Consider the following 144,179-nt stretch of genomic DNA (forward strand, 5'->3'; position numbering starts at 1 on the left):
AAACAAGGAACCAACACCTAGACTAAAGAGTAGTGATCATAAGCTATACCTAGTGTGGTTGAACGGAAGAGACAAAGAACACAATCGGAATGCAGAAACTCAAGAGAAAACTACTGCTGTATTGAGAATTTTTAGATAACGTAGTTACAATGCACGCACTCAGGTCTTATTTATAGATTACATAGGAGGGCAAAATAGTAAAATCAGGTCCCGAACATGCGCCTTGCGTGGTCGGGGGTACGCTGGTAAATTCGTCTTTACGCGGGATATTTCTCCGCGCTTCCTTGATTCCTCTGGCGAGTGGCCTCTCTGACGGAGATGACTCCTCTGGCAAGGGTGGCTTCTCTAGCGAGCGAGACTCCTCTGGTGAAAATGACCTTCTCTGGTGAGCAAGACTCCTCTGATGAGGATGATTCCTCTGGCGAGTATAACTCCTCTGGCGAGGATGGTTCCTCTGGCGAGGATTGTTCTTCTGGCGAGTGCGCTTCCTCTGGTGAGGATGATTCTTCCAGCGAATACGATTCTTTTGATGAAATCTACTTCACTAGCTCCCCGTGACTCCACTGGTAAAGAGATTCCTCTGCTCTACATATATTACTCCTCATCAGAAGGTGAATCAAAAACTAAAGTTGACAAAATAAAATCTAAATAGCAGAGAAATAATGATAACTGAATCAAATAGAAAGAAAACTCTGACCCTAGGGATGTACTTTTACTAATTAACTACATGCATTTAATATATTGATTCAATTACCAATTTAATCCAACCCTGATGAGAGATCACAGAACTATTCACAAGTTTCTCTAACGAACACCTATGAAAGTAGATTAATTTACCCCCTTTCACATTCAAGATTCCAAGGAATAAATTAACTCCCAAGCGTACACAAAGAATAGCTCCCTATAGTTTCACCTATCCCATTCAAGTGTTAAGGCTACTACTATAACATGCATTCCTGAATCGGCTGAACAATTATCGCATTCAAGACTCAAACTGAACAGCTAGACATGCAAAATTATTGGCCAAATAATTCACAAGAAATTAAGCACCAGGAATCATGAATCACAAGTTGGAGGGCAAATTGATATCAATAAATCATACACACATAATTAATCAGCTATGTACAAACCCTAGGTTCAGATAAAAGAACTAGCCAAACATACTAAAATAAATCATAAACATAATTAAAAAGAACACAATTGAAAGAACTAAATTAAATAAAACTCTGAATAAAACAATTGTAGCGGCTTGAATCTTCAATCTTGTGGAAATCCAATCCAAGCTGTAAAAACTGGAAAGCAATAATAATCTAAAGCTATGAATCTGAGAAAATAAAGTTTAGGACTGAAAAAGGAATCCTAGATAGGTCAAAAGAAGACCTATTTAAAGTATCAGGGTAAAATACAGTGTTTGGAACCCAGAAGAACTCTAAAAATCGGAAAATCTCGCAAAACCGCCCAATTCGGAGGTCAAACTCGGCGGTCGCCGTTTAGGTCGACGAATTTGTGCTGAAAAATGACCAAATTCGGCGCCCGCCGAATTTAGAGCTCGCAGTGCAAAACTGAAACAGAAACTTCGGCGACCAACTCGGCGGTCGCCGTTTAGGTCGCCGAATTTCTTCTTTAAAATACCCATTTTCGGCGGTCGCCGTTTAGGTCGCCGAATTTTGACTGCTGCGCGCGACGTTTTTGTTTCGGCCATAACTTTCTCGTCCGAGCTCCGATTTATGATCCGTTTGCACTCACAAACTCGTATCAAGACGATCTACAACTTCTATTTCAGAACATTGTTCCAAATTCGAACTAAATATATCTGCAAATTCCTTCAAAGTTCGAGTAAGAATCATGTTTCACAAGATAAAGCAAATTAAGCACAAAAGCAATCATCCAACACTCAATTTCCTATAAAATTAACATCATATGAACATTAAAAACCATGGAAATATGAGTGTTATCAACTCCCCCAAACTTAAGCCATTGTTCGTCCTCGAATAATGGGAAGAATAAAATTAATAACACGAATGGGTAAGAAATCTAGCTCATCGATGCCTCCGAAAGATAAAGAAGGATAGAATTCTCAAATCCTCAACAATTAAGCACAAAATTCACCAATAAACACAACCTATAGCAAAATCAACCTTGACGTTCCAAACAATTGAATCTCACAAGGTATGTATATCACTCAACTCTCAATTTGATGGAACGGGACGTGTATACTCTCATCGAATTCAATGTAATGCAGATCTCTTACCATAGGCTTGCCAATCGTCTACAATCTCCATCGCTAAAAGTGTGCCAGGACTAAGATCAGAAAGGTTTTTTTCTTTGGATTATAATGTAAGGACATTGGTTAAGGTAGGGAAATATAGGTTAAGTGACTCAAATAGATCAAGAACACCAACCTTATAACTTCACTTATCAAGCATGGAATAAATTCCATCTTCCACCCAACTATGTCACCATAAACAACACAACTCAAGGGATTTAATCATCACAAAACAGAACTAAACACTCTTTTATGCTCTCCATTTATTTCCAACAAACAAAGTCGATTCTCTAACAAATTTCTCAATAAACACTCGACTTCACATTTTTTTTTTCTTTTTCCTTTTTTTTTTTGAACAACTTTTTTTTTCACAACTTTTCTAGAGCTTATAAGAGTGAATATTAGCACAATATCATCCCTTCTTTTTCACAACCCACTATGCATATTCACCACACAAAGATCCCCATATACTTCATCACCCCCTATCATCCGGCTAAAGAATAAAAGCTAAATAGGCTCAAAGTGGATAACAAAGGATAATTTTTTTTTTCAAGGACAGTGTTTGGGATAATAAAGTGACTAACAAAAGATGGCCTAAAATCATCTCCTAATCCTGGGCACAACAGCAACCTCAACACAGAAACCATGACAAGTTCTATTAAGTTAATAATACTGTTATTATACAATAGTTTAAATCAAATACTAATATTTAAATTAACATATTTTTTTTGTTACCAAGTAATCTAACTCATAAATAATGTCATTTTCACATTTTTACATAATTTGAAATTTAAACAATAATAAAATATATTGTGATCCGTGCATCGCACGAGGTGGCGTACTAATGTTGTTTATAAGTAAGTTTTTAGAAATGTATTATATGTGATTTTTTTTTCACATTTAATTATAATTTAGTGTGATTTACTTACCCACAATGTCTTATTTTATACTTATTTATTTAAAATATCATTTAAGAATAATGCACGCCGTAGTGTCATTTATTGATGAATTTTCGTAGTGTCATTCTAATAACTGTTCAATTTTGTATAGTTTTTATAATCCAACATTCTACCCAATTTTACTATATAAGCCAAAAATATATTAATCTCGTTAATAAATAAATAAAAAAAGAGTGGATTGTGAAAATATTCGCTTTCCTTTAATAAAATAAAAAATTAGCCACTAAGATAAAAACTTAAAAAAATACCCACACTTACCATTTTACCCCTTCAAACACTACCCTTTAAAAAAATTCGCATTTCACAACCAAGTGGAATTCACAACCAGAATTTTTTGATTGTGAATTCACAATCAGTCGAGTGAATTCACAACCAGTTAAATTCACAACCATAATTTATTTTGGTTGTGAATTCAAGTAGTTGTGAATTTGAGTTTTAAAGTTTGAATTCACAACTAAAAACATTAGTGAATTTACAACTAATAATAGAGTTGGTTGTGAATTCGATATTAAAACTCGAATTCACAACTAACACTAGCAATTCTAGAATTCACAACCAAAACAATTAGTTGTGAATTCAAGCTTTAAAACTCAAATTCACAATTAGGATTTATTTTGGTTATGAATTCAAGTAGTCGTGAATTTGAATTTTAAAGTTTGAATTCACAACCAAAACAACTAGTTGTGAATTCGAGCTTTAAAACTCAAATTCACAACCAGGATTTATTTTGATTATGAATATTTGGTTGTGAATTCATGTAATCGTAAATTTGAATTTTAAAGTTTGAATTCACAACCAAAACAAGTAGTTGTGAATTTGAGCTTTTGGTTGTGAATTCAAGTAATCGTAAATTTGAATTTTAAAGTTTGAATTCACAATCAAAACAACTAGTTGTGAATTCAAATTTTAAAATTTGAATTCATAACAAGCAATAGAGTTGGTTGTGAATTCAAGAACAATTAGTTATGAATTCATAAATCTGGTTGTGAATTCAAAAATATTAAGTTGTGAATTCGTAGATGTGGTTGTGAATTCAAGAACATTAAGTTGTGAATTCACAACCATGATTTATTTTGGTTGTGAATTCAAGTAATCGTGAATTTAAATTTTAAAGTTTGAATTCACAATCAAAACAACTAGTTGTGAATTTGACGAGCTGGTTGTGAATTCTAGTGTTAGTTGTGAATTCGTAGATGTGGTCGTGAATCGTGAATTTAAATTTTAAAGTTTGAATTCACAATCAAAACAACTAGTTGTGAATTTGACGAGCTTGTTGTGAATTCTAGTGTTAGTTGTGAATTTGTAGATGTGGTCGTGAATTCAAGAACATTAAGTTGTGAATTCATAGATTTGGTCGTGAATTCAAGTTTTAAATAAATCCACAACTATAAATAGTGTTAGTTGTGAATTCACAGCTAGAAATATTGTTGATCGTGAATTCGCGTGAATTCACAACTATAAATAATATTAGTTGTGTATTTAAATTTTAAATGAATTTACAACTAAAAATATTATTAGTCATGAATTCAAGCTCTAAAATTTAAATTCAAAATCAACTCTATTGCTGGTTGTGAATTCAAATTTTAAAAGTTTTTTTTTTTTTTTAAGATACTTCAATAGTTTTACTTTACACAGAAAATCCAATTTAGTTTACACTATCTTCCTACCAAAGAAAAACCAAAATCTCATAATTGAGATACAGTTTAAATGGGTAAATACAGACTGGAACAAATTTAAGTATCAGCACAAATTTTATCTTCTACCATTTTTCAGCACAACTACAAGCTCAATTGAGGGCTTTACTTCTTTCAATTATTACTCAATCTATTCTGAAAGAAAACAAATAGGTACTCCACGTGTAAAAAATTGTGCTTAACATCTGATCTGAATCAGCATGAAAGTCAACAAATATCATTTACCCATTCTAATAGTCACCACTGATATGATACATAATAAGTCAAGTGTAAAAATCTTATCTCTTACTAGCAAGAGAAGAAAAAACACTAGAATACGATGGCTGCTGCAAGTGAGGACTAAGATCCAAGAGATAAGTGTTGCTTTTCGAGACATCAAAGGGTAGCATGCCAATAAAGCTTTATTCTTAATCCAATATTCTGTGACATCCTCATAGTTGCTCATTCAGAGCCAATTCCTTTTGAAGAGCTACACAAGATTCGGACCAATATCAGACGCGCTCATCTGCAGTGTTCAGCCGTTTCCAGAAGAAAGAAACCGCACAGATAGTAGGGGAAGAATCTTCCACAGATTCAATCTCTAAAAAGTTGAAATTGTATATACCAGACTTCTTCAAACTAAAAATGAAAACAAGAACTATCCAGCCCAGTAGTTGTACATGTGGTGCCCGGGGTCCTGTACAGGAGCAGCAGCCTCGACAGCAAGCACAACAAAGAGCAGCAGCACTTGCGAGAGAAACTGCCAAGGTGAGCCTTCACTGATCTGGACCAGCTGAGCAGCAGAGAAAGAGTGGTAAGAGACACCTGTATTGGTTTGCATCCTTATTTTTTTTGTTTTGTTCATTGTGTTTAAGCTCATCTGGTGGTTTCTTGCCGCACTGCATTGAAGGGTAAGAGCAGGGCAATGTTAACAGTAGGCAGTAAGAAGACCAACACATGAATGAAGCAGCAGGGGCCACGATGGTAAGTGCATTGGAAGTAAGACTTCTGCAGGCTTGGTTGGCGACGTGCATCAGGTGGCACTCGGCAACAAACACATCAGAAGGGGGGGAGGGGGCAGTTGAGGCTATGAAACGACACCAGTTTGCCTACAGCAATAAAGTGCAACAGCAACACTCCATTGCGCAAAAGTAGCAGCACTCCGAGGTCCGCGGCAGTAGGTAGCAGCAAGAACAACAACATGATGCAAGGGACAAGAGCTGTGCGGTGGTCCTGCCTTCTCAAGAGGGATCAATGTGCCCAGCCTGTGAGACCAATGTTCAACAGAAAACACCAGATCAAAGCAGACAAAGTCCATAAAAAACAATTTAGGGGAACGGCTCAACCACACTCAACACGATGAGAAAAATCAATTTAAATCACAAATTTACAAAACCAAAATCCATACAACCATTCAACCATCTTCATTCGAAACGACAAATGTAAGAGGGGGAAAGGTAACATAAGTTCGCAGATCAATCTAACAGAAAATTATGAGAACAAACCCCCACCAAACAAGCAAGGAGAGGGAAAAAAAATGCGCTGCGACCAATTTCATCTAATCCAAGGCCAATGCAAATACATTACAAAATCTAAATAAACAAAATCACAAAATAACGCCGCAACCCTAGCCTCCCTCCGACGGATCATCGAGAAAGCGACGCAACGCAACGCAACAAAGCCTCACCTTAATGGATCGATGCGATCGATAACAAACTTAAGAAATGTATCATCTTCGGCGGGACGGAGGGAGTACTAATTTGACTTTAAAATTTAGAAAATCATATAACTAAATTGTATTATTTTTAGTGTCAATATATTAAACTATCCACTTTCATATAGCAAAATTAAAATTTACCCACTCAAATAAGTTTGTTTGGTAATAAGTTTGTTTGTAAATTTATAATTAAGTAATTATCTATATAATTAGTAATTTTGAATTATTTTTAAATCCAAATTTTAAATTAATTAATTTCAAAAAAAGATTGATAATTTTTTTATAAAAAAAAGTAGATCTAAGTCGCCGTCACTGACCCCATCTGATGCAGTCCAAGATTCGTTAGTACAAGACCCGGTGCATGTTCCTGTTGGTCTAGTTACAAGAGCTCGAGCCAATAAGTTCAAGGAGAGCTTGATGATCTTAGTCCAAGAAGTATGGACTCAGTTACTAGCCGCCCAGCCTAAAAGAGGCTGTTAAATCCCTAACACACCTTTGCTGAAACCCATTTCACCATTTCAATTGGCCTTTCACCATTCAACAACTTCAAACTTCTACCTCACATAAGGATTCAAGTGCAGAGGTAAAAATTCAAATCAATTTTTTTTTTCACTTTCTCTCAAGAAGAAGAGCCATTCGTTACAAAAATATTCACGTTCTAAATTTCCAGCCACCAAACAAATCAAAGCAGCACACATTTCAGATCAAGCAACTCGCAATTTCAGACTTGAGCAACTTGAAACTCTTAAAGGTTCCATGTGAACTTTGCTGGTTCCATTTCACACATAAACAATACATGAAATCTCACAACTACCCAACAGAGATTCACGCGCATTCATACATTCACTGAGTTCATTTAATCATTCTTTTATACTGTTAGAAATGGATATTGGGCCCATTCCTCCCTTAAAAGACCTTATAAGGGAGAGGGTTGCCTTACCATATAAAGTGGCTCATGCCACTATCTCCAATTCAATGTGAGACACTTCAATACAACCCCCGCACGCACAGCGTGGACTTTCCCAAACGCCATCTGTTGACAACGATATTGGGGGGCCCATCATTGGATTGGGTTGGCTCTGATACCATGTTAGAAATGGATATTGGGCTCATTCCTCCCTTAAAAGGTCTTATAAGGGAGAGGGTTGCCTCACCATATAAAGTGGCTCATGCCACTATCTCCAATCCAATGTGAGACACTTCAATATATACAAAATACATATTTATGATTGAATAGCTTTTGGAAAGAAAAGAAAAAAAGTGAACTTTTGAAGCTATGTTTTCCTTCTTTTTTTTTCTGTTGGTATCGTGTGTGTGGTGGGCCGAGTCGAGCGGCGTCGGGATGGCGGCGAGCTCGCTGCCGGCCATCCGGCCGAACGTAGGAGAGGAGGAGGCACCGGAGTGCACAGAGGAGAGAGAGAGAGAGAGAGAGAGAGAGAGAGAGGGCTGTCAGTGAGTTTGGGGTTGGGGTTTTCAGAGGGAGAAAGGGGCGGCTACGGCGGCCATGGTGGTGGTGGCTGTCGCCGGAAAATTTTGAGGGAGGAGGCGACAACATTTTCAGTGTGTGAGTGTGCGTGTGGGGAGGTGAGGAAGAAAGAGAGACCAAGGGCTCGGGAGAGGGAAGTCAGGGATGGCGGCGGCGGCGGCCGGAGGACGGCGCTGCTGCCGTCCGCCGGAGGAGAGAAGAGGGCAAGAGGGAGGCTGCTGCGCTTATTTGTGTGTTTTGTGTGTGTGTGAGTATGTGTTTTAAAAAGAAGAAGAAAGAGTTTGGGCCTTGCCCTTATTAATTTGGGGCCTCTTATGGTCTATGAATTCTTTTCATTTGGGCTCAGATTTTTTTTAAAAAAAACTTGAGCCTTATTATGTAATCAAGTGGACTACCTCATTTAATTATTTGGGCTCTGTTATGAACTGCATATCTTATTTAAATTGGGATTCAGATTTTAATTAATTGGCACTTTTATTTTTTTTTTAAGAGTATGAGTTGCCCTTATTTGATTATTGGACTTGACTTTTAATTTAAGGAGTTAAACTCATTTTATTTATTAATCTGAGTCTAATTTATTTAATTATTGAGCTTGACATGTATTTAGATTTGATTAATAAATTGCTTTAATGAATGATTGCATAATATTATATATTAATATTATGTGCATATATTAAGTACAATTACTTATTATATGAGTTGAGCATGAAATGATTTGCATTATATATTTTGGTAATAAAATCATTTATGATTTAATTGGTTTGATTTATAAAATCAATTATTAGGGATAAATGAGTAAGGATATTGTTGGTGTCCTTAACTCAAGAATCTAGTTTTCAATTATTTATTAAATTTTGAAAACCCGGCTAAGTGAATCATATAATATTAAGCGTTTCACTATAAGATTAAGGTTTATTTTAGGACTATAAGCACTATAAGATTAAGGTTTATTTTAGGACTATGAGTTTAAGTTGAGAACTTATCTTGTAGGACCTACAGAAGAGGATACTTAGGTTCCTGATCAGCTCAGTTAAATTATTTGGATTGTCTCCAAATCAGGTGAGGCTTTATTTACGAAATGTATGTTGAGCTAATAAGCTCGCTTTTATGAGACGTTAAAGTGGATGGTTCATGCTTAAAATATTTTTGCTCTCTATTGGTTATTGCTTCTACCAGAACATTGTTGGCTTCGCCAACCAGAACTTTGTTAGCACTGCTAACCAGAATTGTGTACGTACACCAGAACCTGTTGTCTCGAGAGATTCGGTGACAACAAGTTGTAGATAGCATGCCCAATAGATGAGCCACGAAAATATGAGCTCAGATTATTTTCGTATGCATGGAATGACTCACTTTAAAAACATTTTGTGTTATACTGTTTAAGGCATGAATTATCTTTTTCAGTAAATAATTTTTAAAATGTTTTTAAACGGCTCAACCCACCGAGTACACTAGTACTCAGCCCTGCAATTGTTTTCAAAACCTTTTGCAGATTGAGCAGCTGGTGGTGACATGCGAGGCTGAGGAAGAGTTGTTGCCATGGATTTTGAAGAAATGATATGTTTACTTCCGCTGAAATAAATTCACTTAGTGAATATTGTTTGATGCCTAACTATGTTAATACTTTTATTCATATTTTTAATATGAATTTCACTCTCCATCACTTTTCTAGTTATTGTTTTCCATATCTATTATATGCTTAGTATGAGACGTTGTCTTCGATCCTGATAGGGAGAATAATTATGTTATAATGTTGTACTTGTTTTCATTTAAATACGGCATAATGCCCAACCCTCAGGGCATATTACCTATTTTATTCAAGTAAAGCTTAGTAGTCCTGTCACATAGCCCATTTCTTTTTCTCCCGGGAAATTAGGGCTGTTACAGTATGTATTTAGGAATCCAATTATTTTGTATAGAAAACGTAATGAAGATTTTGGGTGTGTGGGAGGTTTTAATGTTGTTGAAATATAAATTTTATGAAAAAAAGAAAAAAAAATTAAGAAACCCTAAAAACCACATAGACGCTAAGGGTCATGCCCTATACTATAAGGGTGTGTTTGTTTTGAGGTCTAAGTATGGATGATTCGGAGTTCTGTATGGGATGATCGACTGCAGATTACAGAAAAAAATAGGGATCCCAAAAGATATATAGATCCATATAGGTTTTGAGATTCTTAAAATTATTTAATATAGCTTAGTGGTAAAAGGATTTGTTTTTTCAAAGTGAAGGCATTGTGGCCCAACGTTTTGTGTGAATTACTTAGTTTTTATATGTTTATTAAGGGGCCGTTTGATTTGCAGTTTAGGATTGATTAGGATTAAAATTATCTTGAGAAATTAGTGTGGATTTATATGGATTTATATTATTTCATGGGTGTTTGATATCATGGCTACTTAATCCTATATTATGTTTGATATCCATAGGATTATGTTGGATTATATTATCTAATACCAAAATTATCCTCACATAATTTTAAAAATATCATGTGTGTTAGGTCCGGGGGGTCTCGAATAGGTGTATGGGGGGGAGGGGAATACACCTATAGGCTATTTTTAACTATCTACCGACCTCAATCAGAGGAATCTCAGTCAGAGATAGAAAAGAAACTTTGCATGCAAACCAGACACCTGTTTAACCGAAATTAGTTTTGACCAACAGGGTTGACGACTGATACTGAAAGCTTTTCAGTAAAGAGTTATCAGTTAAGTCACTAGAACTTAACTGATCCACGTAAGGGCTTCAGTCGTGTTTGCAACGATAGGGATGATATCTCTCTTCCTTACTATCAGAAGATAGTTCAGTCAGATTGATATCACACGCAGCAGAAATTAAACTTAGTTTCGAATAGCCTCGGTGGAGCAGATAGTTGGATTAGGATTTCTCTTTGCTGTTAGTCAGTGTTCAGTTTTATCAATTGAAATAGCACAGATATGAAAGTAAAACTGAAAGCTGTAAATAACACAGAGACTTTTACGTGGTTCGGAAAAACTCTTTCCTACATCCACGGCTGGTTGATCAGACCAACAATCCACTCCGCAAGTGCTTGCCTGGTGCACTGCAAACCGTAAACTGAAGATAAACTCTCTTCAGCACCTACACACCTCGCGTAGGATTTCAGCACCTACACAACTCGCGTAGGATTTCCCTGCTAAGCACACCTCGTGCTCAGACTTCCCTTTCAGAGTTCAGAGTACCTTCCTGAACTCCGAGTCACTCAAACACTCTTATGGGGGAGAGGTTTAAACGAGTGCCAACTATACTTACAAAGAACAAGTTCTTTGAAGCAAGTTTGACCTTTGGCTTCTGGGTACACAGAATATATGCCTAGGGTCTAAGAGAATGTATGTAATCAGCAGTGACTGATTTTGGCTTTGGAATTCTCTTCTTCGATTCAAGCTTTGAGCGGTTAAGCTTTAGGCTGAGTAGCTATTTCGGCAGAGCTTCAGCTTATGTCGTTGAATCGGTGAAGATTGAAGTGATCCTCGAGCGCTATTTGTAGGAGAACTCTTGAATAGATCCGTTGGCGTAAATCGTCCTCAAGATTTCTTCCGTTGGAGAGCAATTCGAATTTGGGCTGAGGCTTCAATCTTCGAGGTTCCTTGTCTGTGTGGAAACGGCTCTCTTTGAAGGACAGGAGATGTAACATCTCTAAAAAGTAGCCACCAGATAGGAATGACCTCTGCAGAGATAAGATATTGAGATATCTCTGCATTTAATGCGGCTGTACTTTGAGCGTACGTGGCTTCCTCTGAACGTTGGAAGATCAGCCCTAGGAGGAATGTTCAACTGATACTTGACTTTAGTATCAGTCTATGGCGCGCATTAAATAATCAGTCTTCAACTGATTCTTCAACTGACACTTCAGTTGGTAACTCCAGTCTTCAGTCTTCAGTCTTCATTCTTCAGTCTTCAGTCTTCAGTCTTCGACACCGCAACTAAACTAGAAACGAACTCTAACACTTGAGTTCAAAACGATTCTAGTCTATTACATTTAAGTCCTATGAATTTTGGTATCATCAAAATAAGGGTTAGGATATTCCACAAGGTTCCCAACAATTTCCCCCTTTTTGATGATGCCAAAACCACACAGCTGTTCTAGACAATAAAAAGACTGAGCTCTCAGTACAAGTTCTAGACAAGGAGTGAAAACAGTTCCCCCTTAACAATAGAACCTAAACAACTTGTACTTAGAGCAAGAACGAAAACAGTTCTAAACACAGAACTTAAAGAAGACAGAAAAACCATAAATCAGAGCCTGGACAAAGAGTCATTGTCTTCAGGGTGAGATCAATAAGAAGTTGTTCTTTTTTATAAATGAGAGACTAATAAAGCATCAGTCTAAGATTACATCTTGGGAACATAAAAAGAACATTACAGAGTATTGCCATCTTACTTAAGGTACTTGATTGTAGAGTTTGAATACTGCTTCCCATACCTTTCTGGCTTCTTTAGAGTCTGGATGGAAGTTCCAGATTCTGCAGACGGCTCTGAATTCTTTCTTGATCTTCTCTCTGTCAACACCATTCCTGAACCTTGGTGGAGCTGCTACTTTCTTCTGAGGGTCAGGTATGCTTTGTCCATAAGCCTTATGAGCTTCCAACATTTGATGAACAGGTTCTTGTTCTTGTAAATGCATCAGGAAGTACTTCCAGGCTTCATTCCTGCGCTCCTTTTAGCCTTGAATATTCGCAAACACCATCCATTTGGTGTAGCGTTCCTTGAGTTGTTCCCACCAATCATTCAGCTTTGATGGTATCCATTTATCTGGTCGCTCAAACTTTTCCAGATGAGATACAATCAGTCCACTCTTGAGATAATGCTCAAGCTTTTGACTTTCCTTTAGAGTTGAGATGAATTCGACCATTTTCTTCTTCTTCAGTTCTGATTCACTTGAAGAGCTTTCTCTGCCTCTCTTTCTGCTAGCTTCAACTGAGGTGAAAGTGGGGGCGACTCTTGCCGTGATTTCCTCAGCCCTGTTTTCCATCCTGTTGAAAACAGCGGGGAGCATGTCCGCTTCTTTTTGCATACGCCTCAATATATCCTCTTCCCCCGTTTTTGGCATCAGCTGGAGGAAGTCGGCTTTGTAGCTCTTGAAAATCAGTGAACATTTTCTGAACGAGAGCGGTGTCAGGAGATTCTTTGGTTTGTTGGAGTTCCCTTTCCACCTTTGCTAGTCGTTCCATTCTAGGCTGTACCGTCGTTGCAACGAGATCCTGGACCTCGGTTCTTGGCATGAACGTCTTTAGGAACTCAAGTTCCATTTTCTCGAGCTGTGTAGTTAGACGAACATAGTGTGTCTTCCTTTCAATCTCTGCTTCGAGAAAGAGAGTGTAGAGTTCCTCGTGCCCCTTCTGAACTTTGGGGAAGCCAATCTTTGTATCAATCATTTCAAGCTTGTAATTGATCAGAGAATCTTTTTGTGCCTTTATCTTCAGCTTGATCTCATTGATTAACCCGGCATGATGGATCATATCAGCGGTTGCCTGTTCTCCGACTTCTTTGAGCTTTTTCACAAACTTTTCACCATAGATTTGCTGTCGTTCGAGCTCGTGTTTAAGCGAATCGATTTCAAGCCTTTGATCAGCAAGCTGATTCAGCAGTACATCCATTGGTTTTTCTTCATCATCAGCGATCCTTAATAGATGTCTGCGTGGCCGATTATGTTTCCAGAGGGTAAGGCGCTCATCAGTTTCTTCATCCGAATCAAATAGAACAGGTCCTTCTGGACGAGGAAGCTCAACGTGTTCTATTGGAGTATCTGATTCGTCAGGAAAGTTCTACTCTTGCTGACGCTCTTCATCAGTCTTGGATGTGGAGGCCTCAGCTTGATTGGATGCGGCAGGGCAATCTGTTCTTTCTTCAATAGATTGCGGAATCTCTTGTTCTTGACTGATGTTTTGACCTTCAGGTGGAATTGCCTCATCAGTGTTTAAGAGTGTTGATGAAGTCGGCTGAGACTTCAAGATGTCGTCAACTTGTTCTGGATCAGCATTGTCTGCTGATCTCTCCTCTTCTACTGGAGAAGGAGCATCAACTGCAGTGATGCTCGTCAGGTCCGTTTCAGCAGTCAATGTCGAATGAGTGGATGGTAGCTCCGGTTGACTGATTGAGTCAGTCATTGGTTGATCATTAAAGGCAGAATCAACAGCAGCTTCCTCCGGTTGTGAATTTTCATTAATAGGAGAGTTGTGAGCTGCAATTACTTCCTCTATGACGAGAGGCTCGTCCAATACCTTTGATGTCCCGGCATCGTTGCTTAGTGGCAGAAGGCGACTGAATTGTTTGGACGAGTTCAAGTAATTCATGGCAAAACTGTCAAAGTCATGAATTACGTCCCAAACATGTTCAATTTGAAAGAGGCTGATAAGAGTAGCCTCTTCCATCTCAAACGAGTCTTCAGCTTCAGGGCAGCAGAGACTTTTGATTTTTGGACATGGCGCTGTCTTCAGAAGAGTATACGTGAGAAGTCTATGAAGATCCCGGTAGACTTCTAGAGACGTATCAACATCACCAATTATGCGTCGTAGGCGATTGGTGGCAATTTGTTGAACTTCAGACTGAAGTTCAACAGCTTCTTGAGTACCTTTGAAGATGAAGGTGGAGGCTGGTTCTGATGCAGTTTCCATAACTGCTTTGCCTTTGGATCTTGGAGAGAATTTCCAAGGCATCTTAGTTGGTATAAATGGTTTCTTGGGAAGGATTGTACGAACACGTCGTGGCACATTTGTGCGAGGATTTGAAGGAGGTGAATCAGGGGCTTCAGAATCAGATGATGGAGGAGAAGAGATATCGATTACCTTTGCCTTCGAGGAAGGTTTGGTATCTCTTTTGGCAATTTTGAAGAGACGCAGGCTGTCTGTGAATCTGATCATCTTAGGCCATTGCACATACTTGTGCGTCTTTGTCCCCTCGATGATGATCTGGGATACCCTGTTCTCCTATCGGACCATCGTTGACGGTCGTGTGTTGTGGGCTTCATTGTAAAGAAGCTTCAGGTAAGCTTCTTCCCAGTTGAAGCACTCCTTCTTCATAAGAGCAACCATGACATTCTTCTGCGGTTGAGAGGCTTTGTCTGGAGTTCCTGTAGCACCTATCCAGCACTTCTGGATAATTTTGCCCAACGTGGCAAATTTTGGATGAAGATGAGATAGAGTGATCTGACTCTTTGTTGATTCAGATTTATCCTTCAGTGCAGTCTTGAGGGTTTCATTTGCTTCATCATCAGTCAGTGAAGAGAGTAGAAATCCGTTGTATGGGAGATTGAACAATTCCCTGACAATTTCAGAGACGTTGAGAGTCTCTTCAAAGCATTTTGCTCCATCGATGATGCTGACCTTTGAGATTAGTACTCCGGACTTGATGAATTTGAGATTTTTGTAGAATTCTCTGACAGCTTCATCGAGTAAATAATTTGGTTCACTTGTGACAAACTTTTTCCAACCATTCTGGCGAAGTATTTCAGAGACCTTCGTAAATTCCGGCTTCTTTTCAAATGATTCCTCATGCACTGTCTGTTCATATCTGACTTCTTTCTTCATTGAAGCTTTCTTCTCGTTGTCAGTCTTCTTCATGTTAGTATTGGCCATCTTGAATAGAATATCTGTGAAGAGAAATTTTGCAGAAAGCGATCTCACAGTAGATTGCTGTGGATTTAGAAAGTTAGAGAGAAAGAGCAAAAGTGATGGAGAAGGTGGAATAGCAGTAGTAATGGAGAAAGTGTGATCGTGGGAGATGAACAGTTTCCTAGGGTAGTCGAAAAGACGTGGGCGCGGTTTGAAATAATCGCGCTAAATCAATTATAATAAATTTTGATGTCCGTAGTAAGTGCCTGACAATAAAATGCCTAGAAAAATGAGATATGCACTGATATAGAATATTTGTCATAATCACTTGCCGTAAATAGGCGGCGAATAGTGCCTGCAATGATTTGAAAAGATATGCGTAAAAGGAGATTTTGGAAATTAAAAGATTAAAGAAGAACACAATATCACCAGTTAACCAAAATCTCACCTAGGCCCTATTTTCATTTAGTCCAAGAAAATGATACGAACAAGTTCCCAACAAATAGTAAGGACAAACAGTCAAGTACTGAAAAAGCTTAAACAGTGTTCCCCCTAAATAAGATAACCTATATTCATCAAGTGAAAAATAGGCAAAGAACAAAAACTGGATAAGCATGAATCTTTATGATCAAAGTACAAATCAAAATGAACCAAGAATGCAGAAGATCATAACAAGGAAGGGCTAGCTAAGACAAACTAAGAACATCATATACAAAATAATGAGTTTCTGTTTAGATGACATTCCTTGTTCTTTCTTAGTCCTTAGTTGATGCGGAGTTGTTTGCTTGGCTTCCTTGGAGGACTTTCTTTTGGTTCTTCAGTCAGCTTCCCTTTTCCTTTCCTGTCCTCTTCTAATGTGTCCTTGTCATCAGACTCGGGGACATTGCTGACTTTGTCCTGGATGTCCAGTTGTTGTGGAAGATGAGTGACAGTTGATTCCAGAATCGCGATCTTGACTCTTAGCTCATATGAAACTTCTTCTTGAATGAGCATCCTTTCTTCCAGCATCTGGACTCTTTCATCAGTGGTAGTTTCAGTAGGCTCTTGTTCTTCAGCTTGTTTTTCTTCTTCTGTTGCTTTGGCTGAAGCCGACTGATGAGGTGGAATTTCATGGTGGACTTCAAAGTCCTCATCATTGTCTTCTTTGAGAAGACCTCTGGAAGTGAGGTACAGTCTGAAGTTGGGTGCCCAGTCGTGGATGCCATCCCAAACATTTGTGACTCTGAACTTCTCAAAGATGCTGTTCTCCAAAGCTTCTATCTCACCATCAGTGAGAACTTCATCAATCTCTTTGTATTGTGATTTGGGTAGGGTTTTGATGAAGATATAGAAGAAATAGCTGACGAGTGCTTGAAACTCTTCAGGATTCAGGGAGGCAAAAACTGTGGGAAAAAGGGTTGTGACACAGTGTTCGGACAGTTGTGTCACGAAGCTTTTGAGAAGGGCCTTTTGATTGACAAAGATTGAGGATGAGGATGCAGCATTGTCGTTAGAGACTTCATCAAACTTTGCCTTCTTGTTGAACCCTTCAAGACAGTAATGGAAGAAACCTCTGAGAGGAAGTTCTTCAGATTCTGTTTTTCTGTCAAAGGTTGCTCGAGTCTCCTCTGACGGTTGATTTTCTTCATCTGCTGGAGTGACAGATGGAGTCTGTTGTTGAGGAGTTTCTGTGCTCGGCATTGGAACTTCTTCAGAAGATTTTGGAGCATCTTCTTCATGTTCTTCATTGTGGGATTTCTGAGGAGTGTCCAATGAGATCTTGACTGGAGACGACACGCTTTCGAACTTTCTTTTGGTTGAGCCTCGAGTCTTGTATCGTGGCTCGGAAGAAAGGAGAGGAATTTCAGTCGAGATGCTGAAATTTCCTCTGAGTGAACTTTTCTGTTTTTCAAACAGATGGATGGTGGAAGACACTTGAGTAGTGTTCTTCCAGTAGCAAGTAGTCCCTTAGCACTATGGAGGATAAGTGCTGAGACTCTTGTTCCTTGATGCAGATGTCTGGTGGAGTGAGACTCTTTCTTCTCTTCAGTGAGGATCTGAATGTAGGCCTTCTCCCAGTTGAATGGGCCTTTCTGCATCAGGGCGATCAACACAAGTTTGTGTGGTCTTGAGAGGTGACCATGGGATCCAAGAGTGCCAAACCAGCATCTCTTGATCATCTTCGCAATGGGTCTGAGATGAGTATGGATTCTTGAAATGCTCAGTACATTTGTGATGATGCGATCGGTAGGTGCATTGCTTGTCAGTGCTTCCCTCATGTGCTCAGTGGCTTCTTCGTCGTTGAAGAATGGGGTTGGTCCATCAGTTGGGAGATTGAACATATCTCTCACTGCTTCAGATATGTTGATGGACATCTTGGTTGATTCTGAGAAATCTTCACTTGTAAACACAGAAATCTCTGTTTTGAGTTCACCAGTCGATTCATCGGTCTTGATGTTGTCGTAGAACTCTCGGATGATCGGTTTGTCGAGAAGGAAACTTGGTGAGCATTGGACGAACTTCATCCATCCATGTCGTCCTAAGATCTCATCGATCTTTTTGAAATCAGCAAACTGTTGAAGTGACTCCAGTGTTGCTACAGATTCGTAACACACAACTTGTTGTGATGCTGATTTTCCCATATGGATTTTCTGAGAGGTTTTCTGCAAAAGTCTTGAAGATTGATTCTCACAGAGAAGAAACTGTGGATTCTTGCTGTTAGTCTTGCAGAAAAAGGCACACTCAAAAATTTGCACACAAAGATTTCTCTGAGATTGAGTAAATCTTTGGTCGAAGATGAAACGTTTTTGAAGAAGGTGTGAGAAGACGTGCAAGAGGCGGTTTCAATAATCATTTGAAATCCGTGCAAATGGAATCGTGCCACGTGGATCACTCCGCTTGTTAGTAAAAAGGGCGGGTTCGTGTGATCGTGTGACAACCGTTCTTAACGCAAATGTGCACGTGTCTATATAAAAAAATGAGAAGAAAGGCATTTAGACAAGTCAAATTTAAGCACAATACAGCCAAGAGTATTAAAGAGAAGTAGTCATAGATACAAATGAAATGTTGAGGGAGGCTTACACAGTGATTGACACTAGTTTTGTCATTGATTGAAGTGTAAGTTCCCCCTGAGTTTTATGACTGATTCTCCTTGGATTTTGAGTCCGTTGGCTGTTGTTGCACGCTTCTTTCTCGTTCTATCTTTCTTCTGTGCAGTAGTGATTCCTCACGAATCACTCTTTCAAAAACTTCTGACGCCGCTTTGAATTATGTCTCTGTTTCCTTGAGACGTTGAAGAAGTTCTTGTTTCTGAGACTGAAGAAGTTTCAGTCTGTTGATCAGTCTGTGCTCCTGTACATCTCTTTTGTCTGCTTCGTCTTCATCTGAAACGAAGTGGAGCCTGATGATCCTTCGAGCATCTTGCACACGATCAATCTCTTTGAGGATCTGTCTGTGCTCCCTAAGGAGATCTTCAAATCTCGATCTTAGGTGTTGATACTCTAGTCGCATTTGATCATATCTGCTTGAATCTTCTGGTTGTGAGTGAGTTGGACTTATGTTCTCTTCTGGAAAGATGAATCTTTCTTCTTCATCGGAGTCCAATGATCCCAACTCAAATCCGCTGATTCCTCGAAAATATTTATGAACATAATCGCTGGAGGAATCCTTCTTGTTCCTGTACATGGTTAGAGAAAGCAGGAGAAGCACACAGGAAACAGGAAAAGGACACAACCAAGCAGATACAAGAGTAATCTCGAGAAGAGATTTTTGATCAAAAACAACGTCACCCCCAAGAGGATCTAGTTCAAGTAGGAACTAGTCAGATACAGATAGTTCTTGCGAACAACCTGCTCTGATACCAATTGTTAGGTCCGGGGGGGTCTCGAATAGGTGTATGGGGGGGGGGGGGGATTACACCTATAGGCTATTTTTAACTATCTACCGACCTCAATCAGAGGAATCTCAGTCAGAGATAGAAAAGAAACTTTGCATGCAAACCAGACACCTGTTTAACCGAAATTAGTTTTGACCAACAGGGTTGACGACTGATACTGAAAGCTTTTCAGTAAAGAGTTATCAGTTAAGTCACTAGAACTTAACTGATCCACGTAAGGGCTTCAGTCGTGTTTGCAACGATAAGGATGATATCTCTCTTCCTTACTATCAGAGGATAGTTCAGTCAGATTGATATCACACGCAGCGGAAATTAAACTTAGTTTCGAATAGCCTCGGTGGAGCAGATAGTTGGATTAGGGTTTCTCTTTGCTGTTAGTCAGTGTTCAGTTTTATCAATTGAAATAGCACAGATATGAAAGTAAAACTGAAAGCTGTAAATAACACAGAGACTTTTACGTGGTTCGGAAAAACTCTTTCCTACATCCACGGCTGGTTGATCAGACCAACAATCCACTCCGCAAGTGCTTGCCTGGTGCACTGCAAACCGTAAACTGAAGATAAACTCTCTTCAGCACCTACACACCTCGCGTAGGGTTTCCCCACCTACACACCTCGCGTAGGATTTCAGCACCTACACAACTCGCGTAGGATTTCCCTGCTAAGCACACCTCGTGCTCAGACTTCCCTTTCAGAGTTCAGAGTACCTTCCTGAACTCCGAGTCACTCAAACACTCTTATGGGGGAGAGGTTTAAACGAGTGCCAACTATACTTACAAAGAACAAGTTCTTTGAAGCAAGTTTGACCTTTGGCTTCTGGGTACACAGAATATATGCCTAGGGTCTAAGAGAATGTATGTAATCAGCAGTGACTGATTTTGGCTTTGGAATTCTCTTCTTCGATTCAAGCTTTGAGCGGTTAAGCTTTAGGCTGAGTAGCTATTTCGGCAGAGCTTCAGCTTATGTCGTTGAATCGGTGAAGATTGAAGTGATCCTCGAGCGCTATTTGTAGGAGAACTCTTGAATAGATCCGTTGGCGTATCTGATTGAAGACTGAAGATTGAAGATTGAAGTGATCCTCGAGCGCTATTTGTAGGAGAGCAATTCGAATTTGGGCTGAGGCTTCAATCTTCGAGGTTCCTTGTCTGTGTGGAAACGGCTCTCTTTGAAGGACCGGAGATGTGACATCTCTGAAAAGTAGCCACCAGATAGGAATGACCTCTGCAGAGATAAGATATTGAGATATCTCTGCATTTAATGCGGCTGTACTTTGAGCGTACGTGGCTTCCTCTGAACGTTGGAAGATCAGTCCTAGGAGGAATGTTCAACTGATACTTGACTTTAGTATCAGTCTATGGCGCGCATTAAATAATCAGTCTTCAACTGATTCTTCAACTGACACTTCAGTTGGTAACTCCAGTCTTCAGTCTTCAGTCTTCATTCTTCAGTCTTCAGTCTTCAGTCTTCGACACCGCAACTAAACTAGAAACGAACTCTAACACTTGAGTTCAAAACGATTCTAGTCTATTACATTTAAGTCCTATGAATTTTGGTATCATCAAAACAAGGGTTAGGATATTCCACAAGGTTCCCAACAATGTGTGTCCACCATTACTTGGGCATTTTGCATCGATATGCGTGAGGAAGGGTAGCAGAATTTTTATCCAACTTCTCAGTATTAAATTTATCCGAGGGGGGTGAGCGGATTATTTGTATGGGTTAATCCCACAAAATAGCATGGAGAAGTAGGATTAAGTAGGAGTTGACCATATTAACTGCACATGATATCAAACATCACACTAATATGTATTAATTTAATTTATCCTACCTATAAACCCATATCAAACATGCCCTAAGTAGTAATCGACAAAAAGATATGTTATCTAGTCAAATATTTATGATCTATAATTTTTTTTAATTCTCACTATTAATAAAGAGTCTAAATTTTAAAAATTTGCATAGGGCCTACGTTATCTTAGCCCTCCCTCTGAATATAAGGAAGGGATGAACTCCAGTTACTTCCTTACACTTCCTTCTTAGCTTAATTTGACATAATAAAAAAATTGGACAAACAATAAAAAATTTCGGGCAACACCTTTTCTCTTAAGCAATGTATAATTTTATATCTAAGAAAAAGTATTACTGTATAATTTTATATCACCTTATAAAGAGTGAATAAATATATTATTAATCAAAATAAATAAGATATAAAAAATTTAACCCTCACTTTAAACCATAAATTTATATCTCATTTGACAAATGGAATCATGGATTGAACATGACGATAAAAAGAAATTTGTTATCCATGAAATCACGCTGCTAAAGGATGATTTTTTTGGTTTCAAGTCAGTCAAAAAAACAAGGACTCCTCACAATTCACAAATACGGAAATAAAGCTATTCGATGCAAAATTATTTGGTATTGTTTCTAAATCGGATCAATCTAGTAATCAAAATGCAACCCGGAATTGAATTAAACCTAGTTTAGCCCATGAAATAACACATCCCAAAACTAATACTACTATATGTTTGCAATAAGCCCACAATGAAGGGCCCATAAATGGTACTAAAATAAAAAGCTAGCTTTGTTGTTTAATGAACAATATCTTGAAAGAAAATAACAATAATGATGAATATCTATGTAGGCCCATTAGACCCACCCAACTATTTTTTGTCTACAGTCTTTTCTAAATACACGTTCAAATTTCAAACACTTGATTGTTACAATCTCTTTCACCCAATATTTTTCTTCTTAAAGAAATGTGTTAATGATTCAAAAATGACATCATGCTTCGAGCATTCTTAAACCTTAAATATAAATGCCCCAGAAATGAATAGGTGCAAAGTACTGTTCCTTGAGATGGTGGAGTGTTTCAGTGCGTTGTGTAGATCCCGGAAAGAGGCTTCATGAATATCCATGAGTATCTTTGTATAATTGTATATTATTTCTTTAAAAGTTTCTGCAAATGTTTGGGATTAAGAAAATACGTAAATTCTAAATTCAAAAATCAAATATATACATTGCACCTTTGGCCATTGAAATTAAATGTCAATATTATTGCAGAAATCCTGTGATCGTTTGTATACTTTTGGAAATCAATACAACGATGTCGTAACTTTGTCACACAGAGACACTTATATAGTAAATATAATACACCTTTACATAAAATAATTTATATCCATTTATTATTATTGGAGAGATACATAAGAGTATATATACTAGTCCGGACTGAGTTGAGTATTGTCAAAGCTTAAACTTGACATCACTGTTGAACCGACCTCAAATTTTATTTACCGAACATTTCAAAATGTGAACCTCATCCAAATCTAAACAATTCTAAAAGATTTGAACTTTAATATTTATTATTTTTGAATAAATTAAATAATTCATAAAGTTATACTCTCTTTTTGTGGTTGAATAAAAGTGATGGGTATATGTGGTCGAATAAGTAAATAAATTAAGATATTTTTTTTGAATCAAATACAAATAAATTGATATATTAAGTGTTCGTTTGCTTGACAGTTTAATATGTTTGATTGAAATGTTTTACTCCCTTCATCTAGCAAAAAATAGGGTACAATTACTATTTTTAAAATGGGGCATTTTCTCTTTTAACATTTTTAGTATAACCCAACCCAATATATAAATGAAATATGATTATTTTTTGTGGACATCCCAAAATAAAAAATGATGATTATTTTTACATAACGAAGGGAGTACTAAACTTTATTATTATCATATAACTACTTAAATTAGAGTCTTAATAAACTCAATACTAAACTATGACAAAATAATACAAATTATACCAAATTAATAACTCTATATATTCAAACTAACTCAATTAATGTGTTTATTCATGAACTAATACGTGGAGCATTGCCAAATTCAATCTTAATGCATTAATGAGCGCAAACTTACTTTTATCAAGTCTAGATTTGAAGACTGACAATTAGTTTGGCTCTATTTGGAGAATCCATATAATGGTCCGCTGTAAACAACGCATCATTTTTTTTTCGTTTATGGTGTCATTTAGAATATATAGCAATATGTTAGCACAATAATATAAAGAAACGCGATATAAAATTATCTTCTGCAGTCAATTACCAATTTAGTTAAATTGAGGTGAAAGTCGACCATCTCCTAATTATTATTTTTTCCTACAATCTATCTGCTAGCTTGATGATTAACCTTTCTTTTTAGTCGTATGATCTAAAGAGAAGTGCAATGGTAGAATTTGGTGGCATGATAACGATTAGATTTTGACATTTAAAATAATATTTAAGTCGTATGATATAAAGAGAATTAGAATGATGAATGAATTGAGAAGAAAAAAAAAGTACAACGATGACTTGTTAAGTTAAATACAACTCTGTCTAGGATGACTGGACTTTTGCGATCGTGATTTTTCCTTCGTAAGTCACGCAAGACTGATAATTTTCTTCTGCGCTCATTAAATAAAAAATAAAAAAATAGAGACTGATAATTTTCCTCTGCTAAAAAAAAAAGACTGATAATTTTCTTTAGGACAAGAAGCCAAGTGATTAGAAATTCAATTAAATAACTATATTAACTTTCTATGGACAAGTCGAGGGAAAAAGTGAGAATCGAACTTTTGGACCTTTCGAAATTCATTTGTCTAAATATCTGATTATTTTCGAATTCATAAAAGAAAGATTACTTAAATGCACGATAATCAATAAATTTAAAAATTACATAATCGTAACGTTTATAGAATTTTGCCAAACTCAAATTATTTTTGGCCTTGCATGTTAAGTTTTATACATGATAAATTAAGACATTATAAAATTACATACATAATATATACGAACATTTGGATATGTCGATTAATACCTGTCATTGTCATGCCTGCTTCAGAATAAGAGGGACCAAAGTGAACTTAATCTTTATAATATAAGAGAAAAATGACCTATTCTATGTGGCATTTTCAAATTCGACAATTTTAAAATCTCTCAATTTTTATTTATTTGTAACTATTTTTTATTTTATAACTATAGATTATATTATCTCCGTCCCATTAACAATAGCTTATTACTGTTCGACACGATTATTAAGTAAAAAAAATGGTGAAATCCACAACCTTTTATGAGAGAATATGATTTTCTTTTTTGGAACAGACCTTTATCATTGGGACAGACAAAAAAGAAAGTTTGTCATTATCAATGGGATAAAAACAATACTCCCTCTGTCCCACTATAAGTGGCTCAAAATTTTTCGGCGCGGGAATAAAAAAGAAGATGTAAATTGGTTAAAAATTGTGGGACCTACACTTTTTAAAGAGTTAAATTTTTCTCTATATGGAAACAAGCCACTTATAGTGGGACGACCCAAAATGGAATACAAGCTACTTTAAGTGGGACGAAGGGAATAATTATTAATGGTATATGAATATCCAATTAATATTATACATATTAATCAATCAATAAATAAAGATATTACAAAAGCATAAATACATTACTCCCTCCGTCCCACTCCAATAGGCTCGTTTTTCTTTTTGGGACGTCACACTCCAATAGACCCAATCTAAAATTAGAAATAATTAGGGCTCTAATTAAAATTATAACTACTTAATTAAAGGAGTTATACACCCCTAATTATAAGTCTCCCTTTCTCTCTTCTTCCTCTCTCAATCATTCTCTTTCCCTCTCAAGAACATAGCCTCAGTCGCTGCCTCAAGACCACAGCCTCCGCCGTTCAACGCCACGGCGCCGTCGGCTCCTCGCCCTCTCCCTCTCGTTCTCACCTTCACTCCCATCTCGATTTCTCTCTCTACGGAAACAGGATGCACGGACACAGCCCCTGATGTGCCGCCGCCGCCTCTCCTTCGTCGGTGGACGGTTCGGAGCCCCCACCGCTGCCGTCTCTAGCAGCGCAAACCCTGGCCGCCTCCACCACGTTCTCCGTCTCCACCGTGTTCTATCGTCTCCACCCTCTACCGCATCCTTCGTCTCCACCCTCCACTCTTGCAGATCTGGAATTTTCTTTCTTAGAGTTTGATTTCTCAGTTCTTGATTTAGGGTTCTTGATTTGGTAGAAAGTTTCTGAAAGTTTGATTTCTCAGTTCTTGATTTAAGGTTCTTGATTTGCAGATCTGAATTTTCTTGATTTAGGGTTCTTGATTTTGTTGCCGAAAGTTTCGTTCTTGATTTTTTGTGAATTTTCTCTCTCATAATTTGCTGGATTGTTGAAGCTTGAAGAAGAATCAAATAAGGGAATTTTCATTCTTGATTTTTGGAATTCTTTTGCTGAGTTGTTGCTAAATTCATTCTAGCTGATTTCTAATCTCATAATGAGATTAGAAAAAAAAATAAGGGAATGTTTAATTGTTTATGTAATACCCCGTTTCCTCGAGCTAAGTTTAGAATAATTTTGAACTTAGATTTAAGATGATTCACGCCGGATTGAGAAAAAGAATTATTTTTAAACAAAAATGATTTACAAAAGCATTTGTAAATGTAGTTATTAAATTTTTATGCATTGCATATTTATTTAATTAAGCATTCAAGCATTTATGTGTGTTGAGATTTATTTCATATTGGGCCTTATGTTTTATTTACATTTGAGTAAATGAATGAAAGCCCAACCCATCTTCACCAAGATATTTCGCTCCATCTCCATCGCCTCACTATTCCCCCTCTTCAAATATACACCTCCTCCACCAACACCCAATTTACTCTCTCTCTCTCTCTCTCTCTCTCAATTCACTCACTTCTCTCTCTCGTTCCAACACCCGAAGAGAACTTCAAGAACAGCAGCAACCATAACTCTCGATTCACACAGCAGCCCAGCAGATTCAAGCCAAGGTTTCACCTTTAACTCCCCTGCTTCTTCACTTCACTTTTCGATTAGGAAACACAAATTTATGTTCATCTTTTTGTGTGTTTATATGTATCTTAGCTGCATAACTTTTGAAAGAAAAGAAAAAGGTAGAGTCTTGATTTTTGTTGCTTAAGAGTCGTGCCTTGTACGTGTTGTTTTGTGGAGTGTTAGTTGTGTGGGTGGGTCAGTCGAGAGTAGATGCGAGTTGAGGGTGGCGGCCGTGGCTTGCTGCGGTTGCCGGAAACAGAGGGAGGTGACGGCGCTTCGTCGTTGCCAAGGAGGTGATCGGCATGAGCAGTGCTAGTGGGCTGAGAAAGAGAGAGTCGGAGGGTGTTTAGAAGTTGGGAGATGAGAGTAGAGAGCTGGGCAAAGCTGGGTAGAGCTGGGAAAGATAGAGCTGGAAAGCCAGAGTTGGGAAGGCCAGAGCTGGAAAGGCCAGAGCTCGGAGGCCAGAGCTGGAAAGGCCAGAGCTCGGAGGCCAGAGCTGGTAAAGCCAGAGCTGGGAAAGAGCAGAGCTGAAGAGCAGAGCTGACCGGTAGAGCTGAATAGCAGAGCTGACAGGCAGAGCTGAAGAGCAGAGCTAGATTGCAGAGTAGAGCTAGATCGCAGAGCAGAGCTAGATTTGCAGAGCAGAGCTAGACTGCAGAGTAGAGCTAGATCGTAGAGCAGAGCTAGATTTGCAGAGCAGAGCTGGGTTACTAGAGCTGAGAGACCAGAGCTGGGAAACCCGAGCTGTAGAATAGAGCTGGGATAGCCAGAGCTGGTAGAGACCAGAGCTGGTTAACGTAGCAGAGCAGAACGGAGTAGAGCTTATGTGCATATTTTAAGTAAACACTTATATGCTTAAGTTTGAAATAAGTCATGCATTGCATCATGATTTAATTGGTTATTTATAATTCCAATTACAAAAGAAAGATGAGTAAGAATATTGTTGGTGTTCTTAACTCAAGAGAAATGTTTTCAATTTTTATTCATTAAATTTTGAAAAACCCGGCTAAGTGAATCATAGAATGTTAAGCACTTTACTGTGACTTGAGTTCAGATTTAAGAGACCTATTAAGAATAGATTTCTTGTAGGCTTTGAACGTCAGGAGGATTAGCACTGCTATTCCGATTCAGAGATAAGTTAAACGACATGCTTTGCCTAAACAGGTGGGCTTATTTTCCAAATGTATGATTGAGCTAATGAGCTTAAATGTTCGTGAAATATAAACTGTTTATCCAATAAAATATTTTTGTGCACTCTACCATGTTTAAGGCTCGCCACAACGAATCTATGGAGGTTCTCTTATAGCCTAACACGTTATTTGAGAATTGTGTACACTTGTTAGCTGACTCGGTGGGTTGATCTCCAATTGGGTACTAACCAGATGCGTTATAAGGGTGCTCGACGGGATGTGTTCCGGAGCATAGAAATGATAGGCCTGTCTGGATTAATTTCCGAGGTTTATTATACTTGTCTGGGTTACGCCCTCAGTTCAAGTCAGTGGGAGCAGAGATCTGTCGGGGACTAAATGGTCCGGGATCACAGCGAGTAACAGAATGGAGTGTGCAAACGCGCGCAAAATAATTAAGTATTATATTAAATGTTTTAACATGCTTAGAAGTAATTTCACTTCAAAAAACCTTCTAAGTCATGTCAGTATGATTGGATAAACTGTTCTTCAGATTATGAAATGTTTTAAAGTTGCAGCCCACTAAGTATATTAGTACTTAGCCCAAAAATATTCCAATGTTTTTCAGGTTAAGGGCTGGTGCTGACGGGATGAGCTGAGGCTAGAGTTTAACTCCTTATTTTGACTTCCGCTGTAGAACTAGCCAGTATATGTCTTTTGTTTTCATTAACTTAAGACCTTTATGTTGTGACTCTAAACAATATCTTTTGTTGAGTCGAGACTTTTAATTCGCAAGTATTTCATTCCATAAATGTTGGCTATCTGAAGCATGACACTAGACTTGTGATCCTGAAGTTATTATGCTTGTTGATTGATTTGTATCACTTGAATACCTGTCTTTCTTCATCCAAAGGGGCTAAGCCCGATTGTTATCCTTTTTATTCGGATTTAACAAGGTTTTTCCCTTGTTCATTTTAAATGATGAGTCGTACCCCGGTTATAGTTATTGTTTCAAGAATTGGGGAGTGACAGTTTAATTTTTGATGGACCACACTATTTACCTATCAATAAGTAAGTTTCTTAATCTCCATGCCGAAAACAACTCAGCCTATTGGCCTGGGACTGAGGGAGTACTATTGATATATATATATATATACATATATTGTATATAAATATTTACATATAATTCTAATTGTGATGTGATTCTATTAAATGATTTGTTCATGTTAATTATAATAGAAATAGTAAATGTAAAAATGTAGTAAATTCATACAAAATAATAAGAATAATTGTTAATAATATATATATATATATATATATATATATATATATATATATATATATATAGACACACACACACACATTGGTCATGTGGTCTAATTTCGCACATATGATTAACGCGATGCACCTCCCGAAATCTACTATTTAACATAATTCTGCCGCCACCATCATGAGCTCTCCGGTGACAGCGTTGGATGCCACCCCACATGCTCGTGTGAAGTCTCAGGTGATGGTATCTGATGTCGTCCCGCATGCTCGTGCAACTTCCCCTTCTCAACACATCTTTGTCGATAAATTGGGATTGCATCTGCCGGTCGTATCGAACAATTTCTTCTCGTCGAGATGTGATATCGCGTCTTCCTCGTTGCCTACGACTTCGAACACTCAGCTTGATCCCAGTACCATGGCTGTGACTACGGGAATTCAAGCAACCGTCAAGAACATCATGTCGAACGTCCCCTCAAACCTTAATTTGCATGATGACATTTCGCAGCCTAAGGAGAAGATTTCCTACCTGGATTTGACCAACAAGCAGAACCAGAAACCTGACATGCCCGTACATCAAGTCATCTATTTACAACCGACGAAAATTGGTGATTTCATATCGCTATCTATCCCTTGTGAGTTATATCAGAAACAAGCGCAGGAATTTCAACAGGCTCTTATTGGGCGACTTCTTCTTCGTAAAGGAGACAAGCTGAGACAACTCCAGGATCTAAAAATTGAATTGCAGAACCTCTGGAACACCGCCGAGAGTTGGGACCTTATCCCCATGGGAAAGAGCTTTTACACTATAAAATTTCAGAACTCGACAGACAAACTGAAGTAAAGAAAAAAAAATAGTTTGGGATCTCTCGTCTGGTTATATTCGCATTTATGAATGGGGTAGAAATTTCGACCAATATAGAAGATATCCACCTTTTGTCAGGTCTGGGTTCGCATCTACTATCTCCCAGTAGAATATTGGCATCCTGAAATCATCGCGGGCATTGGACGTTTCTTAGAAACTCTGATTAAGGTGGATGGTATGTCGACGCATAGAAACGTAGGACAGTATGTCAGATTACTGATTGAGCTTGTCTTTGCCGGAATCTATCCTCATTGATTGTGAGTAGAGTTCCTTTTATGTTGAGTTCGATTTTGAGCAACTCCCGCTCTATTGTGTGAAATGCAAAATTACTGGTCAGTCGTTTGATAAGTGCAACAAACTCAAGAAGCAAGAGCAGTCTTCCAAGGGCGAGGATAAACCTAAGAAGGGACCCAAAATTCAGCCAAAAAATCACCCGAAGAAAGATACCTAGCGGCCGAAAGATGTTGAAACATCTTATAAAAATTCCTTTGATTCTTTGCAGGTTGATGGCGAGGACATCCAAAACACGGAGGAAGGGGGGGGAAATCTGATCACGGAAGAATTGATGAATGAAAGGCTCACTGAAAAGCCTCTGTTTGAGGAGGGTACGAAGGAGATTTACAAAGCTGATGATCCGGGTGCTGCGTTGGCTAAGGTGAGGCATGCTGAGATATCTCAGATTGAGAAGGCTGCAAGGGAGGATTCTATGGCCAAGGATCTGGGCGCGGAGATGGCAAGTGATGAGGAGTAAAGTATGCATAATCGGGAAGCAGAGCTGGAGAAGGGTAGAGAAGGGTTACCCCGATTTAAGTCCTTCAAGGAGTTATTACCCGGGGAGGGCTCCGACGGGCAGCAAATGGTATTTATGCTAAAAGAGCGGACAGAGCAGAGACATTACAACACTGGAGATCACGATAGAGCAGGGACATTACAACGCTGGAGATCACGGCAAAGCAGGGACATTACAGCGCTGCATAACAGACAAAATTCGGCAAACTGCTGACACACTCGACGACCACTTTTACAAGGTTATTCCTTTAGCTAGATCAGGGCGTGTGCAATGATGTTAAAAGACCTTTCTACCATTCGCTTGTATCTCTATAAATAGGAGTTCATTTCCTTATTGTAAAGACATGGAACATGAAATACAACACTTGTTCTCTCTTCCTTTACTTCTTCGCTTAAGTTTGTCGTCGATAATCTTACTACAGGTGAAATATTCCACTCTAATCCCTAGCATATTTAACAAACACATGCCTAGCATATTTAAGACGTGAGGAAAATTTTATGGGCGGAATTGCTCTCCAAATTACTTAGCGAAGTCATAAATCTTTGCTAAGTAATTATGAGTTGAAAAGCGTACATCGTAGATGGAACAAATACTTTCGTGAAACCGTTAAATCTTCTGTCACGACTTTGCCGTGATACTTGACTTATTTGCTCTCATCTATGCTCGGGTTACTTGCTTGTGAGTCATATATATATATTTTTAACATGAATACTTGTGTCTCGTTTCTATGCGATAGTGTGTGTTTTCTTTATGTTAAAGTTTTAATTATAGGTAACCTCATGTTTTATTTCTTTACTTGCGACTAAGACCGGGACAGATCCTTTGGTTTTCTCGAGATTATCTCTCTACGACTATGGTATTATCATATGGAGCCACAGAGCTGGCATTCTTCTTGGATTTCTTCATGGAATTTATTAGTTGATGCACCCGTGAACAACGTATTTATGGTTGGGATTGACTATTTCATAGTATTTATGAAATTATATTAATTTACTACAGGCTATGGAGGATATCAACATCGCCAAAAATCTCATGGGAGAATTCTCAGGGGAAGCCAGGTATCCTGCCACTGTTGCCACTTTAACCAATGAAGGACTCTGCGTTGGTGACACTACACCCGACGGTCCTACTAGGCCGATATTCTTCGGGCTGCCTACCACTTCTGTTGTGCATGGATCGATCTCACAGGGAACATGACTGATAAACGTCACTATGACTGAGCAGATGCTGTCTTTGCTGAATTACGCGTGTATGAGGCAAATGATGGGAGTCCCCTTTACTCCTCTGAATTCGGGCGTATCAGTTGCTACAGGACTGGGGATAACAGGGCTACAACGGTCATCTCATACTACTCCAGAGATTTCACTGGCGGGCAACCCTCCAGCCCTGCTAAAAAGTACCGTCGTTGCTTCATGAGAAAGAGCTAAAACAACCAATGGGATAAGACAAGGAATTCACACCAACTAGGGCCCTTATACCCGGGCGATATGGACCTCATTGAGGAAGTCGAGGACACTTCTAGCTAAACCAGACTTGCCACAGATTGTCGAGAAAAGATGGTAGAACTGGAAGATCCAGCACTGCTACAAGAAAGGGTTTCTGTCATGCAAAAACACCTTCAAGAACTTGAGGAAGTGATTGGGGAAAAAGGAGAGGGAGAAGAGAAGGCCTGCTTCAAAGACGAAAAGACCGCATGAGGAGTCTAGACACCACAAAGATAAAAGTTACCGAGAGAAAGATTCTCACCCACGTTAGAGGGAGAAGCATACCAGCCATGCCAAGGGCAGCAAGCGGAAAAATACTACCCAACAATTCTCGCGGGAGGGAAAATGAGAAAGTCAACACCGCCTGGTCAATCCTGAAATTGTTTCAAGGTTACGCTCAAGTCCGTTCTCAGACAACATCTTGGCTGACCCACTACCCCTTCATTACAAACCCATTACTATGGATTATGATGGTTCGAAAGATCCAGAGGTGCACATGGCCAGGTTCGAAACCATGGTGATGCTCCACCAATACACCGAAGGGATCAAGTGTAGAATATTCTTAAAGGATTTAGCCCTACATGGATCATTTCTCGGATATTATAATTCACCATACAACGATTAATTCCTAACATGCTCCTATGAATTTAAGTGCTGCACATTGAAGTTAGAATCACTTACTTGTGAATTGGATGCAGAGGTTGTTAACAGCTGAATCGAATGACTCTAGTTCTGACCTTCTGAGCTGTATCCCGCTCAATTTCCAACGTTAGAAGGACAACAAACTATGAGAACTCCCACAGAAAATTCGACCACCTTGAAATCGGCGCCCCTTACTGCTCTCTCTAAAATCCTAATTTTGGTGTGTCTTATTTTGAGAGCAGATAGCTATATTTATAGACAAAACACAGTCCTAGGGCCCCAATAACTGTAATAGGCGTCCCTTACTCTTTACTGGGCTCAGGAGACTTTGGGCCAGTCCAGGGATCAGATACAAGGAATAAAGATGGGCCTCTATTGAATTCATTCTTATGATCAGCCCAGATAATAATTAATTCATAAGTATTAATTCATTCCACTAGAGAATCAATACTGACTTACCCCTTTACTACCGATGATGAGTCGGGGCTTGTATTTAGACTTATTAAATCTCCGTATTTAAAATATCCGAAATTAATTAATTAATTAAAGCTCTGACAGCTTAAAATAATTAATCTCTTTGTAATCCTTAAGCAGTACCACTCAAACCTTATTATTGCGCCTGAACTTAATCAACCTGCAGGGTTTAACGCAATAAACCTTATTGAGCTCCTTAAGGGGATGTCATTATCCTATACCGGATACGGGTACTAATGCAGATAACCAAATATCGTATATTGACTGCTATCACCCAAGATACAGAGTACTCAAGTTAATATATAACTCTCACCCATAGTAAATCAAAGTTATACACGAATCAACATATATATCTGAAATCTTATTAGTATTAAGATTTTATTAAGTCACCGAGATCTTGATTCTTCACTTATGTCAGATAGAAGAATAAATCTCACTGTGATCCTATCAATACGTTATGACGTACCAGTATAGACAAATAGTCAAGACAAACTATTTCCATCTATACTGCAGCCTATACCAACGACTCGTTCTAGAGTCATCTCGGCTGTGATCTATTTATATCTCTTAAGTTTATTCCAATTATATGACCTTTTGTGATTTGTTAATCACCATATAATCTACTTATATAGAGATAAATGACATACATATGCAATCATGAACATAATCAGATAGGAGATAAAATAGTGAACAGATGAATAATTGTATACAAGCGTAAAACATTCTTGCTTTCAGTATACAAATCCAACAATCTGCTTCTTATACTAAAGCAAACTTTTAGTATACAATGCGTCTAAATACTAGCTATTACAACACTATCACTTCTCCCACTTATACTGAAAGTTTCCTGAGTGGGTGGCATCAACCGCAATCCCATCCCTCGAGAATGCTTCTCGTAGGCTTTCTGTGGTAAGCCCTTTGTAAAAGGATCAACTAAGTTCTCCAAGGTATTGATCTTCTCAACCAGAACATCTCCTCTTTATACGATTTCTCGTATAATGTGGTACTTTCTGTCTATGTGTTTAGTAACCTTGTGGGTCCTGGGTTCCTTAGAATTTGCCACTGCACCCGAGTTATCACAATAAATTATGATACTCTTAGGCAAATTAGGTACCACTCCTAGATCCAAGAGGTAGTTCCGGAACCATACAGCCTCTTTAGCAGCTTCCGAATCAGCTACATACTCGGCTTCCATGGTGGAATCTGCAATGCACTTCTGCTTTGCACTCCGCCACGATACGGCTCCACCTCCCAAGGTAAACACATAACCAGAGGTAGATCTCTTCTCATCCCGGTCAGCGTGGAAATCCGAATCGGTATAACCCAAAGGAGTTAGACTGCCTGACTGGAAAACTAGCCTATAGTCTCGAGTCCTTTTCAGGTACTTGAGAATATGCTATACCGCAGTCCAGTGTCCTTGTCCAGGGTTTGACTGATATCTCGCAACCATGCCAATGACATAGCAAATATCAGGTCTCGTGCAAAGCATCATATACATGAGGCTACCTACAGCGGAAGCATATGGTACCTTCCTCATTTCCTCAACCTCACTAGGCGTCTTAGGACACATGTCCATAGATAGAGGAATGCCATATCTGAAAGGTAGCAATCCTTTCTTGGCAGTTTGCATGCTAAAACGAGCAATCACAGTATCAATGTAGGACGCTTGAGATAAGCTCAACATCCATTTCTGGCGATCACGAACAACCTTGATCCCCAGGATGTACGCTGCATCTCCAAAATTCTTCATCTGAAACTGTTCGGATAACCACTTCTTTATGTCCGATAATAGCGCCACATTATTGCCAATAAGGAGGATATCATCTACATAAAGTGCTAGGAAAACTACATCACCATTGGCATCTAAGCGGTACACGCAACTTTCGTTCTCACAACAAGTAAATCCATAGGATTTAATGACCTCGTCAAAATGTTTGTTCCATGACCTCGAAGCTTGCTTAAGTCCATAAATGGACTTCTTTAGCTTCCACACAAGATGCTCTTCACCCTTCTTCACAAACCCTTCGAGCTGCTGCATATAGATGTCCTTTTATTCTTCAAAGAAACCGTTTAAGAAAGCGGTCTTGACATCCATTTGCCAAACCTCAAGGTTCATGTGAGCTTCTATGGCAAGGAGTATTCAGATGGGCTTAAGCATGGCAACCGGCGAAAAGGTCTCATCATAATCTATACCTTGTTCTTGGGTATAACCTTTCACCACCAGTCTAGGTTTAAAAGCTGCGACTTCACCATCCAAATCTCTCTTTCTCTTGTATACCCACCTACTACCTATGGCCAAATAGCCATCTGGTAATTCAATTTTCTCGTATACCTCCATAGCAGTCATGGATTCTATTTCAAAAACCATGGCATCGTACCAAGAATCTGCATCTAAATCTTCCATCGCTTGTCTAAAGTTGTCAGGGCCGATATACTTCTGTTCATTAACAGGGACAAGATCCGAAGATTCTCCCAAGAACATAAATCGATCGGGGTTGGACGATAACCCTCCCACTACGAAGAAGCGGTGTTGGTATAGCTATGACAATAGTTTGAACTGTGTCCTATGGTGCATTCACTTGCACACTTGGCTGGGGTGATGGAATCGCCTGTCCATTGCCTTCGATTTCTTGAAGAACAATCTCGGACTTAGACTTGTATTTATCTATAGAATCCTGTTCCAAGAATCGTGCGTTGGTGCTAACAACCACTTTCTGATCCTTAGAATTATAGAAATAACCACCTTTCGTTTCCCTAGGATATCCTACAAACAACATTACTTTACATCTGGCTCCAATTTCTTTGCCTCCTTGTCAAGCATGTATGCAGGACAACCCCATACCTTTATATGATGCAAGCTGGCTTTCGCCCTGACCATAATTCGGTAGGAGTCTTAGGCACAAATTTGGATGACACTAGATTCAGCAAGTAAGCCGCTGTTTCCAAGGCAAATCGCCAAAACAAAATAGGCAACGATGCATAACTCATCATTGATCGTACCATTTCCAAAAGAGTTCTGTTTCTTCTCTCCGCTACACCATTCTATTGGGGAGTACCCGGTGCAATCAATTGGGACGTAATCCCAGAATCTGATAAGTATTGCTTGAATTCGTTTCCGAGGTATTCGCCACCGCGATCAGACCGCAATGTCTTGATAGATTTACCCAATCTCTTCCCCACCTCCGCCTTGAATTCTTTGAATTTCTCAAAGCATTCAGACTTGTGCTGAAGTAAGTAAATATATCCATATCTTGAGTAATCGTCAATGAAAGTGACGAAGTACTCATACCCTCCACGAGCTTTTGTGGAAATCGGTCCACACAAGTCAGAGTGAATCAATTCTAATACATGCGAGGCTCTATTCCCCTTTGCCTTAAAAGGCCTTGCCGTCATCTTTCCTTCTATATAGGATTCGCAGGTTCTAAATAGAACGGCTTGAAAATCTTTCAAAATTCCATTTGTTTGCTAATTTAATTAACACGCCGCAAGTGTACGGGTGCAATTGTGTACAGTAGCAAGCAAGGTCGTATTCCACGGAGACTGAATTTATCAATTCCTATCCTAAATTATTCTACTCTATCTGGACAAACCGGAAAGAAGAGTTTTGTTTTTTAAAACTAAAAAAATAAAATAAAAAATTAACAGGAAACAAAATAATTCAAGCTGCGAAACAGAGAAACAGATAAGAGAAGATTTCCCAAGGAAAAGGTTTCAACAGATTTTCCTAACTAACATGGTCAACTCAATTAATAAGATGATTCCTAAGGCAATCTCTAAGCTAGTTCATACCCACTCCCGTGGCATACAAACTGTTGATTACATGCAAGGCTATCATCCCTGGATAACACTTCTAACATGTAACTCCTAAAAGTTCTAGGATTAATGCCCTCACAATTATCAATTCCCTTTAGAATTAAAATGAATGTGTTCTATGTTCTTAGTTCAGGCAATAATCATCATCTCCCGATCTCAAATTAAAACATATGATTATGCTAAATTGGTGATCAAGCAATAAAGCAAAAAATTATAACAAGAACATAAAAAGGAATAATAATCTCAATTAATTGAATCAAACAGTCAGAAATTCAAATTATGTCTACTCCCTAAACCCTAGGAAAAAGGGATTTTAGCCACACATAGACATATGACTAAAAATCAATATCTCAATAGAACAAATAAACATTCCACAATGAAAAACTGTATTGAAATCGAGAATCTTCAATCTTGCTCTGTCTCTGTTCTCCGTCTCTCTCAGCACTCAGGAAAAGTAAAATATGATAAAAGTTGATAAAAGTCCAGAGAATAAGTTCTTGGGGAGTATTTATATGCCCTAGGTCAAGTAGGACTAAAAAATACCCCAAAATCGCGTACATAGCTGAAAAATGGACTTTTGGGCGGAAATACGACGACTCGCACAGTCGGCTCGCGCGGCCGCGCCTCCAGCCCGCGCGAGGTTCCGGAACTTCCTGTTCCGTCATGCGGCCGTGGCATGCGGCCGCATGCCCGGACCGTGCGACCTCTGACGCTTTGCGCAGCAATTTTGTTTTGGCTCGTTCTCCCTCGTCCAAACTCCGATTTATGATCCGTTTGCGTTCACAAACTCCTCTCGAGACGATCTACAACTTGTATTTCATCCAATTCTTCCAAATTCGGCTTCATTATTTCTGAAACTTCGTTCAAACAACAAGCAAGTGACAAATTCTTGACCATAAACCAATATAAGCTCAAATAAATCATCAAACACACAAAATCCTCATAACTAAACATCAAATATGACACACCAAGAGGTAAAAATGCATGTTTATCACCATTCGACACGAGCCTTTGGATCCTGTGTAGATTGATGTGGCCTAACCTTAGGTGCCAAGCATGTGTATATTGTTCATGAGAAAAATATTTTCTCTTGTTTGGATTTGGACAAATTTGTGATGTAGATGCAACATGGACAGAACTATAACTTGGACATGTAATAGTATAGAGAGAGTTGTTCAAAATTCCAGAACAAATAATCATGTTATTTTTCATGATAGACACACCTCTATCAAAAGTAACAGAATATCCATCCAAAAATAATTTTGAAACAGAAATGATGTTCCACCGAAACTCCAGCACATACAAAATATCTCTCAAAACTAAAATGTCATCTCCAAAACATAAAGATAAATCTCCAACTGCAACAGCTGCAACCTTTGCCGCATTGCCCATGGAGATGGTGATCTCATCACTTGCCACTTTCCTTGTCGGCTTGAAGCCCTACAAGGTGTAACAAACATGGTCAGTTGCCCCCGTATCCACTACCCAAGAATGAGTAGAAAACGAAGCTAAACATGTCTCAGTTACTAGAACTTGTGACGTACCTTGTCCATTTGCCTTTAGCACCGGATAATCTTTATTCCAGTGCCCAGTCTTGCCGCACTTGAAGCACTTTCCCTTCTCCGTTGGCTTCTTCACGCCGCCGGTAGGGCCGCCCACTCCGCTTCTCCCACTAGCTTGCTTGCCTTCCTTGCCCTTCGGACCTTTCAACTTCTTTTTACCGCCTTTCGACAAAGAAGCAGATCCCTTGGCAGCGACAAGTACCTCTTTCCCTTTGCCCATGACTCCCTCTGCCATAACTAGAGCATTCAACAACTCATTAAGAGAATAGTTAACCTTGCTCATAATGGCATTGAGACGGAAGTTCTCAAAAGATTTGGGAAGAGTGTTCAGGATGATATCGACTTTGACTTCCCCTTCGATACCTCCTCCAAGTAACTCGAGCCTATCAAAAAGATTTGTCATATGCATGACATGCTCGTGTACAGAACTGCCCTCGCTCATCTTACATGCTAAGATTTCTCTCATTATGTTAAAGTGAGCAGATCTCTCGGACTCCCCAAATACCTCAGTGAGGTTCATCATGATGTCAGCCGCGTCATTCATGACCTGATGTTGGAATTGCAAAGTTTGTGACATGGTCGTCATCATATAGCACTTGGCCATATTATTTGACTTGTGCCACCTTTTATGCGCCTCTAGTTCCTCATCAGTCGACTCATCAGTAAGGGCCGCGGGACGTGGAGTAGTGAGCACAAAACTGTGCTCCTCGGCGACAAGAATATACATATGACTAAAAATCAATATCTCAATAGAACAAATAAACATTCCACAATGAAAAACCGTATTGAAATCGAGAATCTTCAATCTAGCTCTGTCTCTGTTCTCCGTCTCTCTCAGCTCTCAGGAAAAGTAAAATACGATAAAAGTTGATAAAAGTCCAGAGAATAAGTTCTTGGGGAGTATTTATATGCCCTAGGTCAAGTAGGACTCAAAAATACCCCAAAATCGCGTACATAGCTGAAAAACGGACTTTTGGGCGGAAATACGGTGACTCGCACGGTCGGCTCGCGCGGCCGCGCTTCTAGCCCGTGCGAGGTTCCAGAACTTCCTGTTCCGTCGCGCGGCCGTGGCATGCGGCCGCATGCCCGGACCGTGCGACCTCTGACTCGTTGCGCAGTAATTTTGTTTTGGCTCGTTCTCCCTCGTCCGAACTCCGATTTATGATCCGTTTGCGTTCACAAACTCCTCTGGAGACGAACTACAACTTGTATTTCATCCAATTCTTCCAAATTCGGCTTCATTATTTCTGAAAATTCATTCAAACGACAAGCAAGTGACAAGTTCTTGACCATAAACCAATATAAGCTCAAATAAATCATCAAACACACAAAATCCTCATAACTAAACATCAAATATGACACACCAAGAGGTAAAAATGCATGTTTATCACCATTCGACACGAGCCTTTAGATCCTGTGTAGATTGATGTGGCCTAACCTTAGGTGCCAAGCATGTGTATATTGTTCATGAGAAAAATATTTTCTCTTGTTTGGATTTGGACAAATTTGTGATGTACATGCAACATGGACAGAACTATAACTTGGACATGTAATAGTATAGAGAGAGTTGTTCAAAATTCTAGAACAAATAATCATGTTATTTTTCATGATAGACACACCTCTATCAAAAGTAACAGAATATCCATCCAAAAACAATTTTGAAACAGAAATGATGTTCCACCGAAACTCCAGCACATACAAAATATCTCTCAAAACTAAAATGTCATCTCCAAAACATAAAGATAAATCTCTAACTGCAACAACTGCAACCTTTGCCGCATTGCCCATGGAGATGGTGATCTCATCACTTGCCACTTTCCTTGTCGGCTTGAAGCCCTGCAAGGTGTAACAAACATGGTCAGTTGCCCCCGTATCCACTACCCAAGAATGAGTAGAAAACGAAGCTAAACATGTCTCAGTTACTAGAACTTGTGACGTACCTTGTCCCTTTGCCTTTAGCACCGGATAATCTTTCTTCCAGTGCCCAGTCTTGCCGCACTTGAAGCACTTTCCCTTCTCCGTTGGCTTCTTCACGCTGCCGGTAGGGCCGCCCACTCCGCTTCTCCCACTAGCTTGCTTGCCTTCCTTGCCCTTCGGACCTTTCAACTTCTTTTTACCGCCTTTCGACAAAGAAGCAGATCCCTTGGTAGCGACAAGTACCTCTTTCCCTTTGCCCATGACTCCCTCTGCCATAACTAGAGCATTCAACAACTCATTAAGAGAATAGTTAACCTTGCTCATAATGGCATTGAGACGGAAGTTCTCAAAAGATTTGGGGAGAGTGTTCAGGATGATATCGACTTTGACTTCCCCTTCGATACCTCCTCCAAGTAACTCGAGCCTATCAAAAAGATTTGTCATATGCATGACATGCTCGTGTACAGAACTGCCCTCGCTCATCTTACATGCTAAGATTTCTCTCATTATGTTAAAGTGAGCAGATCTCTCGGACTCCCCAAATACCTCAGTGAGGTTCATCATGATGTCAGCCGCGTCATTCATGACCTGATGTTGGAATTGCAAAGTTTGTGACATGGTCGTCATCATATAGCACTTGGCCATATTATTTGACTTGTGCCACCTTTTATGCGCCTCTCGTTCCTCATCAGTCGACTCATCAGTAAGGGCCGCGGGACGTGGAGTAGTGAGCACAAAACTGTGCTCCTCAGCGACAAGAATATACATAAGATGGCATTTCCACTCAACATAATTCGGACCGGTGAGAGGATTGTTTGTAAGAATAGAGATGATAGTAGACATAGACATATCTGAAGGTAAACAAATTAAGCATGTAAGAACATGAAGCACATAATTCGTAACAATAATATTGTAACCTTTTGATAAAAACAATATTAATGAAACCTCCAACCGCCCAAGGAATCTCACGAGTAAGCCACGATCGTGTGGACGTTTACACATGAACCCCTCAACCAGACTATTCACCTAGTCATTTAATTTCCATCCATGTCAACTTAACCTTTTGACCGAAGAAATTAATAGTTGGACCTTAACTAGACCATATCATATTCCAGAAGGGACTCCGATGGGGAGTTGTATATTGTATTTGAAACGATATCTAAGCAGCGACCACAATTTAACCTTGACAATTAAATTCTCGAAATTGACATACTCACTAGGACCATGCCGCTTTCAATTTAATCTCTTGGTTATCTTATTTAAATCCATCCTCTAAAGTACTTATGAAAATCATACGAGCAAGCCACGATCGTGGGGCCATTTACCGCATAACTCCCACTACATAAATATATTTAAATATTTTTAATAGAAATCTCAACTCGACAAACTCGTGAAATCAAACATGAAGTAAGCCACGATCGTGTGGACGTTTACTCACATTCTCAATCACTTTGTCTTGAGACTGCTTGTGGAGGTCTAAAATATTTTTTAAGCACCATAAAAATTATTAAAAACAGCTTAATCTTTTTCTTTCAAAAGGTTTGATTATGCTCAACACATAATTCTAAACATGCTCTTCTAGAACGCAACACGTAATACATGCTCGCAGAATTCTAAAAACATGCTAAAGAAAACGATAAACCTAGCATGCTTGTCTAAGCGCAGTTAAAAAACACATATTAACAAGCAAAGATAACAACAACAAGCAAAGAGCATAACGGATTAACCCCACGACATGCAAAGAACAGAATAAAATAAATAAAATTCTTCGTGACCCATTCATGGAATCTCAATTCTAATCTATTACATTTAAAATAGAAAATAAAAACTCAAAAATGAAAACTCAGCCCGAAACAACTTCATCAGGACCGTCTTTGAAACTAGAGTTTGGGAACCCCTAAGGTTTGCTTCGAGATTTATGCGCCACCTCCTCGGTAGCCCTGGCAGACCCATGCAGCCCCAGGCGCCCAGCTAGTCACGGCAGACAGAGCAGCAGCAGCTCGGCAGACAGAGCAGAGACAACAGCTCGGAGGCCAGAACAGAGACAGCAGCTCGGAGGCCAGTGCAACAACAGCTCGGAGGCTAGAGCAGCAACAACTCGGAGGCCAGAGTAGAGATAGCAGCTCGGAGGCTAGAGCAGCAACAGCAACTCGGAGGCCAGAGTAGCAGCTCAGAGGCCAGAGCAGAGACAGCAGCTTGGAGGCCAGAGCAGCAGCAGCTCGGAGATGCGCGCGATAGCACGCCACCTCCTGTCATCCACTCCGAAAACCTGTTCTTCGTTCTCCATCTGATCGTCGTCGTCTCCGTCTCATTTTTCCGTAATTACAGATTACAACCGAAATACAAATACAATTAAAATTCTAATTTAACCACGAATATTCTCATGATGGAAAAACGATTACAACGTCAAAACGACGTATCCCACAAATCAACAAACCACAAAGAACAGCAGCAGGAAAAACAATGCATATTATTAATCCTACGCGAATTAACTAATAGAGCCAAGAAAAATAATCCAGGCTCTGATACCAATTGAAGGATTTAGCCCCACGTGGATCATTTCTCGGATATCATAATTCACCATACAACGATTAATTCCTAACATGCTCCTATGAATTTAAGTGCTGCACATTGGAGTTAGAATAACTTACTTGTGAATTGGATGCGGAGGTTGTTAACGGCTGAATCGAATTACTCCAGTTCTGACCATCTGAACTGTATCCCGCTCAATTTTCAACGTTGGAAGGACAACGAACTATGAGAACTCCCACAGAAAATTCGGCCACCTTGAAATCGGCGACCCCCACTGCTCTCTAAAATCCTAATTTTTGTGTGTCTTATTCTGAGAGCAGATAACTATGTTTATAGACAAAACACAGTCCTAGGGCCCCAATAACTGTAATAGGCATCCCTTACTCTTTACTGGGCTCAGGAGACTTTGGGCCAGTCTAGGGATTAGATACAAGGAATAAAGATGGGCCTCTAATGAATTAATTCTTATGATTAGCCCAGATCATAATTAATTCATAAGTATTAATTCATTCCACTAGAGAATCAATACTGACTTATCCCTTTATTACCGATGATGAGTCGGGGCTTGTATTTAGACTTATTAAATCTCCGTATTTAAAATATTCGACATCCATTAATTAATTAAAGATCTGACATCTTAAAATAATTAATCTCTTTGTAATCCCTAAGCAGTACCACGCAAACCTTATTAATGCGCTTGAACTTAATCAACCTGCAGGGTTTAACGCAATAAACCTTATTAAGCTCCTTAAGGGGATGTCATTATCCTATACCGGATACGGGTACTAATATACAGATAACTAAATATCATATATTGACCGCTATCACCCAAGATACTGAGTACTCAAGTTAATATATAACTCTCACCCATAGTAAATCAAAGTGATACACGAATCAACATATATATATATAACTGAAATCTTATTAGTATTAAGATTTTATTAAGTCACCGAGATCTTAATTCTTTACTTATGTCAGATAGAAGAATAAATCTCACTGTGATCCTATCAATACGTTATGACGTACCAGTATAGATAAATAGTCAAGACAAACTATTTCCATCTATACTGCAGCCTATACCAACGACTCGTCCTAGAGTCATCTCGACTGTGATCTATTTATATCTCTTAAGTTTATTCCAATTATATGACCTTCTGTGATCTGTTAATCACCATATAATCTATTCATGTGCTAATTTGCAAGCTCTAGACGTACTGTGAAAATTGCGATGTCTTTAATGGAAGTGCGACAAGGATGGGCTGGCAGGCCGAGGGACATGAATCCTTGTTCCGGCGAGAGGGAGAGGCTGTCTGATGCGTCTTCGACTTTTGGGCCATTTGGCCCTAGTTTTTTCTCTTCTTTGTGTTTGTTTGAGTCATCTAGGAGAGAAAACAGGTATTCAGGAGGAGGAAGCTCGAAAAAGGGCATATGCACGAAATATGGTCAGAATGGGCATTACCGGAACAAAACTATCCAAGCTTCAAGAAGTGAAACCTACCAGGAAGAGAGCTCAGTGAAGTACCCCTCAGAACCATTCGAGGCACGGAAATCTCTGAAGTGTACCACCTGGTGTGAGGCTAACCGAAGGAAGCAGTTGGTAAGGCCATCACAGCAGTCATAGTCAGCAGAGATGAACTATATATGAACCAAGAAGAGAGCTCGGCGAAGTACCCCTCACAACCATTCGAGGCGTGGGAACGTTTGAAGTGTACCACCTGGTATGAGGCCAACTGAAGAAAGCAGCTAGTACGACCATGCCCGTCAACAGAAGTCATCAACTGGAGCTATATATGGAAAGACGTGTGGAGTAGATTGCCCGGAAGATTCTGGCGAATTCTAGCAATGGAAGGATCTGGAAGAGTGTGGAATCAACCCCAATGATGAAGCATGAAACCAACACCTGATCTAAAAAGTAATAATCGAGACAGGATTTACGTGGTTCGGCCGTTAAGACCTACATCCACGGGTGTTTTCGAGTTCTTCCACTATGCTTTGAGATAATTACATTTTACAAGTGTGTTGCTCCCAAATAAATCATGATCCCCTAAAGCTAATGCTAAACCTTCTATTTATAGATGTGAGAGTGAGCCCCAAAGGCCTTAGGCCCATGAACTCTAATAATTGGATTTAGGCCCTTTAATGCCTTAATACACTTAACTTTAGTCTTGATTTGACCCATCTGCGCTGTCCTTCGCTGCCCGTGTTGAGTAGTTCCCTTGAGCTGCGCAAGCGGGTCAGTGCTGGCAAGTAGCTTGGGTAGTCTGCGCCGCCAAGTCCCTTCGTCTGCGCTGCCAAGTCCCTTCGTTGCTGGTCTCAGGCCTTGCGAAGGCATTCTGGTAGGCTGTCTTTGGTAACTCTGGCAGAGCGGTTAGCTCTGCTCTGGCTCCTCGGCAGAGCTGGGGTCTGCTCTGGTATTGCTAAGCACAGCGCTGATGAGTATTACAGTCCTCATCAGCTACTCCCCCTAGTTTGGTTAAACCGTGTCTTCTTCGTGTTCAACCAGTGGTGTGTGATATAGATGTTGGATTTGTATACTGAAAGTAAGAACGTTTTATGCTTGTATACAATGTTTCCTGTTAACACTATCCAATCTCCTATCTGATTGTGTTCATGATTGCACATGTATGTCCCTTATCTCTTTATAAGTAGATTATATGGTGTGTTGTAGATCACAGAAGATCATATAATTGGAATAACCTTAAGAGATATAAAAATGATCACAGCCGAGATGACTTTAGGACGAGTCATTGGTTTAGGCTGCGGTATAGATGGAAGTAGTTTGTCTTGACTACTTGTCTATACTGGTACGTCATAACGTATTGATAGGACCACAGTGAGATGTATTCTTCTATCTGACTTAAGTGAAGAATCAAGATCTCGGTGACTTAATAAAATCTTAATACTAATAAGATTTCATATATATATGTTAATTCTTGTATCACTTTGATTTACTATGAGAGAGAGTTATATAGTAACTTGAGTACTCTGTATCTTGGGTGATAGCGGTTAATATATGATATTTGATTATCTGTATTAGTACCCGTATCTGGTATAGGATAATGACATCCCCTTCAGGAGCTCAATAATGTTTATTGCGTTAAACCCTGCAGGTTGATTAAGTTCAGGCGCAATAATAAGGTTTGAGTGGTACTGCTTAAGGATTATAAAGAGATTAATTGATTTAAAACTGTCAGAGCTCTAATTAATTAATGGATGTCAGATATTTTAAATACGAGGATTTAATAAGTCTAAATACAAGCCCCGACTCAACACCGGCAATAAAGGGGTAAGTCAATATTGGTTCTCTAGTGGAATGAACTAATATTTATAAATTAATTATGGTCTGGGCTGACCATAGATAATTAATTTATTTGAGGCCCATCTTTATTCCTTGTATCTGGTCCCTGGACTGGCCCAAAGTCTCCTAGCCCTAGCAAAGAGAGAACACGCCCGCTACACCTAATCTGCGCCTCTTCCGTATTTTATTTATTATAAAATACAGCTGTCAGCTCTCAGGGAAACACACTGATAAAAATATTAGGGTTTTGAGAGCTGTGGGGCGCAGAGAAGAAAAACGTGTGGAGCTTTATTTCTCTCTTGGGACTTTCACAGTTCGTTGTCCATCCAACGGTGAAAGCTGAGCGGGATACAGTTCATAAGATCTGAGCTGGAGTCAGATTTTCGCAGGAAATCAAGTTCTGGCAGTTTCGGGAGAATGGCCATAACTTCCTCCACAGAACTCCTATTCAAGCGAAACTGGCGGCCACGGAAAGCTTTCTCGAAGACGAAGAAGTCGTATTTCTGGGCAAAATACGATTTGAGGACGTTTGAGGCTTCAAACGAAGGCTTGAAGCTGACTGGTCTGTTCAGCTGCGAGTTTGACGAATTCTTCTGAATTCTTCAGGTATTTCTAAACTCCAACGTGCAGCACTTAAATTCATAGGAGCATGTTAGGGATTAATCGTTGTACAATAAATTAATGATAATCCAAGAAACGATCTTCGGGGCAAATCGAGTATTAATTCAGTTTAATATTCCTTCAATTGGTATCAGAGCCCAGGATTAATTTCTTGGCTCTATTATTAATTTATGTACGATTAATAATGTGCGTCGTTTTTACTGCTGCTGTTCTTCGTGGTCTGTTGATTTGTGGGGTACGTCGTTTTGACGTTGTAATCGTTTTTCACCACGAGAAAAACCGTGGTTAGATTAGGCTGTGTGTGCGTGCGCGCTGCGCGCCCGGCAGGCGTCGCGCGGCTGCTGCTGCCGAGGCTGCTGTCTGCGCGCCGAGTCTGCCGAGACCAGGTGCCGTGGCTGCCGAGCCGTGCTGCTGCTGCTGCTGATCGCGCCGGGGAGGCTGCTGCCGAGCCAGGCTGCTGCCGCGTCGGGCTATTGTTGCCGCGTCGGGCTACTGCTGCTGCCGAGCCCGCTCGGCTGCTGTCATGGCGTGGCGGCGGCGGCGCCTAGGGGGTACCAAACCCTAGGTAGGCGCAAGTTTCAAGAAACCCTAGGGGGCCCAAACCCTAAATTCAAAGACGGGCCTATTTGAAGTGTTTCGAGCCGAGTTTACGTTTTTTGAGTTTTATTTCTTTTTCTTTTCTGTTCTTTGTAATAGATTAGAAATATGGGGTTCCACGAATGGGTCACGAAGAACTTTATTGTTTTAATTTTGTTCTTTGCATGTCGTGGTGTTAATCCTTTATGCTCTTTACCTGTTGTCTTTGTCTTTGCTTGTTAATATGCGTTTATTAACTGCGCTTAGACAAGCATGCTAGGTTTATCATTTTCTTAAGCATGTTTTAGAATTCTGTGAGCATGTTTTACATGTTGCGTTCTAGATGAGCATGTTTAGGATTATGTGTTGAGCATGATCAAACCTTTTGAAAGAAAAAGACTAAGCTGTATTAATAATTTTATAGATGATTAAAAATTATTTAAATTTCCACAAACGGTCTCTAGACAAAGTGATTGGAGATGTGAGTAAACGTCCACCCGCGTGGCTTACTTCATGTTTGTTCTTTCATAAGTTTGTCAGATGAGATTTCTATAAAATATTTAAATCCATTAAAGTAGTGGGAGTTATGCAGTAAACGTCCACCCGCGTGGCTTACTTGTATAATTTTTCACGAGTACTTTAGACGATGGAATTAAGTAAGATAACTAAGAAATTAAATTGAATGCGGCATGGTCCTAGTGAGTATGTCAAATTCGAGAATTTAATTTCAAAGTTAGATTGTGGTTACTACTTAATAATTGGGTTAATTGCATGAAAATACACGAACTTTAGTCACTTTTTCATTCTGCACACCGACTTTGAAATTTACATTTTAAACCATGAACTTTGCATTCGTTCCATTTTTTCCTTAAAATTCACCTCCGGCCATCGGAAATATGAGGTGGTGCCTTTTGGCGCCACGCGTATGTGACACGTCATTAATGTGTGCTGACGTGTCTTTAATTTAATTCTCTCTCTAATACTCTCTCTCTATCTACTTCTCTCTCTTTTTCTTTTCTCTCTCTCTTTCTAATATTCACCTCCGTCCCCGCGCTTCCCTCGTCCCACGCAGCTCGAGGCCGCTGCCACCACTGCCGCCGCACGGGCCGCCGCCGAGACCCGCCTCCACGTCGCCATAGACGACGTCAAAAAAGCAAATAAACTTCTTTTGGTTCTGAGAAAGATCGGTATAGTATCCCTCTCCGACGTCCATACCTTCTTCCCGGGCGAGGCACTCGACTGCTCGCTGCACATCCTCGCCACCAGCTTTACTCGTATCCAACTGGTTGCAATCCACCTCGATCATACCTTTACCGTGAGCAAGAGCCATAGACTGCACGGATGGAAGCCCGCCGCCTCTGCCGCTGATTCTCTTTGCTATTCTCCGAACAACAGCCATGTCAGTCGAGAATATTGGGACGTTGTAGTTTTTGACCCACTGTGTGGCTCCAACGACAACGACCCCTTTCCTCGAAACATCACGAGGAGGGCCCTCATCGGGTTTCGGCTGTAGAGTTTCGGATTGGAGGCTGCCTACCCACTGATTTCCATCTGCATTCCGCTTGAAGTAGCCGAGCTCCCTCCTGATTGTGTCGAGCGACCTCCCCTCACCGTGTGCAGCTCCGTACAAGAAGGTAGCAACTCCAGGCTATGGATAAGATCATTAACAAAAGAGAAATGTTGATGAAGAAACAAAAAGATGATAGATTAAGAGATATCATCTCTGGTAAAAAATTAATTATTTTAGCAACTTCACAAAAAAGATTATTAAAAAGTTCATTCCATCAAAAGGGAGTAAAAACACACGCTGTAACAACAATATGAACACCATTTATGATTATGAGGATGTATTTCCTTCTTCGGATCTTTATATTTATATGATTGACCTCGTCTGATTCTTTGCAGCACAGGCATACTTAATGCTCGCAATCCAAACCTTGGAGTTTAGCATTGTTCTGCTGCTCCTAAAGTACCCCAGTAAGCCTCAGTACAATCTACCAGATTTCTTCCGTGCAAACAAATCTTCAGAACAACGAAGCTGCTGCTGGCGTCGGTGCTTGGGTTTGGAGTCCTTCTGTGGGCTTCTTTGACGTCGTCTACAACGACGTGGAGACGGGTCTCGGCGGCGGCGGCGGCGGCCTCGAGTTGTGTGGTACGAGGGAAGCGCGGGGACGGAGGTGAATATTAGAGAGAGAGAGAGAAAAGAAAGAGAGAGAAGTAGATAGAGAGAGAGTATTAAATTAAAGACACGTCAGCACACATTAATGACGTGTCACATACGCGTGGCGCCAAAAGGCGCCACCTCAGATTTTCGATGGCCGGAGGTGAATTTTAAGGAAAAAATGGAACGAATGCAAAGTTCATGGTTTAAAATGTAAATTTCAAAGTCGGTGTGCAGAATGAAAAAGTGAGTAAAGTTCGTGTATTTTCATGCAATTAACCCTTAATAATTTTTATTCTTAAAATTATCTAGGCCTCCACAAGCGGTCTCTAGACAAAGTGATTGGCGATGTGAGTAAACGTCCACCCACGTGGCTTACTTCATGATTGTTCTTTCATAAGTTTGTCAGATGAGGTTTCTATAAATATATTTAAATCCATTAAAGTAGTGGGAGTTATGCAGTAAACGTCCACCCGCGTGGCTTGCTTGTATGATTTTCACGAGTACTTTGGAGAATGGAATTAAATAAGACAACCAAGATAATTAAATTGAAAGCGGCATGGTCCGAGTGAGTATGTCAATTTTGAGAATTTAATTATCAAGGTTAAATTGTGGTCATTGCTTAGATATCATATCAAGTACAATGTACAACTCTCCGCGGAGTCCCTTCTTGATTATGTTATGGTCTAGTTAAGGTCCAACTATTAATTTCCTTTGTCAAAAGGTTAAGTTGACATGGATGGAAATTAAACGACTAGGTAAATAGTCTGGTTGAGAAGTTCATGTGTAAACGTCCACCCGCGTGGCTTGCATGTGAGATTCTTTGGGCTGTTGGAGGTTTCATCAATATTGTTTTATCAAAAGGTTTCAATATTGTTGTTACGAATTATGTGCTTTATGTTCGTTACTTTCAGATATGTCTATATCTCTTACTGTTTATTTATTCTTGCACAAAGTCTTTTAACCGGTCCACATATATAAAATGGAAATGCAGTTTTGGATTTTTATCTTTATCACAAACTAACACAATTTTTGTGTTGCTTACTACTCCACGTTCTTATGGTCCGAACAATAGTCAACTGATGAGAAAAATGAATTACATAAAAGGTGGCATAAGACGAATAATGTGGCTATATGCTATATTATGAGTATAATGTCACAAACCTTGTAGCTCCAACATCAGAGCATGGACGATGCTATTAGCATCATGCTGAATCTCAAGAAAGTGTTCGGAGAGTCGGACTGAGCTGCTCATTTAAATTTGATGAGAGTAATCTTGTTATTTTATGAGTGAGCACAGCTCAGTGCACGAGCATGTCATGCAAATTTTGATGGACTTGACTTGCTCAGTGGGAGTATCGATGGTGAGGCAAAAGTCGATATTATCCTGAACTCTCTTCCCAAGTCTTTTAATTAAGAACTTCCGCCTCAATGCTGTTATGAGCAAGAAAGATAATACTCTTTTTGAGTTGTTGAATGCTCTAGTTACGGCTAAGGAAGTTGTGAGAAAGAGATGTGCAAGCACTTGTTATTGCCAAAGGAGAGCCATCTTCTTCGTCGAATGACGGGAAGAAGAAGCGTCTAAGGGGCAAGAAAGACAAGGGAAATAGTGGGAGTAGTGGTGTGATAAGATTGAGTATTGGAGATTACTTTTCAATACTCAAGGCAAAGGGTTAAGGTACTTCACTTGCTATAGTAACTGAGACATATCAGCTCATTTTCTACTCAGTTGTGAGTAGTGGATAACGAGAGAAACTGATAATGATTGTTGCACCTTGCATGGCTTTTAGGCTGACAAGGAAGCTAAGAAGTGATGAGATGATTGTCTTCGTAGAAAACGTGACTGGAGTCGCAGTTGTTGCAATTGAAGACTTGTCTTTAAGTCCTAAAGACATAGTTTAGTTTTTGAGAGTTCCTTATCATGTTCTAAAATTTTGAATAGATGGATCTTATGTCATTTTTGATAGTGGTGTTTCTATCATAAGAAATGACAAAGTTGTCTATTCTGGTATTTTTGAACATCTCTCTTCATACTATAACTTGTCTTCAAAATACCTTTATATTGCATTTACATCATCGAACAAAAGAAAGAGAAAAGTTAAGGCTAATCTCTCATGAGGATCTTACACATATATTGATACCCTAGATTAGGTCACATCTATCTTAACAGGATCAAAAGCCTCATGTCTAAATAGTACATTGGATTCAATCCAGGTTGTACCATTTGGAACCTACGAATCCTGTATAGAGGAAAAGATGGAGACCGGGTCATTCATGGCAAAGGGGATAAAGGGCCAATAATGTGTTAGGAATGATCTTTTCTGATTCATTGTCAGTGTTTGGGATTCCAACCCAGTTTACTACACCGTGTAATCCCTATATAAGATGTTGTAGTGGAGAGAAGAAATAGGTCACTCTTGGAAAAATATGTCCGATGATGAGTTATGCATCTTTGCAATTAGTCCTAAAGAATCAGAAGGTTGTTATTAGCAATGACACACGATTCTTAGAAGTGGACTATGGGAATAATCACTAATCCAAGTCAGATAGTGTGCTTCAAGAAATTGAAGACATTAGACCCAAGCCAAAGTGTGCAAGAGTTTTGTACCACAGGACACTGCACGCACTGTTGACACACATGTGCCACCACAGATCCATTGTAGTGGGAGGGTTGTGGGACAACCCGATCGATTTATGTGCTTGGGAGAATCTTTGGATTCAGTCCCTGGTAGTGAATATAAGAGAATCGACCCAGATATCTACTTGGAATTAGTGGAAGACGAGAATGTAGATTCCTGGCACGCCTCAATGGAGAAATCCATTAAGAATATGGGTGTATACTAGAAAATCTTGCTACCAAAAGGCAGTAAAGCCTTAGGTTGTAAGTGAGTATACAAGATAATGATAGGTCCGAATGAGCAAGGTCGTAGCTTTCGAAGCTAGACTGGTGGCAAAAGGTTATGCCCAGTGTAAGGGTATAGGTTACGATGATTTTTTTCGCTAGTGCCATGCTCAGAACATTCGGATCATTTTATCCATAGCAGCTCACTTAAACCATCGAGGTCTGGCAAATGGATGTCATATATATTACCTTGGAAAAGGTAAGGACATCCATGTGCAACAACCTGAAGGTTATGTGAGGGAGGGAGAGAAGCATCTCGTGTCAATCGCTCTCGTGTCATCGGTGATGTGGTTTATCTTACATTTTATGTAGATAATATCCTCCTAATTGGCGACAATATGGAGCTATTGTCAAGACATAAAGTAATGGTTATCCGAACAGTCTCAAATGAAAGACTAAGGAAGTACAGTATACGTCTATGTGATCAAGGTTATAAGGGATCACTAGAAAAGGATGTTGGGCTTATCTCGAGTGTCTTACACTGATACTGAGAATACTCGTTTTAGTATGCATACCGCCAAGAAAGGATTGCAACCTTTGAGCTATGGCGTTCCTTTATCTAAAGACATATGTCTTAAGATGCCTATTAAGGTTGAGGAAATGAAGCCAGTATTCTACGTTTCCGCAGTAGATAGCTTCATGTATGGATTGCTATGTACGAGATCTTATATTTGCTATGCAGTTAGCATGGTTGTAAGATATCAGTATAGTCCTAGTTAAGGATACTGAACTGTGGTAAATTATATTCTCAAGTCCATGACTAGAGAATAAGGATAGTTTACCAGTTAGACAGTTTAGTTCCTTTTTGGATTATATGATTTCGGATTTCCAGGCTGACTGGAACAAAGAATAATTACCTCGAGCTATGTGTTTTTCCTTGGGAGGTAAAACCTTTTGGTTTGACCACTACTTCCAGGATCTAAGGGTGATTCCTAGTTTGCGTGAGAGCATCACCTTCGTGATAACTCAAGTGCAGTTGCAAACTTTAAGGAATCCAAGAACCGCAATGGGTCAAACACATGGAGAGTAAGTACCAAGTAATACGATTATTCGTAAATCAAGGTTATGTGCTCATAGAATGAATTAACATGTATTGGAGAAACTAACTAATCCTTTCACAAAAGGCTTATCGTAAATGGTCATTGAAGGATGTGAATGCGATTGATGCCACCCACTTAGGAAACTTTAAGTATAAGTGGGAGAAGTGTTAGGAGTTGAGTAAATAGACACATTGTATACTAAAAGTTTGCTTTAGTATAAGTGGGAGATTGTTGGATTTGTATACTGAAAGCAAGAATGTTTTATGCTTGTATACAATGTTTCCTGTTAACACTATCCAATCTCCTATCTGATTGTGTTCATGATTGCACATGTATGTCCCTTATCTCTTTATAAGTAGATTATATGGTGTGTTGTAGATCACAGAAGATCATATAATTGGAATAACCTTAAGAGATATAAAAATGATCACAACCGAGATGACTTTAGGACGAGTCATTGGTTTAGGCTGCGGTATAGATGGAAGTTGTTTGTCTTGACTACTTGTCTATACTGGTACGTCATAACGTATTGATAGGACCACAATGAGATGTATTCTTCTATCTGACTTAAGTGAAGAATCAAGATCTCGGTGACTTAATAAAATCTTAATACTAATAAGATTTCATATATATATGTTAATTCGTGTATCACTTTGATTTACTATGAGTGAGAGTTATATAGAAACTTGAGTACTCTGTATCTTGGGTGATAGCGGTTAATATATGATATTTGATTATCTGTATTAGTACCCGTATCCGGTATAGGATAATAACATCCCCTTAAGGAGCTCAATAGTGTTTATTGCGCTAAACCCTGCAGGTTGATTAAGTTCAGGCGCAATAATAAGGTATGAGTGGTACTGCTTAAGGATTATAAAGAGATTAATTAATTTAAAGCTGTCAGAGCTCTAATTAATTAATGGATGTCGGATATTTTAAATACGGGGATTTAATAAGTCTAAATACAAGCCCCGACTCAACACCGGCAATAAAGGGGTAAGTCAATATTGGTTCTCTAGTGGAATGAAATAATATTTATAAATTAATTATGGTTTGGGCTGACCATAGATAATTAATTTATTTGAGGCTCATCTTTATTCCTTGTATCTGGTCCCTGGACTGGCCCAAAGTCTCCTAGCCCTAGCAAAGAGAGAACACGTCCCCTACACCTAATCTGCACCTCCTCCGTATTTTATTTATTATAAAATACAGCTCTCAGCTCTCAGGGAAACACACTGATAAAAATATTAGGGTTTTGAGAGCTGTGGGGCGCAGAGAAGAAAAACGTGTGGAGCTTTATTTCTCTCTTGGGACTTTCACAGTTCGTTGTCCATCCAACGGTGAAAGCTGAGCGGGATACAGTTCAGAAGATATGAGCTGGAGTCAGATTTTCGCAGGAAATCAAGTTCTGGCAGTTTCGGGAGAATGGCCATAACTTCCTCCACAGAACTCCGATTCAAGCGAAACAGGCGGCCACGGAAAGCTTTCTCGAAGACGAAGAAGTCGTATTTATGGGCAAAATACGATTTGAGGACGTTTGAGGCTTCAAACGAAGGCTTGAAGCTGACTGGTCTGTTCAGCTGCGAGTTTGACGAATTCTTCTGAATTCTGCAGGTATTTCTAAACTCCAACGTGCAGCACTTAAATTCATAGGAGCATGTTAGGGATTAATCATTGTACGATAAATTAATGATAATCCAAGAAACGATCTTCGGGGCAAATCGAGTATTAATTCAGTTTAATATTCCTTCAATAGAGTCAGCGCTGTGCTGCTCTCCCGAGTAGGGTCCAAGTGTTTTTTTAGCCTTGCAGCCCTGTAACTTATCCCAAATCGAATACTTGTAAGTTTGCAAAATAATCAATGATAGAATGTTACATCCCTGCCAATTTGTCAACACAAAAATATCCCAACCCTGTCAAAATATTTAGAATAACAACAATAATAACAAGAATGAAGAAACTCTCTTTCTAACGTGCTCATTGAGCCACTTTTTGATTTTTATCATTGTGCTCGCGCTAAGGCAGCTCTGGGAGCTTTGCGCTTAGGCAGCTCTAAATATTTGGCTATTACAGCCGTGTCAACGAACAACCCCTTTCCCTTAGATTTTGAATTTTTTATCCCTAAAAAATAGGATATAAGAGGTGACGGGGGTATACACCCCCTACTCCTCCCCCAGTGTCGTGCGCGTACTTTAGAAGTCAAGCACGATTGTTGAAGACCTGGAAGAGCTGAGAATGCACCCGAGTAGGGCTGAAAAGCCGGTGCCGAGGAGTGACCCGGGAGAGCGGCTGAGTTGCCACTTAAGGCTCATCCCCTGTCTAACTTTCGCGGTTTATGATATTTCTGCGCGGAGCATAGACATTGAGGCCTGCGCTGCCCTGAAGGCCAAAGTTTTGCAATTAATGCCCCTGAGTTTTGCAATTAATGCCTGAGCTTTGCAATTAATGCACCTGAGTTTTTGCAATTAATGCCCCTGAGTTTTGCAATTAATTCCTGAGTTTTGCAATTAATGCCCTTGAGTTTTTGCAATTTATGCCTGAGTTTTGCAATTAATGCCCCTGAATTTTTGTAATTAATGCCCCTGAATTTTGCAATTAATGCCCCTGAGTTTTGCAATTAATGCCCCTAACTTTTGCAATTAATACCTTAGTTTAGATGAGACAGTCACACTGACTGTGCTGAGATAGCCGCACTGGCCACGCTGATAAAATTGCATTGGCTGCGCTGAGAAAATTGTACTGACTGCGCTGAGATAGCCGCACTGGCTGCGCTGAGATAATCGCACTAGCTGCGCTGATACAATCGCATTGATTGTGTTGAGACAATCGCATTGACAGCGTTGAGACAATTTATGCAATCTGCGTTGCAGATGACTTATATGAAGATGACTGCATAGGCTGAGATGACTGAGATAGTCACGCTGATAATTTGAGCACTGATTGTACTGAGATAACTGAGATAGTTCCACCAGCCCAGATAACTGAAATAACTGAGATGGTTGCGCAGGCTGAAATAACCTATCCTGACTGCGCTGAGAAAGCTCAGATACATTCTGAGGCTTACAGTTCCGGATCGTGGCTAAGTTACCATTTAAGGTTTTGATATCCGCTACGCTGCTGAGTTGTCGTTAAGGCTCAAATATCCTGCTGAGTTTTTCGAGAAAATACACATGGTGGCACATACTCCACTCCCCCCTCCTAGTAACATGTGCATGTTCAACTAAAACATGTTATGTGTATACTTGTGCTTGGTGTCCTTACTTGTGATGCTAGTGGCAGCGCTGTTATGACTATGGCCCCAAGGTATGTTATTCAAATTATATTCCAAGCCCTAGCACATGTGCAGAAGGTGTGCAGCTTCGTGTACTTAGTCAATTCATATTCCAGCCCTAGGCACATATGCAGAAGGTGTGCTGCGTGCAGCTTCCAAGACATAATTATTATTGCATAAATCTCAGCATAGATAATATAAGTCATGCTTATGCCCAAAAACTAAGGTATAACATTTCCCAAATCCCAGTCATGCTTTCATGCTTCGATGAAATAACTAAGATCATGTAATGATAAGTTTTCGTTTCGCGAAGTACCTGGATCGCCACTTGTTAGTGGATTATCTTTTCGTGTTATGGTGATTACCATACTTGTTCAAATATTTTCCTCAAAATATGTTTGTCATGTGCTGCAAAAATTCTTAAGCACAGACATTAGCAAAATATGAGTGCCCCTTAAGATAGGGCTGTGAACTCATTATTATAGAAGATATATGATGGAAGACTTGATTAATAAATCATAAAAAAAAAAACGAAACCCGATAAGCAAATCAGAGAACCCAATGAACAAATCAACACTATTCTGATAGTCAGAAAATCTTGAAATTCTAAGGTCTAGAAGAATATATATTCAGATTTAAACACAATAAATCCCCTCAATGCCCATGTCGAAGCATCGCTGTCAACAGTTAATGCGTGAGTGCGAAGCGAGATTCCCAGAGTATAGATCTATCTTGCTGCATGCCTGCAGGAGCAATATGCAGGGCTGCCATTAACTTGACTTCGGGGCTGCTCAACGTCCCCTCCCATCTCATGGATAAATGCAGAGCTGGCAATCCCCATAAATCCCGATCAGCGCTGTCGCGTACCGCCCACTAATTCGAGAGTTTTCGTGAATAAATATAAGTGTAGGAATACCCATCTTGATAACCCTGTACATATATGTAATATAATCCTTGCGCAGACACCACAGAAAAAACACCATGGTTGATATTTAAACTGCAAATTCAGATCTCAAGAACAGTAAGGTAATAATCAAGCTCAACTACAAAGAAAATTGAGTGTAGTGCAAGCCTTTTCAACAATGTAACTTGTATCATGCTATGCCCCATTCTTAGAATCAATCGAGTCGCAATGAAATTGTACTATTAATCCTGAAATCTATTCAATGATAACCGCAGTTTATCAGTCAAAACTTAGGCAAAGTCTTATGTTGTTTTAATCATCCCAAAGTTAATCAATCCCACAAATCATTCATATAACCGTAAAGAACATCCCCTCAAGATAATAAAATATCCAGGTAAGCATCATTAGCAAGCATGAACAGAGTGCATAACCATTTGGTGCTCTCTCTGCACCCCAATACATAACAAAATAACAGAGCTAACTATCTAATGTCTTATAATGCCTTTAAATTCTATACATTTCAAGAAGAGGAATTGAATATCAAATATGGATATTTCATGTATACTTAGAAATGGGCTCATTACACGTATACACGTGTATATAAAATCCCAATGCTCACACCATAGGAAAATATCAAAGTTGATATTGAAGGAATATTAAATTGAATTAACGTTCCGTTTGCCCGATGATCGTTTCTTGGATTATTATTAATCTATCATACAAAGATTAATCCTAACATGCTCCTATGAATTTAACAACTGCACGTTGGAGTTAGAGAATACCTGAAGAATTCCTAAGAATTCGTCAATCTGTCGCTGAACAGGTCAGCCAACTTCAACGCTCCGTTTGACCCTTCAAACGACCTCTAATCGTATTTTGTGCAGAAATACGACTTCTTCGTCTTCAAAAGAGCTTTTCGTGGCCGCCTGATTCGTCTGAATCGGAGTTCTGTGGAGGAAGTTATGGCCCTTTTACGGAGACTGCCAAAACTTGGTTTCCTGCGAGAATCTGACTCCAGCTCTGATCTTCTCGACTGTATCCCGCTCAATTCCCAACGTTGGATGGACAACGAGCTATGGAAATTCCCAAGACAGAAAATCACTCACGTTCTCTGGGCCCCTTTCTGCTCTCAAAACCCTAATTTTATCAGTGTGTTTTCCTGAGAGCTGACAGCTGTATTTAATAATACAGAAAAGGAGGAGGGGGCGCCAGTTTCTAGTGAGGGCCGAAAATCTGCCCTACTTGGGCTAGGAGACATTGGGCCAGCCCAGGGACCAGATACAAGGAATAAAGATGGGCCTCAAATAAATTAATTTATCTATGGTCAGCCCAGACCATAATTAATTTATAAATATCAGTTCATTCCATTAGAGAACCGATACTGACTTACCCCTTTATTGCCGGTGATGAGTCGGGGCTTGTATTTAGACTTATTAAATCTCCGATCCGACATCCATTAATTAATTAGAGCTCTGACAGCTTAAATTAATTAATCTCTTAATATTTCCTTAAGCAGTACCACTCAAACTTTATTATTACGCCTGAACTTAATCAACCTGCAGGGTTTGGCGTAATAAACCTTATTGAGCTCCTTAAGGGGATGTCATTATCCTATACCGGATACGGGTACTAATACAGATAATCAAATATCATATATTAACCGCTATCACCCAAGATACAGAGTACTCGAGTTAGTATATAACCTTCACCCATAGTAAGTCAAAGTGATATACGAGTTAACATATATATCTAAATACTTATTAGTATTAAGATTTATAAGTCACCGAGATCTTGATTCTTCACTTAAGTCAGATAGAAGAATACATCTCAAACTGTGGTCCTATCAATACGTAATGACATACCAGTATAGACAAGTAGCCAAGACAAACTACTTCCATCTATACTGCAGCCTAAACCAATAACTTGTCCTAGAGTTATTTCGGCTGTGATCATATTATATCTCTTAAGGTTATTCCAATTATATGGTCTTCTGTGATCTACAACACACCATATAATCTACTTATATAGAGATAAAGAACATACATATGCAATCATGAACACAATCAGATAGGAGATTAGATAGTGAACTTAGGAAACATTGTATACAAGCATAAAACGTTCTTGCTTTCAGTATACAAATCCAACAATCTCCCACTTATACTAAAGCAAACTTTTAGTATACAATGCGTCTATTTACCAATCACCTAACACTTCTCCCACTTATACTTAAAGTTTCCTAAGTGGGTGGCATCAATCTGGCATCAATCGCATTCCCATCTTTCAATGACCATTTGCGATAAGCCTTTTGTGAAAGATCAGTAGGTTTCTCCAATATGTGAGAATTTATTCTTTGAGCACAAAAACCTCGATTTACGAATAATCGTATAACTTGGTACTTACTCTCCATGTGTTTAACCCCTTGTGGTTCTTGGATTCCTTAGAGTTCGCAACTGCACTTGAGGTATCACGAAGGTGATGCTCCCACGCAAACTAGGAATTACCCTTAGATCCTGGAGGTAGTGGTCAAACCAAAAGGTTTTACCTCCCAAGAAAAAACACATAGCTCGAGGTAATTATTCTTTGTTCCGGTCAGCCTGGAAATCCGAAATCATATAATCCAAAAAGGAACTAAACTGTCTAACTGGTAAACTATCCTTATTTTCTAGTCAGGGACTTGAGAATATAATTTACCACAATTCAGTGTCCTTAACTAGGACTATACTGATATCTTACAATCATGCTAACTGCATAGCAAATATAAGATCTCGTACATAGCAATCCATACATGAAGCTATCTACTGCGGAAACGTAGAATACTGCCTTCATTTCCTCAACCTTAATAGGCATCTTAAGACATAGTCTTTAGATAAAGGAACGCCATATCTAAAAGGTAGCAATCCTTTCTTGGCGGTATTCATACTACAACCAGTATTCTCAGTATCAATGTAAGACACTCGAGATAAGCCCAATATCCTTTTCTAGTGATCCCTTATTACTTTGATCACAAAGATGTATACTGTACCTCCTTAGTCTTTCATATGAGACTGTTCGGATAACCATTACTTTATGTCTGAACAATAGCTCCATATTGTCGCCAATTAGGAGGATATTGTTTACATAAAATGCAAGATTAACCACATCACCGATGACACGAGAGCGATTGACACGAGATGTTTCTCTCCCTCCCTCACGTAACCTCGATGGTTTAAGTGAGCTGCTATGGGTAAAATGATCCGAATGTTCTGAGCATGGCACTGGCGAAAATATCATCATAACCTATACCCTCACACTGGGCATAACCTTTCGCCACCAGTCTAGTTTTAAAAACTACGACCTTGCTCATTCGAACTTATCATTCTCTTGTATACTCACTTGCAACCTATGGCTTTACGGCATTCTGGTAGCAAGATTTTCTTAGTATACAACCATATTCTTAATGGATTGCTCCATTGAGGCGTGCCAGGAATCTACATTCTCGTCTTCCACTAATTCCAAGTAGATATCTGGGTCGATTCTCTTATATTCACTACCAGAGACTGAATCCAAAGATTCTCCCAAGAATATAAATCGATCGGGTTGTCCCACAACCCTCCCACTACAATGGATCTGTGGTGGCACATGTGTGTCAACAGTGCGTGCAGTGTCTTGTGGTACAAAACTCTTGCACACTTGGCTTGGGTGATGGAATCGCCTGTCTAATGTTTTCAATTTCTTGAAGCACACTATCTGACTTGGATTAGTAATTACTCCCATAGTCCACTTCTAAGAATCGTGTGTCATTGCTAATAACCACCTTCTGATTCTTTAGGACTAATTGCAACGATACATTACTCATCATCGAACATATTTTTCCAAGAGTGACCTATTTCTTCTCTCCACCACACCATCTTATATAGGGATTACACGGTGTAGTAAAACTGGGTTGGAATCCCAAACACTGACAATGAATCAGAAAAGATCATTCCTAACACATTATTGGCCCTTTATCCCCTTTGCCATGAATGACCCGGTCTCCATCTTTTCCTCTATACAGGATTCGCAGGTTCCAAATGGTACAACCTGGATTAAATCCAATGTACTATTTAGACACGAGCCTTTGGATCCTGTTAAGATAGATGCGACCTAATCTAGGGTATCAATATATGTGTAAGATCCTCATGAGAGATTAGCCTTAACTTTTCTCTTTCTTTTGTTCGATGATGTAAATGCAATATAAAGGTATTTTGTAGACAAGTTATAGTATGAAGAGAGATGTTCAAAATACCAGAATAGACAACTTTGTCATTTCTTATGATAGAAACACCACTATCAAAAATGACATAAGATCCATCTATTCAAAATTTTGGAACATGATAAGGAACTCTCAAAAACTAAACTATGTCTTTAGAACTTGAAGACAAGGCGACTCTAGTCACGTTGCCTATGAAGACAATCATCTCATCACTTCTCAGCTTCCTTGTCAGCTTAAAAGGCCATGCAAGGTGTAACAATCATTATCAGTTTCTCTCGTTATCCACTACTCACAACTGAGTAGAAAATGAGCTGATATGTCTCAGTTACTATAGCAAGTGAAGTACCTTAACCCTTTGCCTTGAGTATTGAAAAAAAAAAATCTTCAATACTCAATCTTATCACACCACTACTCCCACTATTTCCCTTGTCTTTCTTGCCCCTTTGACCCTTCTTCTTCCCGTCATTCGACGAAGAAGATGGCTCTCCTTTGGCAATAACAAGTGCTTGCACATCTCTTTCCCACAACTTCCTTAGCCGTAACTAGAGCATTCAACAACTCAAAAAGAGTATTATCTTTCTTGCTTATAACAGCGTTGAGGCGGAAGTTCTTAATTAAAAGACTTGGGAAGAGAGTTCAGGATAATATCGACTCTTGCCTCACCGTCGATACTCCCACTGAGCAAGTCAAGTCCGTCAAGAATTGCATGACATGCTCGCGCACTGAGCTGTGCTCACTCATAAAAATAACAAGATTACTCTCATCAAATTTAAATGAGCAGCTCAGTCTGACTCTCCGAACACTTTCTTGAGATTCAGCATGATGCTAATAGCATCGTCCATGCCCTGATGTTGGAACTACAAGGTTTGTGACATTACACTCATAATATAGCATATAGCCACATTATTCGTCTTATGCCACCATTTATGTAATTCCTTTTTCTCATCAGTTGACTATTGTTCGAACCATAAGAACGTGGAGTAGTAAGCAACACAAAAAATGTGTTAGTTTGTGATAAAGATAAAAAATCCAAAAACTGCGTTTCCATTTTATATATGTGGCCCGGTTAAAAGACTTTGTGCAAGAATAAAGAAACAGGAGACATAGACATATCTGAAAGTAAACAAAATTAAACATGAACGCATATAGTTCGTAACAATAATATTGTAACCTTTTGATAAAACAATATTAGTGAAACCTCCAACGGCTCAAAGAATTCCATATGTAAGCCACGTGGGGTGGACAGTTACACATGAACTCCTCAACCAGACTATTCACCTAGTCATTTAATTTCCATGTCAACTTAACCTTTTGACAAAAGAAATTAATAGTTGGCACCTTGACTAGACCATATCATCATCAAGAAGGGACTCCGTGGGGGAGTTGTACATTGTACTTGATATGATATCTAAGCAATGACCACATTTTAACCTTGAAAATTAAATTCTCGAAATTGACATACTCACTCGGACCATGCTGCTTTCAATTTAATTTTCTTGGTTATCTTATTTAATACCATTCTCCAAAGTACTTGTGAAAATTACACAAGTAAGCCACGTGGGGTGGACCGTTACTGCATAACTCCCACTACTTTAATGGTTTAAATATTTTTATAGAAACCTCTTCTGACAAACTTATGAGAAACAAATACGAAGTAAGCCACGTGGGGTGGACCGTTACTCATATTGCTAAACACTTTGTCTAGAGACCGCATGTGGAGGTCTATATAATTTTAAGAATAAAAATTATTTCAAAATAACCACAATCTAACTTTGAAATTAAATTTTCGAATTTGACATACTCACTCGGACCATGCCGCATTCAATTTAATTTCTTAGTTATCTTATTTAATTCCATCTTCTAAAGTACTCGTGAAAATTATACAAGTAAGCCACGTGGGGTGGACCGTTACTGCATAACTCCCACTACTTTAATGGATTTAAATATTTTTATAGAAACCTCATCTGACAAACTTATGAAAAACAAATACGAAGTAAGCCACGTGGGGTGGACCGTTACTCATATTGCTAAACACTTTGTCTAGAGACCGCTTGTGGAAATCTAAATAATTTTTAATCATCCATAAAATTATTAAGCTTAGTCTTTTTTCTTTCAAAAGGTTTGATCATGCTCAACACATAATCCTAAACATGCTCATCTAGAACGCAACATGTAAAACATGCTAACAGAATTCTAAAACATGCTTAAGAAAAATGATAAACCTAGCATGTTTGTCTAAGCGCAGTTAATAAACATATATTAACAAGCAGAGACAATAACAGCATGCAAAGAGCATAAAGGATTAACACCACAACATGCAAAGAACAGAAATAAAACAATAAAGTTCTTCGTGACCCATTCGTGGAACCCCATATTTCTAATCTATTACAAAAAACAGAAAAGAAATAAAAAAATAAAACTCAAAAACGTAAACTTGGCCCGTCTTTGAAAAGCTAGGGTTTGGGCCCTCTAGGGTTTGAAAATTCGGCCACCTAGGGTTTGGAAAACCCTAGGCGCCGCCGCCTCTCTTGGCAGCCTGCCCTCCGTCGCACAACAGCCACCCGGCGCTGCAGCAGCGCCCCGGCGCTCAAGGCAGCCCGGCGCTGGCAGCAGCCTCCTCGGCGAGCAGCAGCGGCAGTCGGCATCGCTCGGTGCCTCCAGCAACAGCAGCGCACGTCCAGCAGCAGCAGCGCATAGGTGTCGCCCGCTGGGCGCGCAGCAGCTCGTGCAGCCTCGGCAGAACCGGCGTGAAGACAGCAGCCTCGGCAGCAGCGGCCGCGCGACGTCTGCTGGGCGCGCAGCCCGCAGAGCGCGCACTCGCAGCCCTCGGCGCGCACAGCCCCTGCTCGCCGCCTGTCCTCCCTCGCCCAACCTTGCTCGACCAGCCTCGGCAGCACACGGCGCACACCAGAGGCCACAGCAGCGGCGGCCAAGCATCGCCCGACCGGGTGCGCAGCGCACAGCGCGCGCGCGTACGACCCTCAGCGTGCACAGCCCCCGCCTTGCCCTGGTCTGTCTCGCCTCTCACACGGCATCTGGTAAGTCTCAGCAGCCGTAGGCGCGCGCGCAGCATCGCACGGGCACGCACGACAGCGCCGCCCGGCGCGCCTGCGGCGCACGCCGCCTCCCGGCGCAAACTTACCTCCGTGGATCTTAACTCCAATCCGTCCTTCGTTATTCCGGTCTGATCGTCGTCGTCTTCGTCTCGTTTTCCACAATTACAGATTACAACCGAAAAACAAAAACAATTGAAATTCTAATCTAACCACGGATTTTTCTCGCGGTGAAAAAACGATTACAACGTCAAAACGACGTATCCCACGAATCAACAGACCACGAAGAACAACAGCAGTTAAACAAACGCACATTATTAATCGTACATAAATTAATAATAGAGCCAAGAAATTAATCCTGGGTTCTGATACCAATTGAAGGAATATTAAATTGAATTAACGTTCCGTTTGCCCGATGATCGTTTCTTGGATTATTATTAATCTATCATACAACGATTAATCCTAACATGCTCCTATGAATTTAACAACTGCACGTTGGAGTTAGAGAATACCTGAAGAATTCCTAAGAATTCGTCAATCTGTCGCTGAACAGATCAGCCAACTTCAACGCTCCGTTTGACCCTTCAAACGACCTCTAATCGTATTTTGTGCAGAAATACGACTTCTTCGTCTTTAAAAGAGCTTTCCTGTGGCCGCCTGATTCGTCTAAATCGGAGTTCTTTGGAGGAAGTTATGGCCGTTTTACGGAGACTGCCAGAACTTGGTTTCCTGCGAGAATCTGACTCCAGCTCTGATCTTCTCGACTGTATCCCGCTCAATTCCCAACGTTGGATGGACAACGAGCTATGGAAATTCCCAAGACAGAAAATCACTCACGTTCTCTGCGCCCCTTTCTGCTCTCAAAACCCTAATTTTATCAGTGTGTTTTCCTGAGAGCTGACAGCTGTATTTAATAATACAAAAAAGGAGGAGGGGGCGCCAGTTTCTAGTGAGGGCCGAAAATCTGCCCTACTTGGGCTAGGAGACATTGGGCCAGCCCAGGGACCAGATACAAGGAATAAAGATGGGCCTCAAATAAATTAATTTATCTATGGTCAGCCCAGACCATAATTAATTTATAAATATCAGTTCATTCCACTAGAGAACCGATACTGACTTACCCCTTTATTGCCGGTGATGAGTCGGGGCTTGTATTTAGACTTATTAAATCTCCGATCCGACATCCATTAATTAATTAGAGCTCTGACAGCTTAAATTAATTAATCTCTTAATATTTCCTTAAGCAGTACCACTCAAACTTTATTATTATGCTTGAACTTAATCAACCTGCAGGGTTTAGCGTAATAAACCTTATTGAGCTCCTTAAGGGGATGTCATTATCCTATACCGGATACGGGTACTAATACAGATAATCAAATATCATATATTAACCGCTATCACCCAAGATACAGAGTACTCGAGTTAGTATATAACCTTCACCCATAGTAAGTCAAAGTGATATACGAGTTAACATATATATCTAAATACTTATTAGTATTAAGATTTATAAGTCACCGAGATCTTGATTCTTCACTTAAGTCAGATAGAAGAATACATCTCAAACTGTGGTCCTATCAATACGTAATGACGTACCAGTATAGACAAGTAGCCAAGACAAACTACTTCCATCTATACTGCAGCCTAAACCAATAACTTGTCCTAGAGTTATTTCGGCTGTGATCATATTATATCTCTTAAGGTTATTCCAATTATATGGTCTTCTGTGATCTACAACACACCATATAATCTACTTATATAGAGATAAAGAACATACATATGCAATCATGAACACAATCAGATAGGAGATTAGATAGTGAACTTAGGAAACATTGTATACAAGCATAAAACGTTCTTGCTTTCAGTATACAAATCCAACAGATATTAAACCACTGATTCTAATATCCCATATATTTGTCTAACCGCATGAGAAACTTAGGGAATGATACATGAAGAGATCGAATATCATGATAAATAAGGCAGACCCTATTTTGCACAATCTATTATCAAACAATAAGCCAGGTATTGATTCACAATGTAAAAATCAACATGCTGATAGAAATTCATGAGCTCACTGAGTTTAACCATAGTAGCAACCCATACCAAGCAAGTCAATGATTAAGATAATTATATCAAGGTCCCACAAATCATTCACAAGAGCGTTAAATGCTCAGAAGGTAGTAAACTTAGCTTAGGAAGAGGAAGAGCAGACTGTCCTATTCAGTCGAACCGTGACACTACGGCCAGACGGCGCACAGCGGCAGTGGCGCCCTATTGCTCATTGGAGCCTAGCAAAATTATTGATTAAGAACCCTACTTCTAATTAGACCCTTGCTGGAGTGGCCAGAGCTATCACAAACGGCTGCCTAAATTCTCATCTACTTGATCCCCTTCTCTTCGACTTTGTATGTGGGAATCAGAATCTGCTATGCAGCAGAAAACGTTCCACCCAACGAATCATTCACCCCTGTGTATTTCTATCAACAACCAGGGAAGAAGACAGTTAAAATCCCCAAAAATAATAGAGACAAATTAGATGATGCATTCTTATTGAAAATCAGATTTGGAAGGGAGATGTCGACTGGTTTTTTACCCCAATTTGCAGATCTCAGGCTTGGAGACGTCTATTTATGGCTGGCGTTGGCTGTGGGCTTCGCTGGTAATCCTTACCGTTGGATGAATGCGAGAACAACGCTCTAAGAATGTTGCCCTGACCTGAGAGAATTGAATGAGCGGCCATCTCGTCGGTCAGTGTGGAAGGGTGGTTGGCCTGAAGACGTAATCTCGAAGACCGGCGGTGGAGCCCTTGAGAATCTCCCTTCCCTTTATCCCTTTTGCTGGCGAATGAGGTAGCAGATAGGAAATGGTTCGACTGGAATTTTTGAAATTGAAAAGAACTTCCTCTCTCAATTTTTCCAAATTGAGAACCCTATTTTTTCGCCGGACTTAGACCGTGGACTTAGGCGTGAAAAATTCAGGATACCCAATAATGAAAAATCCTTGGGACCGACCCTTTCTTTGAATATCAATGGTCAAACACCTCACCAAAATCTGGGAGAATTTTAAGAACATATCGGAATCTAGAAAACAAAGATAAAAAAACGCCAGCCGATCCTCCCTTGGGGCTTTGAAATTTGGTAAAGATTAAGAGCAGAAGAGCCCCAGGAACTCCTTCGAGAAGCCGATCTGAAACAAAACCCCCCTTTTTCCCTCCGTGAACAGTAACCAAGCCTGATTTTACTTTCTTGCGATGAACAGTAACCCTCTTTTTTTTATTCGATGAACAGTAATCTGAATCTGGAAATTTCAAAAATCGAGAAGAATGTAAGATTGAAACTCACGCCTTAAGCTCAATTTTCCACGGACGGCGCCAGTTGATGAAGCATGAAACCAACACCTAATCTAAAAAGCAATAATCGAGACAGGATTTACGTGGTTCGGCCGTTAAGACCTACATCCACGGGTGTTTTCGAGTTCTTCCACTATGCTTTGAGATAATTACATTTTACAAGTGTGCTGCTCCCAAATAAATCATGATCCCCTAAAGCTAATTCTAAACCTTCTATTTATAGATGTGAAGGCCTTAGGCCCATGAACTCTAATAATTGGATTTAGGCCCTTTAATGCCTTAATACACTTAACTTTAGTCTTGATTTGACCCATCTGCGCTGTCCTTCGTTGCCCGTGTTGAGTAGTTCCCTTGAGCTGCGCAAGCAGGTCTATGCTGGCAAGTAGCTTAAGTAGTCTGCGCTGCCAAGTCCCTTCTTCTGCGCTGCCCATTCCCTTCGTCTGTGTTGCCAAGTCCCTTCGTCTGCGCTGCCAAGTCCCTTCATTGCTGGTCTCAGACCTTGCAAAGGCATTCTGGTAGGCTATCTTTGGTAACTCTGGCAGGGCGGTTAGCTCTGCTCTGGCTCCTCGGCAGAGCTGGGGTCTGCTCTAGTATTGCTAGGCACAGCGCTGATGAGTATTACAGTCCTCATCACCCAAATCCACTGGAGATCCATTATCTATCAAATCAAATCAAGGATCAAGCTAAATATGGAAGGAAATAATCTGCCAGATTTGGTCTGCCGGCTAGGGTTTGACTACTACGGAACTGCTATATAAACCTCAGCATGTGTGGTTGGCAAAGGGTAGTTTTAGGGGTTTTTACATTCAGTTTTCACAACTCATAGACGAATTTTTAGTGCTCTTCTAGACTTAGATTTTAGTTAGTTCACCAAGAAATAATTTATTTTCAGTTCTTTTACATTTTTCGCACCAAATGATTTAGTTGCTTTTCGTATTTCAATTCCGTTGTGACGAACAAAGCCAATGTTGTTGCCTTAGGTATTTTTTATATTAAGTATTTCAAATTCCCTTTCATTCATGTGTTCATTCTATTTCGCATTTACGTTTTTCAATATGTGTGAGTAGTTCCCTTGGTGAGGTTTAAGGGGTGGAAATAATTGTTGTCAATATGTAAACATTCGTGAGGCATTTGTTCTTTTGGTTGAGTCTCGTGGTTCCAGACGGATCTGTGCCAAGCCATGGACAGTAGGGTGATCTCCGTTCGGTAAAACACTGTCCGTATTAAGCAAAGGCCAGGGCATACCAGAGCGTGACAACCGGTATACCCACGACCGAGTAGCTGAGCAGCGTCAACAAAAGGTGTTGTAGATCCGGAAGGTGAGGAAAGGATTGATGGGATACACTGTCCTTCCTCAGTCTTGGGCTTCTCTAAAAACTACCCATCAACTGTGACGAGGCATAAAGCCATGGTTATCAAACGAGGAAGGTAACTATTGCACCGTAGCATGTCTATGACTGGTCGGCTGATAAGCTGGAATTGGTTGTGTCCAGGAGGCATGTGTCACTCAAAGTGAAGAGTTGGGGACCTCGGGAGAGAAGGTTGGTGAGGGTCATACTTGGTGAGTAACGGGTATGACTACTATCTAAGGAGGAGTGAAGCACTGTCTTGTGACCGGGGATTGTTTGACCTTTGGACCAAGTGATGGCAATGGACTCAACCATCCTAAGTGTGAAGTATAGCTTCTTGAAACGCCCCAATGTCTTTGGGCCACGCCTTAAGTTTATACGGATCATGGATGGATCATCAATATGCCTACGACCGAAATAAATATTGACAACAATTATGATCTAACCGTAAACCTTACCCCTTGTTATATTTGATCTTTGTTTAAGTTTACTTGTGCAGATAAACAGGTTGAGACCATGATAACTCAATTTGTGCACCCGAAGAGTAAAGTAGTTCCTCACTCTCCGTAGGATCGACCCTATACTTGCTGCTAAGATTGTTCTTTGGTTGCGAGCAATAGGAGCGTGTACTGTCCGTCTAGGGCATACATAAATTATTTTGATACCGTGCGCCGGACGACGGGCGCGCGCGTCTATCACTGTCGAGGAGAAAGATTGAGAAAATGGTGAAGGTGGGCCCCATTTTAATTAAAGAATTAAAAGAAGGTTGACTAACAGAATAAAACGGCGTTTGGTCAAAGGGGTTTAATTGAGCGATTTTTAAGACTTTGGGGGCCTATTTGCACACACAGTGAGTAAGCGGAGCTATACGCTATAGGGGCTACTACTTTAAGGACCTAATTGCACCTTTTCCCTAATTTTTTATATAATATATTATACTTACCAAATACCAATTTGGAATCATGTGAGTGGATAATATGAATGAAATCAAATCCATTCTTAGTAATATTCGTCTGTTAAATTGATTCAGAAACAATGGTTCTAAGTAGGGCTGTCGATCGGTTCGGGTTCGATTACCCGTACCTAAATTTTCGGTTACCCGAACCTGAAATTGCCATATTTCAATAACCGTTCCCGAACCGTTTTAGGTGTTCGGTTACCCAATAACCACTTCGGTTACCCAATTCGGTTATTTAGGTATCCGAAATACCCATTTAAAAAATTAAAATTCAAATAATTTGCTAGATAGAGGATTTGAACCCTAGTCTCCAGAAAATACACAAAGCAACTTATCCACTAGACTAAAGCTCATTCTTATATTTTATATATATCATAATTTTATTTTACCTAAGAATCAATTTTTAAAAAAATAAATAAATTAATTAATGAATTAATAATTAAAATGTATATAGTATATATATTAAATAATTTTCGGTTATTTCGGTTAACCCGTTTTGATTATCAGGTTAACCGATACCCGAAATTTTTCTAAAAATGATACCCATAACCGAACCGATAACCAAAAAATTCAGTTATTGGATACCCAAATCCGAGAATTTCGGTTCAGTTAACGGGTTATCCAAAACCCGATAATCAATTAGACAACCCTAGTTCTAAGACTAAAATCGATCTTCCACTCATGATTGATTTTGACATGTTGGAGGTTAGGCTTGTTTTCCAGTACTTAGAAAACTTAATAACTGTTATTTATCCCGTTTTAAGGTCTAAGAGAATGTGTGTAATCAGATATATGCCTGGGCTTCTGGGTAAACAGATATATGCCTGGGCTTCAGGGTAAATCAGATATATTTCCAAGTTTTGACCTGGGCTTCTGGGTAAACAGATATATGTCTAAGGTCTAAGAGAATGTGTGTAATCAGTAGTGACTGATTTTGGCTTTGGAATTCTCTTCTTCGATTCAAGCTTTGGGGAGATTAAGCTTTGGGTTGAGTAGCAATTTCGGCAAAGCTTCAGCTTAGGTCGTTGAATCGGTGAAGATTGAAGTTGATCCTCGAGCGCTATTTATTGGAGAGGTCTTGAATAGATCCGTTGGCGGAGAACGTCTTCAAGATTTCTTTTGTTGGAGAGCAAATCGAATTTGGGCTGAGGCTTCAATCTTCGAGGTTCTTTGTTTGGTGGAAACGACTCTCTTGAGGGACAGGAGATGTGATGTCTCTGATAAAGTACCCACCAAATAGGAATGACCTCTGCAGAGAGGGATGATCCTGAGATCTCTGCATTTAATGCGGCTGTACTGTATAAGCACGTGGCTTCCTTTGAACGTTGGAAGTTCAGTTCGAGGAAGAATGTTTAACTGATACTTGACTTTATTGTCAGTCTGCTGAGTCCTCGAAGCACGCATTAAGTAATCAGTTCTGAACTGATTATTCAACTGATACTTCAGTTGGTATCTTCAGTCTTCAGTCCTTCAGTCCTTCAGTCTTCAGAACTGCTAACTAAACTAGAAACGAACTCTAACACTTGAGTTCAAAACAGTTCTAGTCTATTACAAATTAAACCTAAGGATTTTGGTATCATCAAAATAAAACCTGATATTTCATGGGGTTCCCAACAATTTCCCCCTTTTTGATGATGCCAAAATCTTACAGCAGTTCTAAGCAAACCAAAGACTGAACTCAGAGCACAAGTTCTAAAACAGGGTGAAAACAGTTCCCCCTTAACAATAGAACCTAAAACCATAAAACCATAATCAGAGCTATAAAACCATAATCAGAGCCTGGACAAAAAGTTTTTGTCTTCAGAGTTATGAACACAATAGTTCAAAACAGAAACGAGGACAAAGACATAAAACCATAATCAGAGCATGGACAAAAAGTTATTGTCTTCAGGTTGAGATAAAAAAGAAGTTCTTTTCATTTCAATAATCTGACTGATGAGACATCAGTCGAGGTACAGAGCAAACTTACATTGGAGTACAAAAGTAAATACAAAAACTCGTGGGAAAACCCATGAACTCCAGCAGTCTGCTTGGCTGCGCCTTGAACTTCTTGATCTTCATCTTCTGTCTTCAGTCTTCATGTTCCTAAGCTTGTTCTATTCCCACTTGTTTTCCTTCAACTTGAGGTCTTTACTGGAACGTCCTCCTTTCTACTTCTGGTGATCCTTTTGCTGTCCCATCTTCAGTCAAGAAAGAAGATGCAGGAAAAACCTTTGAGAAGGTTTTTCTCTGACTTCCTACTTTTCCCCCTTTTTGGCAACATCAAAAAGAGAGTTGATGATGGAGGCTATGATCAAATAGGACTTAAACTCCGACTCTCAAGCACTTGTGGGAGAAGTTGAGAAGAGGAGTGGTCCTTAGATGTAGAAGGATTGAGGACTCCAGTGAGGGGAGAGGGAGATGAGAGGGGAGACAAAGAATTGAAGGAAAGGAAAGTATGCATAGCATTTCGGAGATATTCATGAAATGCGGCTATGCATACGAACCTGAGGGAGAGGAAGAGAGACAAGGAGCAGTGGGGAAGAGGAATGAAAGAGGTGAGGCGGGAGATGAAAGAAATGCATGACGAGCCTTTGGTGAAAGAAGTAATACAAAGGGCGGCTCGTCCTACATGTAAGGGATGGATGTGAGGATGAAAAATCGAATCAGTGGTAGTCGTGAGAACTTGCACTGTCGATGTTGCGCCGGCTGACAATAAACTTCTGCTCATCGCTGTTGCACCACACGGAAGCTTCACAAAAAGTGAGAAGCTAGCCTGAGGAATAGGTGAAGTCCGTCTGCTTGAGACAGGTACTTCAAGCCATATGGTCCGGGCATGAGGATGGAAGACGCTCGCGTCGATGGATACAAGTGAGAACAGTGCAAGCTTTGACGTCGGAGGGACGTTGAGTTCCAGTGGAAGGGTCCGGTGAAGACCAAGTATGTGAGCGTCATTCTTCCACTCCATGACTTTGCAGTCATCGAATTCTCCTAAGTCGAAACAGAAATTTTCTTTGCAATTTTGAAAGAATTTGAAATTTTCTCACAGTGAAGGCTGTGGAGAGTTGTTAGGTGATGCAGAAAACTATCGAAGACACCAAGGTATAAATAAACACAAATACCAAGTGAGAAGATGAAAAGGTTTTTGAAAACTGTGCCTAAAATGTTTTTGAAGAAAAATTCACGTCCGCCGTCACTGCAGAGAACGGAAGCTTCAAAAGGTGAGATATATCATGTCGAGTGATATTCTCAAGGAGTTTGACCACATAGGCAAAAAGATTGGAAATATTTTTGGTAAAGATCAGGGCAAATCACATCAAATCAAATCAAATCAAATCTTAATCAAATCCCCGTCTTCCAAAGATATTCCATGACCCAACAATCAAGACAAATCAGTTAAAGATTTTGAAAGGAACTGATCAGTCAGAGAAAGATTTTGATTTGAAAACATATAAATCTTGACTGAAATAACTGATTTTAAATAGTAAGCTTAAAACAATACTTATTGATCGACTGATCATTGTAGTCAGTCGATACCACTTGATCCTGGTTGATGAAGAAGGTCACGTTGTGAGAAACAAAGCAAGGCTAGTTGCAAAAGGATACAGTCAAGGAGAAGGAATCGACTACTGTAGTGCCCCAAAATATTTTTAACTACGAATTTTTTTTCTTCTTTAATTCTTTTCAATAATTAAATTTTAAGTCTTATAAGTCGCGCCTAGATATTGCATGAGCATGAGCATTTAATCATTTCAAGCATTTATTATTATTATTATTCTTTTGTTATAAGTCACTACATATTTAAGCCCAAACAAGTATATTTTTATTTCAGCCCAATTCTATTTTTTTGGAGCCCAATGCTTGAGCCCAAAGTAATTTTTTTTCTCTAGAATTTTCAGCACCAAATGATTGGAAACCCTAATTCACCTTTCCTTCTTGATAATATTAAAATTTTGGAATGATTGTTCTTGATTGATTCTTCTACCAAAATTAAACCCTAGCTCCTAGTATAAATAGCACCCATTTTCATTGTCTTCCTCACACCTAAAAATCACCGAATTCTTTCTGCTGGAGAGGTAAATAAACTCATCCTCTCATTTCCCTTATATTTTTTTCCTCTCATTTCCCTTATATTTTTTTCTCTGTATTTTTCTCTTTATCCTTCCAATGTCGAAAGAAAAGACAACTTTCTTCTTATTTTTGAGTCTTGTCTTTAGAAGAAAAACTTTATGATGATAGTGAGTCTTCAATTTTCAAATGTCAGAGTATTAAAATTGTTTTATCACTACGTGTATCTTGTTTCCAATTCCCGTGAATATACTTAATTATAATCTATACATATTTAGGTGTGCAGATACATGCTTTAGTGATGATCTAATAATTAGTCATTATTTTTTTTATACAAGCAAACATATATACATATTTAAATGATGTCATACGTGTATATATATTTTTATATGTTTGGATAGTGTTTCTTCTAATGTTTAATATTTATATATTAAGTAGAAATCATTTTCGCATATCTGTTTAAAGTTATGATACATAATAAATTTTTATTCTAATATATAATATACTTGTGCTATGCGTGTATACTTATTTTCATTCCAAGAGATGTACTTATACTTTATTCATTTAGTGTATCTGATACGATTGTTAGAAATATCATTACATATTGATACTATATATATATATTCATCTTCATGTGCATTCATTGTTTAAGCATATTTTAATTATGATTTCATAATTCATTTTAGGAACAGCGCACGAGACTTAATTATTTAATTGCCAAATTTACTCAAGAAGGTTATAACGTTGATTTAACATTTATCCTTATTATATGTTTTACTCAATTTATATGTGTGAGAAGCAGGCAGAGCCTCCGGGCTATGAGACAGAAAGTTATAACCTACGGGTTATATGAGACAGAAAGTTATAGCCTATGGGCTATATGAGACAGAACCTACGGGTTATATGAGACAGAAAGTTATAGCCTATGGGCTATATGAGACAGAAAGTTATAGCCTACGGGTTATATGAGAAAGAAAGTTATAGTCTACGGGCTATATGAGACAGAAAGTTATATACAGAAAGTTATATAGCCTTCGGGCTAAGAGACAGAAAGTTATTGCTTTCGGGCAATATGAAAGAGCAGACAGTTTTTATTGCACTTATATCTTGTTGTGATTCTTATAATATGGATAAATGCACCCCACTGAGTCTATTGTACTCACCCCAAAACAATATCTTTTTCAGGAGATGACTCGGGCGATGAGAGGCGGGGCGAGTGATGGTCAAGATAAAAGAAGAATAATGTTTTATTTTCAATTGAAATAAAGACTCAGTTTATGATGTTTATTTACTTTTCTCTGTTGGATTTGGGTTTTAGTTATTTTATATTGAAATCTTATTATTTTTAATCAAAGTACTTCTTTTTATTTAATAAGAAAATTGGGGCGTCACAACTACGATGAAACTTTTGCACCAGTGGCCAGATTGGAAGCAGTCAGGCTCTTCTTAGCCTTTGCAGCTCACAAAGGATTCAAGGTACATCAAATGGACGTAAAGTGCGCTTTTCTAAATGGAGTGCTCACAGATGAAGTCTACGTTGAACAACCTCCAGGGTTTGAGGTTGCAGGTCCAGAAAGGGTTTACAAGCTGAAGAAAGCGCTCTATGGATTGAAACAGGCTCCAAGAGCATGGTATGATACTCTCTCTGAGTATCTCATTGAACAAGGGTTCAAGAAAGGATCAGTGGACAGAACTCTGTTCACTCTCAAAGAAGGAGAAGATCTCCTACTTGTTCAGATTTATGTCGATGACATAATCTTCGGATCTAAATCCGAACTGCATGTGCAAGAAGTTCGCTGACATCATGACCAACAAGTTCCAAATGTCCATGATGGGAGAAATGAATTTCTTTCTCGGATTGCAAGTCAAGCAGACCAGTGAAGGAATATTGATCAATCAGTCCAAGTATGCCAAGGAACTGATCGCCAAGTTTGGTATTCACCACATGAAATCAGTCAAGATCCCAATGAATACAAACTGGAGTGGATCCAGGATCAGAAGGGAAATCTGTATCTTCAACCAAGTACAGAGAAATCATTGGATCATTGCTGTATTTAACTGCTAGCAGACCAGATATTGCGTTTGCAGTCGGGGTTTGTGCGAGATATCAGTCAGATTCAAAGGAAGCTCACATGGATGCTGCAAAGCGGATCTTGCGATATCTTAAAGGCACACCCAATTTAGGATTATGGTACCCAGCTGACGATCACTTCAAGCTCACCGGATATTCAGACTCAGATTTTGCAGGATGCAAAATTGATCGCAAATCAACATCCAGAACCTGTCAATTCCTAGGCAACAAACTCATCTCTTGGTTTTCAAAGAAGTAGACTTCAGTCGCCACCTCCAGAACTGAAGTTGAATATGTTGCTGCGGGAAGCTGCTGTTCACAACTCTTATGGTTAGTCCAACAATTGAATGACTATGGGATCGAAGAAAAGGAAGTCCCAATCTATTGCGACAGCTCCAATGCTATTGCAATATCACAGAATCCAGTTCATCACACCAGAGTCAAGCATATTGCTATTTGACATCACTTCATTCGTGATCACGTCGAAAAGAAGGATATCTCTGTTGAATGGATTCCGACCACAATTCAGAGAGTAGACTTGCTGACCAAAGCTCTTCCAGAAGAAAGGTTCAACAATCTTTGTGGAAGGATCGGCCTCATCAACCCTGAAGAGTGATGCTGTGTTTGAAGACTTCTCTCAAATAGTCATGATGACTGGTGGTCAACCAACTGCTGTTCTACGACTGCTGACGTGGAAAGCAATGAAGAAAACTCATCCTAATGAGTCAACCAGGATCAAGTGGTATCGACTGACTACAATGATCAGTCGATCAGTAAGTATTGTTTTAAGCTTACTATTTAAAATCAGTTATTTCAGTCAAGATTTATGTGTTTCCAAATCAAAATCTTTCTGTGACTGATCAGTTCCTTTCAAAATCTTTAACTGATTTGTCTTGATTGTTGGGTCATGGAATATCTTTGGAAGACGAGGATTTGATTAAGATTTGATTTGATTTGATGTGATGTGATCTGCCCTGATCTTTACCAAAAATATTTCCAACCTTTTTGCCTATGTGGTCAAACTCCTTGAGAATATCACTCGACATGATATATCTCACCTTTTGAAGCTTCCGTTCCTTGCAGTGACGGCGGACGTGAATTTTTCTTCAAAAACATTTTAGGCACAGTTTTCAAAAACCTTTTCATCTTCTCACTTGGTATTTGTGTTTATTTATACCTTGGTGTCTTCGATAGTTTTCTGCATCACCTAACAACTCTCCACAGCCTTCACTGTGAGAAAATTTCAAATTCTTTCAAAATTGCAGAGAAAATTTTTGTTCTGACTTAGGAGAATTTGATGACTGCAAAGTCATGGAGTGGAAGAATGACGCTCACATACTTGGTCTTCACCGGACCCTTCCACTGGAACTCAACGTCCCTCCGACGTCAAAGCTTGCACTGTTCTCACTTGTATCCATCGACGCGAGCGTCTTCCATCCTCATGCCCGGACCATATGGCTTGAAGTACCTGTCTCAAGCAGACGGACTTCACCTGTTGCTCAGGCGAGCTTCTCACCTTTTTGTGAAGCTTCCATGTGGTGCAGCAACAATGAGCAGAAGCTCGTTGTCAGCCGGTGCAACATTGACAGTGGTAGTCCTCACAACTACCACTGATTCGATTTTTCATCCTCACCTTCTCTTTCCTCCATGTATGACGACGCGCATTTTGATCTAATTCTTTCATCAAAGCCTCGCCATGCATTTTCTTCGTTTCTCCTCCCCTCTTCTTGCACTCCTCTTTCCCATCCTTTCTCGTCTGTGTCGCAGCCCGTCATCTAGCCAGTGATAGCGTAGATTGGGTATCGATACGACTAATAAAAAGATAGGGTAAAAACAAGCGAACTAGAAGACTCATCAAGCGGAAGTTACTAATAATTCAAACTTAATAGAAATATGGTCGGCTTCATACATTCAAATGTATCAAGGTTCTAGTCAATGAAAACAAAAGGGAGTATAGTTAAATATTTACAATGATTCATATTGCTCAGAGTAGCACAGCAAAACGTGATCAGACTATATGTGTGAAGACATATAGCTGAGAGTAACAATCCTAATTAAGTTTCAAGAACATAGTCTTCGCACATCCGTATAGTAGTAAAATACGGTACTCAAAAGGGTCGTCTATGAACAACAGCCCTCCAACGAATCCCCAATCTCTCTCCTTGCTCATCCTGCACATTTAGAAATACATGCAGGGCTGAGTATAAAATACTCAGTGGACATAAGCCGAAAATAAACAATCTCGCTCTTAGAGCTATACATTTAACTTGCCATTTATACATCACACAGGGGTTTTTCTTTAAAAGAACCTGTGTAAGCAATTGATAAATTATAAGCATCATAAAGTAATGAAAGATAGACTGCAGTCACAAATACTTAGCATGTAGTACCGCTTCTACAGCTCATCATCATCATGGTACTGAGAAGTAGGCCTCCTTCTCAAGCACCGTAACCGGCCGACCTGACAGTCGGCTCACAGTCATTTCTGACCGGCCAACCCGGTATACAGCTCACGGTTACCTCCGTGTACACAATCCCGCCTTTGGCAGGACCCGAAATCGTCTCATCCGTAGAGGGTAACGTACAAGCTCGTCGTCATCAAAACTCGGCAAGTTAATTAGTTCAAACATCAATTTATCTCAGATCATCTTAAAACTTATAAACATCATCATAATCATCATTTAGAAAGCCAGTAATAGGAATATTAGAAAGTAATGCCCACCTGGAAATCTTAGCTTTGGTCCTCGTACTTCGGAGAAATCCTACTTATGCCCTTGACTCGTGTCTTCAGATATCATCGTTGGCATAGACGATCATGTAATAAAATAAACGTCAATCAGACAAATCCTCCCTAGGTTTACTATTCTTATCTAAGTATTAGTCTTTCTTCCTCATTGTTTCCTTGTAACTAATCACTCTTCGTAACAAAATCACTCTTATAATACTTCCTAAATATTCATCGTTTCTATTTTCAACATATCACCAAAATTTTAAGTCTAATCTGTTCCTTAAAGAACGACTTCTAGATACTCAAACCCATCTAACAATCACATACCAAAGTTATAATGTTATAACACCCACTACTTCAAAATTTCACATACATAACACTCAATACATAACGGTTTTTTAAAAAAACCGTTATGTATGAGCGCACTTTTATGTATAGATAACGGTTTGACAAAAAACCGTTATCTATGTAGTGTTATCCATACTCATAGACAACGGTTTAAGTTAATCCGTTATCTTTGTGCGTTATCTATTAGTCCCATAGATAACGGTACTACAAAACCGTTAAGCCGACCGTTATCTATGAGCATGTTTTTATAACGGTTATTTCGACGTTAAGAAAAACGTTATATAAGTGTTATGTATAATCATATTTATTTTTATTAATTTTTTTTAATTTTTTTTAAACCCATATTATTTTATATTAAAATATAATTCCCCCAAATCCTTTCTTTCTCTCTCTCGTCTAATTCCCCCAAAACGTCACTCTCTCTCTCGTCCTCCCCCTAACCAGCGGCGCCACCCAAAACCACCAAACCCTAACTCTCTCTCTCGGCCTTCCCCAAGTCCGCCATGCCTCTGCGGGTCAGCCAAGGATGATGGCACCGTCGAACTCGCGTGCAACACGGATGAGGCGGTTCCATCAAGGGAACACCGAAGGCTAGGGCACATCGATGCGAAGCAAGGAAAAGGAGGATGTTATCGGCGGCAGCTGGTCGCTGGCTTCACGAAGATGACGGCTATGCCTTGTCAGCCTCGCCGGAGTTAGAGGCGGCGGTGGCAGCGGATTTGAAATTTTGGGGAAAAAATTAGGGCTCATGTGTGTGCGTAAGTACGTTCTGGAGATACGGGGGTAGAGACGATGGGAGGCGCGATGATGGCGGTGACCGTGGCAGCCGGCAGCGGCTGACGCCACCGGAGAAGAGGGAGAGGCGACCATGGTTTGGGGTAATTCAATATTTTTTTTTCTTCCTTTTGTTACCAGTTAATTGGAGCTTCTAGATTCCTCGCTGTTCAGCAGCGCCGTGCCCTCGCTTATGCCCGCCTCAAACGGTATTCTTTCTCTCTCTCCGAATTATCCTCGATTGTATTTGCACTCAGTTTGTGTGTGCAAGTAGTATACTGGAGTGTGAAGGAGCAAACATCCATGGATGAGTGGTTATGTGTCTAAGAAAGAAATTGAGTTCTCAATGTTTCTAATCTCTGATTCCTAGATTGTGAATTTTTCCTTATTCTAGTTTGGTCCAGAAGTCAATATTTGCCCTGCAACTATTAACTTAGATATGCTTTGGTTTGCTCCAGTTGTTTATAGCATTTCTATTTCACCTCAAATTCTTTGTTTTGTACGCAGGGGTTTTGAAGACTATAGGGTTTCAGGAGGTGAATTAGCTTATCAGCAGCTTTGTTTTGTGTATCAGTTATGAACGTAATTGACCTTAATTTTTTCTTTGGATTCTAATGGTTGGTGTTGTACAAAGTGAATTTTGTGGTGGGGAGTGGGAGATATTATTTGTTGAGAATTTGAAGGTTTGATGAGGGAGCTGGAAAACACTTCACGTAATTTGGATCTGTGAGCTGGTTGTTTTGTTGTAGATTTAACTTTGCTTCAAAATGAAATAAGGAACCGAGCCCTAAGTTTCTTCTTCACTGCAGACTATTGCTGCTGCCGCGGGTATAACCAATTTGCCATGGGTATAAATTTCTTCTTCACTGGAGTGAATATAAGAGTAAGACTCAATCTCCTCATATAACCAATTTGCCATGGGTATAAATTTCACTCAAATTGCATAATCTCTTCATTATGTTGTTTTCTTTCCTGAAAGTTCTATATTGTCTGTTTTCCATGTTTCCCCTATTAGGTAGAATTGATATTGATTGTCGTATTGTGTGATCAATAATTAAATAATTAAGAAAGAAGAGACATATACATTAAATTACTTGGTCAATGGTGCAATTGCTTACTTTTATGTGTTCAATTTAGAATTTTATTTGGCATTGACATCTTGTATTGGCTTGATTGACCATGTTTCCTTTTCCGGTGACATTTATATTGGAACTCTCATGTATTAGTCAAAACTATGTGGTACTTGAATACCGTGCTTAATATAAATAGACCCATATGAGAGTTTTTAGTATTGAAGTTGATATCTTGGAGTTTTTAATAAATTAGAGATATTTTGGTTTTTACTCACTGAGTTTGTATTCAGGTCTGTCAACTCAAAAGGTTTAGGTCCATAAAAGGTTAGTTTATATAATAAAGTGTTTCATTATGTGTGGATGTATGGTTGGTAAAATCATGATTTGTTCATCTGAAATTTATACTGGTATGCATATGGGACTACTTCAATAAGAAGAAGCAAACTATATCAATTCCATGGAGAAGATGGAGAAGATGCCGCTATTCTTGCCCCTGGTGATGTAGTTAGTAAAAAATTGGGCGATATTAAGAATATAGTGCTTATATGGTGGGAGAATTGTTAGACAGAATTGCTTTATATTCGATCAACTTTTCTAACTTGTCTCTACTGTCAACTGTCAACTATAGTCTCATCAACTTTCGCCATGTGCCGAGTGCAGGTTGACAGCATACTTAGCGCCTGTGGCGATGCTTTTGAGCATGAGGTAACTAGAAGAATGCGTAATGAATTTATGGTAGCTTGGGATGGCTTGAGGTCAAAAGACAACCAGAGAATCATAGCAGGTTGATTAACTAGTTCTTGAGGACTTGGTGCTAGAAACATTGTATGATAGATTTTTGTTTTAGCTATAAGGTTGTTGGTATTTTCAATTTTGAATCGGAATATGCAATGATGATGTATACTTGATATTTGGTTCATTTGTATAATAATGTATGAATTTCTTGGATGATATATAATATTGTTATCGTTGATTTTATCATTTTGTCGTTTTATAAAAATTGCAAAATTTAAAAATATACTACAATTATATAAAGTGCAAAAAACTGTTATAAAAGGTGCAAAAAATCGTTATGTATTCTAATTAAAGATAACGGTTAAAATCGTTATAAAAACTGCAAAAATCGTTATAAAAAGTGCAAAAAATCGTTATAAAAAGTGCTAAAAACCGTTATGTATTCTATCAAAGATAACGGTTAAAACCGTTATAAAAAGTGCAAAAAACTGTTAACTATGATAAAAAAAAAAAAAATTAATACATAACGGAAAAATCTTAATACATAACGGTGAAAAACCGTTATGTATTCTATCAAAGATAACGGTTAAAACCGTTATAAAAAGTGCAAAAAACTGTTAACTATGATAAAAAAAATAAAAAAAAAATTAATACATAACGGAAAAATCTTAATACATAACGGTGAAAAACCGTTATGTATTCTATCAAAGATAACGGTTAAAACCGTTATAAAAAGTGCAAAAAACTGTTAACTATGATAAAAAAAAAAAATTAATACATAACGGAAAAATGTTAATACATAACGGTGAAAAACCGTTATGTATAACCGTTATAGATAACGGATTGGAACCGTTATGTATGACACATCGTACCGTTATCTATGCTACTATACATAACTGTTTTGAAACCGTTGTCTATGACGTATAGAATAGATAACACCACTATACACAACGGTTTTTTTGCTCATAGATAACGGATAAAATCCGTTATCTATGAGAGTTTTTCTAGTAGTGACCCTCTTTAATATCAGATAACTCACATAATGCTTAATGACTTCACCATGTGGTTAAAAATTTCAAGAGAACCAAATTTGGTTAAGTAAATCTATCTCGGAAAAGTATTACATCTATATATATTTAAACATATATATACTCCATTAGCCTTTTTATGAATTACTATGGTGTGTAATTATCGCCATTTACACATGCAATTTACTAAATCAAAGGTAGGTGTAATTGTGAAAAACCATACTTGACTTCATACTCATATGTTTTAACTTCGAGGAATAAACTGTTTTACCTCAGAACCTTCCTGGATTTGGGACTCATACCGTTTGAAACCTCTTGAAGTCTAGTTTCTTTTAAAAAAAAGTAGGTTGCAAAACTCTATGTGGTTTAGGAGATATGACCATTTTCCTACAGTCTACCATATTCGACAGTTATGTGTAACTGAAAGTTTTGATTTTAGAAAAATAGTAGATCTTGTCAAAAAGACTTAACCTTTTATGGGTAGCTAGATAACATGTTCATCTTGTTCATATAAAAATTTGGAAACCATAAACTCATGAAAAGCTACTGGAAAAGTGACTCTAGTATCTGTTTCTTCCACACTTTCGGTAGAAAGTTGCAGTTGGAGACTCATAACTTAAAAGGTTATCAGACGATGTTCAAATGACCTCAAATTTTACACGAACGTTCCTAACACTTATATATACTTACCATAAAAGTTTCAAGATTTTTGGGTGTCAAAAACTCCGTCGAAAACAATCAAGTCAGTAGCTTAAAAGCTAGCCAATTAACTCATTAACCAAGCATACTCTATTTTCTTGTCAAACCAATTCATCATAATCGTTATTAATCATTTCTAACCATCATTTTAATCCATCAATAATCATAACTTCAATCTCATAGGCTCATTTCATAATCAAATCCTCACTTTCTTCATGAATCTTATCTTTCCAACATCACACAACCTAACACCTTTATATACCATATCTCAAAATCAAAATCATGCTTTTCATTCAAAGACCAATAATTAACATCTTAATAGCATGCATATACTCTCCATCTTAAAGTTAGAAGACAACAAAATTGTAGAAGACTTCCAACCCTAGTAATCTTCGAAAATTACCAACTTGAATTAGGAGTTGTTTTCATGCTTTGATCCCTCATCTACATGCTCATAAAGCTTAGATATAAGTAGATTCATGTGTTTAGTAGCTTACTCTTATGATCTGTAACGAAAAGTATAGTTCCACCTTCTTGATTCCTAGCTCAAACCCAGCTTTCGTTCTATGGATATACGAGTGTTTTCAGCTAGATTTAATCGGTGGTTATGGGATACAAGTAACTTACGAAGCTTTTTACCAGCTTATTAATGGCGTTGGGTAATGACAGTCGAGAGAGGAGAGAGAGGAAAGGGACGTCTGTTATGGGGGATGAAAGAGAAAGGTGTTATATATATATATAACCCCATTTACTTGGCCATCAAGTATTGGATAATTAACACATGCTTAATTATCCACTTGCATAAAATATCTTATCCGTTAACAAAGTTTATCCATTTGCTTTGACTCATCTCTCTCTAAAGTAGGTTCCGCACCAGAGCAGAGAAATGCTCGCCAGAGGAATGCATTCACTGTCAGGGCAGAGGAATGACTTCCCCTCTGTCTGGGCAGAAGAATGACTTCCCCTCTGTCTGGGCAGAAGGGCAGAGGAATGACTTTCCCTCTGTCTGGGCAGAAGAATGACTTCCCCTCTGTCTGGGCAGAAGGGCAGAGGAATGACTTCCCCTCTGTCTGGGCAGAAGAATGACTTCCCCTCTGTCTGGGCAGAAGGGCAGAGGAATGACTTCTTGGTTTGAAGCAGCGAAAACCCAACTCGGCAGAGTAGAGCAAGACTCAAGGCAGAATAGTGCAGTCAAGAGTAACTCGAAAATTCGTCAACTTTTCCATTCTCAAAGTTCATCAAACACTCTCAAACATCAAAATATCTCCATCTAGAATAATAACTTTTCTCATCAAAAGGTGTAACTCTAATGCTCAATATCTCTATTTATCACCATAACTCCATCTTATCTTAATTATAATCTTATATCTCAGTACCATAGTACTCTCTGTAGTGTCTCGACACTTCTACTACTCATAAAAGTACGGGGTGTTACATGCAGAGCTCAATCTTCAGCTCTGCTTCCAGAGTAGAGCTCGGCTACGCTAGAGCTCGGTTTCGCCAGAGCTGCTACCACTAATGAAAGAAAAGAAAATTTTAACTTCATCAATATTCAACCATCATCTCTATACATCCTTATTTCCTCAAAGTATTTCATTCACTAGTTCTTCATTGAAAACATAATAGTTCAACCTATTAGAAATCTCATCTCATCAATAACTTACTCTCATAAATCTCAAAATATTTATAATGAGGAAAATGCGGGGTGTTACAGTCTGTCTCCTTGCCCTCCGGATAGTATGTATAGCTGCATCTCATGATTATCTCTAAGATGCTATACATACTTTCCCTTCCTTCACTTTGCTTTCTCCATCTCTACATCTCCTTCACTTTTCCGTCTCTCTTCTCATCTCTCCACCTCTCCACTGGCGTCCTCTTCCTTCTGCATCTAGGGACCTCTTCCCTTCTCAAGTCCTCCCACGAGTGCTTGAGAGTCGGAGTTGAAGTCCCATCCGATCATTGCCTCCATCATCAGCTCTCTTTTTGATGTTGCCAAAAAGAGGGAAAAGTTGGAAGTCAGAGAAAAACCTTCTCAAAGGTTTTTCCTGCATCTTCTTTCTTGACTGAAGATGGGACAACAAAAGGATCACTAGAAGTAGAAAGGAGGACGTTCCAGTAAAGACCTCAAGTTGAAGGAAAACAAGTGGGAATAGAACAAGCTTAGGAACATGAAGACTGAAGAAGGAAGATGAAGATCAAGAAGTTCAAGGCGCAGCCAAGCAGACTGCTGGAGTCCATGGGTTTTCCCATGAGTTTTGTATTTACTTTTGTACTCCAATGTAAGTTTGCTCTGTACCTCGATTGATGTCTTATCAGTCAGATTATTGGAATGAAAAGAACTTCTTTTTGATCTCAACCTGAAGACAATAACTTTTTGTCCAGGCTCTGATTATGGTTTTATGTCTTTGTCCTCGTTCCTGTTTTGAACTGTTGTGTTCATAACTCTGAAGTACAAGTTATTAGGTTCTATTGTTAAGGGGGAATTGTTTTCACCCTGTTTTAGAACTTGTGCACTGAGTTCAGTCTTTGTTTTGCTTAGAACCGCTGTAAGGTTTTGGCATCATCAAAAAGGGGGAAATTATGGGGAACCCCATGGAATATCAGGTTTTATTTTGATGATACCAAAATCCTTAGGTTTAATTTGTAATAGACCAGAACTATTTTGAACTCAAGTGTTAGAGTTCGTTTCTAGTTTAGTTAGAAGTTCTGAAGACTGAAGACTGAAGACTGAAGGACTGAAGACTGAAGATACCAACTGAAGTATCAGTTCAGAACTGATTGCTTAATGCGTGCTGCGAGGACTCAACAGACTGATACTAAAGTCAAGTATCAGTTAAACATTCTTCCTCGAACTGAACTTCCAACGTTCAAAGGAAGCCACGTGCTTGTACAGTACAGCCGCATTAAATGCAGAGATCTCAGGATCATCCCTCTCTGCAGAGGTCATTCCTATTTGGTGGCTACTTTATCAGAGACGTCACATCTCCTGTCCCTCAAGAGAGCCGTTTCCACCAAACAAGGAACCTCGAAGATTGAAGCCTCAGCCTAAATTCGAAATGCTCTCCAACGGAAGAAATCTTGAAGACATTATCCGCCAACGGATCTATTCAAGACCTCTCCAATAAATAGAGCTCGAGGATCAACTTCAATCTCCACCGATTCAACGACCTAAGCTGAAGCTCTGCCGAAATTGCTACTCAGCCCAAAGCTTAATCTCCCCAAAGCTTGAATCGAAGAAGAGAATTCCAAAGCCAAAATCAGTCACTACTGATTACACACATTCTCTTAGACCTTAGGCATATATCTGTTTACCCAGAAGCCCAGGTCAAAACTTGCCCCAAAGAACTTGTTCTTTGAAGTGTAGTTGGCAAGTTTTTCAAACCTCCTTTCGTGAGAAAGAAACCGAGTGTTTGAGTGAAAAGGAGTTTAGGAAGGTACTCTGACTCCGTGAGATCCTAGTGCAAGGTCGTGCTAGAAGTGAAAAATCCGATGCGAGTGAAGTGTGGGTACTGAAGTAAGGTCTCTTTAGTGAAACGGTTGTGTGCACCCGGCAAGCACACGGTTCGGTTTGCAGTGCACCAGTTAAGCACTTGCGGAGTGGATTGTTGGTCTGATCAACCGACCGTGGATGTAAGAAAGTATTTTCCGAACTACGTAAAACTCTCTGTGTTATTTATAGCTTTCAGTCTTTACATTATTATCTGTGTTCTTACTGTTGATAAACTAAATACTGAATAACTACAAAGAGAAACCTAAGACTAACAACGTGCTCAACCGAGGCTATTACGAAACAAGTTTATTTCCGCTGCGTGTGATATCAGTCTGACTGATCTATCCTCTGATAGTCAGGAAGACTTATATCATCTCTGTTTTAGCAAACTCGACTGAAGCCCTTACGTGCATCAGTTAAGTTCCAGTGACTTAACTGATAACTCATTACTGAAGAGTTTTCAGTATCAGTCGTCAACCCTATTTGGTCAAAACTGTTTTCAGTCAATAGGTGTCATAGTTTGCGTGTAAAGTTTCGTTTTGATCTTATTCTTGAGATCCTTCTGTTTTTAGAGGAAATTGTAAAAATAGCCCATAGGTGTATTCCCCCCCATACACCTATTCGAGAACCTCCAGACCTAACATATCCTTTTGCAACTAGCCTTGCTTTGTTTCTCACAACGTGACCTTTTTCGTCTTTCTTGTTCTTGAAAATCCATTTCAAGCCAATCACATTTGCATCATCTGGTCAATCCGCAAGTTCCCAAACTGAATTCCGATTGAATTCATTGAGCTCTTCTTGCATTGCAATGACCCATTCAGTGGACTTCAGAGCTTCTTCAATATCCTTGGGCTCTGTAGATGATAAGAAATAGCTGAAATTCTTATCTTCGTTGATGCAGTTCTGGTTGATATCAAAGACGAGGTTGCACATTGATCTTCGAGTCTTGACACCGTCTGATGGTTCTCCAATGATGTTCTCCTTTGAATGAAGTTCAAACCATCTTCGATACTTCTTGATCTCTTCTGGTGTTGGAGGAAGCTCTTCGGTCAGGATAGTTCTGAGGTGTTGAGCATTGTTCTGAACTGGTGAGAGATGAGTTGGCTCATCTTCGGCTGGTTCAGCTCTGTCCTTATCGGTAGGAGTTCCCCCTTGGCTGATGTCGTCTACATTGGCTCCAGTCTGAACTTCTGACCTTTGACTGATCTTCTGATACTGAAGCTTTTCAGCATCTTCATCTTTTTCGGGTCCCCACACCAGGACTGAAGAGAGTTCGGTGTCCTGCTTTTAAGTTCTGGAAACTTCAGCGTTCTCTGTTTCCTATTTCCTGAACTCATCAGCAGACTCATCAAATACAACATGAGGTGTTTCTTCAATACAGAGAGTTTGAGAATTAAACACTCGATAGGCTTTGCTGGATTTTTCAGTTCCAGAATATCCAAGAAAGATTCCTGGATCAGCCTTGCTATCAAATGTGTTTAATCTCCTCTTGTCGTTGTTGTGAATGAAACACTTAGAACCGAAAGCATGAAAATAAGAGATTGAAGGCTTTCTGTTCTTCCATATCTCATATGGAGTTTTTCCATGACGTTGAGTGAGGAAGGAGCGATTTTACGTATAGCATGCGTTGTTGACTGCTTCTGCCCAAAACTTCAAGGGGAGTTTTGATTCAGCTAGCATCGTCCTTGCTGCTTCCTTCAAAGATCTGTTTCTTCTTTCTGCAACTCCGTTCTATTGAGGAGTCCTTGTTGCAGAGGTTTGATGACTGATTCCATGTTCATCACAATACTCACGAATGACAGTATTGAGGAACTCAGTCCCACGATCTGATCTGATGCTGATGATGTTGACTTCTTTTTCCACGCTCAGTCTTCTCAGCAGCTTTGGCAGTTCTTCTAGTGTCTCCTTCTTGGTGAAGAGAAAGATAACCAAGTATATCGTGAATAATCATCCACAACAACTAAGGTGTACTTCCTACCGTTGTAGCTTCTTGGGGAGATTGGGCCAAACAGATCCATGTGAAGTAGTTGAAGAACTCTTCTAGAGGAGTGTCCTGACTTTGACTTGAATGACATTCGCGTCTGCTTTCCTCTTTGACATGCTTCACATTCTTGCTTCTTCTGGAACACAATAGAAGGTAAACCTTCTATCAGTTGATGTTTAGCAAGCTTGTTGATCGTCTTGAAATTGAGATGGTTGAGTCTCTTGTGCCACAGCCAGTTGAGCTCCGAGCTACTCTTGCTGATGAGACATGTTTCTGAAGGACTGTCTTCCCATGAAACAACATAGAGACTCCCTTGTCTGAATCCTTTCAGAACCACCTTCTTTTGATTGTTTCTAACAGTGAATATATCCTTCTTGATCTTCACTGTGAAACCACTGTCACAAAATTGACTCACAAACAACAGATTATGTTTAAGACCAAAAACAAAGCTAACATTACTGATACTGGCGTTACCCACGTCGAGCACACCATAGCCTTTTGTTTCTCCGATTGAGTTATCTCCGAATGAAACTTTGGATCCAGCTTTCTCAACATACTGGGATAGATATTCTTTGTAGCCCGTCATGTGCTTTGAACAGCCACTATCAAGATACCACGTTCTGATTGATGCTTTGACTTCTTCCTTCTTCTTGGATTTTCCGTTCTTGGCCTGCAAGGAAGAGTCAATTTAGGTACCCAATCAAGATTTGGGTCCTTCAATGTTAGCTCGAGTTCTCTTTGGAACCCATATCTGCTTCAGAACAGGTTTTGCTGATCTCTTGCGCTTTGCTGGTCGTCTGACAGAAGTAGTCGTATCTTTGGTTGGCACATGAGCATTCTGATGTTGAGCTTTCCTTTTGAAGGCCTCACTCTTGTAGTTGTTTTGTCTGATGAGAGGTTGAGGTCTTCTTTGCTCGGCAAAGTATCTTCCTTGAGATACTCGAGTCATTCCAGACAGATGGAGATTTGACTGATGTCGTGGGACATGAGTCATGTGATGTCCAGTCGCTTGTCGTCGTGGATGTCGCTTGGCTCGTTTAGACTCATCATTGCTTTGTCTCCATGGATGTTGTTCTTTCTGAAACTGAACTGATTTCAGTTTCTGACTGATGTGATTGTTCTTCCCCCTGGACTGATGAGGAAGATTCTTCTTGATTCCGGATGTTCCTTCCCCGATTTTTGACTAAAATCTGCTTTCCAGTCTTCTTAGTAGAGTGATCTGGTTGGGGGCCTCCTTTGCTCGTCTGTAGCTTCGTGGAGGTGGAACATTTGTTCTTGCCATCAGTTTGCGTTTGCGAACTTAATCCATATCATGATCTCTTGATTCTTCTGATGTGGTGATTTCAGAAGTATCGTCCTTTGAATTGATCATGACATTCTTTCTTTTATCAGCTGCAACCTTCCCTCCAATGCTTTCAACAAGACCTTTCGAAGGAAAGTTGTTTATCATGGGAGACTTCATCATGCAGTCTTTGACTGTTTCTTCCAGTTTGCGATTGAGCCTCTTGATTTCATGAGAAGCTCTATCACATTCTGAGTTGGAGATTCTGAGCTTTTCTTCCAGTTGACTGTTCTCCATGATTAGCTGATCAAGACCAGTTTCATCCGGAAAGTAGATGACTGTCCGATTCTTGGCTCGTTTATCATTAATCTCCTTTACCATAATCTGATTCTGCTTGAGGTGATTTTTGAACATTTTTCTCAATTGACAGTGATCAGTCATGAGCTGATCAAGCTCGTCAGCTTCATAGGTTGAGCCTTCTCCAGATTCTGAATGATCTCTTGTAGAAATCAGGGAATTATCAGTATATGGAGTTTTTGAATGAGAGTTTACCTCTGAGCCATTCATTCCATTGTCGTAGCTGTTGTCAGCCACGCTTTCAGTTTCGTTGGCCATCAAAGCTTGACTCTCATCATCTGAGCTGTCAGAGTCGAATTCAGATGATTCTGTTGTGTCCTTGGAGGATTCAGCATCATCAGCAACCATCGCCTTCTTCTTCGCATACTTGCGATCTCTTTTGGCGTTCAACTCTTTACGCTCAGACTGCGTCAGTTCAGGGCATTCATTTCGAAAGTGCCCTTTCTTTTTGCATCCAAATCATTCGATATCTTTGATGTCGTAGGCGGCTAACTTCCTTTCACCGCTTCGGTCAGTGGAATGTCTGGAGTTGCTTTCTCTTTCCTTTCCTTTGTAGTGCTGCTTGTGGAACCTTCTGTACTTACGAAATTCGGACTCCATCTTGTTGAATCTTTCAGTCAACAGAGCATATTGACTGAAGATGTCCTCTGGCTTGAGTTCCGCTGGTTCCTTTGTTTGCTTCTTGCTTTCTCTTGCTGAAGCTTTCAGTGCTGCTCCTCTTGAGGTTGAAGGACCATCTTCGTCTAATCCTCCAGCCTTCTTGATTCCAAAATTTCTCTGAAGGTCAAACTCATTTGCCATGAGATCAGAGAAAAGCTTGTTTGTCGGGAGCTGACTGAATCCAGGCTTATGCTGATGAGCGACTGAGTAGATCTGCCATTCTCCTCGTGGCAGTGCTCGACGAATCTTCAAATTGATTTCTCGTTGAGTGTACTTGTCCTTCGAGATGGATTCAACTTCATTCAGGATTTGATTGAATCTGAGTTCCATCTCTTCGACAGATTTATTCTTGAGCATGAGGAAGGAATCGAACTTTTGACAAGCAATGGATAGCTTGTTCTCCTTGATTTCCTCAGAGCCTACGCACATTCTTTCAAGAATGTCCCACATCTCCTTTGCACTTTGACACTTGATGATCTTGGTGACATGCTTGTCTGGTACTGTGCTGGAGATGATGCTCTTGGCAAGATTGTCAAGCTCATCTTGCTTCCTTTCTTCTGTGGTGAAGTCTGCCTTCTGCTTGTTCTGGACTTCATCGAATGGATCCAGGGAAGGATCAACTGGAATTCTTTTGACAGTTTCGGTGATGATGATTGCTCCATTGGTGATGACTTCCCACATTCGGCAATGTTGGGAAACGAGGAAGCTTTCAAGCCGAAATTTCCATATGTCGTATTTTTCAATACTAAACATAGGTAAAAAGATAACCTGCCATGGTTAGTCTCCATAACAACAGATAACAGCAAATAACAAGCACTACTTGAAAGAGAAAGGTTTTTTGAGACCTTTGAGAAAAAGGATATAGTTCAATTAGAACCTAGTCAGAAACAAACTGTTCTTGCGAACAACCTGCTCTGATACCAATTGTTAGGTCCGGAGGGTGGGTCTCGAATAGGTGTATGGCGGGGGGAATACACCTATGGGCTATTTTTACAATTTTCTCTAAAAATAGAGGGATCTCAAGAATGAGATCAAAACGAAACTTTACACGCAAACTATGACACCTGTTGACTGAAAAGTTTTGACCAAACAGGGTTGACGACTGATACTGAAAACTCTTCAATAATGAGTTATCAGTTAAGTCACTGGAACTTAACTGATGCACGTAAGGGCTTCAGTCGAGTTTGCTAAAACAGAGATGATATAAGTCTTCCTGACTATCAGAGGATAGATTAGTCAGACTGATATCACACGCAGCGAAAATAAACTTGTTTCGTAATAGCCTCGGTTGAGCACGTTGTTAGTCTTAGGTTTCTCTTTGCAGTTATTCAGTATTCAGTTTATCAACAGTAAGAACACAGATAAGAATGTAAAGACTGAAAGCTATAAATAACAGAGAGTTTTATGTGGTTCGGAAAACACTTTCCTACATTCACGGTCGGTTGATCAGACCAACAATCAACTCCGCAAGTGCTTAACTGGTGCACTGCAAACCGAACCGTGTGCTTGCCGGGTGCACACAACTGTTTCACTGAAGAGACCTTACTTCAGTACCCACGCTTCACTCGCGTCGGATTTCTCACTCCTAGCACGACCTTGCACTAGGATCTCACGGAGTCAGAGTACCTTCCTAAACTCCTTTTCACTCAAACACTCGGTTTCTTTCTCACGAAAGGAGGTTTGAAAAACTTGCCAACTAGACTTCAAAGAACAAGTTCTTTGGAGCAAGTTTTGACCTGGGCTTCTGGGTAAACAGATATATGCCTAAGGTCTAAGAGAATGTGTAATCAGTAGTGACTGATTTTGGCTTTGGAATTCTCTTCTTCGATTCAAGCTTTGGGGAGATTAAGCTTTGGGCTGAGTAGCAATTTCGGCAGAGCTTCAGCTTAGGTCGTTGAATCGGTGAAGATTGAAGTTGATCCTCGAGCGCTATTTATTGGAGAGGTCTTGAATAGATCTGTTGGCGGAGAACGTCTTCAAGATTTCTTCCGTTGGAGAGCAATTCGAATTTGGGCTGAGGCTTCAATCTTCGAGGTTCCTTGTTTGGTGGAAACGGCTCTCTTGAGGGACAGGAGATGTGACGTCTCTGATAAAGTAGCCACCAAATAAGAATGACCTCTGCAGAGATGGATGATCCTGAGATCTCTGCATTTAATGCGGCTGTACTGTATAAGCACGTGGCTTCCTTTGAACGTTGGAAGTTCAGTTCAAGGAAGAATGTTTAACTGATACTTGACTTTTGTGTCAGTCTGTTGAGTCCTCGAAGCACGCATTAAGTAATCAGTTCTGAACTGATTATTCAACTGATACTTCAGTCTTCAGTTCTTCAGTCTTCAATCTTCAGTCTTCAGAACTGCTAACTAAACTAGAAACAAACTCTAACACTTGAGTTCAAAACAGTTCTAATCTATTACAAATTAAACCTAAGGATTTTGGTATCATCAAATAAAACCTGATATTCCATGGGGTTCCCAACACTTTTATTAAATATAAAGGAAATGTGAAAACTTTGAAAATATACATATATTACATATATACTTTTCTTAAGCTTTATATTTAATCTCGACAAACTTTCTAGTTAGGGCAAACTATGCGATTGGTTAAACTCGCACCCACACTGGGAACGACCTTCTCCCCCTTTTTGCACTTGTCGGTCCTGATCAACTGAAAAGTGTCATTTATATACATTAAACTATAATTTATAATGTATCATTATTTTGTAAACAATAGTATTTGCTTTTATAAAAATTATCATTTTTTATTATTAAAAGTGTCATTTGTATGCATTAAAAGTATCATGTACTATAATGTATAATTTATTTTTATACAAATTATAATTTACTTTTACAAAATATCGCATATATAGAGATTATCACTATACATCGCACAATATATACGAATTTCTCTGTAATTATTAAATTAATATAATAATATCAAATTTAATTTTAATATTTATAGATTTAAAATAATACTAATGAACAACAAAATTTAAACATGTATATGTTCAAAACAATTAGTGAGATAAATGTAGATAATTTTGAAATATCAATAATCACAAGATATTGAAAGTTTGAAATACGAATTTTAATTAGTTTCTAAAAAAAATATCATTACTTAAAAAAATAAATAATTTAATATTTGAAAATTTAAATTATTTAATATAAAAAATTTAGTGCAATATAAGATTTCAATTATATAATGTTTTAGTTATTTATTATGCAATCATTTAATATTGTTATTTATTTTATTTTGCTTAGAGATGGAGTACAATTCTTCACAGTTTATTAATACATGTGTAATTAAGTAAAGTAAGTGTCGGCGGTTTATTAGAACAATAATAGGTGGTTTTGTAGCTAACTGTATCGGCATATTTATAGGAGATTGTGATTACAATTTTTTCCCTTAATTTTCAATTATATCCTTCTAATTGAACTTATTTACATTTACTTTTCTTTTTATATATATAAAGATAAAGATAGTGTCGGGGGCAAATGCATTTTCTGCGATTAATTAGTTTTTAAAGCTCATTTTAAAATGGGGTGGCGTCTCATTAATGATCCCGATGCTCTCGTGTCCAGAGTCTTAAAGGCCAAGTACTTCTGTCACGGTAACTTCCTTACAGCCAGTTTGGGGCATAATCCCAGCTATACTTGGCGAAGTATTCATTCAGCGCAAGATTTGGCCAGAAGTGGTGTGAGGTGGAGGATTGGAGATGGCGCTAGTGTCCAAATTTTTAGGGATCATTGGCTGAGAAGAGAAGGCAACTCCCGGGTCTCGGCGCACTGCCCTCCTGGGATGGAGGAAGACAGAGTTAGCACCCTTATTCTGCAGAATAATCGGGAGTGGAACATTGAATTTATGAAGCAGGTGCTGAACGAGGAGGATGTAAACTCCATCATTTCTATTCCTCTTATGCCGAGAGTGGAGTCGGATATGCTTATCTGGAAGTTCTCGAAGCATGGAGGTTATACGATGAAGTCGGCTTATCGACTTGCCAACTCTCTTACACTTGATCAGAATTTTGGGGAAGATGGCCGTTGGGATAAGCTATGGAAGATGGAGGTACCTCTGAAGGTGAAATCCTTCCTTTGGAGGGCAGCAAAGAACAATCTTCCCACTAAAGAGAACTTACTTTCACGAGGAGTTACAGTTGGAGGGGAGTGTGGGATTTGTAAGGAGAGTTATGATAATCTTTGGCATATCTTTCTTGCTTGTCCCTTTGCCGATGATTGTTGGAGGATTGGGGGTTTCGCGAGCTTCATGGATAATGTCAAGGTTAGTAATGAGTCTTTTTGTTCAGCTCTTTTTTTGATTATCTCCAACGAAGATAGCATCCTTGCTGCAAATGTTTGCATGATTCTATGGCACATTTGGAAAGACCGGAACAAGGCTATCTGGGAAAATGTTGTCCCCAGCTCTTCAAGGTCTGTTTTAATGGCTGCCAGCTGCAAGGAAGATTGGATTCTGGCTCAAGCTGCTGTTCACTCCAAGCCAGCAAGTAACGTGAACCAGCTGGTGTGTGCAGGGTGGCATGTGCTCCCTGATAGCTGGTATCGGTGCGGGGTTGATGCTGCGTTCTTCACGGATCAGAACGCAACAGGTATTGGAATTGTAATTCAAAACTATGGTGGCCAATTTGTTAGGGGTAAATCTATTAAACTTCCGGGAAGACACATCGTGGAGGAAGTGGAGCTTTTGGGTATTAAGGAAGTGTTGTCATGGATTAAAGAGTTAGGCTTAGTGAATGGATGGGTGGAGTCTGACAGTAAGTTGGCGTGCGAAGCAATCGAGTCGCCTGGAAGAAATTTCACTGAGTTTGGTGCTATCACAGACCACTGTCGACGAGAACTTCTGTTGTTGTCTGGTTTTAGGATCCGCCGTGTTAGAAGGAATCGAAATGCTATAGCTCATTGCTTAGCAATGGCTGCATGGGATGTATCTACACTTCATGTTTGGAATGAACCCCCGTTGTTTGTGGAGAGTCATCTCCATGTTCCATGCCAGTGTGTTCAATAAATTTTCTCTCGTTTCTCTCAAAAAAAAAGAAGCTCATTTTAAAAAAATACTGACCCTTTTTGTAGAATGTTCATTATTGCAAGATTCGGTACCGTATAAAACATTAGTATAACATACTGTTGCATTAGGAGTACGGTCTCAATGATTTTTTTTCTTAAAATGTTCAACATTAATTAGAAACGCATGTTCATCCTTTTCTTGCAAGACTTATCTATTTTATGTTTACTTGATGTGGGGTTTCAGATAATAAAGCCCCATATTTCTTTTGACATTTAGGAGTAGGATAGATGAAATATTGTGCTCCACAGCTCGAGCCCAAATATTTGGCAAGTACCCTTTCCCGAGATTTAACTAATCAATTATTTTTTTCTTGAAAAAAATTACTTAAATCATAAAATTTTGACTCTGTTGCAAATTAGACTCAACTTTTAAGAGACGATGAAGCGCAGTTTGTTGGTAAGACGCTTCCCCTCCAACCAATAGGTCAGGGGTTCGAGTCACCCTAGGAGCTAGAGTGTGAGTGAGTTTTTTCCTTTATTTGGTTGTAACAATTTTTTTTATTTTTTTTATTATTTTTTTTTAAAAAAAGACTCAACTTTTAAGAACTTTCAACAATATTCCAACATTTCGAGTTGTAGCAAATTCGTATCTCCTAATTCTTCACACAATTTTGAAAGTAAGAGCTAAGGTCCTCCTATGTTGTTAATTATATTTTTTAAATTTATCATTCGTTTTCCCATTTTCTATTAGCCACAGTTTTGTACTAATAACTCAATAAATGTAGTCCAAATACATATAGATAGCAATCAATAATTTTTAAATAACACCAAGCATAATTAAAAAGCAATACAATTTAGTTAAACAACTAAAAAAAAATCAATTTAGTTCAGGATCGAACAGATAGAACGCGATTGATGTTTTTTGGTGGTTAGATTTCATGTTTCTTTTCCTTTTTCTCCTACGAAAGAAGGCAGATGGATGAGAAAGAAGACAACTTAGAATCACATCATGCATATTTTTCGAGAAAAAAAAAGAAATTATGGAGTGAAGGTTTACTGTTTGAGAGTACTCGTGTATTTTTTTTTTTTTTGAAGCAAAGATAGAGAATTATATTAAGTCCCGATGAAGAATATCTGTAAGCCAGATCGGGAAATCCGACTTCCAAATGATTACATCATCGATAGAAGAAGCGAAACTCGCTAAACAATGGGCAGCGCCATTGGCCTCCCTACGAACATGTCGAAAGTCAATCACACAATGCTCTCTAGCATGAGCAAAAGCCGACAAAAGATCATCACAAAGAGAATTAGAGCTACTCTTCTCGTCGTGCAGCACGTGAATTGCGAGGATAGAATCAGAATAGGCAATAATGGGGCCGACATCATTCTCAAGACTATAACCAATCCCAATCAACAAAGCGTGGAGTTCACCCATAAGTGTCGTCTGAGTCCGGCCAATTCTCTGAGCTCCCGCTGCAACAGGCTTGCCCTCGTGATTACGAAGGATGAACCCAACACCAGTGATATTTCTTCCCTCATGAATAGAAACATCAACGTCCAGCCGAGTCACACCTTTCCTCGACGGAATCCAACGTTTGTCGCCTTCTCTAGGGAGGATCTGATGCTGATCAAAAAGTCAGCCACGAGCCTCTTGGAAATTATTCAAAAAGATCGCGCATCTGTAGCTCACATCCTCAGTCCCATCCACCGCTTTTCCGTGTTTCTCATCACAAAGGCGCTTCCAAATCCACCATGTATAAACACAAAACAGCTCAAAGTCCTCAGTCGAAAAAGTTTTGTAGAGCTTCCAGCAAATATCTTCAAAACTGAGATATTTGCTACTCTTCAATAAAAACCACCATGGGGAAGGTTTCCAGACCAGCTGGCTTTTCTCACAGAAAAAGAGACAGTGCTTTGTCGTCCCCCAATCCCGATGACACCATGAGCAGATACCAGATGAAGAAACATGATGGCGATGGAGATTCGCATCCACAGCGATCCAGTTATGGAGAGCTCTCCACATGAAAATCTTAATCTTAGGAGGTAAATTAGCAGCCCACAAAAAACTCCACCACTCACCAGGAGCCGACGTGGATGTCGGGTGTGGGTCATAAAACCCCACAGCTGCAAGGTAACCAGATTTAATCGAAAAACAGCCCTTCTCGTCAAAAATCCAAAATCTAGAATCATTCTTCGGAGTCTCTTTAAGGTTGATTGAGGTGATGGCTGCGATCTCAAAGTTGAGAAAAGAGTCATTGAGCTTTGGCAGGTCCCACTCCCTATCGGCCAAAATGAAATCCGAGACACGAGAAAAAGCTTCGTTGGGCATCACAGCAGCAGCAAAATCGGAACCAGACCCCGGAATCCACTTGTCATGAAAGGCTCTAATACTTTGACCATCTCCAACTCTCCACTTTAAACCACCCTCAAGCAAACCTTTGCCCCAACAGATGGATCTCCAAGAGAATGATGCATTAGATGAAGGTTGAGCTTCAATAATATCGCACTCTCTGAAGTACTTACTTTTCAAAACTCTTGCCACCAGCGAATCCGGGAATTTAACAAGGTGCCACGCTTGCTTAGCCAACAACGCCCGGTTGAAAGCCTCCAAATCTCGAAAACCCATTCCACCCCTAGATTTTTGCTTGCAAAGGGATTACCATGAAGTCCAGTGCATTTGTCTACCTTTCTCTGTTTGACCCCACCAAAAATTTGCACAGGCTTTATTGATATCACTGACCACTCCATCGGGCACTTTGAAGCAGCTCATAGTGTAAGTTGGAATCGCTTGAATAATAGACTTGAGAAGCACCTCTTTACCTCCGGCCGAGAAAAACTTGTTCTTCCAGGAGTCGAGCTTCTTACTGATACACTCCGTAAGATAGTCGAACTGGAGTCTCTTTTGCCTCATCACAAAAGTAGGAAGCCCAAGATAAATAGCGTGACCATTAGTTTCCCGAATGCCCAAAGCTTGGATAACGTCAGCCATATCTTGCTTCTCAGTACATGGGCTAAAGCTGACAGCTGACTTCTCAAGGTTGATAACCTGACCAGACGCACGCGAGTAAATTTCGAGCACTTGTCGGATAGCAAGCGCTCCATTCCCTTTAGCCCTGAAGAAAAGAAGGCTGTCATCAGCGAAGAAAAGGTGGGAAATCGTCGGACTAGACTTGGCCACTTTGACCCCTTCAAACTTCGCTTGGTGCTCGTAGCTTTGAAGCATAGCTGAGAACCCCTGTGCAGAGATTGCAAATAAGAATGACGAGAGTGGACAACCTTGTCGGAGGCCTCTAGACGGCAGAACAGAACCAAAAACCTTACTGTTAATGACAAACCCAAAATGAGCGGTGGACACACAGTCCATGATCGTGTTTAAAAAGCCTTGTGGAAAACCCATAGCAGTCATCATAGCCCTCAAAAAATCCCACTCCACACGGTCATATGCCTTGCTCATGTCGAGCTTGGCCGCTGCAAAACCATGTCTACCCGTCTTTTGGTTTCTAAGTCTGTGCATGCACTCGTACCCAATAAGGATATTATCAGAAATCAAACGGCCAGGAACGAACGCACTTTGGGATTCATCAATCACATCCCCAAGGACCCGTTTAAGCCTATTCGCCAAAGCTTTAGCTACAATTTTATAAATGGTGTTACACAAACTGATCGAGCGGAAATCACTAACATTCTTGGGGCTTTTAGTTTTTGGAATAAGCACAATGAGTGTGTAATTCCATTCTCTGATGCTTGATTCCCCATTAAGAATAAGCAGCACATCCCGGGTAATAGCTTCACCGATCTCACTCCAGTACTTTTGAAGAAAAAAAGGTGGGAAACCATCCGGCCCCGGGGCTTTATGGGGGTTCATCTGGAAGATGGCTTTTCTAACCTCCTCACAAGTAAAAGGTGCAGCCAAGAATTGTTGAGAGGCCTCATTAAACTTGTGCGACACATGCAAGGTAACGTTGTCAAAGTCGATCGCCTGCGGGAAATTTGACCGAAAAAGGTCAGTAAAAAAGTTTTGAACAATCAAGGCCTTCTCTTTGTCGTCCTTCTTAACCACACAAACGGATCAATCAAAAATTGGATGCGATTCTTTCGTTTTCTCTCAGAAGCAAAAGTGTGAAAGAATTTAGAGTTGCGGTCGCCATCGCTAAGCCAAACTGCCCGCGACCTCTGTTTCCAGTGGATCTCCTCGGCCTCAGAAAGGCGTTCAATAGCTTCATTAAGCTCGCGTAGTTCGGCACTCTTGTCTTTGTGGGCATTTCTGTTAAGAATCAAGACTCTCTTCTTCCGTAGCTCTTCAAGCTTCTTCGTGGGATTCTTAAACTCAGAATTGACCCATTTAGAAAGGAAACTTTGGCACCTTCGAAGACGATCATGCGTAGGTTGACCCCCAAATAATCTCCAGTTCATCAGCAAGTCTGCTGAGAACGAACCATCAAGCATCCATTTTTGTTCGAAAAAGAACCTTTTTTCACCACCCTTCGCAGACCCTCCTTCCTTATCCTCCAATCTGAGTAAAACAGCTCTATGGTCCGAGCCATAGTTATCCAGAACAGTAGCCAAATTATTGCCAAAGGCAAGACAACCTTGTTCATTGGTGAAGAATCGATGAAGAAGTTCCTGAACAGAACCTGCTCCTTCTCTCTTATTAGTCCATGTAAAATCAGCATTGTTCTTAATCGGCTTCAAATCGCAAGTCTCAATAGCAGAACGAAAATTCAACATTTGGGACCAAGATTTCTTGTTGCCTCCTTTCTTCTCGTGTTGACATAAGATCTCATTAAAATCTCCCCCTAAAATCCAAGGGATAAGATCCATAGGCATTCCTGCGAGACGTCTTAAAAGCTCCCATGAATGATGCCTCTTTGAAAGTTCGGGATTGCCATAAAAACCGGTAAATCTCCATTTCTTATCATCCACAGAGACCACACAATCGATATGACCCAGAGAAAAGCTTTTAATATCCACACTCAAAGGACTCTTCCAAAACATCATAAGTCCTCCGCTAGCACCCCGAGGGTTCACCACAAAATGTCCGTCAAAGGCTAGCATAGATCTCCACTGCTCGCACTTACTAACATGAGTTTTCGTTTCACAAATAAAAAGTAAAACAGGGGACAAGCCGAAAACCATCCGACGAAGCTCCTGGAATGCTCGAGGTTTGCCCAACCCCCGAGCATTCCAAATTATGCAATTCATTGGGATCGGCGGGGCTGCTCAGCAGCCTCCGCGGTTGATTTCATATCGGTTTCATCAGTGAGACATGGATGCTTAAGACAAGGGGCCTCTATCCCCACATCACAGACGAGGTCCCCATTTCTTTTCTTGCTGCCAAATGTAGAGGCCACATTTATATCAGTAGAGATAGGTTCAAGTGTAGAGTTGTCATCTTTATCAAAATTACCAACATTCCCCTGCTCAAAAGCTTCTATCTTCTTCTCCTTCATGCTCGAATTTTTCCCCCTGCCACCTCTACCCCCTCTCCCCCCTCTCTCCGCAGAAATCACCTTGTTCGTCTTCGATTGCCTTTTCCAGCTACTAGTCCTTCTCCCAGGACTATCTCTGACAACCATGTCGCCCCCCTTCGAGCCACCCTTATCCGACTCCATCTCCCTTTCATCTACCAGGTTCTCCTTTCCTCCGGACTCCGTCTTAGATCTAGTATTGGTATCCCCTGAGGTAGAGTTAAAACATTTTGGAGTAATGGCTTTAGCCATGAGAGGCTCAATCGAATCAACTATCAGCAGGTTACGTGTAGGCGAGCTACGTTCCAGCACGTTTATCACCTGGAAATGGCTGTCTCCTTGTTCTGACTTGGATTGCGAGGGCACTCCAGAAGTGTGCTGTTTATTTGGGGCCGCCTTTCAGCTAGGGACAAAAGTTTTGGGCGCCATCAGCCACGTGCCATATTTCGTCTCCTGGGTGGTCATGGTTGACTCATCACAGAAACGATAAAGATGCCCAATTTTTCCGCATTTAAAGCAAAAGTTAGGTATCTTTTCATAGAGGAGGATAATAATCGTTCCCTCCATCTCTCCATCAGGTAATAAACGTATACACCTTTGCAGGGGTCTAGATAAAAGCCAGCTAACCCGAACCCGGGCAAATCTTCCCAAACAAAGACCATCGGCTCCCATATCAACTTCGATAACTGACCCAATCTGTTCACCAATACGCTTAATAACTTCAGGGTGCATACAGGCCACCAGAAGATTATGGCACTGGATCCAACCAGTAAAGTTCTCAAATTTAACTTCAGAAGGGTTCTGGAAACCTTCAATTTCAGAGAATAATAGGAGATCGTGAAAGAAGTGCCACGGGCCTCCATTCAACGCAAATTTTTTATCCATGGTCGATTTGAAGTGAGCCACGAAAATATTAGATCCAACAATCTCAATATCCACCCGCTGAGTTGTTTGAAGGATATTCGGTAGGTGTGTCACCAATAAATCCCTGTTGATTTGTTTGTTGGCGAATACCTTCCCAGCCAGGCAGAATTTGGTTTTGTCCCGTAACTGCTCGGTGAGTTTAGACGTGAGCGGCACCGTAGCTTGGTCCGCTTCCTCCGAAAGTTTCAGTTGATCCACGAGTCGTTGAATCTCAACCGGATCCATATTCAGAGCGAAGAAAAAGGTCACACTATCCTTTCGCAGAGGGAAGACAGATCGCAGGTGAAGGCGAAAAGCTATTTTCTCAAAAGCCCTAGAGAAACTCCAGAGGAATTGGAAAAAACTTGTGAGTGTGTTAGAGTACTCGTGTATTGAGACTCCTTAATTTATTAGATATCTCTCTTTCTCTTTCCTTAAAATAAGTGTTCAATATTTGTATTGAGTCCAAATATAGAACGATCGATGAGAATATAACAATCCAACATCAAGTTGTTGTCTTCATAGGATGCCTTCTATTAATAATACTCTCTCCGTCTCTGAAATAACACAAATAAATTGATTAAATGTGTAAATAAAATAAGAATTTTAATTTTAATATGATTGAGTCGTGTGGAGTACACTTAAAAAAAAGAAGAAAAAAAAAGAGAAGTATTCATTTAGTAGATAAACCAAAGAAAATATGAATATTTATTTGGAGATACAAAAAGTAATAATTTTTAAATTCAACAGGTTACGCCAATTAATTAATATTTGACCTTAAATAGTTGACCAATAAATTCTTTTTTACTAATCGATGATCGGGTAAAACGACTTTTCAATAAGTTGGGTGGGGTTGGTGGGGATGTGCAAATGATGTAAGGAGAATGCATGTTTTAAAATATATTTGTCATATTAGGATTGAAGAGAGTTGTAATTTCATACGATCCTTGTTAAGATGTGTTATTTAATCTGTTTCCACACAGGTGCGCATGTCAATTACTCGATTTTTACAAAATTTATCAACTCTTCCATATCATAGAGATTATCAATTGCCATAGTGGTACTCCAATGTGGATAGCAGAAACAAATATAAATACCAAGAGATATGATGATATAGAGGTTTCGGAGTAAATTTCCCAAGAAAAGAGACATGATTAACCATACGCATTTTCCAATGGCGTTAATTTTGCAGACTAGATTATTTGCATTTGATATTGAATCACATTTCAAAAATATGTATAACAGAGCACTTGTTTGGTTCGAAGTAGAGAAATGAAAAAAAATAGAACAATAACTATTATTTTTATTGAGTGTTTGGTTCAACAATGAAAAGAAATAACTAGTAAGGGATTCCATTTCTTTTGTTTCTCCTCTATTTTGAGGGTAATAAATTGAGTGATTGAGTTATCCTCAAATAAGGGTAATAGTTAACTCATTACCCAAATCAAACAACAAGTAATGAATTCAATTGATTGAATCTCTTTCCAACCTTTAAAAATGACCAATCAAACGTGGACTCAGTGTTGTAAGCTAGAGAGAAGAAGGAAGAAGAGCGTAGGGAGAATAAATATGCAAGAGCGGAAGGAGGTGATTATACGATTGAATTGAGGTGAGAATGGGATGATATATAATTCCCACCTTAATTATATTCTTTTGCTTGGTACATTTTCTTTGTGGGAATCATCATTCTATTTGCAATCAACATTCTTACCTCCATGAGAAGCACCATTCCTTCCACCTACCATAGTAGTATTAGCCATTCCATTCAATTCTTAATCTTTCTAAATTTAAATTTTGACATGTATATTTATATGAGACATACATCATTATAATCATCACTATTATCATTATTATTATTATTATTATTATTATTATTATTATTATTATTATTATTATTATTATTATTATTATTATTATTATTATTATTATTAAGCTCAAAATATAAAAAGTATTTTTTGAATAAATAAATATCTAAAAAAAATAAAATATCATCAACTTTATATAAGCAATAGGCTAATATATGGATTGAAATTGATGCAACACATTACATAATCATATATAATAAGATTCTATGTATTTATTTTATATAATTTGTTCTCTTTCTTTCTTTCACGTACGGTTCTATTTTATTTTTTTTCTTGTTTATTGTACATCAACAATTACATTTACTAACTGATTTTTTTTTCGAACTTATATGTACTAAAAACATTGGGTCTAAATCATTAAAAAATGTGTTTAACTAAAGTAACTATGATGAGAATAAGGCTTGTATTAATGGAAAAGTAAAAGAGTACAAAACATAACTAAAGTAACTATTTCCAGTATAACGAATACAATAAAAAACTATAATTTGTGAAATTTATAGATATATATATATATATATATATATATATATATATATATATATATATTTAACTTAAAATGATGTAAAAGGTAAATTAGTAAAATAAAATAATTTCATTCAATTGATAAACTTCATTTCTAGCTACCAATCATAAGAATACATGGAATCAAACAAAGAATCACTATTTCATTTCTTTTTTCTTTTTTGAGAACCCACAATTTCTTTTCTTTGGTATTCTTTGTATATACCAAGCATAGGAAGGTTGTGTTGGATTTGTATACTGAAAGCAAGAACGTTTTATGCTTGTATACAATGATTCCTATGTTCACTGTTTAATCTCCTATCTGATTGTGTTCGTGATTGCATATGTATGTTCCTTATCTCTTTATAAGTAGATTATATGGTGTGTTGTAGATCACAGAAGACCATATAATTGGAATAACCTTAAGAGATATAAAATGATCACAGCCTAAATGATTTTAGGACGAGTCATTGGTTTAGGCTGCAGTATAGATGGAAGTAATTTGTCTTGACTACTTGTCTATATTGGTACGTCATAACGTATTGATAGGACCACTATGAGATGTATTATTCTCTCCGACTTAAGTGAAGAATCAAGTTCTCGGTGACTTAATAGAATCTTAATACTAATAAGATTTCAAATATATATGTTGATTCGTATATCACTTTGACTTACTATGGGTGAGAGTTATATAGTAACTTAAGTACTCTGTATCTTGGGTGATAGCGGTCAATATATGATATTTGATTATCTATATTAGTACCCGTATCTGGTATAGGATAATGACATCCCCTTAAGGAGCTCAATAAGGTTTATTGCGTTAAACCCTGCATGTTGATTAAGTTCAGGCGCAATAATAAAGTTTGAGTGGTACTGCTTGAGGATTACAAAGAGATTAATTAATTTAAGCTGTCAGAGCTCTAATTAATTAATGGATGTCGGATGTTTTAAATACGGAGATTTAATAAGTCTAAATACAACCCACATGAACCATGAGGTTTGGCAAATGGATGTCAAAACCGCTTTCTTAAACGGTTTCCTTGAAGAAGGAAGGGACATCTATATGCAGCAACCCGAAGGGTTTGTGAAGAAGGGCGAAGAGCATCTTGTATGGAAGCTGAAGAAGTCCATTTATGGACTTAAGCAAGCTTCGAGGTCATGGAACAAATATTTTAACGAGGTCATTAAATCCTATGGATTTACTCGTTGTGAAAACGAAAGTTGCGTGTACCGTTTAGATGCCAATGGTATGTAGATGATATCCTCCTCATTGGCAACAATGTGGCGCTATTATCAGACATAAAGAAGTGGTTATCCGAACAATTTCAAATAAAGGACTTAGGAGATGCAGCGTACATCCTGGGGATCAAGGTTGTTCGTGATCGCCAGAAAAGGATGTTGAGTTTATCTCAAGCGTCCTACATTGATACTGTGATTGCTCGTTTCAGCATACAAACTACCAAGATAGGGTTGCTACCTTTCAGACTTGACATTTCTCTGTCTAAGGACATGTGTCCTAAGACGCCTAGTGAGGTTGAGGAAATGAGGAAGGTACCATATGCTTCCGCTGTAGGTAGCCTCATGAATACAATGCTTTGCACGAGACCTGATATTTGTTATGTCGTTGGCATGTTTGCAAGATATCAGTCAAACCCTGGACCAGGACACTGGACTGCGGTAAAGCATATTCTCAAGTACTTGAAAAGGACTCGAGATTATAGGCTAGTTTATCAGTCAGACAGTCTAACTCTTTTGGGTTATACCGATTCGGATTTCCAGGCTGACCGGGATGAGAAGAGATCTACCTCTGGCTATGTGTTTACCTTGGGAGGTGGAGCCGTATCATGGCGGAGTGCAAAGCAGAAGTGCATTGCAGACTCCACCATGGAAGCCGAGTATGTAGCTGCTTCTGAAGCTGCTAAAGAGGCTGTATGGTTCCGGAACTACCTCTTGGATCTAGGAGTGGTACCTAATTTGTCTAAGAGTATCATAATTTATTGTGATAAATCGGGTACAGTGGTAAATTCTAAGGAACCCAGGATCCACAAGACGACCAAACACATAGAGAGAAAGTACCACATCATACGAGAAATCGTAAACAGAAGAGATGTGCTGGTTGAGAAGATCAATACCTTGGAGAACTTAGCTGACCCTTTCACGACGAGTTTGCCACAAAAGGCCTACGAGAAGCATGCTCGTGGAATGTGATTGCGGTTGATGCCACCCACTTAGGGAAAAACTTTCAGTATAAGTGGGAGAAGAAGTGATAGTGTTGTAATAGCTAGTATTTAGACGCATTGTATACTAAAAGTTTGCTTTAGTATATGTGGGAGATTGTTGGATTTGTATACTGAAAGCAAGAACGTTTTATGCTTGTATACAATGATTCCTATGTTCACTGTTTAATCTCCTATCTGATTGTGTTCGTGATTGCATATGTATGTTCCTTATCTCTTTATAAGTAGATTATATGGTGTGTTGTAGATCACAGAAGACCATATAATTGGAATAACCTTAAGAGATATAAAATGATCACAGCCTAAATGATTTTAGGACGAGTCATTGGTTTAGGCTGCAGTATAGATGGAAGTAATTTGTCTTGACTACTTGTCTATATTGGTACGTCATAACGTATTGATAGGACCACTATGAGATGTATTATTCTCTCCGACTTAAGTGAAGAATCAAGTTCTCGGTGACTTAATAGAATCTTAATACTAATAAGATTTCAAATATATATGTTGATTCGTATATCACTTTGACTTACTATGGGTGAGAGTTATATAGTAACTTAAGTACTCTGTATCTTGGGTGATAGCGGTCAATATATGATATTTGATTATCTATATTAGTACCCGTATCTGGTATAGGATAATGACATCCCCTTAAGGAGCTCAATAAGGTTTATTGCGTTAAACCCTGCATGTTGATTAAGTTCAGGCGCAATAATAAAGTTTGAGTGGTACTGCTTGAGGATTACAAAGAGATTAATTAATTTAAGCTGTCAGAGCTCTAATTAATTAATGGATGTCGGATGTTTTAAATACGGAGATTTAATAAGTCTAAATACAACCCACATGAACCATGAGGTTTGGCAAATGGATGTCAAAACCGCTTTCTTAAACGGTTTCCTTGAAGAAGGAAGGGACATCTATATGCAGCAACCCGAAGGGTTTGTGAAGAAGGGCGAAGAGCATCTTGTATGGAAGCTGAAGAAGTCCATTTATGGACTTAAGCAAGCTTCGAGGTCATGGAACAAATATTTTAACGAGGTCATTAAATCCTATGGATTTACTCGTTGTGAAAACGAAAGTTGCGTGTACCGTTTAGATGCCAATGGTATGTAGATGATATCCTCCTCATTGGCAACAATGTGGCGCTATTATCAGACATAAAGAAGTGGTTATCCGAACAATTTCAAATAAAGGACTTAGGAGATGCAGCGTACATCCTGGGGATCAAGGTTGTTCGTGATCGCCAGAAAAGGATGTTGAGTTTATCTCAAGCGTCCTACATTGATACTGTGATTGCTCGTTTCAGCATACAAACTACCAAGATAGGGTTGCTACCTTTCAGACTTGACATTTCTCTGTCTAAGGACATGTGTCCTAAGACGCCTAGTGAGGTTGAGGAAATGAGGAAGGTACCATATGCTTCCGCTGTAGGTAGCCTCATGAATACAATGCTTTGCACGAGACCTGATATTTGTTATGTCGTTGGCATATTTGCAAGATATCAGTCAAACCCTGGACCAGGACACTGGACTGCGGTAAAGCATATTCTCAAGTACTTGAAAAGGACTCGAGATTATAGGCTAGTTTATCAGTCAGACAGTCTAACTCTTTTGGGTTATACCGATTCGGATTTTCAGGCTGACCGGGATGAGAAGAGATCTACCTCTGGCTATGTGTTTACCTTGGGAGGTGGAGCCGTATCATGGCGGAGTGCAAAGCAGAAGTGCATTGCAGACTCCACCATGGAAGCCGAGTATGTAGCTGCTTCTGAAGCTGCTAAAGAGGCTGTATGGTTCCGGAACTACCTCTTGGATCTAGGAGTGGTACCTAATTTGTCTAAGAGTATCATAATTTATTGTGATAACTCGGGTGCAGTGGTAAATTCTAAGGAACCCAGGATCCACAAGACGACCAAACACATAGAGAGAAAGTACCACATCATACGAGAAATCGTAAACAGAAGAGATGTGCTGGTTGAGAAGATCAATACCTTGGAGAACTTAGCTGACCCTTTCACGACGAGTTTGCCACAAAAGGCCTACGAGAAGCATGCTCGTGGAATGTGATTGCGGTTGATGCCACCCACTTAGGGAAAAACTTTCAGTATAAGTGGGAGAAGAAGTGATAGTGTTGTAATAGCTAGTATTTAGACGCATTGTATACTAAAAGTTTGCTTTAGTATATGTGGGAGATTGTTGGATTTGTATACTGAAAGCAAGAACGTTTTATGCTTGTATACAATGATTCCTATGTGCACTGTTTAATCTCCTATCTGATTGTGTTCGTGATTGCATATGTATGTTCCTTATCTCTTTATAAGTAGATTATATGGTGTGTTGTAGATCACAGAAGACCATATAATTGGAATAACCTTAAGAGATATAAAATGATCACAGCCTAAATGATTTTAGGACGAGTCATTGGTTTAGGCTGCAGTATTGATGGAAGTAATTTGCCTTGACTACTTGTCTATATTGGTACGTCATAACGTATTGATAGGACCACTATGAGATGTATTATTCTCTCCGACTTAAGTGAAGAATCAAGTTTTCGGTGACTTAATAGAATCTTAATACTAATAAGATTTCAAATATATATGTTGATTCGTATATCACTTTGACTTACTATGGGTGAGAGTTATATAGTAACTTAAGTACTCTGTATCTTGGGTGATAGCGGTCAATATATGATATTTGATTATCTATATTAGTACCCGTATCTGGTATAGGATAATGACATCCCCTTAAGGAGCTCAATAAGGTTTATTGCGTTAAACCCTGCATGTTGATTAAGTTCAGGCGCAATAATAAAGTTTGAGTGGTACTGCTTGAGGATTACAAAGAGATTAATTAATTTAAGCTGTCAGAGCTCTAATTAATTAATGGATGTCGGATGTTTTAAATACGGAGATTTAATAAGTCTAAATACAACCCACATGAACCATGAGGTTTGGCAAATGGATGTCAAAACCGCTTTCTTAAACGGTTTCCTTGAAGAAGGAAGGGACATCTATATGCAGCAACCCGAAGAGTTTGTGAAGAAGGGCGAAGAGCATCTTGTATGGAAGCTGAAGAAGTCCATTTATGGACTTAAGCAAGCTTCGAGGTCATGGAACAAATATTTTAACGAGGTCATTAAATCCTATGGATTTACTCGTTGTGAAAACGAAAGTTGCGTGTACCGTTTAGATGCCAATGGTATGTAGATGATATCCTCCTCATTGGCAACAATGTGGCGCTATTATCGGACATAAAGAAGTGGTTATCCGAACAATTTCAAATAAAGGACTTAGGAGATGCAGCGTACATCCTGGGGATCAAGGTTGTTCGTGATCGCCAGAAAAGGATGTTGAGTTTATCTCAAGCGTCCTACATTGATATTGTGATTGCTCGTTTCAGCATGCAAACTACCAAGATAGGGTTGCTACCTTTCAGACTTGACATTTCTCTGTCTAAGGACACGTGTCCTAAGACGCCTAGTGAGGTTGAGGAAATGAGGAAGGTACCATATGCTTCCGCTGTAGGTAGCCTCATGAATACAATGCTTTGCACGAGACCTGATATTTGTTATGTCGTTGGCATGTTTGCAAGATATCAGTCAAACCCTGGACCAGGACACTGGACTGCGGTAAAGCATATTCTCAAGTACTTGAAAAGGACTCAAGATTATAGGCTAGTTTACCAGTCAGACAGTCTAACTCTTTTGGGTTATACCGATTCGGATTTCCAGGCTGACCGGGATGAGAAGAGATCTACCTCTGGCTATGTGTTTACCTTGGGAGGTGGAGCCGTATCATGGCGGAGTGCAAAGCAGAAGTGCATTGCAGACTCCACCATGGAAGCCGAGTATGTAGCTGCTTCTGAAGCTGCTAAAGAGGCTGTATGGTTCCGGAACTACCTCTTGGATCTAGGAGTGGTACCTAATTTGTCTAAGAGTATCATAATTTATTGTGATAACTCGGGTGCAGTGGTAAATTCTAAGGAACCCAGGATCCACAAGACGACCAAACACATAGAGAGAAAGTACCACATCATACGAGAAATCGTAAACAGAAGAGATGTGCTGGTTGAGAAGATCAATACCTTGGAGAACTTAGTTGACCCTTTCACGAAGAGTTTGCCACAAAAGGCCTACGAGAAGCATGCTCGTGGAATGTGATTGCGGTTGATGCCACCCACTTAGGGAAAAACTTTCAGTATAAGTGGGAGAAGAAGTGATAGTGTTGTAATAGCTAGTATTTAGACGCATTGTATACTAAAAGTTTGCTTTAGTATATGTGGGAGATTGTTGGATTTGTATACTGAAAGCAAGAACGTTTTATGCTTGTATACAATGATTCCTATGTTCACTGTTTAATCTCCTATCTGATTGTGTTCGTGATTGCATATGTATGTTCCTTATCTCTTTATAAGTAGATTATATGGTGTGTTGTAGATCACAGAAGACCATATAATTGGAATAACCTTAAGAGATATAAAATGATCACAGCCGAAATGATTTTAGGACGAGTTATTGGTTTAGGCTGCAGTATAGATGGAAGTAATTTGTCTTGACTACTTGTCTATATTGGTACGTCATAACGTATTGATAGGACCACTGTGAGATGTATTATTCTCTCCGACTTAAGTGAAGAATCAAGTTTTCGGTGACTTAATAGAATCTTAATACTAATAAGATTTCAAATATATATGTTGATTCGTATATCACTTTGACTTACTAATTAATGGATGTCAGATGTTTTAAATACGGAGATTTAATAAGTCTAAATACAAGCCCCGACTCATCATCGACAATAAAGGGGTAAGTCAATATTAGTTCTCTAGTGGAATGAACTAATATTTATAAATTAATTATGGTCTGGGCTGACCATGGAGAATTAATTTATTTGAGGCCCATATTTATTTCTTGTATCTGGTCCCTGGACTGGCCCAAAGTCTCCTTACCCTAGCAGAGGGAGAATTCGTCCATCACCAGGAAACTGGCGCCCCACAGCTTGTTTTATTTTATTTAAATACAGTTGTCTGCTCTCAGAAAAAACATACATAAAAATTAGGTTTTGAGAGCAGGGAAAGCGGCGCCAGACGTGTGAAGCAGAATTCTGTCTTGGGACTTTCATAGTTCGTTGTCCATCCAACGGTGAAAGCTGAGCGGGATACAGTTCAGAAGGTCAGAGCTGGAGTCGTTCAACACGATCATCGACAGCCTTTGCATACAGTTTACAAGTAAGTAATTTGCGTACGATTAATAATGTGCATTGTCTTTACTGATGTTGATCTTCGTGGGATACGTCGCTTTGACGTTGTAATCGTTTTTCACCACCAGAAAATCCGTGGTTAGATTAGGATTTCAAATTATATTTGTTTTTCCATTGTAATCTGTAATTGTTGAAAATGGAGACAAAGATGACGACGAATCAACATCGAATGAACGGAGGTTGGAGAGCCGGGAGGCGGGGGGCACCGAGGGCACAAAGGGCTGCGCACTGCGCGAGCCCCATACGCCACGACGCGCGCATATACTTCTGGGCTGGACGGCTGCTGCTGGGACCGGGGCAGACGGGGCTGCGTGCGCCGAGGGACTGCGCGCGCGAGCGCTTACGCGCCGTGCGCTGCGTGCCCAGTCAGGCGCCGCGCGACGGCTGCTGCTCTCGGTGCTGGAACCTGCCCAGGAGGCGAGCGCGCTGGAGTCGGGCTGGGAGCGAGGGTCGTGCATGCTGGGGCGGCGCGCGCACGCGTGCCTGCACGCTGTGTGCTGTGCGCCTAGAGTTGCGCTGCACGGTCGTCCGTCCGCTGCTAAGGACTGCCATACTGAAGCTGTTGCTGCCGCGCCGAGGCTGCTGCTGCTGCGCTGTTCCGAATGCTGTCAAGGCATGGGTGGCGGCGCCGCCTAGGAAAAACACAGATAAAAATTAGGTTTTGAGAACAGAAGGAGCGGCGCCTAACGTGTGAGCTGTTTCTCTCTCTTGGGACTTTCATAGTTCGTTGTCCATCCAACGGTGAAACTGAGCGGGATACAGTTCAGAAGGTCAGAGCTGGAGTCGTTCAACACGATCATTGACAACCTCTGCATCTATTTTACAAGTAAGTAATTCTAACTCCAACGTGCATCACTTAAATTCATAGGAGCATGTTAGGATTAATCGTTGTATGGTAAATTAAGATATCCAAGAAATGATCTCGTTGGGGCTAATAATCCTTCACGTGGTTCAAAGTCCACATCGTATACACTTAGTTCAATCGCCCACTTCACCATTCGTCCAGACAAGTCTGGTCACCCCAACATTTGTTTAAATGGTAAAGATGTACGCACGATGACTTTTTGCACCAAGAAATATGGCCGCAACCTCCCGGCCGTAACCATTACAATCAGCGCTTCCCGCTAAATCTCTGAGTAATTCAGCTCTACCCCTTGTAACATCTTACTGATTAAATAAATCGACTTTTGTTGCCCCTGTTCTTCTCTAATAAAGACCGACCCCAAAGATTATGTCCCCACTGCTATATACAAGTATAAAATTTCCCCTATATTGGGCTTGGTAAGCACTGGAAGCTCTGCCAAATATCTCTTTAACTGATCAAAGGCCTGTTGACAGCCTTGAGTCTATTAAAATTTTGTCCCATTCCTCAAGATCTTGAATAAATGTGAGCTTCTGTTTGCTAAGCGAAAAATAAATCGCCCGAGCGCTGTGATTCTTCCATTCAATGTCTGCACTTCCTTGATATTCCATGGCGGTGTCATCTTCATGATAGCTTGTACTTTATCTTTGTTTACATCGATGCTCTGCGGTGTTACCCGGTACCTCAAGAATTTCCCAGTTCTGACCCCGAACGTACATTTCTTCGGATTTAACATTAGTCTGTGCTGACGGATAACATTGAAAACCACTTCCAGGTCTGATAGGTGTGACGTGGTAGCCCTGCTCTGAACCATCATATCGCGAACATACACTGACATAGTTCACCCGATCTAATTCTGGAACATTGTGTCCATGATCCGCTGATAAGTGGCTCCGGCATTTTTTACTCCAAATAGCATTCTGGCGAAACCAAAAACTCCACAACAAACTGCAAAGGCAGTTTTAGCAATGCCCTCTGGATGCATGCTAATTTGATGATATCCCTTAAAGGCGTCCATCATTGACAACAACTCACAACCAGCGGTTGAGTCGACCAGCTGGTTTATGCGAGGTAGAGGGTAGCACTCATTCGGAAAAGCTGCGTTCAAGTCCATATAATCCACACACATTCGCCATTCCTTTTCTTTCTTCTCGACCATCACCGCATTGGATAGCCAAACGGGGTATTACACTTCCACTATGTGGCCTGCCTACAACAAAGCTTTCACTTGTTCTCTGATCTCTGCATCCTTCTCTGGCTCGAAATACCTTGTTTTCTGAATAACTAGCTTCCTCGTTGGGTCCACGTTCAAAAGGTACTCTGCTAATGTCCGATCTATCCCTTTCAGGTCTACTGTGGTGAAAGCGAACACATCCGCATTACGCCGGAGGCATTCTATCACCTCCCTCTCCAGAGCTGGAGATATTTCGGTACCCACACGCATGGTAAGACCCTTTTTTTCCCAGAAACAATTCCACCAACATGCATCTGTCATCAGTGGATATCATAGGTTGTTTGTCGAGAGACCTCCTGATCTCCTCGATTCGGCCTTCTCTGCCGTGTTCTCGGAGCTACCTCTAGCTCTGGCAATCTTCTTCGCTGACCCACCTTACACATTTTGAGCTCGCTTAGATCCAGCCTGGGATGTTAGGCTCTAAACAAAGCACTCCTTAGAGGTAATCTGGTTCCCAATAACTTCCCCAACGCGATCGCCTTCTAACGGGAATTTCATTTTCAGATGGTACATGGAAACCACAGCTTGAAAAGCATTCAGCGCTGGCCTTCCTATAATGATGTTGTAGCTTGGTTTGGGAAAATTCACCGCCAAAAACTTGAGAATCCGGGTGCGTGAAGCTTCCTCCTTTCCCCATGTCATCGATAATTTGAGAGATCCCAATGGTGTAATGGATTCTCCAATAAAGCCATATAATGGATTACCCGGCGGTTTCAATGTGACATTTAAGGCCATGGCTATCAAGCAATCTTTGTAAATTATGTTGACGGCACTCCCAGAATCCATGAATATCCAGTGAACGGTGCAGTTCACCACATCTGCGGAAAAAACTAAGGCATCATCGTGCAAGTGGATGAACCCGGCATGATCCTTTAGCCCAAAAGAAATGCTTGGCTCCTTCGCTGCGTTGTGCACAGTCATGACATGGTTCGGATAAGCTCCAGCTCTGCACGAACGGATGGTTTACTTTCTTTCTCTATTGGATATAGGTCTATTTTCCTCTTTGATGATCACGTGTACTTGTCTTTTTTTCTCAAGGTGGGGCAGCAGCCCTGTGATTGCCTCATTGGTTCCCTTGTTCTCTCTCAATCATGGGATCATAGTTGTTGTCCTGAAGATGTGGAGGTGGTGCTTGTTTCACAAATTGATCTAGCCTTCCCTATCTAACCGAGATTTCCAACCGGTGGCGAAGATGTCCACAATATTCCATATGATGCCCGTAGTGATTGTGGTATTGGCAGAGCAAACCATTTGGCCCAGGCCTAGGGGCCCCCGCTGCAAAATCTCACGGAGCTCTAAACCATGGTTCGTTCTTAATCAAGTGAAAAATCTCTTCCTGTAGCTTGTTCAGTGGTGTTTGATCGGTGTGTCTGTTAATGTTGTGTACCACCTTGAACCTTTGCTCAGTCCGGGAAGCTTGATATGCCGGCTGCGCTTCCCCCTGCAGCACTCGGGGAGTCAACCCTCTGTATGGTGCTCTTCACTGGTAGTGAGCATCCGCTTGTTCAGGTCTATTTTTTGCTTTCTTGGGCTTATTGCTACTGTACTCCATTTTTCGGACAGCCTTGGCTTCTTCCAATTGTATATACCCCGGGAGTCGGGCTAGGATGTCATCAAAATCCCGTGGTTGCTGATTTATGCTTAATTGTTCTAATTATAGGGGTTTGCATGTGCAGTTTTTAAGTTAAATCTTCTGGAAATTGGTGCGTTTTATGGTTTGTTTTATGCTTTGCAGGAGATTTAGGTTTTATAGATGGAAGAGTGCAATTTTGGAGATTTTGGGCTAAGAATGGCGTCTTGAGCATAACTCTATCTCCAGAGCTGAGCTGCGAGTTAGCTTTGTCGCCAGAGCTGAGCTGCGAGCATAGCTCTGTCTCCAGAGCTGAGCTGCGAGCATAGCTCATTCTCCGGAGCTGAGCTGCGAGCGTAGCTCTGTCGACAGAGCTGAGCTGCAAGAATAGCTCTGTCGCCAGAGCTGAGCTGCGAGCATATCTCTGTCGCCAGAGCTGAGCTGACTTGCAAAGTTAGAGCCGAAATTTCCAGAGCTGAACTTCCCTATTTATAGCTAAAATCTTCAGAGCAGAGCTGAATTCTCCATAGCTGACTTCCAGCTCTGCCATGACCGCCAGAGCTGACTTCCAGCTCCGCCATGACCGTCAGCGCTGTCCAGCCCAGCTCTGCCATGACCGCCAGAGCTGACTTCTAGCTCTGCTATGATTGCCAAAGTAAATTTGACAGAGCAGAGCTAAGGATCGACAGAGTCAACTTATGCAGAGCTGATTTTTCAGCTCTGCACTTTTTCAGAGCTCGCTAATGCAGAGCTGATTTTTAGCTCTGCACTTCTCTTTCCAGAGCTGAACGTGCAGAGTAGCCAATTTCTCGCCAGAGTTGAAGATAACTTGCAAAGCACGATTTTGTTGGACTTACCTATGTTTACACGATTCTATTCATTTTAGAGTCCAGTTTTGCATGGCAAGTTTATGGTGATCATGATTAGAATGAAGTCTATAAATAGGAAAGTTCAGCTCTGGAAATTTTGGCTCTAACTTTGCAAGTCAGCTCAGCGACAGAGATATGCTCGCAGCTCAGCTCTGGCGATAGAGCTATTCTCGCAGCTCAGCTCTATCGACAGAGCTACGCTCGCAGCTCAGCTCTGGCGACAGAGCTATGCTCGCAGCTCAGCTCCGGAGACAGAGCTATGCTCGCAGCTCAGCTCCGGAGACAGAGCTATGCTCGCAGCTCAGCTCTGGAGATAGAGCTATGCTCGCAGCTCAGCTCTGGCGACAGAGCTAACTCGCAGCTTAGCTCTGGAGATAGAGCTATGCTCAAGACGCCATTCTTAGCCCAAAATCTTCAAAATTGCACTCTTTCATCTATAAAACCTAAATCTCCGGCAAAGCATAAAACAAACCATTAAACGCACCAATTTCCAGAAGATTTAGCTTAAAAACTGCACATGCAAATCCCTATAATTAGAACAATTAAGCATAAATCAGTTATTTTACTTGTAGATTGTCAAAGAAAGCTTTGGGCCTCAGACCTCTGACAAAGGCATATCCCTTGATCTGTGATTCAGCTGAGATGCCTTAGTGAAACAAGCAACAAATTCCTTTAAAATCTCATTGGGTTCTTGTTTCAGATCCATCAACGACATCGTGGTCTTTATGGCGCGCTTAGAACTTGCGAACTGACACATGAAGGCATCATGTAGATGTTCAAAAGAATGAATTGAATTAGGTTCCAGAGCCCAGAATCACTGTTGAGCCATCCCAGTTAGTGTGGTAGAAAAAATTCTACACGTAATCCCTTCGGTATATTGGTGTAGCGTGATCATGGTTTCAAATCTGGCCATGTGCACCTCTGGGTCATCCGACCCATCGTACTCCATGTTAATGGGTTTGTAGTGGCGAGGCAATGGGTCTGCCAAAATATCCTCCGAAAAGGGGCTTGATCCCGTCCTGGAGGCAATCTCAGGATAAAATGGGCGGTGACGACTTTCTTCATTTTCTTCAGTTCGAAAATGCTGAGTAATGTTTTCTTGCTTACTTTCGCCAGCTCTGCTAGCATGTCTTTCTTTTTCCCTTAAGCGAGCATGTCGCTCTTGGCGACTTTCAGCCCTGGACTGAGTAGAGTCCTCATACCGTCCTCTCTTTCGTGTAGCAGCTTTGCTTTTTTCCCTCTCCTTCTCCTCAATTACTCCCTCCAATTCTTGAAGGTGCCTCTGCATAGCTGAAACTCTCTCCTGTAATTGGGTTGGATCTTCCCGAACTGGCTCTTTCTCTCGACGCTCTGTAACAGGTCTAGTCTGACTGGAGGTGTCCTCGATATACTCAATGCGATCCATATCGTCCGGGAACAGGGTTCCTGCTGGTGTGTATTCTCGATCCCTCCGGTCCCTTTTGGGGGAACAACCACAGTACTTTTCATCAGGGCTGGAGGATTCTCAGTTGACAACCCTCTCGGGACAGTCTGAGTTGGCAGCCCTAAGGTCCCTAGCCCTACGATTGCTGGCAACCCCAAATTCAGTGATTGTGCGGATGTTCCAAATACTTGTCTCATGCAGGCGTAACTCAGAAAAGATAGCATCTGCTCAGTCATAGTGACATTAACCAACCCTGTTCCCTGTGTTGTCGATCCCTGTTCAGCCGGTGTTGTTTGCCGCCATGGGAATACAGGCCTAAGGGGGCCAGTAGGTGTAGAGTCATCAACGTATATTCTCTCATTAGTTACAGTAGCAGTTGTAGCAGGAGCAGGAACCCTGCCATCCCCTGTGAAATCCCCCATCAAATTCTTGATGATATTAGTATCTTCCATAACATGTAGAGGAATTGTTATAATCTAAAAACTATTGTAAACTGAGCTCTCCAAGTAATAAATATTCCAGCCGCAGAGACAATGATACATAATTTTCACGAAGGACTCCCATATGAAAACCAGCTCTAATGCAATATCAAAGTCATGCAAACAATTTTTCCTGAGAAATTCGATAGATCGGATAGATCTGTGCCGCAAATAAAGCGATAAGAAACCGAATCCCCTGCAACCATTAGATCCACAGATAAAAAATTCCCTACACAGCACAAAACATGAACCACACGAAACTTAACCAAATAGAACGCACATGAACACATAAACACATAGATCTTGCAATCAGCAAGAGAGCACGTAACACCAAAAAGACCCAAATAGAAACAGAGCAGCGAACCCAACAAATCCACATAAATATACCCTCAAACAATCATGTACACTCCTTTAACCTGAATTTTTTGACAAAGATGCCCAACTTTTGCCAAAAAAATCCGGTGAGCAGTGTTCATGCATAGATTCCTTCACGTCTTAGACTCGGTTCACGAAGAGTTTCCACAGACGGTGGCAGCTAATGAGTTCATTTATTACAGCATTTGATTAATAAGGGAGTGATTCAATTGTAGTGTGCGATAGGTTGATAGACTAGCGCAAGCAATAAAAGCAACAGAGAAAATGTTATATTGCTGATCACCCCCATTTACGATGAAGAGTGTGTTCCCTATTTATAGAAGTTTACAATGAGGGAAAATAAGTAAATTCTCATTTGGTACGGGTCCTAAGTTAATTAAGAAGATTCTTCGGCAAAAGTTGTCAGTAGTTCGTACATCCTCGGCCTTAGTCCAGCGTAGACACCCTTCAGCGTTGAGTTTGACCGTGGGTGCTTCGGCCCTGTTTTGATGATGTGTGTTCTCTCTTCTCTGCTTGTCCCAGCCCTGATATCCGTTCCGTATGGTGTTCCTCTGGTCGGTTCAGCTCTGGCTTCTTCTGTAACATAATTCCCTCATTCTGGCTTGGAGGCTTCCACTACGTGTGCTTTTAGCAAAGAATATCGTTCAAAGCCTTCTTCGTTCCTTCGACTCCAAGGCTGTAATCTTCATTGCTATCTGATTTGACCTGCGCATATTTTACTCCTAATCACACATCATTTGCCAATGGAATTGTCTCATCTTCATCACACTTTTCTCTTGAGATAGAAAACATCCTTTATATTCTTGGTAGGTAATTTCTCAAGTGGGGGCTACTCGGCGTCACCTTCTTGAACGTCTCCATAATAGCACATTGTGTTTCAACCACCTTCCTCTTCATCAATCCTTAGGGACGTATTTCTTTGGGGGAACAGTAGCCTTGTATGGTTCATCACACGGAGAATCATGCTCCTTTCTTGCCTCCTCATCCTTCGAAGTCACGGTGCCAGCGAAAATTGCATTGCATTAGCTTTTTTTATTGACTTCTGAATGTCCTGGCTTGTGTAGGGCGCGCAGTTGCCTGATTTGCTATCTAACCAATCTGACACTCAAGCATCTTCATCTGCTTCGACATGGCAGATACGGTAGACTTCACACTCGACATCATGTTGTTGTTCTGATTAAGAAAACTAGTTTGATATGCCATTAATTACTGCATCATCACTTCAAGGGACGCCTTCTTGGGCTCATTGATGATCCCACAACTAGGGGTGCAATCGAACCGAGCCGGACCGAATAGTGGTGTGCTGAAGTTTGGTTTGTTTAGTTTAGAGTCGAATCTCGATGTCGCAGCCCGATCCCCGACGCTAGTGATAGCGTGGACCGAGTATCGATACGACTATTTTGAAAGAATAAAAGACAAGAAGAACTAAACTGAACGTCATGCGGAAGCTCGCATCGTAGCGTGCCAAGGAAAATCATCATAAATTAACTCAAGGGTAAAAACGTCAACGTCATCATAACTTCATAAATATCAGGAATTTCACGAACAAAAATAAAATGGGTATAGCTCATTTTTCATAAGGAAGCATAATATTCAGAGTATCGCAGCAAAAGGTGAACCGATTATATGTATGAAGACACATAACCGTGAGTAAATTGCTTGATTTCAAAAGAAAGCAAAGTATCTCAATTGTCATGACTCTATTAACATAAAAGCAATACGGAATATAAACACGTCGATTGAAACTTTCCCCCACCAGCACCAGACCAATCTCGCTCCTCGCTTAGCCTGCACATTTAGAAATACATGCAGGGCATGAGTACATAATACTCAGTGGGCAAATGCCGAAAAACAAGAAAGGTGCTCTTGGAGCTATAAGTTTGAAACTTGTCCCATCTCAGCAATACACAGGAATAAAGTTAGCGTAAATGAACCTGTGCATGCAGTTTTAATAATAAACATCATAAATATGTGTCTGCAGACAAGTAATCGACATGTATGTACCGCATCTACAACTTATCATCATAATCAAGGTACTGAGAAGTAGGCCTCCTTCTCAAGCACCGTGACCGGCCGACCCGAAGGCGGCTCACGGTCACCTCTGTGTACACAACCCTGCTTGTGGCAGGATCCGAATTCGTCTCATCTCATCAGTAGAGGGTAACATACAAGCTCAACATCAAAAAAATTGGCAAGTCAAACAATTCTCAAATATCGTTTATCTCAAAACATTTGTTAAACTCATAACATCATCAAATCATTTTAGAAAGCTCGAATGATATACATATACTCAAAATATTGCCCACCTGAAGTCCTTCGCTCAACCTGGAAAGAAATCAGGCGACTTACTTCTTCGTCTCGCTCGGGCCTTCATATATCATCATCGTCATCGAAGGTTCATGTGATAAAACAAACCTTAGTCAGAAACTCATTTACTAAAACCAATCTCGTCTCAAACTATAATTTCTCACTCAACGTCTATTTACCCAAGAAAACTCAATCCCTAGGTATACTTAACTTCTAAGGATTTACACGTCCTTCTCTCGACTTAACACTCAACTCGGATCAAACTCATAGCAATCAAGCACATAAGCAAGCATAAACACATAAGCATATAAAATTCACACATAGACAAGTCAAAAACAAACTTCACTCTGCACTGACTCGATTTCAAAACCTCACCAGACTCGGTACAGAACTCCACTGGCGTCGTGACCTATACCAATTGAAACCTCTTTGAGTCTAGTTTTATTTAAAAAAAGTAGGATTAAAAAATCCAAGTAATTTAGGAGATATGACTGTTTTACTACAATCTACCATATTCAGCAGTTTTGAGCAATCGAAAACTTTGATTTTTGAAAATTAGTAAACGTTGCTGAAAAGGTTTGAAATTTGGTGGGTACGTAGATGAGACACTTATGTCTTAACAATAAAAATTTGGGTTCCAAAAAGTTAGGGAAAGATACTGAAAAAGATGACTCTATTGGCTACTCACCGAACATTTCGGCAGAATGTAGCAGTTTTGGTTTTACATTTTATAAAAATAGTAAACGAAGTCCAAATGGCTTGAACTTTATACTTACCATAAAATGTTCATGGCGTTTGGATAACAATAACCCCTCGAAAACAGTAGGTCAGTGCGTCTCAAAAACGACTCCGAACTCAATCACACAAGCAAACATGCTTAACTCAACATTCCTTCAAAGAAAACTCATCTAAGCTTATCTTAAACACTTATAACACTCAAAAACATTCAAGCCCATCATAATACTCATCATAACTCAAATTGACTCTCCTCTTACATCTTAAACTCAAATCTCAAAGAAAACGTTTCAACGAACGTACCGTTTCAATACTCATCTTATTTTCATGCTCAAAATTTCTCAAATACTCATATATGACCTCATACATCATATAACTCATTATACACACATAGATTCTCTTATATCATGCAAACTAAACTCGAATAAAAACTCACGTATCAACGTAGACTCTTAATAAAAGCATGACAAACGCTCACATAATGATCATAAAGCAATTAGACCTCATTATACCAATCATCAACTTCTCAAAATATGAAAACTCAAAAACTCATATAAACTAAACTAAGTCAAAATTTTATTTAGCCAACAATTGACCTAACCAAACATAATTAGACACTAATATCATGCTCAATTACATATATCCTAAGCCAACTCACTTATTAACCACATAGGCAAGAAAGTCCTAATTTTTATTAAACTAAACTCTTTGAAATTAATTCTACAAACACACATGAAACGTTAATCCAATCATGGATCTATCAATTATAACCATTTAATCTCACATATAAACCATCAATTTACAATTTAGGGCATAGATACACATATCCCTAATTTCATCAAACTAACTCACATCAAAGTCATCAATTAACATCATATCCTCAATCTACTCCATCAATCATCATCATAGACATCTCATAGACTCATTCTCATCATCAATTTATCATTTAAAACATCAACTCACAAATTCCCAATTTTGGGTAAACTAAACTCAATCAATTTTCACATCTCAAGGCATAGCTTTTCAAAGCACACATCAATCATCACCAAACATATTATAGATCTCATTTTCCACCCCAAATCAAGGGAAAGAAAAAGAAAAAATTTGAAAGGGGGGGGGGGGGGGGTGATTTCTTGCTTCAATCTTCCAAATATACTCACATATAACATCATACAAGTTAGATCTATGAATTTAAAGATCACTTACCCAAACTTACACCCAAAATCAAACTTTCTCTTTCTAACTTTGAAATCAAACTCCAAGGATTTCCTTGGATTCAAGGAGATAGAAGGTGTTTAAGTAAGATTTAGAAGGTGATTTGTGTTTTTGGTATGATTTTATGAAGCTTCGAAGGTCTTCAACAATGGATGTCAATGGAGGAAAAGTGAGAGATGAGGGAGAGAGGTCGTGGTCGAAAATGATGAGTGAAGGAGAAAGAGAAAATTTTAGCAAGATATGAGAGGATTTGGAAATCTTAGGGGATTTGTTTTGATACTTAGAATATTTGCAATTAATGCTTTATTCTCTCTCTAATCTCTACACTCTCAATTAATCCACTTGGCAATTGGGTATTTAGGCACATGCTCAAAGGAATAAAATAATCATGTGAGAGAGAGTAGTAATTAAATAATTACACTAATAATCATATAAATGTTACTCATTAATAAAATGCCATAGCATAATTATTCATGTGACCAAAATAAAATAATTATAGCACTAATATTAGTGCACTCACTCAATTATAATATTCCTCCTCGTAGGAAAAGTAATTTTAAAAAAAATTATGCTTGGAAAAATTTCCATAAACCGGCATTCTTTGATTTCTCGGTAAAAATAAACCGCACTTGCTTTGGAAACTTAATTAAAATTCCAAGTGCTAAAGTCCTCAAATAAAAATCATAATAACTTGCTCATAAAAGCACTCGTAACGAAAATCACATAATCACTCAGTCACGTAAATTCACATAATATCACATCAAAGCAGTCGGCAAACACAGACAAACTAGACATCTCTCTGACCGACTCTTTTCATCAAGGTTCTCACTCTTTCTTTCTCGACTCTATTTCCAACCCATTATTCCTATTTTCTTAATAGGACAGTCAATCTCTGATAACTCAGTATCCGGTAATTCTATTCCCGGTAGTCGAAAATAAAATAAAATTTCAACTCAATTCAATCAGCATCTCTGACTCAACTCATTTCTCAAATCTCGTCACTCTAACTCCATCATTGGTTTGTCCACTCGTAACTCTATTTGAAAGACAATCTGTCTTATTTGCTAAAAAAAAAAAAGTAGTCTCGCATCTCGACATCTCAGTACTCTCAATAGTGTTAAGACACTATCTCACAACATAAGGAAAAGTACGGGGTGTTACACTCGAACTTTATTTATCGAATACTCTGAGGCTCATGAGCCTAATCGAGCCTATAAGAACTTTCTAAATTTATATTTACATTCAAAATATTGATTATTTTCTTTTAAAAATAAAGTATTTAATTGAGAATAATAAATATATTTACAATCATAGTTAATTAGAGATCTAATACAATTATTAATAATTTTAGTAGATAAATATAAGTTGTATATACTAATAATTTATATTTTTCACGTTAAAATCACTTAACGAATATGTTCACGAGCTAACGAGTCGAATAATATGAAGCTTAAGTTTGGTTTGTTTATTTGTCGAACTTCTCTAAATGAATTTGGATCAACTGTTTTCGAGCCGAGCTCCAAATAGTTTGCAAGCGGATTGATTTATTTACAGCCCTACGCACAACTAGACCCAGATAAACCATGTGGTAGCTGCAATGCATAATTGGTGTTGGCATAGGATTAATTTGGATGATTTCTATTGTTAGGCTGGTAAGGCCAATGTCCTCCTTGCTGCCCCAGATATCCTGGCCGATTGAACTGATATTGGCTCTGATGCACAAAATTGACCTCTCGTGTCTTGGTGGCTCGGGCTGATATGGCTGGATTATGATGGGTGCTACTATTTGTACCTTTCTCTTGGCCTCATATTGCCTTTGAAGAATTGTATACTTCTCCAAAATATTATCATAGCTCTCCTCATTCGTTGATGCAACTCTCCTCATTAAGCTCCGAGCATTTGTCCATTGATATCTGTTTGACGATATCTCCTCGATCACTCTATAGGCCTCATTTGTATCTCGGTATAGCACACATCCTCCGGCTATAGCATTCACCGTGCTCTTTGTGAAAACCAGTCAAACCATTGTAGAATTGAATGATTTGTTGCTCTTCTGTGAAACTATGTTGGGGGCAACGTCTGAATAGCTCTCAGTGTAAACTAATTTAGGCACGGATCTTGAATTTCATGATTTTCACATTCACGTGAATAGGAATACTAACATTGATAAGCCATAGCAATTGATGATGAAGAAATTGGGTTCTCTCCCCTGACTGTTTCTTTAGCATAAAACCATACGTGAGGCGATAGAGAATATAATTCTATGTTTTCTTTTATCGATGGTGAGAGGATCAGTTTCTGATGTGGATATATTTATATACGTTCTATCAACATGGTGTTTATTATAAACCCTAATTGACCAAACTTATCCAACAAGTAATATTTATTTCAACATGTTAATTAATATATATATTAATATATTATCTTATTCTTATAATTTATATATGGCACGAGGCCACATATTAATTCTTACATTCTCCCACTTGGCCAAAGTGACAGAAATAAACATAATGGTTCAAATAAAATCATAGTGTGTGTGCATAGATACATTCGTTGGTCATTCATAAAATCAATATTAAATACATGCTAATAAGAGTCATAGCGGTTCTACCTCATTCACTTGATGTAGTTCCTTCCATGTACTACAATATTAGTTTTCTATTTAACATGACTCATAATAAGGATCTTTAATGGTCCACGTAAGTGCCTCTTTGCAAAAATAAATCCTGTTACTTTATATCATTCATAATGTATACTAAACTGACAAACAAGATATCAATAATGGTCAAGAATAAAATTATAAAAATCTCAAAAGTCGAAAACTTATCGTAAGAACATTACAACTCCTCAAATAGACCCATCCTTTCGACATGTTCAGTAAATGTCGTTGGAGGTAATCCTTTCGTCAAAGGATCTGCTATCATGAGTTTAGTGCTAATATGTTCAATCAACATCTTTTTATTCTTGACATCTTCTTTAATAGAAAGATACTTTAGTTCCATGTGTTTTGCACCTTTGGAATATCTATCGTTCTAAGAGAAGAATACAACAGCGGTATTATCACAATAAATTTTCAGCGGCTTGGCAATACTGTTAACTACTCCAAGTCCTAAAATAAAGTTCCGCAACCAACTTCCATGAATTGTGGCCTCAAAGCAGGACACAAATCACCTTCCATAGTGGATGTGATAGTTGCAGATTGCTTTGCACTTTTCCATGAGATTGCTCTTCCAGCTAATAGAAATAAATACCCAATGTTGATTTTCTTGTATCAACACATCCAGCAGAATCAGAATATGAGTATCCAATCACATCGTGGTGATCAGATTTTCGATAAGTGAGCATATGATTTTTCGTCCCTTACAAATACCTCAGTACTTTCTTTGCAGCTTTTCAGTGATCCATTCCTGGATTACTTTGGTAACTTCCAAACATTCCAGCTGCAAAGCTAATATCTGATCGAGTACAAGTCTGAGCATACACAATACTCCCAACAACAGATGCATAAGAAATTGCTTACATCTGTTTCCATTCCAAATCATTTTTAGGACATTGAGTGAGACTAAATTTGTCTCCTTTCTGAATTGGAACGGGCGATGCTGAGCATTTTTCCATTTTAAATCTCTCCAATACTCTATTGATATATGTTTTCTGAGACAAGTCTAACACTCCTTGTGATCTATTTCGGAATATTTCTAATCCTATCACATAGCGATGCTCAGCATTTTTCCATTTTGAACGGGAGATGCTGAGCATTTTTCCATTTTGAATCTCTCCAATACTCTATTGATATATGCTTTCTCAGACAAGCCTAACACTCCTTGTGATCTATTTCGGAATATTTCTAATCCTATCACATAGCTTGCATCACCCATATCTTTCATTTCGAACTTATTGGAGAGAAACTCCTTAATCTCATGAAGAAAACCAAGATCATTAGTTGCAAGCAAGATATCATCAACATACAAAATCAAGGATATGATCTTACTCCCACTGACCTTCACATATATACATCGATCAATGATGTTCTCTTTAAATCCAAAGGATATAATGGTATCAGTAAACTTCATATACCATTGTCGGGAAGCTTATTTAAGACCATATAATGATTTCTTTAGTTTCCACTTCATGTGTTCCTTTCCCTTAACCATAAAACCTTCTGGCTTATCCATGTAAACATCCTCTTCTAAATCTCCATTAAGAAAGGCAGTTTTCACATCCATTTGATGTGGCTCAAAGTCATAGTGAGCTAATAAAGCCATAATAATCCTGAACGAATCCTTTCGTGAGACTGGTGAAAATGTCTCATTATAATCTACACCACTTTTCTGAGTAAAACCTTTGGCAACAAGTCTAGCTCTGTAGCATTCAATGTTACCATGAGCACCAAGTTTGGTCTTAAAGACCCACTTACAACCGATGCTCTTCCACCCTTCTGGCATCACTACAAGATCTTTGACATCATTCTTTTCCATAGATTTCATGTCATCGTTCAAGGCATCTGACCATTCATCAGAATTATTACAACTCATGGCTTGTGTAAATGAGACTGGATTATCTATATTAACACTTACTTTAGTTTTTGCTTCATGTAGATAAACCATATAGTCATTTGAAATAGTTAGTCGTCTTACTCTTTCAGACCTTCTTAACACTATTTCTTGTGGTTCTTCTACAACAGGTTCATGTTGAATCATGGGTTCATAATTGTGTTCCTCATTATCATTTTGCACAATAGTTGGAGGAACACCGTCGTGGAATTCGTATCCTAACTTCTTTAATATCCACTTGTCGTGGAATTGAACTCCCACTGATCTCGTCATTCTCACTGAACCTTACATTTCCAGTCTCAACAATCCGCATACTATGATTAGGACAGTAAAATTTAAACCCCTTTGATTTTTTTGGATAACCAATAAAGTAACCACTTATTGTTCTTGCATCCAGTTTATTTTCTTGCGGATTATAAATCCTTACTTATGTCGGGCAACCCCAAACATGCAGGTGCATTAAACTAGGTTTCCTACATGTCCACAGTTCAAAAGGAGCCTTAGGAACTGCTTCACTAGGAACCCTATTTCATAAGTACGCGGCAGTTTTCAAAGGCATACATCCACAAATAAATCGGTGCAGAACAATTACTTAGCATACTCCTAACCATATTCATTAGTGTTCTATTTCGTCTTTCTGATACACCATTTTGTTGCGGTGTACCTGGCATTGTGTATTGCACACAAATACCACATTTCTTGAGGATTTTAGCATATAGACCTGGGTGTTTGAAGGAATATTAAATTGAATTAATACTTTAATGCCCGATGATCATTTCTTGGATTATTATTAATTCATCATACAACGATTAATCCCTAACATGCTCCTATGAATTTAACAGCTGCACATAGGTGTTAGGAATACTTACTTGAAAAGTGTATGCAGAGGCTGTCGATGATCGAATCGAATGACTCCAGTTCTGATCTTCTGAACTGTATCCCGCTCAGCTTTCACCGTTGGATGGACAACGAACTATGAAAGTCCCAAGCCAAAAAACTCCCACACGTTTCTTGCGCCTCACAGCTTTCTCAAAAACCCTAATATTATCAGTGTGTGTTTCCTGAGAGCTAACAGCTGTATTTTATAATAAAACACAGAAGAGGGGGCGCAGGTTTTAGGGTGTTGGGCGAATTCCAGCTCTTCTAGGGCTAAGAGACTTTGGGCCAGTCCAGGGACCAAATACAAGGAATAAAGATGGGCCTCAAATAAATTAATTATCTATGGTCAGCCCAGACCATAATTAATTTATAAATATTAGTTCATTCCACTAGAGAACCAATATTGACTTACCCCTTTATTGCCGGTGATGAGTCGGGGCTTGTATTTAGACTTATTAAATCCCCGTATTTAAAATATCTGACATCCATTAATTAATTAGAGCTCTGACAGCTTTAATTAATTAATCTCTTTGTAATCCTTAAGCAGTACCACTCAAACCTTATTATTGCGCCTGAATTTAATCAACCTGCAGGGTTTAGCGCAATAAACATTATTGAGCTCCTTAAGGGGATGTCATTATCCTATATCGGATACGAGTACTAATACAGATAATCAAATATCATATATTAACCGCTATCACCCAAGATACAGAGTACTCAAGTTACTATATAACTCTCACTCATAGTAAATCAAAGTGATACACGAATTAACATATATATTCGAAATCTTATTAGTATTAAGATTTTATTAAGTCTCCGAGATCTTGATTCTTCACTTAAGTCAGATAGAAGAATACATCTCACTGTGACGTACCAGTATAGATAAGTAGTCAAGACAAACTACTTCCATCTATACCGCAGCCTAAAACAATGACTCGTCCTAAAGTCATCTCGGCTGTGATTATATTATATCTCTTAAGGTTAATCCAATTATATGGTCTTCTGTGATCTACAACACACCATATAATCTTCTTATATAGAGATAGAGAACATACATATGCAATCATGAACACAAACAGATAGGAGATAAATAGTGAACACAGGAATCATTGTATACAAGCATAAAATGTTCTTGCTTTCAGTATACAAATCCAACAGTGTTGCCCATTTTCATCATATCTTCCATAATACTCACCACCTCATTCAGACCTAACAACTTTCATTTTTCTGTCCAATTGCCTTTCTATTTCACTCAAGTAGATTTCCAAGGCATCTACTGCTTCAGATTTTTCATGCAGCAAATAGACGTAACCATAACGTGAGAAGTCATCAATAAAAGTGATGAAGTATTTTCCTTTCCGAATGAATCAACATCAAAAGGCCTACATATGTCGGTATGGATAATTTTAAGAAGCTGTATGCTTCTTGTGGCTCCTTTCTTTGTGTGTTTTGTTTGCTTTCCTTTAATGCAATTTACACAAATGCCAAGATCAGTAAAATTCAAAGTGGGAAGGATTTCATTCTTTACCAATCTTTGCAATCGTTCTATGGAGATATGCCCCAAACGTTTATACCACAAGTCTGCAGAATTTTTATTAGTTGAACCATGTTTAGTTCCAACATTATGATGCATGGCTAAGAGAGTCTCAGCAAAAATATCATCCAGTTTTAATCTATATAACCGATCAATTAAAATACCAAAACCAATAAGAAGATTTTGTTTTGATAAATAATAACATCCATTCTCAAGGATAGAGGAAAATCCAATTTCATCAAGTTTCGATACTGAAAGTAAATTACGAGAAATGGAAGGAACATAAAGAGTATCAAATAAATCTAAGTGATTTCTGGTATCTAAAATCAAACGATAGGTTCCAATAGCTTCAACAGGAGCTTTGACTCGATTCCCCATATAAACAAAATTTTCATTTGCCTTTGTGATTCGGGTCGTAATGAATCACTGCATTGTTTTGGAAACATGAGTGGTACCTCCAAAATCAATCCACCAAGTATTATTAGGAACTTCAATTAAATTAAATTCGAGACCTACAAAAAGTATACCTTTCTTTTCGAACCATGCATTAGGAATAGTAGACTTGATGTTGTCTGCTGCACTCATTCGCATAATCATAAGGTTCAGTTTGTTCAACTTTACCCAAGCATTATGGGCGGACTTTTCAGCAGCACTGCTAGTATTAGTAATAGCAGGCTCTTCAACCTCAAGTGTTGAATTGTTAGGAACTTAATGAAATATCCTAATCCTAGTTTTGATGATACCAAAATCAATAGGTTTCACTTGTAATAGACTAGAATTGTTCGAACTTAAGTGTTAGAGTTCTTTTCTAGTTTAGTTGCTCTTCAGAAGACTGAAGACTGAAGCTGGAGGACTGAAGACTGAAGTTGCCGACTGATGTAACGATTAAGGCAAAGTCAAATAATGATATTTGACTGAACAGTTCAAGAATCAGTTACGACTGATTACTTAATGCGAGCCACGTGGATTCAGTGGACTGATACTAAAGTCAAGTATCAGTTAAACATTCTTCCTCGAACTGAAGCTCCATAGCTTAAAGGAAGGCACGCACTCCAAAAGTACAGCCGCATTAAATGCAGAGATTTCAAGGATCGTCCTTTCTCTGCAGAGCCTTCCTTTTTGGTGATTACCTTTTCAGAGACATCGTATCTCCTACTCTCAAAGTAGCCGTTCCCACCAAACAAATGAACCTCGAAGATTGAAACCTCAACAAAGTTCAAATCTATCTCCAAATGATGAATTCTTGAATACCATTTTAGCCAACGGATCTATTCAAGACCTCTCCTATAAATAGAGCTCAAGGATCACTTCAATCTTAACCGATTCAACTACATAAGCTGAAACACTGCCGAATTCATCACTCAGCAATTCAAAGCCATTCCAAAGTTTGAATCGAAGAAGAGAATCACAAAGCCAAAAATCAGTCGCTGCTGATTACATACATTCTCTTAGAACTTAGCCAAATATTGTATATCCAAAGCCTAGGTATAACTGATTACAGAGAACCTGTTCTTTGTAATCTAGTTGGCAAGTTTTCGAACCTCTTTTCAACCGACCGAATTGAAAGTTTGAGTTGTGAGGAGTTCAGACCAGTGTTCTGACTCCAAGAGATCTTAGTCTTTGCGAAAAGGCATAGTTTTGTCTTAGTGAAGCTAAGAGTGAGAAATCCAACCCAGTGTGTTGGTATTGAAGATTGGATCTTCGGTTGTTTATGTAATACCCCGCCCATTTCTATTAAGTTTAGAATTTATTTTAAGCTTAGATTAAGATGATTCACGCCGGATAAAAAAAATGATTTATTTAATTTCAACAAAAATGATTTACAAAAGCTTCTGTGAAAATTCAAGTTATTTAAATTTTGTGCATTTCATATTAGTTTAACATGAGTTAATGAATATGTGAATTTATTTTCATATAGCTATTATTGACTTATATAAGTTTTAAATTAAAGTCTATGTTGGATTTTAATTATAAAGTGTGCTGGACTTCAATTTTAGAGTTGAGCCTAAAATTTATAATTGCTTTTGAGTAGTGAAGATGGGAGCCCATTAACATTTTTTATTCAGCCCACAAATTGAGCCCATTGAGCCCAAATTCATTGAACCCAAACAAGTGACTAATTCCCTAGATATTTTGCTAATTACAATTAGCATTTTATTATGATGATTAAGGAAGTGTGGAGAGGGTGCATCCACATCTCAGTTACTATTTGTATTCCTTCTTTAAGAAGCCAATCATTTCCCCTTCTTTAACAATTCAGCCAAATTTATTTTGGTAATTTCTTGTTCTAAACTTCTTCATCCCCGAAGTGAAACGCAGCAACCATAGGTAAATTCTTCTCAACTTTGAGATTTCTCCATTTCATTCTGAGTTCATTTCATATATATTAAAGATAAACAAAATCTGGAATCTTGTACAGCTCGATTCTCGATTCACATAGCACCAAACCAGTTTCCTAACATCTGCCAAGTTCATCAAGCCAAGGTTTCATCTATGAAGTCCATTGCCCTTTTTATTCTTACTCACAATTGAAGCACCTTGATTTTGGATCACCAAACCTCAAATTCTCTACTAGACAATAAACATCTCTTTCCATGGAATTACAGAGTTCATATATCACGATTGAACAAAATGACATTTTAAAAACACATATGCATACACTCTGTTTATGTATATATACTTATATACAAGAATGTCTGTTTTAAAAGAAAAAGAAGAAAGGTAGAGTCTTGAGTTGGTTTAGTTCTGCTTCGAGACTGAGGTGTCGAGAGGGAGTGGGTAGTGTGAGTCATCGACGGTGGTCACCGCTTATTGTTGGGCTGAGTCGGGATGAGGGAGGCCATGGCACGACGGCTCCGCTCGCTGCTGCTAGGCCAAGGACGGAGAGAGGGAGGTGCCGGAGTGTACAGAGAAGAGAGTGAGAGAGCATAGCAGAGAGAGCGCAGGGCAGAGAGAGTAGAGAGCAGAGCATAGAGAGAGTAGAGAGCAGAGCAGAGCATATAGAGAGTAGAGAGCAGAGCAGAGCATATAGAGAGTAGAGAGCAGAGCATAGAGAGAGTAGAGAGCAGAGCAGAGCATATAGAGAGTAGAGAGCAGAGCAGAGCATATAGAGAGTAGAGAGCAGAGCAGAGCATAGAGAGAGTAGATAGCAGAGTAGATCTATTGATCACTCAATTTAACTCGCCACTCTGCATAACCGTGTCACGAAACTCTCTGATGCCTTCTTTGATCATGCTCGAATGGAGGCCACCATCAAAATCGACAAACTTTGCACTGAAATTTTGACAGATGTTGATATGAAGATAATGATCGCGGAAGCTCTCGAGCACGTCACTGTATGAATGGATAAACTAGAGTCCAAACTTCGTGAAGTTCGCGACTGGAGCAACCCTACCGTGATCCAGAAGATGTTCAATGATCTTCAGGATCTGCAAGACAAGCTAGGCATATTCCCCAGTGATGATGCCTTCAGTCGGATCAATCGGAGCAACCAAGGGAAAATCTGACAAAGGCAAATCAGTTGCTCTGTCCCAGTCAAAAGAGCACAGGAAGAGACCTAGAACTCAAGATAGAGAAAAGGAGTCTCGGGTCAAGAAGCAACTGAAGCTCTCTGACCCAGCTGATGCTCCAGCTCCTCCTCCTGCTGCTGCAGCTTCTCCTCCCACTCTCATAATGAAATAACGTCAAATACAGAAGAACTTTATTGAAGAAGGTATCCAGACGACTTCGACAGCGTCAAGAAGACAGCTTTTGGTATTTACCTTCAAAGGCCTTAGCTTTGCTTTCAGTTGTACTTTATTTTGCTTGTTGCTTAGTGTTGGGAACCTTGTGGAATATCCTAAACCTTGTTTTGATGATACCAAAATCCATAGGTCTTAATTGTAATAGACTAGAACAGTTTTGAACTCAAGTGTTAGAGTTCGTTTCTAGTTTAGCTTGCGGTTCTGAAGACTGAAGACTGAAGACTGAAGGACGAAGGACTAAAGACTGAAGATTGAAGATACCAACTGAAGTATCAGTTGAAGAATCAGTTCGGAAACTGATTACTTAATGCGTGTCGCGTGGACTCAGCGGACTGATACTAAAGTCAAGTATCAGTTAAACTTTCTTCCTCGGACTGAACTTCCAACGTTCAAAGGAAGCCACGTACTCACAAAAGTACAGCTGCATTAAATGCAGAGATCTCAGGATCTCCTTATCTCTGCAGAGGTTATTCCTATTTGGTGGCTACTTTATCAGAGACGTCACATCTCCTGACCTTCAAGAGAGCCGTTTCCACCAAACAAGGAACCTCGAAGATTGAAACCTCAGCCCAAATTCGAAATGCTCTCCAACGAAAGAAATCTTGAAGACGTTCTCCGCCAACGGATCTATTCAAGACCTCTCCAATAAATAGCGCTCGAGGATCAACTTCAATCTTCACCGATTCAACGACATAAGCTGAAGCTCTGCCAAAATCACTACTCAGCCTAAAGCATAACCTCCCCAAAGCTTGAATCGAAGAAGAGAATTCCAAAGCCAAAATCAGTCACTGCTGATTACATACATTCTCTTAGACCTTAGGCAAACCCTCTGTTTACCCAGAAGCCAAGGTCAAACTTGCTCCAAAGAACTTGTTCTTAGAAGTATAGTTGGCAACCGTTCAAACCTCCTTTCAAGATGAAAGAGTGGAGAGTTTGAGTGATTCGGAGTTCAGGAAGGTACTCTGACTCTGAGAAGTCTTAGCGCGGGTTGTGCTAAGCGCGAGAAATTCAACACGAGTGAAGTGTGGGTACTGAAGAAGTGGTTTCTTCAGTGGTTTCCGACAGTGCACCTGTTAAGCACTTGCGGAGTGGATTGTTGGTCTGATCAACCAACCGTGAATGTAGGAAAGGGTTTTCCGAACCACGTAAAAGTCTCTGAGTTATTTACAGCTTTCAGTTTTACGTTCTTACTTGTGTTGTTTCAATTGATAAACTGAGTACTGAATAACTGCAAAGAGAAACCTAAGACTAACAACGTGCTCAACCGAGACTATTACGAAACTAAGTTTATTTCCGCTGTGTATGATATCAGTCTGACTGATCTATCTTCTGATAGTCAGGAAAGGTGTTATCATCTCTGTTTTAGCAAACTCGACTGAAGCCCTTACGTGCATCAGTTAAGTTCCAGTAACCTAACTGATAACTCCTTACTGAAGAGTTTTCAGTATCAGTCGTCAACCCTGTTTGGTCAAAACTCCTTTCAGTTAACAGGTGTCACAGTTTGCGTGTAAAGTTTCGTTTTGATCTCTATCTTGAGATCCCTCAGTTTGAGGAAAGAAAAATAGCCCATAGGTGTATTCCCCCCCCCCCCATACACCTATTCAAGACCCTCCGGACCTAACAATTGGTATCAGAGCTGGTTGTTCGCAAGAACACTCTTTTTTCTCAAAGGTCTCGAAAAAGTTTTCTCTTCCAAATTGTGCTTGCTAATTGCTCTATCGGTTGTTATATGTTCTCTCTTTTTGATGGAGACTAACCACAGTAGATTATCTTCTCTACCTATGTTTAGTATTGAAAAATACGACATATGGAAGTTTCAGCTTGAAAGCTTCCTCACCGCCCAACATTGCCGAATGTGGGAAGTCATCACCAACGGACCAATCACCATCACCGAAACCGTAAAAAGGGTTCCTGTTGATCCACATTAGGATCCTTATGATGAGGTCCAGCCCAAGCAAAAGGCAGACTTCTCCACAGAAGAAAGGAAGTAAGATGAGCTAGACAACCTCGCCAAAAGCATCATCTCCGGCACCGTTCCTGACAAGCATGTCATGAAGATCATCAAGTGCGGAACTGCAAAGGAGATGTGGGACATTCTTGAAAGAATGTGCGTAGGTTCCGAGGAAATCAAGGAGAATAAGCTTTCCATAGCTTGCCAGAAGTTCGACGCCTTCCTCATGCTCAAGAATGAATCTGTCGAAGAGATGGAACTCAGATTCAATCAGATCCTGAATGAAGTTCAATCCATCTCTAAAGACAAGTACACTCAACGAGAAATCAACTTAAAGATTCTTCGAGCACTGCCACGAGGAGAATGGCAGATCTACTCAGTCGTTCATCAGCATAAGCCTGGATTCAGTCAGCTCCCGACAAACAAGCTTTTCTCTGATCTCATGGAAAATGAGTTCGACCTACAGAGAAATCTTGGAATCAAGAAGGCTTGAGGATCAGACGAAGATGGTCCATCAACCTCAAGAGGAGCAGCACTGAAAGCTTCAGCGAGAGAAGGCAAGAAGCAAATCAAGGAACCAGCGGAACTTAACCCTAAGGACTTCTTCAGTCAATATGATTTGTTGACTGAAAGATTCAGCATGATGGAGTCCAAATTCTGCAAGTACAGAAGGTTCCACAAGCAGCACAACAAATGAAAGGAAAGAGAAAGCAACTCCGACATTCCAATGATCGAAGCGGAGAAAGAAAGTCAGCCGCTTACGACATCAAAGACATGGAATGCTTTGGATGCAGAAAGAAAGGGCACTTTCGAAATGAATGCCCTGAATTGACTCAATCTGAGCGCAAAGAGCTGAAAGCCAAGAAGGATCGCAGCTTTACAAAGAAGAAAGCGATGGTTGCTGACGATGCTGATTCTTTCGAAGACACATCAGAATCATCCGACTTCAACCCTACCAGCTCAGATGATGAGAGCCAAGCCCTGATGGCCAATGAAACTGAAAACGTGGCCGACAACAGCTACGACAATGGAATAAATGGCTCAGAGGTAATCTCTCATTCAAAGACTCCATATACTGATAACTTCCTGATGTTTTCAGGAGACCACTCAGAATCTGGAGAAAGCTCATCCGATGAAATTGACGAGCTCGATCAGCTCTTGACTGATCACTGTCAGTTGAGGAAAATGTTCGAAGATCTCCTCAAGCAGAATCAGAAAATGGAAAAGGAGATCAATGATGAACGAGCTAAGAATCAGACAATCATCTACTTTCTGGATGAAACTTGTCTTGATCAGCTAATCATGGAGAACAGTCGACTGGAAGAAAAGCTCAGAATCTCCAACTCAGAATGTGATAGATCATCTCATGAAATCAAGAGGCTCAATCACAAACTGGAAGAAACAGTCAAAGATTGCATGATGAAGTCTCCCATGATGAGCAACTTTCCATCGAAAGGTCTTGTTGAAAGCATTGGAGGAAAGGTTGCAGCTGATAAAGGAAAGAATGTCATGATCAATTCAAATGACGATACTTCTGAAATCACCACATCAGAAGATTCATGTCGCAGCCCGATATAGCCAGTGATAGCGTATACCAAGTATCGTACGACTAATAAAAATAATCGTGAAAGAAATGGAATTTGCATCTTGTATTAGCGGAAGCATTTGCAATATATACTCATTTCCAAGAAAGATTTTAAGACCAAAAATAATTACTAGCTTGGGTAAACATAATTAAGCAGTTGAAACTTAGCAAGGGTTTGAGAAGTATTTCCCTTATGGGATATTACAGGCATAAGCAAGTTAAATAAAGAGTTTCATCAGAGTTGTGCAGCGAGATGCGTTACTATATGTGTGAAGACATATAGCAGGGAGTTCAAATTCTTATAGAGTCAAAGCTTATAAAGATAAATATGAGACATAGGAAGACACAGCCAACTGACAATTCCAACAGCCTTCACCCATCTTCGCGCCAAGCCAGACCTGCACATTTAGAAATACATGCAGGGCTGAGTACCAAAAAACACTCAGTGAACTCATGCCGGAAATAATTGAAATGTTGCTCTTAGAGCTATATGTCAATCTTTCCCTTTTCAATGCATCAACAGGATTTAGTGAGATTTAAAAATACCTGTTCATGTTTTTCTGTCATAAACTCATTTGCATCATCATAATAATATCATTAGTCTGCAGACAATATATATTCACGGTATGTGCCAACTATGAGAACTCACATAACATATATATAAGGTGAAGAGAAGGAGGCCTCCTTCATATCACCGTGACCGGCCGACTAGAGACGGCTCACGATCACCTCTGCGCACAAAACCTTTACTGTCATATAAATCAGTTAAAGGCCGATATCTTGCATCATGATCATAATCATGTCTTTCATAGAGGCAACATACCACATCTCATTCTCATCAAAAATAAATATGGCAAGTTGACAATTTTCATAATACTCATCAATAATGCTTCAACATGCTTCATTTTCATAAGATTCATCAATAATACTTCAACATGCTTCATTTTCATAAGATTTTGCATTTGAACTCATTATCATGGTAGCTAGCCATAATAGAGTTAGAATAAAGCCCACCTGTCTCAAGGGTCTCGATGACGTAACGCTCAGAGTCGTACTAACGCCGGCCGTCACTCGAACCTTTGGTGGCGCACGTGGTTTAGATTTCCATGTGACAAAATAAACTCTAGTTAGCAATTCATCTAACTAATATCTAATACTTATACTTGCATCAATGCTTAATCTCATCTTATAACTTCTCTACTATTTACCCAATTGGACCTCCTAATTTAATTGGATATCTTATCCAATTAAAAGTCTCTCAATCCTAGGTAAATAGCATTCAAATAAAACACATAGTCATTCATGCTTCAAATTACTCAACTAATCTATAATATATATATGAATTATCTCAATACTCAAGTGACTTAAAAGTCACTCTATGAACTTGAAATCTTTTTCATTGCAAATAAATTCGCAAATATTCATGTAAGCTTTGGAAAATATATAAAATTTTGTAGTAGCATTTTCATGCCATAACATGGTGTATTCTTCCACCAAAACTTTTAAAAAAAGCCTTAAAACAAAATCAAAGTAGGATTTTCGGACACCTACAGTTTACCATTCTGTTCTGCCTCAACTTTAACGAATAAACTGTTTTAACTCAGAAATCTCCTGGATTCAAGACTTATACCGATGAAAACCTCTTTGAGTATAGTTTCGTTTAAAAAAAAGTAGAGTGAAAAAATCCAAGTAGTTTAAGAGATATGGGTGTTTTCCCACAGTCTACCAGATTCGGCAGTTTTGCACGACTGGAATTTAGGATTTTTAAAAATTAGAAAAAGTTGTCCAAATTGTCTGAACTTTGACTTGCATCGGTATAATACATGTATATTTCTTTCATAAAAATTTGGGAGGCTGAATGGTTTTGGAAGTCACTGAAAAGTGTGACTCAAGGGACTGCCCTTCTAGATTTCCGGCGGAAATGTGCAGTAAAAGTTTTATATTTTAAAAAGGTAGTAAACGAAGTCCAAATGACTTGAAATTTTACCAGTATTCTCAAGACACATACATAGACACACTGTAAAATTGTTAAGAGTTTTGGACGAGGGAAACCTCGTCGACTCATCAGTCCTGAACGTAAGAAAATTTCTCAAAATGGTTGAAACAACAACATTTATACATATCATCTTAGATCTATAATTTCACCATCATGCTCATGCATTTTCTCACTAGTAACTCATCATGCTTCAATTATCATAACATATAACCCCTTCAAGGGTTTTCAAGAATTATATCTTCCCTTCTCATGCATCTAACATGTAGAGGTGTATAAGCATATGAAAAGTAGTTGAAAGTTGAAGGAGTTCATAGCTCTTTCCTTCACCAAATTTTCAAAAATCACATAAGTAGAGAAGGAACTATCATGCTTCAATATACTTCAATATACATGCTTATTCATCATGAAAATATATACATAATATAAGAGAAGGATTTGGAGGTTACTACCAACAAATCAAGGAAGGTGGAGTAGAGGGTGGTGCGTAGGCTTCTTGAAGCTTGTGCTTGAAGGTTGGAGCACTCTTGGTGGCTTGGGTGTGAAGGTAGAACACTTTTGGATCCTTAAACTCTTACTATATTTGGTGAAACAAGAAAAGAAGTGTGGTGGAGTGAGGAGGGGGCTACCGAAAATATGAAGGAGAAAGGGGAGAGAGAGCTTGCTTTGATGAGAAGTGATGGTGTGATTTCTTTCCATTAATGCATATCTTGTAGTAAATGAGGAGTTAATATGTGAGGATGTCATGAAGTGAGGGGAATAGAGAGTGAGAAGAGAGAGATCGAGCAAGAGGGAAGGGAGAGAAGGGTGTGCATTTGATGAAAAGTGATGGTGTGATCTTGGCCATTAATGCACAATCTTGTAGTAAATAAAGAGGTGATGGGTGAGGATGTCATGAGGTGAGGGGAATAGAGAGTGAGAAGAGAGAAGAGTGAAGAGAGAAGAGTGAGGGACGAGAGAGAGAGAGATGAGAGGAAGGTGTGTGCATGTGCTTGTGAGAGCTTAAAAATGGGGATTATGTTGGTTAGGTAAGTTAGCCTTTTAGGGTGTTTACTATGCTTGCATGTGTGACTCATTTAAGGTGAAGAAAGAGAGGAATGTGGGAGAGGGGAGGGAGTGCGTGAGGGAGAGAGTAAGACCGAGAGAGAGAGAGTGAAAGAGATCGTGAGTGAGAGAGAGTGAGAGAGAAAGAGAGATATATATATATACTTTGAATAATTATATCTCTTATTTAGTGTGTAGGAATATATCCCAAGAAAATATATCTATTCACGTGTGAGAAAAAATTTATCTCAATTATGATATTACTAATATCATAATTACAATGCATCAATAAATCATATGTGAATATTCTACTAAGTAAAATATCTATATCACATAGACATTTCAATAAAAATATAGGGCGAAGATATGTCTCTCAATAATAGGATTTATAAGGCCCGAGAAAATAATATCGCCTCCTATTAAACTCTCAAAAATAATTCTTGTCTCATTTATTCGCCCACGTGCATAATTCCTCTAGCTACTATTTAAAACTCAATTTAAATTCGAGCTAGGGCACAATTAGCTTCTCAAAATACGGAGTGTTACAATTCAAGAGATCATGATATGGATGAAGTTCGCAAACGCAAACTGATAGCAAGAACAAATGTTCCACCTCCACGGAGCTACAGATGAGCAAAGGAGGCCCCCAACCAGATCACCCTACTGAGAAGACTGGAAAGCAGATATCAGTCAAAGATCGGGAAAGGAACATCAGAAATCAAGAAGAATATTCCTCATCAGTCCAGGGGGAGAACAGTCACATCAGTCAGAAACTGAAATCAGTTCAGTTTCAGAAATAACAACATCCATGGAGACAAAACAATGATGAGTCCAGACGAGCCAAGCGACATCCACGACGACAAGCGACTGGACATCATATGACTCATGTCCCACGACATCAGTCAAGTCTCCATCAGTCTGGAATGACTCGAGTGTCTCAAGGAAGATACTTCGCCGAGCAAAGAAGACCTCAACCACTCATCAAACGAAACTCCTTCAAGAGTGAGGCCTTCAAAAGGAAAGCTCAACAGAAGAATGCTCATGTGCCAACTGAAGTACCAACTACTTCAGTAAGACGATCAGCAAAGCGTAAGAGATCAGCCAGACCAGTTGTGAAGCAGATATGGGTTCCAAAGGGAACTCGAGCTAACATTGAAGGACCCAAATCTTGATTGGCTACCTGAAGTAACTCTTCCTTGCAGGTCAAAATCAGGAAACATAAAAAGAAGGAAAAAGTTAAAGCTTCAATCGGGACATGGTATCTGGATAGCGGCTGCTCAAAGCACATGACGGGCTACAAAGAATATCTATCTCAATATGTTGAGAAAGCTGGATCCAGAGTTGCATTCGGAGACAACTCAATCGGAGAAACAAAAGGTTATGGTGTGCTCAACATGGGTAACGCCAGTATCAGTAATGTTAGCTTTATTTCTGGTCTTAAACATAATCTGTTGTCTGTGAGTCAATTTTGTGACAGTGGTTTCACAGTGAAGATCAAAAAGGATGAATTCACTATTAGAAACAATCAAAAGAAGGTGGTTCTGAAAGGATTCAGACAAGGAAGTCTCTACGTCGTCTCATGGGAAGACAGCCCACCAGAAACGTGTCTCATCAGTAAAAGCAGCTCGGAGCTCAACTGGCTGTGGCACAGGAGACTCAACCATCTCAATTTCAAGACGATCAACAAGCTTGGTAAACATCAACTGGTAGAAGGTCTTCCTTCTATTGTGTTCCAGAAGAAGCAAGAATGTAAAGCATGTCAAAGAGGAAAGCAGACGCGAATGACATTCAAGTCAAAGTCAGGACACTTCTCTGGAAGAATTCTTCAACTACTTCACATGGATCTGTTTGGCCCAATCTCTCCAAGAAGCTACAACGGTAGGAAGTACACCTTAGTTGTTGTGGATGATTATTCACGATATACTTGGGTTAATTTCTCTTCACCAAGAAAGAGACACTGGAAGAATTGCCAAAGCTGCTGAGAAGACTGAGCGTGGAAAAAGAAGTCAACATCATCAGCATCAGATCAGATCGTGGGACTGAGTTCCTCAATACTGTCATTCGTGAGTATTGTGATGAACAAGGAATCACTCATCAAACTTCTGCAGCAAGAACACCTCAACAGAACAGAGTTGCTGAAAGAAGAAACAGGTATTTGAAGGAAGCAGCAAGGACGATGCTAGCCGAATCGAAACTCCCCTTGAAGTTTTGGGCTGAAGCAGTCAACAATGCATGCTACACGCAGAATCGCTCCTTCCTCACTCAAAGACATGGAAAGACTCCATACGAACTATGGAAGAACAGGAAGCCTTCAATTGATTATTTTCATGCTTTCGGTTCTAGGTGTTTTATCCACAATAATGAAAAGAAGAGGTTAAACACATTTGATAGCAAGGCTGATCCATGAATCTTCCTTGGATACTCTAGAACAGATCGATCCAGTAAAGCTTATCGAGTGTTTAATTCTCAAACTCTTTATGTTGAAGAAACACCACATGTTGTCTTTGATGAGTTTACAGATGATTTCAAGAAACAGGAAACTGAAAGATGTGTTGAGAACACTGAAGTTTCCAAAGCTGAAATCCACAACACCGAGCCTTCTACTATCTTGGTGTGGGGACCAGGAAAAAACGAAGATACTGAGAAACTTCAGTATCAAAAGATCAGCCAAAGGTCTGAAGTTCAGACTGGAGCCAATGCAGATGGCATCAGTCAAGGGGGAACTCCAGTTGAAGATCGAGTTGAACGCGCCTAAGCTGCTCCAGCTC

The 144,179-nt window shown here is 39.4% G+C and overlaps 1 protein-coding gene and 1 long non-coding RNA gene across 2 annotated transcripts; one reads left to right on the top strand and one right to left on the bottom strand.

Moving 5' to 3' along the window:
• The first annotated feature begins 7,071 nt into the window (after positions 1-7,071).
• On the top strand, positions 7,072-9,758 carry LOC131007622 (uncharacterized). The gene is made up of 4 exons (XR_009096189.1): positions 7,072-7,198; positions 7,286-7,366; positions 9,092-9,160; positions 9,594-9,758. It is a non-coding gene; the product is annotated as an uncharacterized LOC131007622 (long non-coding RNA).
• Positions 9,759-48,368: 38,610 nt separating this feature from the next.
• LOC131008198 (uncharacterized) lies at positions 48,369-91,511 on the bottom strand. The gene is made up of 3 exons (XM_057935090.1): positions 91,433-91,511; positions 91,185-91,294; positions 48,369-48,980 (listed from the first exon to the last, which is right to left on the bottom strand). The coding sequence occupies exons 1-3, from the start codon at positions 91,509-91,511 to the stop codon at positions 48,369-48,371; spliced, it is 801 nt and encodes a 266-aa protein (XP_057791073.1).
• Between the last annotated feature and the right edge of the window lie 52,668 nt (positions 91,512-144,179).

Source organism: Salvia miltiorrhiza, chromosome 2 (genome assembly GCF_028751815.1).
Source record: "Salvia miltiorrhiza cultivar Shanhuang (shh) chromosome 2, IMPLAD_Smil_shh, whole genome shotgun sequence".
NCBI classification, from domain to species: domain Eukaryota; kingdom Viridiplantae; phylum Streptophyta; class Magnoliopsida; order Lamiales; family Lamiaceae; genus Salvia; species Salvia miltiorrhiza.

Coding starts and splice junctions, on each gene's coding strand:
- LOC131008198 (XM_057935090.1), bottom strand. CDS start 91,511: ATGGTTGCTGATGATGCTGAATCCTCCAAGGACACAACAGAATCATCT. Junction 91,295..91,432: donor TGACAGCTCAGATGATGAGA/GTCAAGCTTTGA, acceptor GAGATCATTCAG/AATCTGGAGAAGGCTCAACC. Junction 48,981..91,184: donor TCAAGCAGAATCAGATTATG/GTAAAGGAGATT, acceptor TCTTATCCATAG/CCTGGAGTTGCTACCTTCTT.